Genomic DNA, 144,179 nt, shown 5'->3' with positions numbered 1-144,179 from the left:
GAGGTCTGTACATTTCTCAAGTTTGAGAGGCAGGAGTCTCGGGCTCTATTCCTGGAATGCTCCCCTTCATGTAAGAAGCAGTGGGGCAGGTCAAACCAATTAAGTGTTCCTAAAAACAGAGCTCACCAAATACCATGGCTGCAGAATAACACCACCAAGAGCCAGCCAGCAGCTTAGAGTGGGGCACGGAGAGGAATGACCCCAGGGGATACCAAGTTAAAAGCTCATATTTCACTTCCCTTACTTAGCACTTTCCTTTCAAGCTGCACCCTCTATCGGAGCCCTTGAGAACAACATCTCTTCACTCCTCCCAGGGGTGAGCACGCTCTTTTCCAGCTCCTGGGCCAGATTGCAGCCAAATGATCCGTCAGGCACTCCCCGGGGATAGGCAGACATTTGCTCTGAGATCTATAATACAATTTGACCTTCTTTATGCTGAAGTAAACACACCACCTGTCACCTCCGAAACTTCAGCCTTAGAGTCAAGCACATCTGGAATCAGCCTATAAACGTAGTCCCGAGATTAATGTTGAACAAGAAGAAAGGCTAAGGTATTCTGCCACTGATTTCCACTTACTGACAATTCCCACTCAGCAGCGATGTTAGGCTTCCACATATGGACACCTGAACACTTCCCTGTCAGCAACACTGTGCTTAGAGTGTCCGAAAACAAGCTTCGGAACACCTTAAAATACATTTTAGCTTCGTTTGAATCCCCAGCAGGTGGTTTTTCATTTCTCTGCCCTCAGTGGGCAGAATCAGAAATGCCAAAGCGAGTTCCAAACGTCCAACCACGCAGTGTGATGAGGTCTGCTCACACAAGACTGCCTCAGGCACATCTGGGGACTCTCCAGTTTTCACCCCTTGTCATTGTGGGGCCATAAGCTGAGATCCTAGATACTCAGAAATGCACAGGAAATGTTCAAAGCTGCCACCTTCCCCAGAAAGATTACATTCCCAAGAAACCAAAAGGAGAAAGAGAAGCATGAAAATGTCTTATCTTGAAGCTAACTGAAGTACACCTATGTTGGATGAAAGGGTAAGTAAGGCCCCAGAAAGTCCCCATTTCACAAAAAAAAAATCTCACCATGAACACCTGGAAATGAGCCTCGTGGGTCTTGACTCTTGAGATCAAGATATGGATCGTCCATAACCCTAGTTTTAACTCTAACTGACTAGAGAACCGAGGCACCCTGTTGACAGCGAGGATGACTACTTCACAGTAAACGAGATGTATCTCATTTCACAGCTCAGCACAACTCGGTAGGCTCCAGAGTTACACGTGCTGGGTTACTGAAATGGTGCCTCTTAGTCACAGCTCCTATGGTGCGTGCCAGGATTTAGCGGCACAATGTGATCGTATCACAAACATCCTGGCCCTCCTCCCTTTACCTCTGAAACCAATTTTGGTGACTGACGCTGCTTTCTTTGCAGCCTTATCAGCCTCTTCTCCCCTTCCGATTGTGGATCTGATCTCCTGCCCAGCATTCCTGTGTTTAGACTGTCTGGCTGAGGGCATTTCCCCTCGCTGCTTAACAAACAGGTTTCCGCAGCCTTCAGATTTGTTTTCTGTTTGTTTCCAACACAAGGCTGAGGGCACCGCTTTCTGGGAAGTTTCTAGTTGTTTCAGGGAGTTCCTAGTTTTTTCAGGGAGCTCAGCTTCCCGTTTTTCGAAGTGAGTTCCCTGAAGTCAATAGGTGATCGGTTGAATCATAAAAACAATTCTGCCCCCTGGAGAAACTGGCTTTCAAAGAAAAGTTTATGGCTTGCCTGTGTATTTGATAAGAGCGAACAGAAAAGAAAACAGAAGTCCTCCAAATCTTCTTCATGCCATTTTTCACGCTCTCACCCCAACTTCAATCCATCAAAAGTAATGCCACTTAGTCTTCTGTTAGATAGCTCTTACTAATGTACACTTCTCACTAACAACTATTAGAACTTCACTCTTACCTTGGTAACTGTAACTGAATATAAGATGGTAATCAACAGTCCTCTTATTCTTCCCTTGGGGCTTTGCTCTTACACATGGAATTTAAACACAAGAACATGTACTCCTGCACACCTCCCAAAGCCAGCTTGGCTTTATCATCTTCCTCCAAGACGTGGAACACTGTATCCCATAAACAGGGCTGGTAAGGGCATATCTGAGCCAACCTTTTCTTTGGCTGCCTTTCAAAAAGTTGTTTAAAACAAGATATGTTCTTGAACTGGAAAAAGGAATTACACATGATAACCTTGGAAAGCAGCTACTGGCTTTGCCCAACTAATATTATTGCACAACACCGTGACTTGCCGTGGAATGGGACATACTCGTATTGAAATGTTATTCTGAGTATGACCATATAGTTGGTGTAATTAAACACTTACCAAATCAAATATGGGATAATTATGAAAAGGGTAATGAAAAACTCTGTGTTCTAATGACGTAACAAGTGATTCCAGTTATTGGTCTGCAACCTCACCAACGGAATTCTAACAGTAGCACCTGCTCTGGGAATCACCTTTCTGGTCTTAATGAATGAATTGTCCTGAGTCACTCACACCGTTCCTCCACTCCCCAGGACAATGACCACATTTGTCAGAGGGTAGCCTGTGCAATCGAAACATGTCTTTTTCCCTAGACAGAGCTAACTAGAACCATTAACCCCTGATACCATAACACCAGAGTTACTTAGCTAAACCAATCCAAATAGACCCCACCCCACTCCCCTCAACAAGCAGATGAAACATAGTTTTCTTTCACAACCTGTTAAAACAGACACATAAGCAAGCCCACATTCAAGCCAGTGGACAAAAATACAGTCTGGGCCTCAATGGAGTGGGTCCACAGATACACTGTCTAATAAAAATTAACAACATGACCCAAAGAACACATACTTCTTTTGTTTACTTTGCCATTTGCTCCTTCAGTGAGAAGAAAGCTTGCTAAGAATTTCTGAACTGAGGTGGGGTTTTTTTGTTGTTTTTTTTTTTAAGTTAACTGCAAGGCTTCCAAATGCTGTTATTGCAGAATTCTTCTGCGAGTGTGGTGTCAGTGTTACCGTGGAATCTAGAAGGGATGGATTCTGTTAACTGCCCCCTCAAGTACTCCCACCATCACCAGATGTTAAGATAATGATCAGCACATCTTGTTCTCCAAGGCATGAGCCCCACCAAAATCAGCAAGGGATTTCTCCCTGTTTCAAACACATTCAAATAGCATGGTCAGAAGGGACTCCCTGATTTTCTGGGCCATTATAGACTCATGCTTCCTCACGGTAAGAAGTAACTGTGGTCTTAGGGCACCTGGCTGGCTCAGTCGGTTAAGCATCTGACTTTGGCTCAGGTCATGATCTCACAGTTTGTGGGTTCGAGCCCCACGTCGGGCTCTGTGCTGACAGCTTGGAGCCTGGAGCCTGCTTTGGCTTCTGGGTCTCCCTCTCCCTCTGCCCTTCCCCTACTCGTACTCTCTATCTCTCAAAAATAAATAAACATTTAAAAAATTAAAAAAAAAAAAAAAAAAGAAGTAACTGTGGTAAGAATCTGCATTGAACACTGAACTCAGAGGGACCTCCTGGCATAACAGTGACCTTCTTGCCCCAAGCCCCAGGTGCTTGCAGCATCTTTTCTGATTCAGCCAACACCACGGACTCACCCTCTAAAGCAAAACTCTTGATTGCCTTACACCCAAGTTCCCCACCTGCAATGTGGAACAATGGTAACTGCTCCCAACTCAGGAATAAAGAACCGCAGCCTGCCCTGTGACAGAGTCATTATTTCAGTGGTAAGGATTCCTCTATTACTCTCATGGTTTTAACTCATGAAACAGAATGCATCATATGACTTGGGATTAGTAAATTCCCCGCAACATCTTTGGGAGACACAGTACAATTGTTCCATATAACTGTTCCTTTATACAGAAAAGAAGTTACTTACTCCATAACATACAATGAACCTATGGGGAAAAATTTTTTTAATAAAAATATCTTTAGCATTTTCTTCTGTCCTCCTTTCAAAGTGTGGGATACCCATTGAATTGAACGGGCAAGCAATTACTCTGGTATTAGTCCTCTCTCCTAAGTCTTCTTTAAGTTTTATCATAAGGAAAGAAATTCCCAAAGCATGATTTGTACACAGAAAGAATCAAATCTCAACTCCAAAACTGAAAATCTAATAGCCAAAAATTAAATTCATAAGTTTTATTTAAAAAAAAAAAGACCTGCAAAATTGCTCTTCCCCTCCCCTCAACAAATTCAGTACCCAACGCTTCCCTATAAATAGTTGTCAATAAACACAACTGCTGCAAATGTATTCAGTAAATGTTAAGGTCAAAGGCCTTCACTGTTTATTGCCTTGTAAACTCAAAGACAAGTGAATTTATTGCTTGAATGAGTTTCAGGGTATTGGCCTTCATAAAAGTTCTGAATCCCAGGTACAAAATGCTCCATCAACTCACACCAAAGCTATTCTGCACAGAACTTAGAGACCGCCCACCTTTGGATTCATAATTCAAACACGTCTTGGAAAGTGTATTGTTTGCCATGTTGCGTAGATCCCCACGGATTAGTGCTGAACCGTGCCTGTCATTATTACAAGAACTTGCTTCAACCAAACTATAAATTGCTGCTGCTTCTAAAACAATATTACATATTAGCCTACTACTAAACTCTCCAAAATATAATAAGGAAAATGTCAAGAATGACAGAGTTTATCTTTTTTCTCTAATTTTCACACAAGAAGATCTATAATCTCCTTGATATAAACTTTGTCAAATTTAATAGAAAAGAACATTTCATATCAGATCACGTAGATGTGTATGGACGATTTCAGATAATTAAATTTTTATATTATTCGAAAACTAATTTTTATTTATTTTTTTTAATGTTTTTTTTATTTTTGAGAGAGAGAGACAGACCGTGAGCAGGGGAGGGGCAGAGAGAAAGGGAGACACAGAATCTCAAGCAGGCTCCCGGCTCTGAGCTGTCAGCACAGAGCCCGACAGGGGGCTCAAACCCACAAACCGTGAGATCATGACCTGAGCCGAAGTTGGACGCTTAACCGCCTGAGCCACCTAGGTGCCCCTACTTTTTTTTTAAGTAATCCAAACACCCAACGTGGTGCTCAAACTCATGACCTCAAGACCAAAAGTCTCACATTCTTCTGCCTGAGCCAGCCAGGCACCCCAAAACCTCATTTTTGTAATCGTTCTGTCATTTGGCAGCTTTACAAATAAGTATGTATGCCTAGTAGCAGTAGCAAAAGGAGAGATCATAAGACAGTTATTAACTGTTGTTGCTTTTAGACATCCCCATAAGAGAGGTGCCTGGGTGGCTCAGTCTGTTGAGCATCCGACTCTTGCTTTCAGCTCAGGTTATGATCCCAGGGTCACGGGATCAAGCCCTGCATAGGGCTCTGGGCTGAGCACGGAGCCTACTTAAGATTCTCTTTCTTTCCCTCTGCCACTCTGCCCCTCTCCCCCGTTCACACTCTCTCTCAAATTAAAAAAAAAAAAATATTTTAATTTGGAAAAAAAGGAATCCCCATAAGAGTTATGAGAAAATTCATATTTATTGTTTTAATATAATTGAATAATTATTTGTACATTTCACTGATCTGTGTTAATATTTTTCTTATGATATAGATATTTTAATATTAAATTTATTTCTATAAATAAATCTAGACTCTGGGCTCTAGGACCATTGGCCATTACCATCTTGAGTGAGGACCAAAGCAATGTAATATACAAAGGCTATGGTGTTAATATCAGAAATGCAATATTTATCATGAAGTTTAAAAGAAAATATCAAACTCAAATGGTAAAATAAAATTATCCTAGACTTCTGATACTTTTTCTGCCATGATGGCTATAGTCTCAGTCTCCAAAGAGTGTTGCTGAAATCACACCTCATATAAAACTGAATTAAAATAACATTAAATATCTTCCAACTGTCAAAATGTAGAGTGTTTTAAAATGTCACACACACACTAATCCCACTACAAAATTCAGGTCTGGGCTTAATGTTAGATTATGTCATTTTTTGACATTACCCAGGGAAGAGTTGTATTCTTAATCTATTTGCTCATTCATGTGAAATACTGGATTATATCACTTTTGTCCTTGGTAAATTCCTTTTATCCTAACAAACATTAAACCACTCTCCAATATTCTCCAAAGCATGGTCATGATCAGGAGTTTCTTCACTGTATAAGATCATAAGATATTAAGGTACATTCTTTTTATCAAATTGGCTTTATGAAACTTAAACATATTATGATGACTTATAAACTGTCCTATGCAAAAAAGATATGCATTCTTTAAGAAATATTGATTAAATATCTACCTTGAGAATATCTGTTACTGAGATGATTAAGACAGGAGCCCAGCTCTCAAGGAATTGAGAGACCACCAGGGTGGGGAGTCTGGTGTGTAAACACATGATTACATGGCAACAACAGAGATACTTAAATGACTGGAGAGTTTAGAGGTGGGAAGGCAAAGCAGGAAGTGATAACTGCCTATACACCTTTTTTCAAAAGATTTAAGCCCCAACTCCCCATATAATGAATTGAAATACAAATTATTTTCATGCATCAAAACTCTATTCACTGGGACAAGACAAAAATAATATACATATCTACAAGACCTGTTTACAGCTCCAGAGTCACTATACAAGCTGAAATGGATCATCTTTTAGAAGAATATACCTCCTAGAAGGCAGCATGAAAATTCTACTCCTGTTACTCTTAAAAATGGTTTATGTGTTGGGCATTTATTCCAGAGATATGAAAAACAATGTTTACACAAAATCCATATACAAATGTTCACAGATGCTTTCTTTATTCATAATAATCCAAAACTGGAAATAGCACAGATGTCCTTCAACAAGTGAACTGTTAAACAAATTGTGGCTCGTCAATACCATGGAATATGATTGGCAATAGAAAGGAAGAAACTATTGATACAAACAACTTGGATGAATCTCCAAGGAAATTCTTCTCCAGGGAATAACACTGAGGGGCAGAGGCAGGGACAGCAGTGATAAAAGGTTACACACTATATGATGCCATGTACATAACATTTTTGAAATGATAGAATTTTAAAAATAGGGGACCAATTAATGGTTGCCAGGAGCTAGGGAATTGGGAGGGGAGTGGCTAATAATAAAGAGCAAGACAAGAGATCCTGGTGGTGATGGAAGCATTCAGCGTCTTGATTGTGGTGGTGGATATGTCAACCTATATAAGTGAGAAAACTGTACAGGACTAAGCTGTATACACACACGTGCATGGGAACGCGTACAAAGTAAAACTTAAGAAATCTGAACAAGATCAGTGGATTGTATCAATGTCAATATTCTGACTATGACATACACTAGGGTTTTACAAAATGTTACCCCTGGGGGAAACTGAGCTAAGTGTATGCTGGCTCTTTCTGCTATTTCTTATGACCGCATGTGAATCTACAATTATTTCAGTAAAAATGTTCAAAAATTTTAAAAAATTTGTATTTTTTAAAATTAAAAAAAATTTTTTTAATGTTTTTATTTTTGAGACAGAGAGAGACAGAGCATGAGCATGGGAGGGGCAGAGAGAGAGGGAGACACAGAATCTGAAGCAGGCTCCAGGCTCCGAGCTGTCAGCACAGAGCCCGATGTGGGGCTCGAACTCATGAACCGCGAGATCATGACCTGAGCCAAAGTCAGACGCTTCACCGACTGAGCCACCCAGGCGCCCCCAAAAATTTATATTTTAAATTAAAAGTTATATGTTTGCAATATATTATTAAATGGTATGGACACAATGTGGGAGACTCCACTATCATGCACAACGTTAACATAAAAGGAAGAGCACCAACTATGATCTTTCTAGACTCCTCAAAAACACACCTTAAACAGAACTGAATTATTCAGGAATACAAGGATCCTACCTTATGGTACTTCTAGACTGTGTCTGAATACCACTGGTAAATCTGACCTGGATTTTTCCAATCAGCCTCTAAAGGACTATTCCTCATTGATGAATTTTGCTGCAGGGCAGTGAGGCAGGCGAATTTAATTCTCAATCCATTTTGATAGCCACTATAATAAAAGAATCCTCATTAACTAATTTACTGCCTAGTACATTCTAGCTTTCAATTTTCAAAATGAGACTAAACCTAAGACATTGCAGAACATAAAGCCTTCAGTAGAACTAAAGTGGCCTGCATCTAGAAATATGTTAATTATCTGATGCTGAAACCATGGAAAGGATTAGAGGGATTCAGAGGCAGTTTGCTGAAAACTTCCTTTTTGCCTGGTCCATGAGGGGGGCTCAGATACTAGTAAGGCACTTCTCTCTCTCCCTCCCTCCCTCTCCCTCTCTCTCTCTCTCTCTCTCTCTCTCTCTCTGTGTGTGTGTGTGTGTGTGTGTGTGTGTGTGTGTGTGCCTCATCCCCTCAGGCTCTTCAGGATCTAAGGCACTTTTGATAAAGATTGTCCATATGATCAAGGCATTGATTATACCTGTGTCTTTCAGCACAGGTAGGAATGTATTTCAGATAAGACAATTCCGCGTTTGAAAAGTGATCCATAGTCTTTCAAGTAAAAAATGTTTCTACAGAAACACTCTTTAGAATAAAGCCTCCTAAGAAGCAAAAAGGCCTTTAATGTATAGAGGCTCTTATTCACCCTAAGTCCATGAAAAATCATGCTGTGCTGACCATTTATTGACATAACCAAAAAGAGGTATGTTTCTCTATGAACCAAGGGAGGAAAGATAGGACAAAAAAACACCGTGGATAAAAGGCTCCAATTCCAGCCTTACTATCATGGCCTGTAAGATGAAGGGGCCTTTGTTTATAGGCAGCATGTATAAGGAAGGCAAAAGCACAATTCAGAACTAGAAGGTGCTTAGGTGACTCTGGGAGCATGACTCAATCTGACTTTATTTCCTAAACATCAAAACGGAAATCATGATTCCTCCTTTACCAAGTTTACCAGACTGTTCTGAGAATCCAAGGAGAAAGCATATACAAAGACTTTACATTTTTAAAGCACTGCACAAAGATAAGGGATCATTATTAATAGTCTAAAGAGATGTCTACAATTAGAATGTCAACAGAATATTCCCTAACTTAAATCCTGAAGAGTGCTCCTAAATCAAAACATTACCTGAATATCTGTTGATAAGAAGAAAAAAAATACAGAAAGAGTATTTCATTGTTGAACCAATCTCCTTTGAGAACTCATGGTTGACCTAGAATTTTACTAGGTGCATTAGGTGATAGAAAAAAAATTATCTAGGATAATCATGAAATAATTTGGTCTAATGAAAGTTAATAGTCAAAGCAAGATTTCTGAAAGGCTACCTGTTTAAGTCATTGATTAGGTTGCTCTTATCCGATTGTAGGGAAATCCCACCATTTGCTATGAGATTGCAAGGGCTGATGGTCCTGCTGTACATTTGAGAAATGTTGAGACCAAAGGGAATCAAGTCTCATCACTTTAATACATACAGGTGGATCTCACATAATTAATGCCAGCACACCTGATGCCAGGAAACGTCCAACAGGGATGGCACGTCTATGGGCAGCCCAGGATCTCGGCCAGATTCAGAAAAGAGGCAAAGATAAAAGCACTTCTTTGGGCTCATTTGGATTCCCTGCAAATTCGGACCAAGTCTTCAGATCTGCCCATTGGCTTGGCTGAACACAGTGACTAGGCAACACTGCCTTCCAGTGGCAGCAATATGTTTTAAAAATCAAAAACCACACAGTATATATAGTATTTTGACTACGTAGTACCTGTGTGCCCTGGGGCTCAAGGAAACACCAAAAGATTATTTTCAAAGCTTTGGTATAGGCACTAATTAAAATTCCACTATTAGTAATACTCTTTCTTGTACTTGTTGAAAAAATTCAAAGCACCTACCTCCCTTTTGTGGATGGGAATCCCACTCAAAGCAATTATGTTGTTCAAATAACGTCACAGAAGAACTCTGAACTGACTCAAGTGTGGCAATCCTGTATCCCATCATCAAAAGCATGCTCAGTAGCCAGTGATTCCAGACATAGCAAAATCAAACCAATGTTTTGCAAAGTGGTTGTTCAAAGCTGCTTGTGAACTTACGAAAATTCTAATTTTTCCCTGATTAAAACCAGTCCACCCATTCCTTTCTTACATTTAAGTTCTCCAAAACACCTAACACAGTATTAATGATATTCTTATCCTTGAGAAATAATTATGGTGTTTCACTTTTTAAAAGCCTATGCTAACAAGGAAACACCACTCTTACTCTGTCTTAGCCCAAAAATATCTTCTCTAATTACCCTCCATTCTGTGTCCTCCAGTCCTGCTGGCCTGTCTGAAATCTCTCAGGGAGTTGATGGGATTTATCCCCTTTATTTTTATCTATGGCCTAATTGTCACCTTCCCTGTCTGTCTCATGGCAGGGCTTCTGTCTCTTGGAATCCACAACTCTAGTGCCCACATTCTTTCTTCCTGAGCTGCTGTTACCACGTAAACATCTCCAGAATTTATGTTTCTAAGGAATCTGAGTAATTATACCAAAAGAAACCAGGACATTTCCCAAAAGGCCTGCCTAGCTGCGGATAATTAGAATAGTGATGCCAACACTGTAAAGGCCTCATATATCTGAAAGCACTTCTTGAAAGTTTTCTCCCTGATAATCCCAACATCCTTGAGAGCTGAGCAGCCTAATATCATACCAGCTGGAGCTAGCAACGAAGACAAACAGAAGTTTTACAAATGTCTCAGAACCAGGGATTAGTCAAATGCAGTAAATCATTCTGTGGCATACTATGCAACCATTAAAATAATGATTTGGATAAATGTTTACTGAGATCGAAAGATGGCAATAATATCCCATTAAGGAGACAAAAAAATATATATATACAATATGTTTTAGAAAGTGTGTGCATGTGTGTGTGTGTGTGTGTGTACAGAGGCACCATAATCTAAAGCTACCCACATACACTTCCTATGAGCCCTCCTTCACATCAGATACTACCAAATTAAAAAAAAAAATCCAAGTAAAATCATTTCTTGGATTTTTTTAAAGGCTAGAAAGCCTAGAGACAAGGTCTCTAGTGGTATACTGGTAAATGTTAAATAACTTGTTCTTCGGGGGGAAAGATCTGATTTTTGGCAGTTGAAATTGTCAATTTCCATGGTATAAATACTCTCAACATGATCAGTTTTGTTTTCTTTTAAGAGAGAGTGTGAGTTGGGGAGGGCCCAAGGAGGCTCTGCCATGAGCATCCAACACAGGGGCTCCATCTCACCACCATAAGATCATGACCTGAGCCAAAATGAGGAGTCGGGTGCTTAACCAACTGAGCCACCCAGGCACTCCTCAACGTGATCAGTTTAAAACTACCAACTTGATGGGGCTCATGATCTCTCGGTTGTGGGATCGAGCCCCTGGTCGGGCTTAAGAACTGACAGCATGGAGACTGCTTGGGATTTTCTCTCTCTCTCTCTCTCTCTCTCTCTCTCTCTCTCTTCTCCTCTCTCTCTCTCTTTCTCTGCCCACCACACCCCCCCACAGTCATGTTTTCTCTCTCTCTCTCTCTCTCTAATAAATGGATGAACTTGAAAAAAAATAAAAATAGAAAAAAATATAAAACTACCAACTTGATGTTACTAAATGCAGTATTGGATAGAGACGCTCACAATAGGCTCAACCTCCCTCAGAAACCCACGCCAACCAGCTCCAGCACCACTGCCCAGCCCCTACCTGCAAACACTGTAATCTGTAGGCCACCCTTGCAGACAATAAACAATAGAATGTAGGTTTTAAGTGACTTCTATTTTTCTCTTATTGATCTTTACGGTCTACTTTTTTGACAAAGACCAAGTAGTGGCCTGTGTTGTTTTTTACTTATTCAAATTTAAGAAGAAATTATGTTTCTTTCATTACCTTGAAGTGGAGAAGATCTTTGTAACCATGTCATAAGACCTAGAAGCCATAAAGAAATTCGATAAATTTACATAAAAATAATAGCTTTTGCATGGCATGGCAAGAAGCTTTCATAAGCAAAGTTGAAATACAAATGACCAACTGGTAAGAAAAAATTTGCAATTTGCTTCTCAGAAACATCACCTACTCTAGTAGAAACATTTCCCAACTGACAACCTGGTAAGTAATGGTTTGGACAGTTCAAAAAGAAAAGAAGAAATGGCTCTTAGATAGTTCCCCCCCCCCCCCACAATAAGAAAAAGGCAATTTAAAATGTATTTAACCTACCAAACTGATAAAGTTTCAAAAATTTTGAATGCACATTGTGAGTGAGGCTGTGGTGGACATTTAAACTGGTACAAATTCTGTAAGTACTAAGTAGTCTGAATCATGACCCCACAAAGATGCCCACATGCTAACCCAGAACCTGTGACTATGTCACCTTACATGGAAAAAGGGACTTTGTAGGTATGATTAAGGTTATGGATCTTGAAATGGACAGATTATCCTGAGTTATCCAGGTGGGCCCAATATAAACACAAGAATCCTTATAAAAGAGGGGCTGGAGAGTCAGAGTCAGAGACGATGTGATGATGAAAGCAAGGGTCAGAGAAAAGGAGATTTGAAGATACCACACTTCTGGCCTTAAACATGGAGGAGGGAAGGGGTGCCTTGGTTGCTTAGTCAGTGAAGTGACTTTGGCTCAGGATATGATCTCAACGTTCATTGGTTCCAGCCCCTCATCGAGCTCCACACTGACAATATAGAGCCTGCTATGGATTCTCTCTCTCTCCCTCTCTCTCTGCCCCTTCCCTGCTCTCTCTCTCTCTCAAAAATAAATGAGTAAAAACTTAAAAAAAAAAAAAAAAAGATGGAGGAGGAGGCCACGAGCCAAGGAATGCAAGCAGTCTCTAGAAGCCAGAAAGGGCAAGGAGATAGATTCTGCTATCGTGCCTCCAGAAGGAACACAGCCCCTATCAGCACCACGATCTTAAGACTTCTGGCCTACAAAACTATAAGATAATAATTTTGTGTTGTTTTAAGCCACCACACTTGTGGTAATTTGTTACAGCAGCAATAGGAAGCTAATAGAGCAATTTGGAAAATTATAAATGCATGTACTCTTTGGCCCAATGACTCCACATCTAGAAATTTAGCTAAAGATATATTCACATACACACAAAATGATGCATGTCCCACATTGTTTGTCACAACAAACATTTGGAACCCATGTACGTATCCATCAAAGAGAGGCTGATTAAATAATATAATACACTTATGCAATGTAATATTATGCAGCCATAAAAAATGAATGAGACTTCTTTATATTGTGATATGACTAGATCTCTAAGAGCTAGTAAAGGAAAAAAGATGCTTTTAGTATAATAAGTATAGTGGGTACAGTATGCTAACAATTATATAGAAAAGGAGGGAAACATATGCCTATTTATATATATGTGCATAAATATGACTGGAAGAATAAAAAAGAAATCAATAGTAGTCATTGCTCATGGGGAAGGGCACTGGATGGCTGGACATTGGAAGGGAAAGGGAAACTTCTTCCTATATACCTTTCATATTTTGTTGAAATCTGTACATGTAAAATAAATAGATTACCTATTCAAGAATTCAAATAAAAACAAAAATACTATAAATTAAACAGAAAAAATTTTATGTAGCTTAACCAGAGTCACCAACCAAGTCAGTAAAGATAAGATGCCTTTACCATCAGTGGGTCTCTGTAGAAACTTTCAATATCTTTGAGGTAGGCAATGCCATGAATTTCATGAATTCATTCTAGAACCTTGGCATTCTGTGTGATGTAAGGAGCAGGATGAGAGAATGAGGTCACAATTCAGATGGTATGTGAAGAGAAGTCTTTGGAGAGCTACAGCAAAGCTAACTTTACATTGTCTCCAAATGAGGATTTATATTTCCTTTACATCATAGGTGAGGATTCTTTAGAAGTCCTTGCAGAAACCTTGTCCAGTCTCAGAAACCCTATAAGTAGGATTACCAAATTCACAAATAAAACTATAGAACACCCAGCTAAAATTTGAATTTCAGATAAAAAATGAATAATTAAAAATTAAGAATATTTTTAAGACTTTTTAATTTTTAATTATTTACTATTTACCTGAAATTCAAATTTAACTGGGTGTCCCATATTTTATTTGAAAACCCTACCTCTAAGTAACGCCCTTAGAGGCCACGTGGCAGCCATGGGCTAGCAGGTGAGGACAGATGTGCCTACACAGATGTGGATATGGCCACCATCACTCTCCCTTTCATAGACACTGAATATGCCCTTCTGACTGAAAAGAACAGAGGGCTGAACAGGTTTGTATGGTAAGGTATTGCTTTGCCGTGGCAGCATCAGTGGCCAAAGACAAAGGTACAGGGCTCTAGGTTAAGGTAATTCTCTAAGGTCACTTGTGGCCCCAGAATTTCCTGAACATGTGTGGAATGCTCCAGAAGAAGTTTGCAATGGGGGTGGGGAGTGTCGGGCAATGCAGAGAAATGTTCTCCCAGCCCAGGTAATAAACGTATTCTTTCCCCCCGAATACCGTTAAAGATGTTTTCAAAAAAAAAAAAAATCTTAAAAAAAAAAAAAAAAACCCTTTAAGCTGACCTCCTGCCAAAGTATACATCAATTATACAGCTTCAGTCAGGCGGATGCTCGAGGAAAGGGGGATAATGTTACACCCAGCTGGGCACTTTGTAGTTAGCACAAATGTAATATAAAGCACAGCAGAGTTCGTCAAGTGTCTGTCTGGATTTTCAGTTTTCATTAGTGCTATAATTAAAACCACATTTTCAGCTCTATTACCTGTAACAAGAAAGGAATGAGAAATGAGGTTGTCAAGGTCAGGCTTTTCCAGCTATTTATACTGAGTATCTGCAGGCCACAAGTTGTTGAATTTGGTGTAAACCAGAGAGACGGCTGAATGTCGCACAAGGACCCATCCTGTGTGGCTTGAAAGGCACGCTTATGAGGTCACTTCCTTTGAATGGCCACGGGGCCACGCATGTCTACTGAGCATCAGGACCAGGAAGATGGGCAGTCGGGCAATCCACTCTCAGCCATGGAGACTGGCCACAGAAGGGGTACTCTCCCATTAAACCAAACTGGTCACACATCTTGAAACAGCCCCGAAGGCAGTCCTCAGACACTCTTGCTGAGGACAAGAATCCTAAAAATCTAAAGGTCATCTTCTTCCTACCTTGAGTGTGAATGTGCAAAAGAGCACTGGATGGGAATGTAAATGGTGGACCTCTATTATGGCACTCTCCCGCCCGCATACATTTCCCAGAGGCCTCGCTACGGGCAGCAAATCCCGTTGGCCTGGCTTTCAAAACACATCTAGAACCTAGCCTCTTCTCACTGCCATCTGGTCCACAGCGCCATCGTCTCCCCTCTGAGTCCTGGCCAGGCCTCCCTGCGTCTGCCTCATACTCCCTGCTACGATCTGAATGTTCATGTCCCTCCAAATTCATTTGTTGGAATGCTAACCCCCAAGGTGATGGTCTTAGGAGGTGGGGCTCTCTGGAAGGTAGTTAGGTCATGAAAGCAGAGCCCTCAGGAAGGGATTAATGCCTTTATAAAAAAGACTCCAGAGAGTTCCTTCACCCCTTCTACTATGTGAAAACACAGCAAGAAGTCAGCCATCTATGAACCAGAAAGCACTCCTCACCAGACACCAAATCTGCCAGCGCCTTGATCTTGGATTTCCCAGCCTCCAAAACTCAGAAATTTCTCAGCCAACCCAGTCTATGGTATTTTGTTCTGTTAGCCCAAATGGACTAAGACAGTCCCCCACACCCAGGCACACACACACCCTATAGTCTTTTCTCAAGAGAGCAGCCAGATCATGTCACTCCTTTACACAAACCCTATGGTGGCTTCCAGCCCTCTCAGAGTAGAACCTGCAGCCCTCACGGTGGTCTTCAAGGCCCCCATCCCTCTGGCCTACTGTTACTTCTCTAATTGCACCTCCCATCACTCTCCCTCTCTCGCTTCATTCCAGGCACTCTCCTTCCTCTGGGCCTTTGCACTTGCTGTCCCCTGTGCCCAGAATTCCTTCCTCCTGTTATCTATAGGATATGATCTATATATATAATCTATGTCTTTACTCAAAAAGCACTGTTTCTTCCAGTGAGGCATTCCTTTGCCACTCCAGTTCATAATGTAAACCACCAGCACCGCCCCCCCTGCTCTGCCAACCACAGTATTCCCTATTTCCCTTCTTGCCTTTATTTTTCTCCATGGCACTTACACCATCTGACATTTTTTTACTTATTTTCTTTAACTATCAGTCTCTCTTCACTTCCCAGAATGAAAATTTCTTGAGAAAAGCGATTTTTGTCTGTGTTTATTCACCACTGTATCCTCAGTTGTTGAAAAGAACTTGGCACATAATAGACATTCAACAAATGTTTGTTAAATGAATGAATGGATCCAGAAGTCACATAGATCAATGGAACAGAATAGAGAGTCCAGAAATAAACTCACGCTTATATGGTCAATTAATCTACAACAAAGGAGGGGCAACTGGGTGGCTCAGTTAGTTAAGCGTGTGACTTCAGCTCAGGTCCTCATCTCCACAGTTCGTGGGTTTGAGGCCTGCATCAGGCTCTGTGCAGACACTCAGAACCTGGAGCCTGCTTCATATTCTATATCTCCCTCTCTCTCCGCCCTCTCTCTCTCTCTCAAAAATAAATAAACATTTGGGGTGCCTGGGTGCACTGACTTCAGCTCAGGTCATGATATCACGGTTAGTGAGTTCGAGTCCCGCATTAGGCGCTGTGCTGACAGTGCCTGGAACCTGCTTCAAATTCTGTGTCTCCCTCTCTCTCTGCCCCTCCCCTGCTCATGCTCTGTCTCTGTCTCTCTCTCTCAAAAACAAACACTTTTTAAAAATTTAATAAACATTTAAATTTTTTTTTAAATCTACAACAAAGGAGGCAAGAATATACAATAAGGAAAAGACAGTTTCTTCAAGAAATGGTGCTGGGAAAACTGGACAGCTACATGCACAAAGAATGAAACTGAACCACTTTCTCACACCATACACAAAAATAAATTCCAAATGGTTTAAAGACCTAAATGTAATGGGAATGCAAGCTGGTCCAGCCACTCTGGAAAACAGTCTGGAGGTTCCTCAAAAAACTAAAAATAGAACTTCCCTACGACACAGCAATTGCACTACTAAGGCATTTATCCAAGGGATACAGGTATGCTGTTTTGAAGGGACACATGCACCCCCATGTTTATAGCAACACTATCAACAATAGCCAAAGTATGCAAAGAGCCCAAATGTCCATCGATGGATGAATGGATAAAGAAGATGTGGCGTGTGTGTATATATATATATATATATATACATATATATATATATATATATATATACACATATACATATATAATGAAGTATTACTCTGCAATCAAAAAGAATGAAATCTTGCCATTTGCAACTATGTGGATGGAACTGGAGGGTATTATGCTAAGTGAAATTAGCCAGTCAGAGAAGGACAAAAATCATATGACTTCACTCATATGAGGACTTTAAGAGACAAAACAGATGAACATAATGGAAGAGAAACAAAAATAATATAAAAACAGGGAGGGAGATAAAACAGAGGAGACCCATAAATATGGAGAACAAACTGAGGGTTGCTGGAGGGGTTGTGGGAGGAGGGATGGGCTAAATGGGTAAGGGGCACTAAGGAATCTACTCCTGAAATCATTGCTTCACTATATGCTAACTAATTTGGATGTAAATTTTTAAAAAATAAAAAATAAAACAAGAAATTTAAAAAATCATAAAAAAAAAGACAACACATTTGTGTACCTCAAATCCAAAAAAAAAAAAAAAAAAAAAAAAAAAAAAGACCTAAATGTGAGATGTGAAACCATCAAACTCCTGGAAGAGAACATAGGTAGTAATTCCTCTGACATAGCCATAGAAACATTTTTTTCCTAGGGATGTCTCCTGAGGCAAAGGAAACAAAAGCACAATTAAACTATTGGGACTACATCAAGATAAAATTCCTTTGACAGTGAAGGAAACCATCAACAAAATGAGAAGGCAACCTACTGAAATGGGAGAAGATACTTGCAAATGATATATCCAACAAAGGGTTAATATCCAAACTTATACAACTGAACACCAAAAAACCCAAACAACTTAACTAAAAAATAGTCAGAGGACCTGAATAGACATTTCCCCAAAGAAGACACACAGTTGGCTAACAGACACATGAAAAGATACTCATCAGTAATCATCAGGGAAATGCAAATCAAAACCACAATGAGATATCACCTTACACCTGTCAGAATGGCTGGAATCAAAAAGACAAGAAATAACAAGTGTTGATGAGGATGTGGAGAAAAAGGAACCCTCATGCATTTTTGGTGGGAATGCAAACTGGTACAGCCACTGTGGAAAACAGTACGGAGGTTCTTCAGAAACTTAAAAATAAAGGGGCACCTGGGTAGCTCAGTCGGTTGAGTGGCCGACTTCGGCTCAGGTCACAATCTCGCGGTCCGTGAGTTCGAGCCCCGCGTCGGGCTCTGTGCTGACAGCTCGGAGCCTGGAGCCTGTGTCAGGTTCTGTGTCTCCCTCTCTCTGACCCTCCCTGTTCATGCTCTGTCTCTCTCTGTCTCAAAAATAAATAAACGTTAAAAAAAAATTAAAAAAAAAAAAATAGAGGGGTGCCTGGGTGGCTCAGTTGGTTAAACGTCTGACTTCAGCTCAGGTCATGGTCTCGCAGTTCGTGAGTTCAAGGCCCACAATGGGCTTTGTGCTGACAGCTCAGAGCCTGGAGCCTGCTTCGGATTCTGTGTCTCCCTCTCTCTCTGCCCCCTCCACCACTCGCCCTCTGTCTCTCTCTCAAAAATAAATAAACATTAAAAAACATTTTTTAATAGAATTACCATATGATCCAGTAATTCCACTACTGGGCATTTACCCAAAGAAAATGAGAACACTAATTTGAAAAGATACATGCACCCCTATGTTTATTGCAGCATTATTTACAACAACCAAGATATGGAAGCAACCCAAATGTCCACTGACAGATGAGTGAATTAAGATGTGGTCACAAAAAAAAAAAAAAAAAAGAAAGAAAGATGTGCGATATCCATCTATCACATCTTTTTATATATTTCTATTTATATATTTTTTATTTATATATACTATATTACATATTATTTTTATTTATTTTTTAATTTTTTAAATGTTTATTCATTTTTGAGAGACAGAGAGAGACAGAGAGCAAGCAGGGGAGGGGCAGTGAGAGAGGGAGACACAAAAGCTAAAGCAGGCTCCAAGCTCTGAGCTGTCAGCACAAAGCCCAACTCAGGGCTTGAACCCACTAAGCGGGAGATCATGACCTGAGCTGAAGTCAGACACTTAACCAACTGAGCCACTCAGGTGTCCCTTATTTTTATTTATATATATACATGTACACAATGTATATATGTATGTATACATTTACGTGTATATATATAAATAAATATATTTCTATATTTAAATATAAATGTATATACATAATATATATATATAAAGATGTATATATTTACACACATGTACACACACGATGGAATATTATTCAGCCATAAAAAAGAATGAGATATTGCCATTTGTGACCACAGTGGATAAACCTAGAGGGTATAAAGTTAAGTAAGTCAGACAAAGACAGATACCGGATAATCTCACTCATATGTGGAACATTGGAAACAAAATAAATGAACAAAGAAAAAAAGAAACAAAACAATAGACTCTTAAATATAGAGAACAAACTAGTAGTTGCCAGCGGAAAGGTGTGTGGGAGGATGGGTGAAGTAGAAGAGGGGAATTAAGAGTACATTTATTGTGATTGGCATTCACTGAGTAATGTATAGAATTGTTGAACCATTAACATAACACTGTATGTTAATTATACTTCAATTAAAAAAAAAAAGATCCAGAGGTGGCTCAAGTCAATACCAAGCAAGCTCTCTCTGGGTGAGTGATCAGTAGGTCCCGGAGGCCCACCCGGTAGAAAGTGTAGGAACCACCTGCTCATGGACCCTCTAACCCAAAGATGGGTCTCAAGCAAGTACTGGTTCTCTGGGTAAATCTCACAATGCTGAGACATATCCTTACCCATCACGACCACCCATGGTAATACCTTACCACGTAGGAGCTATATTCCCCTCACTATGTGGGAGATGGAACGTTCACAAATACTGCCCCCGCCCCCTGCATTCCAGCCCAGGCCCTGAGCAGGTTGAACCCAAGCACCAAATACCCAGTTTTGATGGTTAATCTTATAAACCCAACTTGGCTGGACTCAAACATTATTCTGGATTTTCTAGGAGGGTGTTTTGGGATGGGATTAACATTTAAACTGGTGGACTTTGAGCCAAGCAGATTTCCCTCCCTAATGTGGGTGGGCCTTATCCAATCAGTCAAAGGCCTGACTGGACCAAAAGACCTACCTCCCCTGAGCAAGAGGGAACTTTTCAACAGATAGCTTTCAAACTTGAACTGCAGAATTGGCTCATGCCTGCATCTCCAGCCTTCCAACCCACCCTGCAGATTCTATTAAAAAAAAAAAAAAAAAAACATGTCATATATATATATAGGGTGTGTGTGTGTGTGTGTGTGTGTGTGTCCTATTGGTCCTGTTTCTCTGGAGAACCCTAATACACCACCTAAGCTGTTAGAGGCATTTCTCCTGGGGATCAAACTTCCTGCAGTAAAACACTCTCTTCCAAGTGCCAGCTCTGTGGAAGCACAAGCTGCTGTCACTGACAGGAATTCTTCCCTCCTTCCATGTACCAGTGTTTACATAGCCCCTAGGGGTGCCAAAGGACACTAGCTGGTCACTTCCCTAGCCCAAAGGACGGACAGCGGAGAATCCCATAAGAAAGACTGCTGCTCTAGTGCTCTGCTAAGAACCGCAGAAATCTTTATTTATGATCTCATCGTTGTGAAGAATCTTAACAGCGCAACAATATGAATTCATGTATCACAGGCCAACATGACACCAGTACCTTGAACAAACACATGGCTGACACCTAAGAAGCTGAATAGAATTGGTTAAGAAAGTGAGCCCTAAAGGCTGACTGCCAGGATTTGAGTCTCTGCTCCCTCATAAACCAGCTGAGTAATATGTGTCCATTCCCTAAGCCTCACTGTTCCCGTCTTCAAAATGGGATGATAATAGTAGTGCCTATCTCACAAGGTTGTAAGAAGACCATTGTAATAAGTGAAAAAGATGTAAGTAGCACACACATCCCCACGCTTGGCACATGTTCCCTGGATGTTACTATTATTATTGCCATGGTATGATCCTAGCCCTTGAAGAGTTTTCTAGAAGCCCAACATAGCACTTGGTTGAATGGGATTAAATCAGTCACAACTGTGGGTTGCAAGTAAAGGACAGAAAATACTTGGGGAAGATCTGGAGACCAAAGAACTGTTACTGGAAATATAATGGATAGGAAGATGTTGCACAGAAACGTGGAAGCTTTGAATTGGAACAGCTCTTAGAGGTCATCCTGCCCAGCAACGCAGAACCCTCGTTGATTCACTCCCACCATACGTACGAGGCTGAGCCCACTTCAGGGCCAGTCCGACTGAATTGGAAAGAAACTCTACAAGTTAGTCATGGACTATGAGAATAAACAATAAGCAAGTAAACAAACAAATGCACATGTGCCAGGAAGAAAACAAACAGGGTGCTTTAATGGTTCAAAAGAGGAGGGTATGAATTATTCAGAATAGACAAATCCCCAAAGACAGGAGGTAGATTAGTGAATGCCAGGCACAGTGAGAAATGGGAGTGGGGAGAGACTTCATCATGGTGGGGGTTCTTTTAAGGGTAATGGAAATGCTCTGAGGTTACATCGTGGTGATAATTAATTGTACAATCTTCTGAATATACTAAAACCTACTGAATTGTACACTTTAAAATGGTGACTTCTATGCTATGTAAAACATTGTTATGTGAATCATAACACAACTTAAATTTTTCTAATTAAAAAAACTAGATGTGCAGAGGCCTATTTTAGCTAGGGTTCACAAAGAAGAAAGCCTCTCTGAGGAATTGATATGAAGCAAGGGACTGGGAAATGGTAAGGGGCTGGCCACAGAAAGACGTGTGGACAGGCTCACTGAGCAGACGCAGCAGAAGATGCAGAGGGCACTGAGTTTGGACCAGCTAGGCATACTGTTTCAGATTTAGCCTGGAAGGCAGGGAGGGAAGTGAGGGAGAGACAGAATGTTGATGGTGGGGAGAGGCTCTATACAAAAGGCATTGGTGGGCACAGTAAGAAGTGGAGTTCGTTGTAAATGAGATCAGAAACCACTGAAGGCTTTTATGCAGAGGGGTGCCCTGTTCCAACTGCCATTTTTGAAAGACCAGTTACATCTCCCTGCACACACAGCACCAGTTACTGAGGGGCAGGACCGCTGCAAGGTATAAAACATTAAAAAGGCTCATTCTCACTGGGTAGGGCTTACACACTTCTTACAAAACCATCATCAAAAGATGCAAACTAGAAGATAAGTTTATTCACAAGAAATAGACAATTTAGTGTCTATTCCAAAATGCACCTTATTTCCTTCCCCATAAAATATCTAGCAATAAAAGGATATTCTCTCCCTACAACCTGGCTTCTTTTTCTACTGCTGATGGCAGTGCTATTATTAAGACACGCGCGCCCTCTACAGCTATGAGCCTAGATTGCTCCTTACTGCTAAACAACTAATCCCGGAAAAAGGCATTTTTTTAACTCGTGTGACTGAAAGATTACCTTCCCCCAAGCCCATGTCACCCATGGCAAGCTAGATCCTCCAACACTGTCCTGAAAACTAGAGATGAATATAAAAAAAGAAGTGAAATCGGCAATTTTCTTGGGCAATTATAATGTAAAGCCAGATTCATCTGTCTGCTCTTTTGGGTAATGTGTTCTCCCTCCATAGACCAAAAGGAAGGAGTGTGTGTGTGTGTGTGTGTGTGTGTGTGTGTGTCTAAATGATCTTCCTTTGTTCATCAAAATACTTGGTTTCAAGTCAATGAAAACTATTTGCCATAAAACAATAGAGCAATGAGGTAAGGGGCTGGCTTTCCCTGGCCAGGGACAGGAGGCCAGGGGAAGAACTGTAATCAAGCAGCTGAACAATGGTACAGACGTGTTTGAAAATGCAATGGACACCCAGAAGGGTGGCCCTGAGTGAAAAAGCAGAAAAATACATGCAAATATGAAAATCTGGTGTGAGATGATTAAAAAAAACAAAACAAAAACAAAAACAAAAACAAAAAAAAGAAGAATATCCGTATAGAGGTACCCAGTGCAGCAGCGGGAAAGGGGATAAGGAAAAGCTGTATGTCTGGGGGTTGATGCTCTTCAACCAGAGCTGAGCAGCTCGGAAAATGGGAAAGCACAATTTGTGAAGTACTCTTGTTGCTCCCTGCATGGTTGACTCTTCGTGCCCAGTATTCTTAGGCAAGGCTACTGGGGAAGGGGAGATGTACCAGGCATCTGGGCACAGCATGTGAGTTCAGACCTGGTCTCCCTCTAAAACTTCCAGGCCACCTTAAGTACCAAGAATAGGGAAATGTCCCTGAAAGCCACAAGAGGCACAGGGGAGGGGGTAGAAAAACAGATTCCATTCTGCAACTCTGCTTTGCACTGACTAACACAGCCATTAAAAAATGAAATCTGTTCACTAGACAAAATATAGTCAAACATTCCTGCGTGCTCCATCCTTTAAACAGATTTAAATATTGGCCTGTCTTCTCTGTGTTTGTTTTGGTTCCCTCAGCCCACATTGAAGTCCACGGGCTCTTTCACTCACTCATCATCTCGCCTCCCGCTGCTTCGGCAGAGAATGAAGTAATAATTCAGCAAGCTGTTCAGGGCTTCCCATCAGCCGGACGGCACAGCGCCGTGTGTTCACAGCTCAGGCATTCGTGGCCTTGAACTCCACAGCCCAGCAAGCCATGGGAGGGACCTTGCTCACACTGACTCTCCCGCCTCAGTGAAGGCAATTTGGGAAGCCAAGGGAGAAAAAGCACTAAAAAAGCACATTAATTTCTCCTCGCTGGGTCTCACATACACTTTCTTATGAGGCTGGATTGTTTGCAGCCCACACTTCAAGTGCACAGTGGTGAGGGGTTCAGAAATAGCTTCGAAGAGAAAGTACAAATATATCTCAGTAAAGCTGGGGAGGGGGAAGAAAAGACGGCTATCCAATAGAGGCTGGTTAATAGATTGCTTAAAAATAAATCACTGATTCTCCTGTCCAGAGAGCAACCTGCTGTGGTCTTTGGAAGGCTCCTTTTGTGTCCTTGCTTTGGCTTCTGCCTGAGCTGAAAGAGCCTGCCAGAGTCCCACTGTTTGGGTCATTACCCAGCTCATCCTTCTCCCTCGGAGCCTGGTATCAATGCACGCTATAGGATGTGCTGGTACCCAGAACTCTCCAGAGTCAAAAGGTTTCCAAGTGCTTCACAGTAACAATTTAGTCATGAACGAATTTTCAAATGTTAGAAGAACATAAGTGTTTGGAAGAAAAGGCAATCCTTCCCCCCATCTTAAAACAGAAAGAAGCGGCCTCTGAACTCTTGAAGGTACTACCCAAATCTATGAAATACTACCTTAATTATTGAACACGAGCTCTGTAGGACCCTCAGGCCTAGTGATTTTCTGGAGAAGACTTGATGTCAAAGAAAAAGCTTTCCCCCAATGTAATGTTTTGTTTTGTTTTGTTTTGTTTTGTTTTGTTTTGTTTTAAATGGACTTTCTGTGTTAATTGCTGACTTAGTTTTGGCGCTGGAAAATCAGACTAGGCACTCCACTCTTTTCACGGGACTAAGTGTTGAACTTTCACATAATGAGCACAAAATAAGGGGACAGAGGCTGCCTGGAAATCGTTTGAAGCTGTTTCTGAACCATCACGACAGAACTGTGAGGGATGAAAGCAATAATATGGTTAACAATCCTAAAAATATTAGGATGGGCAAAGTGAGAATGAGAAGGAGAGCCACGAGGAAAACTACATCAGATATTATATTTTGGCTGCTGATTCCTAGCAATAACACTAATAATAATAATAATAGTATTCTATTATAATATGACCAATGCACCTTTTAAACAGAAAATATTTTTACATGTAATATAGAGAGAGAAACAGAGACGAAGCATCATGGAAAACTACACACTTTGGGTAAATGGCATAAACTTGGGAGCAAGATCCAAGAGACTCCCCAGATGCAAAGACCCTAAAAGTCATGCCTGAAACAACCATTGTTGTCATCTTAATTCACTTAGCATGCAGTCAACATGTACGGATAATTCAGCTCCAGCCACCACTGTAGGGACTGACGGAAGTTTCAGGATGCCTTAAATCGAAAGCTTCAAAGGGCAGAACTCTGACTCCCTGGCCTACTCACTCGCTTATACAACAGCACAGAACTACAACACATATGGTTTTCACGCCATGTCTTTATTTTCTTATCACTCTCTGCTTCTTGATTTGTTTCCTTGTGGTAGTATGTACATATGTATTTCGCAGATAACGAGAACGAACATTTATTGTTTGCCGGGTGCCAGACACCATCCTAAATGCTGCACACACCCTCAAATTAGGCCCCATGAAGGAGGTGGCATGGTTGCCCCTCTCTTTGCCAGAGGGAAAGACAGGCACAGAGAGATTCACATTCTCTATCTCGATCCCCCATTCCAGGTGCTGGCAGAAATTACACTTCTGGCCATTTCAAGTTTAAAATCAGTTCTGGAGTTCCTCCTCCCCTTCCTCTCACCCTGAGTGGTCTCCAAGCTCCTGGGGCCCGTGCAGCATCACGACACCTGGAGAAGGCCTCTCGCCACTCATTGCCATCATCTGTCCTGCATCGGCTTCTGCTGAGACGCTCAGCTCTGTTCTGCCCTTGGCTCTGATGGATGACCCTCCAAGCCCCCATTTGCTGAGGGGGCTGAATTCCCATCTGGTCTCCAGCCACACAATACGTATATTCTCACCACGGCTGGTCTCCCTACCAAGAGACCCCTTCAGGCCCACCTGCTCTTGGCTAGCTTCCAAGTCCTTTTCAATGTGAAACTGTGCCTGCTCTCCCATAGCTCATTCCGCCAGGAAACATGGCGGGCCATTGAGGCCCTGTCTGTGTTGACACATTCCGCTGTCTTATCTACACTTCTTCGGGGACATCTCACCAGTTCAGTAGGGAAGCTCCGGAGTCCGCCTTGCTTTCTCAGAGCCCACTGTGAACATAATCACAGTCCCTCTGTCCTCCTATCCCCTTACACAGCTGAATGTCCTGCTATGCTGCCCCTCCCCCAACACATGCTCTCCAAGGAGGGGGTGGGGGACAGCAGAGTTCCTTTCCCCAGGAACATAGCAGCATCCTATACCTTTACTTCTGCCTCTATCTCCCCCTCCAGGCCACAGTTTTTCACATCTGTGGCTTGTGGGAAAAAAAACTAGCTCTTTAAGTACTCTTCACAAATCTTACTTATACCCATAAAATGTTTAAATTACAGTGAAGGTTAGACACTTGTGTTCTCTACTTTCACACCAACAACCTTTCTCTAAAGTGATGGTGAATAATGTTGCATGCCCCTGGCTCTGGGCAGGGCCTCCATATAAAAATGAGGAAGTTCAATGAAGCATAGGGGAGGAAGGTGCACACAAGTTATGACCCCAAGATACCATGCCCCCATAGAACCACTGGGAGATAGAGACTTTGGAAGGCATCCATGCCCTCTAAAACAAAGATCAAAACATCTCATTGAACTAGAAAGGCTACAGGTTATATGATTTTATTTATATGACATCCTTGCAAAAGCAAAACTAGAAAGACAAAGAAACAATCATAACCATACAATGGAATATTATTTGACCACAAAAAGAAAGGAAGTATTGATATGTGCTATGAACAGCATGAACAGCCAAAATATTATGCTAATTGAAAGAAGCCAGACACAAAAGGTCATATGTTGTATGATTCCATTTATATTAAGTATCCAGAATAGATGAATCCATAGAAACATAATGTAGAGTGGTGGGTGCCAGGGGCTGGGGGTGGAAGAGAATGGGAGAGAAAACTGTAAGGAGTCTTGCTTTGGAGTAATAGAAATGTTTTGGAACTAGACAGAGGTAGTGGCTGCACTATGTTATGAATAGTAAAGTGCCAGTGAATTAAAATAGTTAATACCACTTTATGTGTATCTCACCTCAATAAATGGTTTAAAAACAAACAAACAATAAAAGATCAGTGGTCAAGGGGGAGGCCTGACTACAAAGGGGCACAGGGATATTTCAGGAGGCAACCAAACTGTTCTTGTACCTTGAGCCTGTGGTGGTCACACAGCTGTCTACATTTGTCAAGGCGTGCAGAGCTGTGTACTGAAAGGGTGTGCATCACTGTATGTAAATTACCTTAATTTTAAAATGGGGAAAGAGAGTTCTCCAACATCTAGAAAATAAATAAATGTGTTGGCTAAAATCTGTCATAGATAATTTTGCTAGAGAATGTTCCATAGAAAGGACCATAGGAAATACTTTCTACAATTCCATGTCATGAAACAAAAAATACACTTGCTACTAGAGGATGGAATTTATACTGGCAACTTCTCATCATCACGTCAGTCACTGTGGGAGAATTTGGTGGATATGAACCTGTTAGAAAACTAAGATTTTTTGATGAATATATAAATGTATCAATAGTACATAATTTAGTGAAGGAAACAGCACATTTAAAAGCTCTTACCAAGGGGCACCTGGATGGATCAGTCGGTTTAGCATCCAACTCTTGATCTCAGCTCAGATCATGATCTCACAGTTCATGAATTCAAGCCCCACATTGGGCTCTGTGCTGACAGTGCAGAGCCTGCTTGGGATTCTCTCTCCCCTCTCTCTCTCTGCCCCTACCCTGACTCTATCTCTCTTGAAATACATAAACTTCAGAAAAAATTTTTTTTTAAAAAACCTCACTGAAGCATGAAGTCAAGTAGGTTATTTGTGAAATAATGTAGCACAGAACTCCAAGGTCAATTGTAACACAACGGGTTAAACTATTCTTTTTTTTTTTAATTTTTTTTAATGTTTATTTATTTTTGAGACAGAGAAAGACAGAGCATGAACGGGGGAGGGTCAGAGAGAGAGGGAGAAACAGAATCTGAAGCAGGCTCCAGGCTCCAGGCTCCAAGCTGTCAGCACAGAGCCCGATGCGGCACTCGAACTCACGGACTGTGAGATCATGACCTGAGCCGAAATTGGATGCTTAACTGACTGAACCACCCAGGCGCCCCTAAACTATTCTTGACATAGTAATTTCAAGCACATTTTATTTGCTTCTAAGGTGTTCTGGCTATCCATCCCTGTATTAACAAACCACTCCAAAACTTAATTGGCTTCAAATGTAATTTTATCATTATCACATAGTTTTGTGGGTTGAATGGGCTCAGCTGGGCAGATCCCACTTGCAGAGGGGCATCAGGTAGTTAACAGTGCAAAGTTGGCTATGGCTTCAATATGAAGGCTCAGTTGGGCTAGATGACCAATATGCCCCATTTCCATGCTGGCAGTGGATGCCAGCTATTGGCTTGAGGCTTCAAAGGAGTCTATATCTGGCCTACATGTGTCCTCTTCATGCCTCTCCACACAGCAGAGCAGCTGGGTTACCAGAGAGACTGAAAAATAGCAAGCATTCTAAAAAACTCAGATGGAAGCAGTAAGACCTCTTCTGACCCAGCCTTGGAAGTCATACAGGGTCTCTTCCACCTTACTCTATTGGTCAAAAAGCAAGTCACAGAGCCAGCCCAGATACAAGGGGAGGGAACTACACAAGGGTATGAATACTGGGAGGCATGTTCACGGGTGGCCACCTTTGGGACTGGCTTCCCAAAGAGGCACCAATATCATAGTATCAGTTATGAAGATTTTGGAATGATATTAGGTTTTCAACTATAAAATAACATTTTTGGTGTTTCTTTTTTATTATTATTATTTCTTAAAGTCTATTTATTTATTTTGAGAGAGAGAGAGAGAGAGAGCACGTGTGTGCACAAGCAGAGGAAGGGCAGAGAGTAGGAGAGACAGAATCCCAAGCAAGCTCTGCACCATCAGCACAGAGCAGGGCTCAAAACTCACAAACCGTGAGATCACGACCTGAGCCAAGATCAAGAGTTGGACGCTTAACTGACTGAGCCACCCAGGCACCCCTAACATTTTGGCATTTCTTGATAAAAAGTAAAGTGAGTGTCAGTTTTAGAAAGTGCACATCTAGTTTATTCATTCAACAGATATTTATTAAGCGCCTACTATGTGCTAATCACAGTGCTAGGCCTTACGGATATGTGGATAAACTTGTCATGGAAACTGTCCCCTTGCAACTTATAGTCTAGAGACCACATTATGGACACAAATAAAGAACAGAAACAAAAGAAGTTCCACAGAAACTGTTGGAGGACAAAGGAAAATGACTTGGTTCTCCATAAAGTGGAGTGAAGGAATGTCAAGAAATGCTTCAGAGAGAAGGGACTCAGGAGGAGGGACTTGACAAATTAGGATAAACTCCAAATTCCTTAGCATTTATGTGGGAGAAGGGTGGGTGGGGTGGGAGGAGGGTGAGAAGGAAGGAAGGCATTCCAAACAGAGCAAGCCAGCAAAAACAAAGGTGAGGAGGCATGCCACATGCTTAGGGCACTGGAAGCAGTTCCATGTGGCTACGATGCAGAATTCAGGGGGAGTTCTAGACACAGGCATCAATCTCGCACAATCTTGCACAGATGTGTTTCATTTAGTCCACAGATCATGTGTTTTCCTTTTTCACTTTCATAATGAACTACCGCATAATGTTTTTTAATTTTTAAAATTAGTTTCCAACATTTAATAAATAGAAAGTGTAACATAAAAATCCAGCTTCTTATGGAAAAAAAAAATCTTTAATTTGGCTGCACTGGGCCCAAATTCCCACCAAGCAACAACAGGCTGGAGCCACAGAATGTCCCGTTTAGATGGGGTCATAAACTCTCCAATTCACAACACCCCCATCTGTTCCCCACCGTTCCCTCCACTGTAGGCGTTTGAATCTGAGCCCCCCAACCAGAAAGCTAACATGCATAGTTTATGTGGGGGGTGGGGGAGCAATTAACAAACAATATTTTATGTGATGCTCAAGGTTTGAACTACATCCTCATTTACTAGTGGAGAACTAGTAAACGGTATTCAATAGGGAAGTAACATGATCAGATTTGCCTCTTAAAATGATCCTTCTGACATCATCAAAAGATTTATGTGGAAAATGCACTGAAGAAATATAGGAGCAGAAGGAAGCAGGCAGGTGGGAAACCCTTCCAATAGTCCAGGTGAGAACTGATAAGGTCTGATCTGTGGCAGTGGGGATCTGTGGGGTCTGGTCTGTGGGGAAGGAATAGAGAGAAGGAGGCCCAAACAAAAGATGATATTTATTGTGCAATTAAGAGGTTGGGCTTATAATTATCTATTCAGTCATTATTCTCTCAACAAATATTTACTGAGTGCCTATTATGAGCCAGGTGCGGATCAAGAAAGCATTAACAGTCATTAACAAAAAAGACTCATAGAACACATATCCCCGTCCTCTCCAAACATGCCAGGATAGTCCTTGCTCACATCCCTGAAAAGCGTTTGGTTTCTTCCACCAATTTCCACTACTATACAGAAATGCCAAGCAACAGCCTCTCTTTCTACTAAAGGGCTGAAGCACAAAGAACAACTGTTAATCGGGTACAGTTGAGGACAGGTGGGTTAATACTCATTCAAATAAAACCGGAAGGACATTTCAAAAAAGAATTGCCATTACTTAGTTTGGAATTCGGCCAGGCCTCCAGATTTAACAGTCTCTGAAAGAATTAGTGTTTTCTAATAACCCATCTGACACATTATGTTCTGAATGTGATTTTCTGATTCAGGCACGAGGCATGAAACTACTTCTGGATAAGCAGCAGACAGATGCTGTAAAGCTCATGCAGGCTCCCCCAGGTGTTTGCTGCGGAAGCTGAAAGGGGCGAGGGATGTGGCCATATCCTTTCTGGTCAAGTTTCAGGATAAATAGATTTAAAGGACAGAACTTAACCAGGATTTGGCCACCTTGGGAAGGAACGTGGTGTTTGAACAACATCCTTCCCAGACTGAAAGCCGCTCAGACATGGATCATCATTCCAGGCATTTGGCATGCTGCTTTATACTAGCAGCCAAGTGCATAATTGCCAGGAACTGGCCAAATCCACGGAGACACCAGTCACTTCTGAATGCTGAAAAATGTTTGTAATATACCGTAATAAATGTAAGCCTGACTCATTTAATCAGATCTCAGTCCTACACTGGGGATTTCTGCACAGGAGAGAGATGTTTACTGAAACTACTTTTCTCCACTGCCATCTCCCATTCCAGGAAGAACAGAACTATTATCTGGTTGGCCTTGCCAATCTCTGTTTTATATTTTAGGTCATTAATATGGATGTTTATAACATACATGTTTCCAGCTCATTCCGAATTCACTTCAGCATAAAGGGATGAAAAGAATGCTTTCTCCTTATTTTAGATTGTATTGAAAATGAACCTAAGTGTGACTGAAAGGCAGAGATTTGAGAGTCTCAGGCTCTTCTCCATTCCTGACAAATTTCACAAAGTAGTTTCTCCAAAACCAATGACATGGGATGGGGGGAAAGGTTCTAGTTGCACTGGCCTGTGAGAAGCCATCTCATTCAAGGCCTTTCTGGATTCGAAGCAATTTGGGGATAGGTGAATAGCTCAGCTGGCTAACCTTTCTCCTAATGTGAAGATGGCATATCAAGTTGGCCGTACCAGGTTCTCTTCCCCAGCTTCTTTTTATGTAGAGCCTTGATTCCTCAAGTTCACAAATCTGATTTTTCCAAACATTGACCCAACCCCATAACTGATTTATACAAAAAAAAACAAATTCTCTGGGAAATTCTCTGAGCCCAGAGGTACACTTTTCAAGTAGCAATTTCATTTCATATGCTACACATGAGGAGATGGTAAATCAGGTTAGGTGACTGGGTAATCAGTTTGCCAAGGTCACACAGCTAGTGACAGAACTAAGACTTGCATCCAGGTCTTTGGACTTCAGCAGCCTTGCCCTTTCTTCTAGAGCACCTTGCCTTCCTGGTGGGAACCTAGCATGCAAGTGTGATAAGAGGTTACAAAACTTCCAGAGAGCAGAGTGCACTGACTGAGGGATCAGGGCTGGCACAGAGTAGGACAGGCTGTGTGGGAAAACCTGGCAGTGGACCGCAGAACCCATATGACTGAGGGTCAGGAGGCAGAGTCCAGTTCCAGGGCATGCCACAGGATGGGGTAAATGGCGAGAGATCATTAGGGCCCCATTCAGAACTAAAGTACGAAAAAAGGAGGAACTCTTGGGAACACAGCAGAAGCCAGATTAGGAAATCTGGGCACAAGGGCGTGCTAGGTGGGCCCACTACTCCAAGTATTAACCTCCAACTGAGTTTCAAGCACTCCACTCCAGCTCCGTGAAAGAAGCCGGATCAGAACAGAGAGGAGCCTGTAGGTGGAGCCAAGCGGCTACCAGCTGGAGGCCCAACAGGAAGAACAGGGGCAAAACAGGAGGCAGGTCAGTGCACCGTCAACACCAGCCTTCAGAGTTCAAAATCCTCTTCTACATATTCTATTTCATGACTGCTCTAAAAGGTACTGTTGATTCTGCTTTACCTCTGAAAGACTTCCCTAAAGATGTTTAGAGAGGGTGACTAACTTACACCCAAACGCAGAAACTTTTGAAAGTAAAAGAGAGAGCTGTTAATAACTATGCCAGTGCAATAGTCATAAACCAGGACTAACCCAGGCCGACGCAGACGTGCAGTCACCCCAGCTTGAGACCAAGCACTCAGAACTCAGACATGCCTGGGCACAGCCGGCAGAGGGTGACATAATCTTGCCAGGACTGTTTACAGGAGAGGCCAGAGAACTCCTGGAAGTAACTCATCCAAACGGAAGAGAAGATCAAAGCACACAAATTAGGCTCCATGACATCAAGACAGGGCCAGAGGGGAGGGATGATTCCCAGTTGTGCCCAGTGTTGGCCACACCCAACGTCCTGTGACCAGAGCTTTAAAAAGCCAGTGAAGTTAAAAAGAGCTGTTTCATTAAAATTTCCATAGGGCATGAAGGTGCATGGGTTAGCGAAATCCCGTGCCAGGAATTTCATCAGTGACAGAGAAGGTACAATTGGCACTACAAATGGGTGGGACGGCAGTGGATAGTCACAGCACCTTTGGTGGATGTCAGCATGGCTGCTGCTCCAGGCTTGAGCAGTGACCAGACACATTACCCCAGCGAGCGAGAGCAGGACAGCCAAAGGCTGTGCCTTGCTCTTGTATCCCAGACCATATGGAAGGCCATCCATGAGGACTCACTGAACTACCATGAGGAATAGAGAGAGGCTGCAGTTTCACATAGTGGATAAAGGAAGAACCAGAGGAATATTATTTCATAAAAGATGATTCCTGGGACTTTCATTTTAGCCCCAAGCTGGCGATGCCTTGGGAACTTAATTATTATTTCTTCCATCATAGTGTGAGGTGCTCATCGATGTTATCTCAGTTTGAGAACCTTCTTAATTTGGAGCCACTCAGTTCATATCAGTAGCTCCACGATCTAAAGCAGGCATAAACCCTCAAAATATACATGTTGCGGGGCGCCTGGGTGGCGCAGTCGGTTAAGCGTCCGACTTCAGCCAGGTCACGATCTCGCGGTCCGTGAGTTCGAGCCCCGCGTCAGGCTCTGGGCTGATGGCTCGGAGCCTGGAGCCTGTTTCCGATTCTGTGTCTCCCTCTCTCTCTGCCCCTCCCCCGTTCATGCTCTGTCTCTCTCTGTCCCAAAAATAAATAAAAAACGTTGAAAAAAAAAATTAAAAAAAAATATATATATATATATACATGTTGCAATGATACATACATTTCTAAAATAATACAGAAAAATACATGTACATAGTAATTAACATATAATACAGAAAAAAATTTCTTAAAAGTCCTAAAAATTAGGAACTTTTGCTACCTCTTAAAGAACGGCATCTACTGATTCTGTTATCCAACTGATTAGTGTTAGCCTTTCAACAATTTGAAATTAGATGCTGCTTTAAAATAAAATTACTCACACAGTGGCTAAAATGAAAAAGACAGACAATACCAAATGCTGGCAAAGATATTGAGCTAGAATTCTGACACAGCATCAATGGGAGTGGGAATAGGTATAACCTCTTTGGAAAACTGTTTGGCAATAGACTAGGAATGAACTAGTGCACTTCCACTCCTAGTATATGCCCAACAACAATGTATACATATGTTTACCAAAAGACATGGACAAGAATGTTTATAGCAGCATTTTTTTAACAGTCCAGCCCTGGAAACTACCCAATGTCTATCAACAGTGGATTGGATAAATAAATTGTCTTTACCATCCAGATGGCCAAACGACACATGAAAAAAATGCTCAATATCACTCATCATCAGGGAAATACAAATCAAAAGCACAATGAGATACCACCTCACACCTGTCAGAATGGCTAACATTAACAACTCAGGCAGCAACAGATGCTGGTGAGGATGCGGAGAAAGAGGATCTCTTTTGCTGGTGGGAATGCAAGCTGGTGCAGCCACTCTGGAAAACAGTATGGAGGTTCCTCAAAAAACGAAAACTAGAACTACCCTACGACCCAGCAATTGCACTACTAGGCATTTATCCAAGGGACACAGGTGTGCTGTTTCGAAGGGACACATGGACCCCCATGTTTATAGCAGCACTATCTGCAATAGCCAAAGTATGGAAAGAGCCCAAATGTCCATCGATGGATGAATGGATAGAGAAGATATTGTATATATATACAATGGAGTATTACTCGGCAATCAAAAAGAATGAAATATTGCCATTAGCAACTATGTGGATAGAACTAGAGGGTATTATGCTAAGCAAAATTAGTGTCAGAGCAAGACAAATATCTTATGACTTCACTTATACAAGGACTTTAAGACACAGAACAGATGAACACAAGGGAAGGGAAGCAAAAACAATATAAAAACAGGGAGGGGGACAAAACATCTCTTAAATATGGGAACAAACAGAGGGTTACTGGAGGGTTTGTGGGAGGGGGGATGGGCTAAATGGGTAAGAGGCATTAAGGAATCTGCCCCTGAAATCATTGTTGCACTATATGCTAACTAACTTGGATATAAATCGTCTCTCCTCCTCTCTGAATGCCCCTCCCGCACCCGCACTTTCTCTCAAAAATAAATAAACATTAAAAAAGAAAGAAAAGAAGAGCACCAGCAACCAAAGCACACAAAACAAGAAAGGATGCTCCAGTTTGTATTACTTGTCTTCCCTGGACCAATAACTGTGACCAAAAGAACAGGGAACACTTATGAGTCAGTCCCATCACATGCTTAACAAGATCACATGAAATGAAAAAGGGGCAACTCTCCAAAGGGAAAAGCAATGGAGAAACAACATATGCTTACTGTCGTGTCATATGCTGTATCTGATGGTCACCACCATAAGAGAAATTCTTAAACTTGGTATGTCAAGAATAAGGAAGTATGTTCCCTCAAGTTGCATTCAACTCTAAGGTTCCAGTGTTCTTTCCCTAACACACAGGTCATATCCATTAGTATTAATATTAAAATATTTTTAAAATATGGATCTAGTTGTAGAACGTACATCCAAGTGCAACTACTGATAGCAACCATGTTTCGTTTCTCTTTGAGCATCTCTCAAAATACTCATCTGTCTGTGAACACGTGTTAACACTTTTCCCACTGCTAGTTTGGATAAATATTCCACATTGTTTTGACCACATACATTTCTGTGAACAGCCATGAAATCACATACCAACAAATTAACTGAAGACTACAGGTGTGGCAGACTGAACTTAAGCCCCCGAGAGAAACCAGGTTACCACTATGCCAGGTTAACCAGACGGTTCAGCCAAAGGCCTTGTCACTTTGTGCGGGACCCTCCATAATAAAGGGACCACATCAAGCAGAGAATATTTCTTTAGCATAATAAGGCCAGGACTCTTATTTTGCAAGAAGTAGACTTAAAATCATGTTGTTAGAAGACATATACATTGCTTTCATAGACTATATACCAGGGGTGGGCAAACATTTTTTGTAAAGGGCCAGATAGTAAATATTTTAGGCTCTGCAGGCCATACGGCCCCTGCTGCAGCTACTCAGCTCTGTACTGCAAAAGCACCATAGACAATACTTATATAATTGAGTATGGCTCTGCTCCAATAAAACTTTACAAAAACAGGCCTGCAGGACTTGGTCCATTGGCCATCGTTTGCCAACCCTGGGACTAGACAAAAACATTCAAACAAAAACAAACTACATCCAAGAGGTGAGATGTGTTTGCCTAGGTAAAGACAAAGCCTGAATACAGCCCTGCTAATGGAGAGAACAAACCAGAAGTTTACTCCCAGTTTACCCCCAGCCCTTCCTACCCCCTTCCTACCATGAGACTAAAGTTCGTCTTCCCCAACTCTGCAGAATCAGCAGGAGCTACAACAGATTGATTCTGTGTTCACATGCAGCTGAGGCCGAGGTGGCAGAATTTACACAACACTACTCGATGGAGCTGGGACTTCATTAATTCCGAGGAGGAAGGTATATTCTGAGGAACTGAAAGATGCTGAAGATTAAAGAGATCTGTGAAGACAACATTGGGAGAAGTGGAAAGAAGAGAATTAGAGAATGAGGGAGTACTGAATATCCACCAGAGAGGACTTCCCTGGAGTCCAGGTCCCAATCTTTCTCTGGACCCTTTCCTGAATCTTTTAGAAAAAAAGCTCTTAAGCCTCCCACAAGGCCCTGATTTATTTCCTACTACTCGCTGCCTCATTCACCTCCTCATTCTTCTACCACTGGCCTCCTTGCTGTTCCTTGAACATACCTAACACATTCCTACCTCAGGGCTTTTGTGCCTCCTTACTTTTTATTTTTTATTTTTTTTAAACATTTATTTATTTGAGACAGAGAGAGACAGAGCATGAACGGGGGAGGGTCAGAGAGAGAGGGAGACACAGAATCTGAAACAGGCTCCAGGCACTGAGCTGTCAGCACAGAGCCCGACGCAGGGCTCGAACTCACAGACCGCAAGATCATGACCTGAGCTGAAGTCGGCCGCTTAACCGACTGAGCCACCCAGGTGCCCCACCTCCTTATTTTTTAAACAGACTGAAAACTCTTCTTCTAAATATTCAAATGGTTCGCTCTCTTTTCATTTGGATGTCTCAGATGATGTCTCCTCAAAGATGCCTTTCTTTACTTTTCTACCTAGAACAGCATCTTTATCAGGCTCTGCTTAATTTTTCTTCACAGCACATCACTACCTAAATCTCTTCCCCAATAGCATGTGAGCCCCATAAAGGCAAAGACTTGGGTTCATTCATTCCAGTTTATTCCCAGCATTCTGAATAATACCTAGGACACAGATGGTGCTCAATAAATATTTTCTGAATGAATCAATCAATCAAGTCCAACACATCTATGATGGCTAATTTTATGTGCAAACTTGGCTGAGCTATGGCACCCAAATATTTAGTCAAACATTATTTTGGATGTTTCTGTGGAGATGTTTTTAGATGGGAATAATAATAAAATGAGTGGATACTGAGTGAAGCAGGTTGCTCTGTATAATGTGGGTGGGTCCCATCCAATCAGTTGAAGGTCTGAATAGAACAAAAGGCAAGAGAGTCTGCTTGTCCTGGTTCTAGTCCTGGTTCTAAAGCAGACTGCCTTTGAATTCCAACTGCAACTCCCTCCTGAGTTCCCATCCCCTTAGACTCCCCTATCAGACTTTGTGGACTTGCCAAACCTTCACAATTGGGAGAGCCACATCCTTAAAATAATTCTCTGTTCTGTTTCTCTGTAGAACCCTAATACACACTCCTAGTCAAACTGTGCTATCTTCTTTACTAAAGAATTTCTCCTAATGGCTGTATACCCACTGGTTTTCACAACATGAGTAAGGGAGCCAAAATATCCACATATTCCGCAGATTTGCAGGTAATATTGCTACCAGTGACTTTCTCCCCATGGTCAGCTAAATAAGGACTGGAGAATGGGGGAGAAAATAATCAAACACAGCTCTTAAATATTACAGCTGATTAGGTAAAAACACTGGCACTTAAAATCATCTGGAGACTTCTCTTCCCTTCATACAAAACTACTTCATTCATATTTAGCGAACAGGAAAGTGGATCTACAACCTGTCTAGATCCCAGAATGTTAAAGAACATAAAATATCAAACATACAAGGTATGTTTATATTCTGTATTTTTAGCCCTGTGACCATAAGTATAAAGTCTACGAGGTGTGGTGTGTTTTCACAAGGTGCTCCAGGACAGCGCTCCCCCTCTGCCCTTAAAATTTTTTTAAATAAAAGAATTAAAAAATTTAAAAAATTTTAAAAAATCAAGAAAAGAGACAAAATTCCCTACCCTGGTACCACTCTGGAATCCTGCCATGAGAAAGGCTTTCCAGCATCCTCAAAAGTGTTGGGGGCCGTTCAGAGGCTTTCTCCGGGCCCCGCGCTCCGCCCCCTCCCTCTATGGTGCCCTCCCAGCCAATCAGCGTTCTACAGGGCCCTCCTCCCGCGCGTCTTTCAAAAGCCCCCTAGAAACCAATGAGCAGTTAAAGGTACTCGGGGGCGGAGGAAGAAATAGGGAGAGGGTCTGATTGGTTCCTAGAAGTCGCCGCGCCCCGCCTCACAGAAGGATGTACCAATGAGCTGAGCGGAGGGGCGGCCTCCGCGCGGGGCGGTCGCTGAGGCGCCGGTGCTGCTAGACGGAGGCGGCAGCCGGTCACGACGTGGGGCGACCAGCGATGAAGCCGGTGAGTCGGGCCGAGGCTCGGAGAAGCGAAGCCACAGGGAGAGAAGCGGTCCCCGAAGCCAGTTTGCGGGCCCAGGGACAGCCCAGGCCTGGTCCCGGGCCTGACTCGCGCTGTAACCGTCCGAGGTCGGGGAGGTGGCGCTTTCCTAAATTGGGGAGAGCGATGATTGAAAAGGAACAGGGTCGGTGGCGGACGAGGGGAAGGCGGACATTCGTTGTGAACCTGTCGTGCACAGGCTGGGAACTGTCTCCTGCAGAGTCTCCTAAGCCTCAGGAGAGCCCTGCCAGAGAGGGCTGAATCCCGTTTTATGGAGGAAACTGAGGCATGGAGAGCTTAGGTGTCTCCGTGTATCAGTTTGCCTGATACCCAGCCCCAAGGGATGTCCGGGGCTGCCCCGCGCCCGCTGGACAGCGGTCCTCGCCGCAGACGGGGAAAACCTCACCATAAACGATTGCCAATCCCCATTTGTGGGTGCTTCACCATCCCCCGGGGCCAACTGGCACTGCGTCCTTTTCTGGGGTTCAGAATCCCTGGGCCAGGGGAAGCAGAAACGTCCAACTCTGTTAGGATTTGTAAGCCTGGCTGGGAAAGCCTGAGTGAATGGGCCACACTCTTTCTTTCTCTCTCTGAAAATCTGGAATCATCAAAACTGCTTTAAAGAGAAAGGAAAAACAGATGCAGGGTGCTGTGGCCCCACCTGACTCACATCACCCACCACCAGGGTTTGCAGCCTACTGAATATTTAAAAACCTTTGAGTTGATAATAATACAAAGAGATCCAAAGCAACTCAAATCCGTAGCCTAAATGGCTCTGTAATGTGATCTTGTAGTAACAAACAAGACCATTATAGAATATAGCTTGAGAGCTGGAAAGGACATTAGCTGGTGACACTTGCTAATCCCCATGGTTCCATGTGGAGAGGCATCAGCTGTCCTTCACTCTTGGCCTCTTTCTCCACTTGTCCCCAGAAGGGACAGAGTGAGGGATCTGATCCCCCAGTTTGAGAGGAGCTGAACACAAGCAGCTGAACCCTTTCGTCCCTTCTCTGCAGAGATTACTTCCTAGGGCGCTCTTGGCCACTGGGGAGCCCTGGGTTGTCCATAGCTGCCTATGACTGGGGGAATGAGTCCAATTCTGGAGTGAAGAATTGACAAGCCCACTTAACCACAGCTTTAAAGCCACGTCCTCCCTTTAACACTCAGTAATAAAACTAACCTCTTGATTTCCATTTGCCTCTCCACTGTGTTATCTCTCAGTTGGTTCCAAGTAGGAAGTAAGAAGAAAGGTGTGTTTTTCACTGGTCCTATGAAACAGCTGCCCCTCCTTTAGAAAACAGGCCTACAGGATTGAGTTCCAACTCTTTAGATCATTGTGCAAAGTCCATCTCAGTGTGTCTAGTCCACGGGTTCACAAAGTAGCAGGTTATCCTACCTGTACACCCCATCCACCAAACTAGTAGGCTGTTAGGGGGGTTATTGTTTGAGAAATGGAGGAGGCAAACTACCCCAGCTTCATCTTCTCTGCCCTGATGTTTCAGTTCCTGAAAACAAGCTCTTTCCCCTTTTGCCTTTATTGCCTTAACTTCTTCCCTATCTGCCTAAAAACCTCCTGCCCATCCTTTAAGACCCAGCTAATGTATGTCCTCTGAAGCTCTGTCCAGCTCCCTGAGCAGTCACTCCCTTCCCTGCCCTAAAGTGCATAGTTTATGCTTCCAGGTTAGCACTTACAACTTTCTTCTGTAATCTATGCACTTATCTCTCCCTCCAACTATACTGAAGCTATTTATTTCATGGCTCTTTGCATCTCCAGAGCTTGGCAAATAAAGGTGTTCAAGAAATGTTTGTGAATGAATTAATATATCTCCTCACTTTCTAGTTGTGGAAAACTGAGACCCAGAATAAATTGGAGTTGCTTGTCCAAGATTATATGGTAAATGGCAGAGCCAAGACCAGAATCCTGGTTTGTTACCAATCCACCTCTCTTTCCATCAGAGTGCTGTAATTATCAATAGGATGGTAAAATCTATTTATTTTTGCTATTGCTGACCATTCTCATAGTCCAAATTGAATAAATTGCAAATATGCATTCATTGTGTTAAGCAAGGGTCAGCTTATATGTAAATATTTTTATTTACAGTTATTTAACATAACTGATTTCTTTTGAAGCCTAGTTTATTGCAAACAAGTGAGTTTGACTCATCAGATGAAGAGCCTATTGAAGATGAACAGACTCCAATTCAGATATCATGGTATGTTAAACTTCTGATCAATGATGAGCTAAATTATTTGATCTGTACATCATAATCCATGTAGATACGTAGTCCACATATTAAAAATATTTAGTGGGGTCCCTGGGTGGCTCAGTCATTGAAGTGTCTGACTCTTGATTTCAGCTCAGGTCATGATCTCACAGTTCGTGAGATCAAGCCCTGCGTCGGGCTTTGCGCTGACAGCCCAGAGCCTGCTTGGGATTGTCTCTCTCTTTGCCCTTCCCCTGCTCACTCGCTCCTCACCAGCGCATGCTCGCGCTCTCTCTCTCTCTCTCTCTCAAATTAAATAAATAAATAAATAAATAATATTTATAAATAAAATAAACAAATAAATAATATTTATTTTATATAAATAAATAAAATAAATATTTAGTGATTTTTTTCTGCTGGTTGTATAATTCTAATCTTTAAGGGATTTTCTAATTCTGCTTTACAATCTATGATATAATAATAAATAAAATAAAAAATAAAATAAAAAATATTTATAAATAAATAATATTTATTTTATATAAATAAATAAAATAAAAAATATTTAGTGATTTTTTTTTCTGCTGGTTGTATAATTCTAATCTTTAAGGGATTTTCCAATTCTGCTTTATTTACTATCCATGATAGAATAAGGCTTTCCTTTTTGGGGGGCTTAGGGGGAGATTGTTCTTCTGCATTCAGAAAACCATAGTAGAAACAAGTAACTAAGGAGTTGAGATAAAATCAGAATATCTCCCATTTGGTACCAAAACTTACTTATTCTTTTAGGACAAAAGAATAGTATACCAAACATAGGATGAGATATTTAATTGTTTGTCATTTAGTCAAATCCTAGAACTACTTGCCACAGTCATGCATCTACTAGCAGACCCTGCTTAAGATAAAAGCCATATTACCACAGATACTAGAACAAAAAACAAATGTTTCTATATAGAATCAACTTAAAAATCTTGGCAGTGACTTCTGGTTACACCAGATTCTCTACAACAATCAATGCTTTTTCTCATCCCTGTAAATGTAATAATCTCTCTTTAAGAAAACACCATTCCCACTCTAAAAAACAGTATGGTTTTCCTCACAAAATTAAAAACAGAACTACCCTATGACCCAGAAATTGCACCACTAGGTATTTATCCAAAGGATACAGGAGTGCTGATTCGAAGGGGCACGTGCACCCCCATGTTTATAGCAGCATTATCGACTGATAAATGGATAAAGAAAATGTGGTGTATATATACAATGGAATATTACTCGGTGATCAAAAAGAATGAAATCTTGCCATTTGCAACAACGTAGATGGACCTAGAGTATATTATGCTAAACGAAGTAAGTCAGGGAGAGACAAACATCATATGATTTTACTCCTATGTGGAATTTAAGAAACAAAAGAGATGAACATAGGGAAAGGGAAGCAAAAATAAGATAAAAACAGAGGGAGACAAACCATATGAGACTCTTAAATACAAAGAACAACCTGAGGATTGATAGTGGAGTGTCGGGTGGAGGGATGGGCTAAACAGGTGAGGGAGCATTAAGGAGGGCACTTGTTGGGATGAGCACTGGGTGTTATACACAAGTAATGAATCACTAAATTCTACTCCTGAAACCATTATTACACTATATGTTAACTAACTTGGAGTTTAATTTTTTTTTTAAGTTTCTAAAAAATTTTTAAAAAGAAAATACCATTCCCAACTATAGAAAGAGAAAAAGAGGGTGTTATCCCTAAAGTTCCTTTTATTCCACCATCAAATAACAATTATCTTTCATTTCCCTCCTTACCCCCCTTTCAAACTCAAAACCTCATCTAATTTTCAGAGTCACATGGTATTTATATGATGACCTCTGTTTTCCTCTAAACTCATCTTCTGTCTTGTAGACAAGGTTAGCCTCTACCCACTTTGTCCCTGAGTACTGTAAACTGGGAATATGATTTCTTGAAATTGTTTTATTTTAACCAAAATCTATTACAACATGGGGTGCCTGGGTGGCTCAGTCAGTTAAGCATCCGACTCTTGATTTTGGCTCAGGTCATGATCTCACAGTTCATGAGTTCAAGCCCTGCATCTGCCCTGTCAGCACAGAGCCTGCTTGGGATTCTCCCTCTCTACCTCTCTCTCTGCTCCTCCTCTGCTTGTACTCTCTTTCCCTCTCAAAATAAATAAATAAACTTTAAAAATATTTTTTTAAAAGAGGAAGGCTACAAAGAAATCTTAAAATAGTAATATAGAATGAATGCTGGGGATGAAATCGTCAGAAGGTAATTTTCTAGCTTATTCCCCAAGGTTACTAATACAAAGTATCTCAGATATCATACCACAGGGTAACTTAAAACCTTAATGCTTTATACTACCTGTAGGCAATCTAGGCATTATTATCTTTAAGGTAAGTTTAAGTTAACTTGCCACTTTTAAGACTTAAATTGTGACAAAGTAAATGATAAGTCCCTGTTTTAAAACTTCCAGCCTCTTTGGGCCTTTTTGTGAACAACACATTGATGTTTGCAAATGCATTTTTGTTTTATGACTATGGTCAAACTTTAAAACACCCTTGTTCAATGCCAAGCACACATGTGTTAAACTGAATTTCCATTTACAACTTTTTAAAAAACTGAATTAAAGTTTTATTCTTTTCAGGCTACCCCTGTCACGAGTGAATTGTTCTCAGTTTCTTGGTTTGTGTGCTCTTCCAGGTAGGTTTACAGTTGGCTTCCTATTGAGATACTTCAGATAATTTTTTGTCAGCTAACACATCATACTCTGTACTGAGCAGTAAGAGAACTTCATAGATCAGCAGCCTGGGGAAGTCACTTTTGGAAGCCCTCCTGTGGGCTGTAGCTAAAAGAACACAGATCACTCTTCAACCCTTCCAGACCCACATTCGTGGTTCTATATTTCTGACTCACCTACCTTAATAAAACGTAAACACTGGGGTACAGGTGAGGCTGAGGGCAACAAGCAGGTACTTGTTATAGAAAGGACACAGAGCAAAGAATCTTTGGATGAGGAGTTCCTTCAGCTGGGATCTCTGAATCCCTGCAATTATATTACTAAGAATATAAGAAATCGAAATCCATATTCAAAATGAAATTGCAACATATAAATGATCATATGGTATGACTTTCTAAAGTAGCTGTGTTTGTGTTTAAGTATATTTCTTATATATGATTAAAAACTGACTTTTTCGCTTGCCTTATTACTGCTTATAGGTTGTAAATTTAAAAATGTTAGAAGAAATATCCAAAAAGATACAGGTAGGTGTAACATGAAACAACCATATTAATAGTTTTTTTCTGAATAACACTGAAAATAATCTCTCTGTCAAAAAGAACAAACGTTAGTCTCTGTTTGGTATACCAAATAAATGTTTGATATTTCATAGTTTTAAACTATAGATTTATTCTAACATGAGAAGAGGTATTTGCAAAGGGCACAGAGAACTAACTCATTTACTAAACATAGCATTGCTTTTCACCGATTGTTGTAGTTACACATAGAAATTGCATTTGAGTTTAAAATGTATACATTAGAGGGAGGAAGGTATGTAAACAGAAAACTGACATTTCACTGCCAAGATCTTTGAACACACTATCCTTTGCAGACTTGATTGTTGTGATAGCAGAAATTAAGCCTGAACTGGGAACCCAGAGGTAGTAGTGAAATTGTCCATCCTGGTTAGAATTTAGAGATCCAGCATCTAGGTGAGAAAGATGGAGTAGGGCCAATCTTCACAGGCCCAAAGATGTTCATACCACTATAGCCTCAAGTCTAATAATCCCACAAATATTCTGACAATCCACCCCAATTTGGAGTTTACATATTCCATGATACTAAAAAACTTGGATTTTCAAAATATTTTATCCTGCTTGGCCTCAAATAGCTCAAGGCTAATAGTCCTACCAATGTCCTTATAATACAACAAAATAAATATAGATATAAATATAATATATAAATGATATATATAAATATATAAGATAAATGTCATATATCTTGATTCTGACCAGTAAAAAATTGTTGAATCTTACATTTTTTTCCCAGTTGTTTTGGAGTATCAATTTATTAATGTACCTTCTCTAATTTATTCCTTACCTACCAAAAAGGACTGGAGGCTAGTAGATTAGTTGACTCTTGCAGTATTTGTAAAGATTCTCTGATTTAGAGGTACCTGCCATGGTAGGAACTTTTCATTCGGAGACCATTTAAGTCATAAGCAAAATATAATGAAAATCACTAGTTCAAGAACCAGCCTTGCACATTTTGGAAAGCCCTGTTCCCTTCCAATATTTTGGAATTTGGGGTTTCCAATAGCTTACCAAACCTTTTGTCTTCCATTGAGATCTTGAATGCAATCCAATCCAATGTATAAGAGATGACAATCTGATAGGAGAGACCTAGACTCTCCCTGCACAAGCTCTTGTGGCTCCTCCTCTTTCTAGGAAAGCTTGAAAACCACTGTATAATAGCAATTATGTGTGCGAAAGGCAGATAGAAAATTACCTACTCTTGAAAATGGTGAAGTATGCTAACTACAGGTTTAATCCTTTTAGAAGTACAAAAAAAATAATAGTATTACCTAAAGCAGCACTGTCCACTGGAAATATAATGGGAGCCACAAATAGAAGCCATGTATGTAACTTTACATTTTTAAGTTGCCACAGTAAAAAATTAAAAACAGATGAAATTAACTTGATAATATATTTTATTTAACCTAACATAGCCTAAATAGTACATTGTCAATGGCTTTAAGTATAAAACAAATTATTAATGAGATATGGGGGTTTTTTTAAATTTTTTTTTTTAGCATTTATTTTTGAGACAGAAACAGACCATGAACGGGGGAGGGTCAGAGAGAGAGGGAGACACAGAATGTGAAACAGGCTCCAGGCTCTGAGCTGTCAGCACAGAGCCCGACACGGGGCTCGAACTCACGGACCGCGAGATCATGACCTGAGCTGAAGTCAGACACTTAACCGACTGAGCCACCCAGGCACCCCAGATATGGGCTTTTTGTACTTAACCTCTGAAATCAGATCTATATTTTACACTTATAATACATCTCAATTTGCACTAGCCACATTTCAGGTACTAATCTGGAGGTTCATGATGAAAGGCACTTTGTGTTTAGTTAAATGGCCCAGGATTTGGGAGGCAGGGGGAGAGAGGAGACTGAGATCATCCAGAATTAGTTATTCATTTTGAACCTAATGGTCTATAATGAATATTGCCATAAGGACATTCCACTGTATAGAATGGCCTATAGTACAATTGCTTGGTTCATATTCATTATAGTGAAAATTAGCTAAGTTGCATAATTCTAACACAGTTAACGTTTTATTTCTGGAGACCTAGTCCACAAAATTAGATGCATGATGGGGTGGCACAGTACAAACATAAAGGAGAACATGAGCTCAGGCACCATGGGCATGCTGGAGATTTACATACAAGGCGTAGGGTCAAACAAAACAGCAGTGATAAAAGTAACAAACGTGAATTTTGTGAGAAAAAATCGGGGAAAAATGTGCTGTCAGTTCTTCACAAGAGTTTATCTTGAAGTATTAGATGTTTCAAAATTTACTTTAAAGCAGTATTGAAAAGATCTTTTTTCAAGAACAGCAATATAATTGACTCATCTTAAATTCAGTAAAAAGCATTTTGAATTATTAAGTCAGGTTTAATTTTAAGCACCTTTTGGTTCAGGCATTTCTAATTCCTATTTTGTGCTTAGTGACTTGATTTTAACCCTACTTTGAAGACAGATTAATATTGTTTTAGATTATCAATAAGTATTTCAAATGCATAGATTATCATTTGTTAGTTTGGCTTAAGAAATTTAACACCACATTCTCTGTCTTGACTGTATTTAAATTTGTAATATTTTGTACATGTGTATCCGTCTCTTGGTCTATTGGCAGAAGAACTAAAGAGCTATGGTATACAAGACATATTTGTTTTCTGCACCAGAGGGGAACTGTCAAAATACAGAGTCCCAAACCTTTTGGACCTCTACCATCAGTATGGAATTATCACTCATCATCATCCAATCCCAGATGGAGGGACTCCTAACATAGCCAGCTGCTGTGAAATAATGGAGGAGCTTGCAATCTGCCTTAAGAATAACCGGAAAACCTTAATACAGTATGTTTTTCTTTTCTCTGTATGTTACATGAGAAATGTCCCAGTCAGAATGATTTTTCCAATTATTGCATCCTTACTTACTTATTACTTACCTTATAGTTTGGTGCAAGGATTAAAAGGAGATAAGGCATCAGGGCACGTGGATGGCTCAGTTGGTTAAGCACCTGACCCTTGGTTTCAGCTCAGGTCAGAACCTCACAGCCATGAGATTGATCCCTGTGTCAGGCTGCATCAGGCTCCATGCTGTCAGCTCAAAGCTGCTTGGGATTCTCTCTCTCTCTCTCTCTCTCTCTCTCTCTCTCTTTCTCAATCCCCCCTCTCAAAATAAATAAACTTTAAGGAAAAAAAAAAGAGATAAGATATGAAATTTCTAGTACAATGTCTGCTACAGAGCAAGCACTCAGATATTTACCTGCTTTGGATTCTGTGTCTCCCTGTCTCTCTGCCCCGTTCTCACTTGTGCTCTGTCTCTATCTCTCAAAAATAAATAAATGTTAAAAAAAATTTTTCTGGGGCACCTGGGTGGCTCAGTTGGTTGGGTGTCCGACGTCGGCTCAGGTCATGATCTCACAGTTTGTGAGTTCGAGCCCCATGTCAGGTTCTGTGCTGACAGCTCGGAGCCTGGAGCCTGCTTCGGATTCTGTTTCCTTCTCTCTCTGCCCCTCGCCAACTTGTGCTCTGCCTCTCTATGTCTCTAAAAAAATAAAGAAGTGTAAAAAAAAAATTTTCTAATTAGCAAAGAAATCATTCATAACAATGAGCAGTCTTAAAAATATGACTGGAAAATTACATTTGATGATATGAATTTCTCACCAGAATGAAGGAGGGACTCCCATTGCTTGTCAATGGCTATGCAAAGCTGCTGGTATGGAAGTTTAAAACAAAATAAAATGTGTTAAGGGAGAAAAAAGGAGAGAAAAAAAAAAAAGCACAGAGAAAGGAAAAAGGGAGTGACAATCAGCAAAGAACAGTAGCAATACAAAGATTAGAAGTGGTACCATGGATAATAATAGTAGATGCCCTGCCAGCAGTGAGACCCGTAACAGTAGAGGGCCAGCCATAGGCAGCAAACTATTCCTTCTCTGTGCTTCTTGTACTTTCTGTATCCTAATAAACTGCTTAATCCTTTCTGGAACAAGATAGAGTATTAAATAGTTTGATACCTCAAAAGCCCTAAAGTCACTGCTTTAAGCTAGAAAATATGCAGACTATACCGAATAACCAGGGCGCCGGGCTCAGGGTAGTAAGGGAAAGGCAAGCCCAACTACCTTCTCTCCTTCAATCTAGAGCTCCGGGGCCTCATGTCAACAGTTTCCATTTGAAGGCAAACCAGCCAGTACAAGGGTCTTTGGGGACACAAACCATATGTGGCTGAACTAAACTCTAATGTACAGAGAACTATAGCCAGGAGAGTAGGGAATAAAGAGAAACCATCCCGCATTCTACAGTTTCCAACCTTTCTCTAGAGAAAAGCATAATCTGTAATTGTAAGCAATTACTAATTGCTTTACTAGTTATAAAAGCAAAACTTTAGACTAAAGTTGTCTCTGGTAAATTTTCTAGTAAGACTAAGTTAAATAGCATTAGATGATTAGCTGTGGCTGGTGAAAAATATTTTCCAATTTTTGGACCTATTTTTTTTAATTTTTTTTAATGTTTAATGTTTTTTTTAATGTTTTTGAGAGAGAGAGAGAGAGACAGAGTACAAGTGGGGAAGGCGCAGAGAGAGAGGGAAACACAGAATCTGAAGCAAGCTCTTCAGATGCAGGCTCTTCTGTGCTGAGCTGTTAGCACAGAGCCTGACATGGGGCTTGAACTCACCAACAGCAAGATCATGACCTGAGCCGAAGTTAGATGCTTGACCAACTGAACCACCCAGGCACTCCTGGGCCCATTTTTCAAATCAGTCCTGAGATTTTTTTTTTTTTTTTTTAATAAATCCTTGGAAGCAGCCTCTACTGAAGAGTTTCCGGAGATCAAACTAGCTCAGATAGTGAAATTTAACAAATACTACTCAAGCAAGTTCTAGCACACCAAATGCTGTCTGCTGTTTGAACAGAATACAAACAGGATGGAAAGATGGTTGGGTAGCCCCTGCATATGTTGAATGTTTCTGGTTCCCATAAAATAAAGCATCTGATGACTGGAAATTTTCATTGTCCTAGAGCTTTCAGAGGTGTCCTATAGTGACTAATGTTTGGATAAAGACAATTTTCTATCCATTCTGCTATCTTTGAGTGCCCACATTGCTAGATGGCTCTAGAGTTTATCTCTCAGAAACTAGGTCTGGTAAATTGTTTTCCACTGTCTTGCTGCCTGCCAATACTGTCTCACTGATTCTCCCTGTGCATTTCTGTTGCTTTATAAAATCAGGGGATGCTACTTGCCTACTGTACTGTGCTATTTCTAAAAAAAAAAAAAAAAAGTACTACAAAACAGGTAGCTTAGAAAAGAAACTTATTCTCCCCGAGTTCTGAAGCTACAAGTCCAAAATCAAGGTGTCAACAGGACCATATTCCCTCTGAGACTTTGACAGAATCCTTCCTTGCCTCTTCCTAGCTTCTAGTGGTGGCCGTCACTCCTTGGTGTCCTTGGGCTCACAGCCATTATCACTCCAATCTCAGCCTCTGTCGTCACATGATTCTGCACTGCTGTGTCTTCTCAGGATACTTCCTCCTATAAGGACACCAGTCATATTGGATGACCCAGTTGGGTTAGGGCCCAATGACCTCATCTTAGCTTGATTACATCTGCAGAGACCCTATTTCCAGATAAGGCCACATTCACAGTACCAGGGATTAGGACTTCAACATAGCTTTATGGGGATACAATTCAACCCATAACATCTACTGTGCACCAAACACTATGAATACAAAACACACACTGTGAGGCACAGTCCCCACCCTCAAGGAGCCCCTGCTAACAACACTACATGGAAGTGCAGTAAGATTCACACAAGGTATGCACAAGGCAGCAAAAATGACAGTGATGGTTTCTTTGGGGGCACAAAGGCAGTTCAGAGCTAGACTTGAAGGATAAGCAGGAATCAGAGGAGGAAAGATAAAGGTATCAGTGGGTAGAAAGCAGTATTCATCTTGCAGAAAACCACTGAAGTGTTCTACCTCTCTCCACCTGTCTATGGTAGATCCTTATATCTGGCCTATTTGTGGAAAGCAAGTTCATGAATACATAGGAGTCAGTATCTGTTTGGTCCTCTATCTCACATCCTATCCCAAGACATAGATCTCCAGCTTCATCTTTAGTACACCACTGTAATTTATGTTCCTGATAAGTCAGCAGCACCAAATTAGGTTCAGTATACCCTCTAAGAAAGTCAGGAATTGTATAATACATTTTTTTTTTTTTTAGCATCTTTGAAAGTAGTTAGAATGAATGGTTTTATTGCTTTGAGGTTAATCATGATTTTTTTTCTGGAAAATCCAGTTATACAGACTGCTGATTTCTTCACAAGGCTAGACAATAGCAGCTAACATTCATTTACTTCTTACTCTGTGCCAAGCTCCGTTGTAAGCCCTTTACAAATGTTAGTTATGTCATTCAGTCCTAACTATGATACAGATTCTGTGGCTGCCACTATTTGATAGATGAGGTTAACCCAGAGAGGTTAAATAACTTCCTTAGGTTCACACATGTAATAATGACAGATTGACCATTCAGCCCCAGACAGCAGGGCTCTAGAAACCATGCTTTAAATCTCTGTAACATGCCACCTCTGTATTCTTTTTAGATAAATAAGGAGTTGTTGTGTCATATGGACTTGTCCCATAACCACTAAGGTTTTGTTTAGACAGAGGAAATAAACTGGCAGTTGGTAAAAATAGTCTGATTTCTATCTATTTATTAACATGTTCCACTTCTCTGATGTGGATACTGGTGTTTAAAAAGATCAATAAAAAGGCCCTGCCTGCATTGATTCTTAGAGGTATTCAGAGAATACCTCCCAACAAATAAACAAGCACACTTTACTCTTTATTAATGTAAAAATATTTATTAACCTCTGTGTGCCAGGCACTGTGCTAGCAGGCATTATTAAATTTAGAAACAGAAGGCAAATTTAGAAGGAACAAGTCTTTAGTTCTAATTGGCGGGGTGAAATGAAAATGTCTAATATTCAAATTGTGCTTCCCTTTCAGCTGTTATGGAGGACTTGGCAGATCTTGTCTTGGTAAGAAATTTATTTTCATTATTCAGTAATTTTTTTAAATCCTCAAAGTAGACAAAAATATCCTGTTTCTGGGCCATGTGCTCAGTTTGTATTAAAATGAGACAAAACACAATATAAATCTGCTAAGACCTAAAGATTTATTTAAAGGGGCGCCTGGGTGGCTCAGTCAGTTGAGCATCCGACTTCGGCTCAGGTCATGATCTCACGGTTTGTGAGTTTGAGCCCTGCGTCAGGCTCACTGCCTGTCAGCACAGAGCCTACTTAGGATCCTCTGTCCCCCTCTCTCAACCCCCCCCACCCCCCGCGCTGACTCTCACATGCTCTCATAAATAAATAAATGAATGAATGAATTTCAAGGCCCTTCATTCGGTATTCTCTAGAAAGCTAGGGTGGGAATGGGAAGGCTTTTCAACATTATTTTGAAGGATTCTGCAAAAGATACTGTGCAAGTCTTAGCACCTACATTCTTGCGTTTTGTTTTCTAATGCTTTCTTATGCAGATGTTAGGATACTGACAGTAAATTCTAAATTATATCCATGGGTAACATAAGTATGAAAACCAAAGTTAATTACTTCATGTAATTACTGTTCACCTTTTTTTTTCTTTAACATTTATTTATTTTTGAGACAGAGACAGAGCATGAACGGGGGAGAGTCAGAGAGAGAGGGAGACACAGAATCTGAAACAGGCTCCAGGCTCTGAGCCGTCAGCACAGAGCCCAAAGCGGGGCTCGAACTCACGGACCGCAAGATCATGACCTGAGCTGAAGTCGGCCGCTTAACCGACTGAGCCACCCAGGCGCCCCAACTGTTCACTTTTTAATAAATGTGTTAGAAGGGGCGACTGAGGTTAAGCGTCCAACTCTTGGTTTCTGCTCGGGTCACGATATCATGGTTCATGGGTTTGCACCCCACATCAGGCTCTGTACTGACAGTGTCAGGCCTCCTTGGGATTCTCTCTCTCCTGCTCTCTCTGCTCCTCCCTAGCTCTCTCGCTCTCTCAAAATAAATAAATTTTTAAAAAATAAAATAAAATAAAAGTATTAGAAAACAAAGTTAATGAAATGCCATACTAGAGTTAACAGTTATTCCTTTTAATGTTGGAAAGTATCAAAATTAAAAGCTTTTGTGCTTCTAAGAACATTATCAAAATGAAAAGATAACCCAGAGAATGGGAAAAAAATATTTGCAAACCATATATCTGATAAGGGACTTACCTAAAAAGAATTCTTACAACTCAATAATAAAAAGACAGCCCAACTTAAAGGATGGACAAAGGATCTGAATAGATATTTCTTCAAACAAAATACACAAATGACCATTAAGGACATGAAAAGATGCCTACCATCATTAGTCATCTAGGAAATGCAAATCAAAACCACAATGAGATACCACTTAATACCCATTAGGATGGCTATTACCCGAAAAGTAGAAAACATGCACTGGGATTTGGGGAAATTGGAACCTTCATATACTGCTGGAGACAGAGTAAAATGGTGCAGCTGCTTTGGAAAATAGTCTGGCAGTACTTCCTCAAACATGTAAACATACAGTCGCCCTTTACCCAGCAATTTCATGAGGTCTATGCCCAAAAGAAATGAAAACATGTCTACACAAAAACTTGGACACGAACATTTATAGCACCATTATTAATAATAGCCAAAAACTGGAACCAGCCTAAATGCCCATCAACTGACTGTGGGTAAACAAATTGTGTGTCTGTACAATGGAATATTATTCATCCCTAAGAAGGAATGAAGCAGTTACAAGCCTCAATATGTGTGAGTCTTGAGCACGTTATGCTAAGTGAAAGAAGCCCATCACAAAAGGCCGCATATGGTTGCATTTATATGAAATGTTTAGGCAAATCCACAGACAGAAAGTAGATTAGTGGTTGCTCAGGAGAGGGGTGATGGGGGACCGGGGAGGATGACAACGGAAGACAGGGTTTCTTTTTGAGGGGATGAAAATGTTCTAAAATTGTGCTGATGGGTGCACATATCTGTGAATACACTAAAATCCACTGAATCGTACCCTTTAAATGAATGAAACATATGGTCGATTAAATATAATTCAATAAAGCTGTTAAAAAGAACGAAGCCAGTGTTAAACTTCAATTCAACCGCAGTCATTTAAAATCATAATTTAACTGTCAAAAACACATACTAAAAGACCTCAGTCATTTAATTCGTTTGGAACAATTACACCAAGCTCCATCTTCTGCGCCAGCTGAAGTCTAATTAAATATACAATGCTCTACCCCATCATTAATAATACACTATTTTCCTAACATGTTCTGTTAGTAGCTGCTTGTCTCCTACTATACCTGTCTGACACAGTTTCACCAGAGCAAGCCATAGACAGCCTGAGAGACCTAAGAGGATCTGGGGCAATACAGACTATAAAGGTAAGGAGGTTGACTGTTCTGTGTGGTTGTGGTTTAGGGGCAGTTATAGACACAGTGTCCTGTATCATCAAAAGGGCACTGAAAACCCACTGCATTCTATTATTCAGATATCACCTGTTCAACATTTATGTTTAAATATAACCTGGATGTCTGAAAAAGTTCACAGTGTTTCAAACAAAATGATGAAAAATCTGAACTTGCCAGTTTACTCTCGCAGGATCTACTACCGTTCAGTTTTTACCCATTTAGTTCTCAGAATGAATCCTCTCATCTGGAAACATGAGGGGATTACCATAAACTTGGTAGTTTCTTAGCCTAAAAGATCTAGTGAAGATCCTCTCACCAAAATATTTAATAAACATAGATGAGAGGCACCTGGGTGGCTCAGTCAGTTAAGCGTCTGACTTCGGATCAGGTCCCTCATCTGACGGTTCGTGGGTTCGAGCCCCACGTTGGGCTCTGTGCTGACAGCTCACAGCCTGGAGCCTGCTTCGGATTCTGTCTCCCTCTCTCTGCCCCTCTCCTGCTTGTGCTCTCTCTCAAAAATAAATAAAAAACATTTTTAAAAAAAATTTTTAAAGTAGATGAATGACTAGAATACAAAAAATGCAAAGCAATACTAATTATCCTTTGCTGTGGATAACTAAAGTGACATCTTCCACATTTACTTTCCCCTCAACAGCCACAAAATCTCTGCAGTAGCAATGCCCCAAGGATATTATTATGTATTAATGTTCCTGAAAGATTCTGCAGATTTCACTTTATTTCTAGATATGTAAAGCTAATTTGCCTTCCTTTCCCAAGTGCCCTGTGTCAGCATTAATCGACTAAACCAGAGGATCAGGCACTCTTAAAGAGGCCTGGCCTTTAGTGGCTTCCTGGCCTTGAGTCCATCTTCCCAGGAGCAGGGGTCTACCCAAGTGTCATGGATATGAATTATTATAGTAACTAACAAAGTCACCAAGCAGCATAATTCTCAGGACTTAAAGAAGGTTGTTCAAAATAATCCATACAGGATGCACTTCCCTCTTCAGGTTCTCAAAACAGAGAATTCACCTTCTTATCTGTTAAACGATTCTTCGAATTCAACATGTTCTCAAGTCTCTCAAAACAAAATGGTCAAACATTTGCATATGTGTTTTACACTTTTAATCTTGGAGTGAATTAAGCCCACATTATATAGGCTGTCCAGTTGATCACCTCAGCATTCTGTGGCCAACAGGCTTTCCCATCTCTGTGCTGATGTGCTCAGCAATGTGCAATTTCAACTTCCCAATAATGAGAAGAAATGAGATGATTGGCAGAATAAGAACATCCTCTGGAAAACTATTAAAACTCCAAATAAATTATTTAAAGTTTTTTTAATTTTGCTTATCTGTTAAGATTAGTCATTTTTTTTTTTTTAAATATTGACTACTCTGAACATTGTTGCAAATGGGTTATATCACAAGCAGCAGAATCTAGGGCTTCTATAAATGAAGAAATAGATTTTCTTGAATCTACTACTGTTAACTATTACAGAAAGTACCCTCTCCTCCCTACTTAACCCCCAGAGGAAAATACATTAGCAAAAAGAATGCCTTCATGTACTATTTTTAATTTTAATTTGCTCCTGCCAGTAAAAGGAGAAAGGATTTTACAGATTTATAAAACATTCGTATGTATTACACATTGCCTTCTGATTTTGAGAGACTTTTCAAGTAAGTTTTTTCACACCATATGCAGCTTTATCAAAAGGTAAAACTTCTCCATAATGCAAACGCTTCCTTACCCAAAAGGATGTAGAATTGTTCTTAGCAATTATTTTTTGATTCCTGATGCCTACTAGGATTGTACTACTCTGCTAACTAGTTTTCTACAATGTATTTCAATATATCTTTATTTTTTTCAGCAATATAATTATCTTCATGAGTTTCGGGACAAACTAGCCGCACATCTATCATCAAGAGATTCATTATCAAGATCTGTATCTAGATAAAAAAGAATTTCAAATAACATATATATGACCATGTCTGAAATTTAAGAGCTATTTAACATAATTTGTATTGAAACAAAATTTACTAGTGTTATCAACTTGAATGTAAATGTGTACGTGCAAATATTCCTAAAGCTTTTATTGACAAATTTCAGTTGTATCTCTTATCTCTTATAGAAGATCGAAAAACTGCTATATAATTTTTGAAATGTACTGTCTCCTCTGGTATGTTTTACTTAGAAATAATGCTGAAGTGAGCATATGGAAAAATGTTTCACTGCCTATTTTTATTATTTACCACACTTTTACCTCATTTTATGATTTATAACTACCAGGTGGAATGCAACATAGTAATAAATGTAAAAATGGGTATGAGTACAAACTAAAATCAAGTACCTTTCACCCTCTGTTCCTCCCACTTTTCCTCCCATGGCTTTTCCTCCTTCATAGACATACACGAGTGAGAAGGATCCTATGAATCTTCTGGACACCTCCCTCCCAATGCTGGATCATACCCAATAGGTGTTTATCCAGCATTTGCTGGAACATTTTCAGATATGAGGAATTCCTTGGTTCAGACAGGTGCTCTCTTTTTAGACCACTCATTTTTTACCCTAGGGACTACACAGAATGAATTAAATCCCTCTTTCACATTTCTGTTAGAAAGCACTTATCTACAGATTAACAGTCTCCAATTCCCTCCCTCACCTCACCCTATGCTACTGAATATGTCTTTTTGTCTTTAAATGTAATGTTGAACAGTTGTTTGCACTGTAGACAAGGACATTTTCACAGATAGTGGTGGCTTTGGTATCACCTGCAATAGTCCCTTGGCTGTGACTGGCACCTCCCCACGAGACAAAGTAAATTTCACATCAAAACTTTTGGAATAATCATCTAATTGCCAAAAGTTTTCTTCTGTTTCAAACTTCTCTTGCTTTAATTTCATTGGGGAATACTTCAGAACAATTACTAGTGCTGTTTGGGAACTTCAGACCAGACAGCCAGTATGTTCTAGAATATAAAATCAGTATTCTAATATTTTTATGTCTACACTGATTTCAGAACTTAAGATTTTATAAGTATACTAAGGAAGATGGGAGAACCACACATATCCTACCAGTATGTGAATGTTTAAACTGTGGGGGTTTCTAATCTAAGATAATAATGCCAAAAGTTATAGGTGGAAAAAAATTTTTTTCAAGTAAGTACAGGCTGCAATAATAGGTTGACCTTCCTCATGATTTCAGTATTACAACCAAAAACAATTTAAAAATCACAATACTTATTAAACTTTAGGAAATCACTGAAATTGATACTAGCAAATCTTGTATGTTGCTTCTCCTCAATAGGAATATAAAGCTTATTCATGAACACTTAAGAAAGTAGAAGAAAAAGGTTGGCATGGATTAATCAAATCCTTTAATAATCAAATGAATTTCCCAAGTGCATGCTTCTCTCATTTTTACTGCAAATGCCAGTTAAGCCTTCCATGTTTAAAATGCTTAACTACTTTAATACTAAGTATTAAGGGAAAACATCAGTTATTCCATAACAGAATCATGGAATGGGGCACTACTCAAAAGAATATAATTTCACATAGTTGGAAAAGTATTTTCTCTACCTAACCTGTGGAACAGCCCTCAAACCAATGGGGCAGAGAGACAAGGTAGAGTCCTGGTCACACACAAGCCAGAGTTAGCTGCTGAAATTGAATTAACACAGAGACTCAGCCATTAACCATAAACTACGCAAGGCCACATTTGAGATGGTTTTTATTTAATATACAAAAGCAAAATAAATTAAGCTCTAAGGCAGGGCTACTTAAGGGCATTTTCTTTGGACAGCGGTACAGCACCGATCAGGCTAACTTAGATTTTAAACCGTGAGCACAGATGGATAACTACATTCTATGTTTCTCTCAGTAGTTTTAGGGTCTACCTAGTCATCGACCTATTATTTAAGAAATTTTTCTTCTCCAGAATATATGAACATGGTAAGCAAAGAGATTTCAATGTTTAGAAAAAGCACTGTACAAAATTAACTTCTTATCCATGTGACCACGTTCTCTACATCTCCACGTCCACTATGCGCGTTACTAAAATTAACGTAGGATAAAAAAACCTTCAGTCCCACAGAGCAGTCACTTTATATGGCTGACACTATTTCCCAAAAGCAGTACAGGCAGCAGAGCTGTTTACTCCTTTTAGATATTTAGCTTTAGGACTCTTAATTAATCAAAGTGAAATTGTTCTAAGAAAGCCATTCAACAGATCCAGGAATAGAGCCACATTTTTTTTTTCTGTTGGCATCACTCTGAAGTATCAGTTCAGAGTCATCTTCCGAGCTATACTGCTGGTACCAAAGACTCGCTGGCTGCTGCTCTGACCACAGATCAGTGATTGGTTTGAGCAAGAGTTTAAATAATTTGAGACTAACAGTAGCTTCCCCAAAGGATGAATATGCATACTTTGCATACTTTTAGGAACAATGCTAGACAGGTATCAATATTTTTATCTTTCCTCTTTGAATAGAGCTGTTTTAAAATATTTTTGATGTCAAAATTTGACTTACAATTATACTGTACAACTGATTATTGAGGGATGCACATTTGTGAGTGTTGAATGATATATAAATAAGTAAACTACATGAATACTTTTAAATACATATTATTTAACCGGGGGGGGGGGGGGAGGGGTGTGGATACGTCACACTGCTGTGACGTAGCCACACCTAAAATGAAAGCTCACACTCCTGCAGGGTGTAAGAGATGCAAAGAAATCATTATTTGTACCATGGCAAGAATATTCCATGAGCACTGTTCATAAATACATAATTGGAAGAAAAGAGAAATGTAGCAAGGAAAGTTTTTTCATACTTTTAGAGTGTTTCTACATTTCTATTTCCTTTCTATGCATACACTGGACATATTTTCAAAATATGTTGATTTGGAGAGTAGAGAAGAGCTCTATGAGGGCTATTAGCAAGAGTGGTCCTCAGGCTTAAATATATTGAACAGGCTTAAAACGACACACATACTGCAAGCCTCCATGTACTTTGTTGCTTTGTGAAAGACCATTATCTGGGTATCTGAACTTGACTACTAGGTCAGGGAGTTAATGATGTAATCCAAGAGGCTTCTCAAATTCTTTCGTAATACCCGACACATGTCAAAAGTCTGGTCATTTCCTATCACTTCCCCTTCCCATGAAAAACAACCCTCAAACTTCAAACAAATTAGCAATTTGTCCAAAGCCTGGGACCCAACTCTCCTCAACCATGGGACAAGAAGTGGGAAATGCCAGTTACAATTGTGAAAATCATCAAACGTCATTACTAAGTTTCTACACCTATACTTCCTTAGTACTAAAGGGACATACTCCATGGTATAATATTATTACTCTAAAGAAGAACTGCTAAATAGACTACATTTATTACATAAGACTTTTAATTCAGGAGAATCTGTAGTACCCACAGCAACAAAGAGTTGTCAGTATAGATATAAACCACAGCACAGTGGTATTCAACAATGGTTTCTGAAAGGTGGAAAACCCTTTAAAGATAAATCAAACCACATAATAGCAAAAGTAACTGTAACAAAGCAAAAAAAAAAATTACCTAAGTAAACAGCGGTCACTGCACAGGGAGCAGTTTGGTAAAAGCTGGAAGGGTTATGCCGCCAGGCTAACTAGGCCGCAGCTGGACCTGCAGGAATAACAGAAGGCTAGGACTGCTGAAACAGATAAAACGGGGGGAACACACTGGAGTCTGAGCAAGGACAAGAGCCAGCAGGAGACTGCCTTGTGCAGGGATCTTGTTTCTGCTTTCTCTTCATAAGTAATTTACTTTCCTAAAACACTGGAAAAGGTAAAGACGGGTAGATATCACAAGAGCTTCCAGGCACTCAATCTTTGCACAGTCTCCATGCCTAGGAACCAACAGCCTATTCCTGAGAAGGGTAAACCTTACTGGCAGTCACGTCACCTTTGAGGAATCAGCTAAGGACTACAAATCTAATTTTTGAAGCATGAGAAGGTGGCTTCCACAAACTGCAGCCTTAATTAAACCTTGCAGAATTGTGGAGAATAATCAGGAAAACATGATTAAAAGGTTTCTTAATACTTGAAAGTAGCACTTGCTAGGAGACAGCAAGGGCTTGTGAAAAGACTTTGACAGGAATGCCAAAGTAACAGCTCCAGGAAACCTATCTGGACTCGGCAAGGTCCCTCATGATCAAAAGTACTTGTGAACCAGAAAGAAAAATGAGGAGTGGGTGCTGACATCATTAGTTGGATTAGAAACTGCTCAAACTCAGAGCATGAATCTTTAGTACCTAGCAACAGGTCAATAAATAATTTTCTGCATGAGCTGACCAACAGTTCACCTCCCTTGAGGTGTCCTTCAGACCATAAAACACAGGCCTTTAAATTTTTTTTTTAATGTCTTTATTTATTTTTGAGAGAGAACAAGCAAGCAAGCAGGGGAGGGGCAGAGAGAGAGAGAGAGAGAGAGAGAGAGAGAGAGAGACAGAATCTGAAGCAGGCTCCAGGGTCTGAGCTGTCAGCACAGAGCCTGATGCCGGGCTTGAACCCACGAATCGTGAGATCATGACCTGAGCCGAAGTCAGACGCTTAACCGCCTGAGCCACCCAGGCGCCCCAAAACACAGGTCTTTAAAGCTTGTCTCGTTATGAAATGGTTTGGTTCTCACTCTTCTGGCTCTACATTCTCTTCTTCCACATACTCACCCTGCTACGCAATCCCAAAATGTTAACGGCTACTCTCAAAGGTGGAGAAGCATTTTTTCGCTAGCAGAGGATTAACTAACCAGCATCTAATTCAAGGCACTCTTAGAGTACGAATTCCACAAACTCATCCATAAACTCCCTTGATTATTAAGTGGAATTTCTAGATACTGGTTTTCTTTCTTTGATCTTTTAAGAAACTTCTGAAAAAAAAAAAAAAAAAATGGGGCACCTGGGTGGCTCAGTTGGTTAGGCATCTGACTTCGGCCCAGGTCATGATCTCACAGTTTGTGGGTTTGAGCCCCACATCGGGCACTGTGCTGACAGCTTGGAGCCTGGAGCCTGCTTCAGATTCTGTGTCTCCCTCTCTCTCTGCCCCTCCCCTGCTTACATTCTGTCTCTCTGTCTCCCAAAAATAAGTATTAAAAAAAAAAAAAAAAGAAAAGAAACTTCTGAATCACTTACACTATCTTCAATTGCCTTAACTACCTCATTCCAAATAAAGCACAAGAATTCTTACAAAAACATGCCATAGTTTACCTGCCTTACAAGCAGCAGCAAAAATGAATTTAACGAGTCATTTTTCCTTAAAACCTGCTGTGTCAAAAAGGAAAAACAAAGTTAACACTTCAAATGCCACAATTTTTTAAACTGGTTACAAAAAATGATGATGCTGTGGCATCAATGTTTATGAATCTTGTCAAGTGACAACACAGAGTAATGTGTTTAGCCATTTAAAAACATTCCTTTCTAGGGGCACCTGGGTGGCTCAGTCAGTTGAGCATCCAACTTTCGCTCAGGTCACGATCTCTGTGGTTCTCGAGTTTGAGCCCCAGCATCAGGGTCTGTGCTGACAGCTCGGAGCCTGGAGCCTGCTTCAGATTCTGTGTCTCCCTCTCTCTCTGTCCCCTCCCCCACTCATGCTATGTCTCTGTGTCTCAAAAAATAAATAAATGTTAAAAAAAAAATTTTAAACATTCTTTTTAGATCTGGGCACAGTATTAAAAAAAAAAAACCACACACACACAATGTAATACTCTACTAGTTTTTTTAAAAACTGACAGTAATATGTCTTTATTATGGATTAAGCAAGTGTAAGAAATAGCTATTTGTAATCTTTAAAACAATGCACTGAAAATAAGTTAATTTCAGAGTTTTATTGTATTGCACTAAAGGAACAGCAGGACGGTTATACAATGTTCTCTCTCATTCAGTTTTGAAAATCTAAAGTACTTGCAAATTCTTAAGAATACCTTTACCACCAGATTAGAACATTAAGTATAATAACCAATTTCTTAATAAGTAATGTCTTACAAATTAAAACACATTTAAAATAGCTTTAAATGCATTCTTCACAAGTAATTCAGCATATATTTTTATATCATGTTCACTTATGCTTAAGAATTAAAGCAAGTATATTACTCTGATGGAAATAATGGGAAATCTCTCACTCATGCAATATACAGGGATAATATTCAAGTTGAAGGGGAGAAAATCCCACTCTTCTTATTTTGTCAATGTGTCCATATATAATCACATACATGATAAATGAGGAAACCCATGAAGTTTCCCACAAGTCAGATATATATTTTCAGTTCATCAGAAGCACCTGATATCTACAGCTAATTTATAATTAGATGGCACTTCAATAAACCAAAATGAGCCCTACAAGTTCCTATAAACAAAAGCTTCCAATGGACTAAGGATAGTCAATAATTAATGCAATCATTCAAGGGATTATGGCTGTTCCTTAAGGAGTGCAAGTTCAAACCTGTCAACACCAGAGGTATCATTTTATATTAATTTATACGTAATTCCATTTAAATTCTTTATCCAAGTATAACATATGAAAACAGTCTTTCCACAAGCAAAAAAATGTGGAAACATTTAAAAAATAAGGAGTCATTTTTTAAAGTAACTGATCAGATTCCATAGGCTACTCTTGGAAACAGGATCTTGCTGGATAGAATCCCTTCATTTGGTGGCTTTTTGCATGCACTTACTGGACCAGTTCTTCTGTGTGTTGTTCTAAGAGCTCACCAAAACATAGATCATGCTGAAAAGAAGAAAAAGCCTATTAATTCAAACGTTCCTAATTATAAAAACAAAAAGCACTAAAAAGTTGAGTCTGCTTTACACAGCCAACTAGTTTATGGTATCACACCACCACAGAAAATGAAAAGACCAATGACCAGTTCACGAGACAATCTTAATTTGCATTTATGGACTTTTGCCTAAGGTAGGACTTGGCTCAGTGCTTGTGCAGTGGTTGTCTCCTATTTTCTTTCCAATTTTAGCAAACAGAACAGCACAGCTGAAAGCTTAATAGGGGATCAGAGCTTAGAGAAGCCATCCAAACAGTGCACTGCTCTGGAGTCGTCTAATAATAGCAGTGAGCATCTCACAAGGGCTCACTTCATGCCAGGCCCTCCACTAGGTCTTTTATGTACATGACCTCGCTGAATCCTCCAAGCAGTCCTAGGAGTTGGGTACCATTATCATCCCCATTTTACAGATGGGAATGGTGACTTAAGGAACTTTCCCATCAGAGAAAGGCTCTAGGCAACAGCAAGAGGGTTAAAAAAGAAAAGGGCTCAAGTGAGCAAAATAAAAAATAACCATTTGATTCAGACCAACTCTACCAGAGTAAGGTGGGAAAGGCATGGTTCCAAAGCATGGGTCTCTAACTGGATATACAAAGCAAAGAGTTGAGCAAACTTGACAAACGACTTAAAGCAGAAATGAAACGACATAGAGCCACCACATGCCCACAAGTGCACATCTCTGATTTTCTCATTTATTCAATCATTCATTTCTTTTCTTTCTTTCAACAAATATGTCTCAAGTACCACTATATGCCAGCACTGTTCCAGTTATTTGTTAAAGAAACTGAAAAAATGAAAACTAACAGGAAATGAAAATGACACATGGCATTTTGCTGTTTAGAACTTATTCACTATCTCTGTTTCATAAATGAACGTCTGTAGATGCACTAATGGATACTCATGTTCACAGGTATAACCTCTAAAAGCATAAACATATCTTTTCCATGAATTTCAGCCTAGCACTTCATTCATCATTTTCCGTAATGGAAACATAAAACGTAAAGAGAAACATGAATATAAACCTACCATCTAATACTCAGCAAGTTCTCCAGTAACAAAAAGAAAAGGGAATAAGAAAGCAGCTTAATGAATACAATTCCATCTTACATGGCCAACTTTCTTCCTATTTTGGAAATCAGTTGGAACTGTTCTCTCTGGCTGAATATCAATAAAAGATGAGAAAAGTATACTGGTGCAGTTTAAAGAAATACAATCCCACATGTGAGAGTGCCCCTTCCCTCATTTTAATAAGCAGCCATTTTATTCCATCTCCAGTACACCTAGGGCGGTGGTGCTCACCCAGGTCTGACTGCGCCCCGCAGAGGGCATCTGGCACTGTCTGGAGGCATTCTTGGTTTTGGTGACTGCAGAAGAGCGGGCGTTACTGGCATCTACTGGGTAGAGGCCAGGGATGTTGCTACACATCCCACAATGCACGGACAGCCCCCACAACAAAGATTTATCCAGTCCAAAATGTCAACAGTGCCAAGGTCAAGGACTGCTGGCCTAGAGGAATGATGCAGTCCATCATGGCTATAAAGGGAGAGGAGTCGATCGCTGCACCATCACATAGGAAAGACCTGTTTCTTTCATGCTCCCATTCAGATGAAGCAAGCCATAAAATAAAGGGCAGAGCATACAGTTTGTAAAGAATGATACAAAGTAAAACACCATGGCAAGAGACATGGTGAAGCCAAGCACAAACATTTTGGCAAACTCACACTTTTTTTTTGCAATCTTCTCAATGCCATCACTTTGCACAGACAATGAGGATTACCGTGTCTGAAAACTTAGGAAGCAGCACCCCTGACCAAACTTTCTGACTCTGACCGCACACCCGACAAGTACCAGTTTATTCATATTCAACGTGTGTGCATTTGCTGGTGTGCACTGTGCCATTAGCAGTTACCACCATTCAAGACGCTGAGTTATTCTTCAGGTGGATTTTAAGGTGTTAAGACCGTAATGCCTACAAACTTTTTAGGCAGCAAAGTGAAATCATATATTCATTTTCTTTTTTAAACTCACCCGTATAGGTAGTAAAAAAATGCTAGAAGATAAAAAGCCAATTTGCACCAGCCTTCTTTCTGACAATACGCTAAAATGTCTGCATTCATGATGGTTGTAGGGTCATAGAGTCCTGGTCCACTCATCACTGGCCTACTCATATACCTGCAATAAACACAGTCCATTAGCCACTCCAAAAAGGACGGGAAGGAGGGTTTTTCTCCTCAAATAACATTTGTTACAATGAGAGGCAGTCCACACAGGGAAGAGTGCTTTTAGTTCCAGGGTGGAGTTCTTTCCTCTTATCATCTTAATTTTAAAACAAGAGCCCCTAGGGGCGCCTGGGTGGCTCAGTCAATTAAGTATCTGACTCTCGATTTTGGCAGAGGTAATAATCTCATGGTTCATGGGATCGAGCCCTGTGTTGGGCTCTGCACTGGAACCTGCTTGGGATTCTCTCTCTCCCTCTCTCTCTGCCCCTTTACTGCTCGTGTGCGTGCACATGTGCACACTCTCTCTCTCCCCAAATAAATAAACTTTAAAATAAATAAATAAGCCCCTAAATGAGAACAGGACAGTTATTTAGGCCACATCTGGTCTGCCCTATACTTTCATAAATACAAGAAAAAGAACAATAACTATAAAAAATTAAGGGTTTTTTTTCTCTTAACTTTTTCTTTTAACGTAATTTTAGACTTACAGAAAAGAACACTTCACCAAGATATTCACATTAACCACACAGCTCTACCCTTCTCTTTTTTGTTCTAGCTCCAAATATGCATGTTTTTCTCAAAAAAAAAAACTATTTCAAACTCAGTCACAGATGTGGTATCACTTTACTCCTAAACACTTTTTCAGCCTATTTCCTAAAATGAAGAGCAATGAGATTTTAACGTGCCTATTAAAGAAAAAACAAAAAACCTCTAACTCTATTATGTAGCTCTGACATACCTTAAAAGTTATAAAATATGAACATATTTTATAAACAACCAAATTTAAAATCATAAAGTAAAAATGGAGAAAGAAGTTAAACACACTGTACATTTTGATTTATATGAAATTCAAAGATGGGCAAAATTAATTCAAGTTCACAGAGATCACTGCTCTCCTTGGGAGGTGCAGGGGTAACAGACAGGGATAGGGCTTCAGAGTTGCACACATAACTGTATCCAAATTAAACCTCACTTTTTGAAAAACACTTCTAAAGATTAACAAAGTAAGTGCCATAAAAGGTATTTAAACAGCTATTTGTTCATCTACTTGATTTTTAAAATAAATGCTAACTGGGGCACCTGGGTGGCTCAGTCAGTTGAGCACCTGACTTCAGTTCAGGTCATGATCTCGCAGTCAGTGAGGTAGAGCCCCACGTTGGGCTCTATGCTGACAGCTCAGAGCCTGGAGCCTGCTTCTCTCTCTGCCCCTCCCCCACTCACACTCTGTCTCTTTCTCTATCCGAAATAAACTTAAAATAAATGCCAACTAATTTTCAGTTTTCATTTAGGTGACTAGCATGTAAGATAACCATAGTATAAGTAAGATATAATTAGGAAAAGTATTAGAAATATATCTGTATTACCTCCAAATATGGTATGCCAAGAGGGGCATATTGAGACCCAGCGTAAGCCATTCTGCTGCACAAAGAAACATGACACAGAAGAAAGCATGGATGAGGTACTCTGGAAGTACGAGCTGGAAGAAAAATACAAGGCAGTTATCAAAATGCCTTGGCATTAAGTCAAATGCTGTTGGAAAGCAGGTGGCAACCAAGTTCCCATAATGCAAAATCACTGTTTTCTTAGAATCAGGGATGAAAGATGCTAAGTGTTGTTTCCATATTTAAATTTTTACCAAAAGCAGAATTAGAAGCAAACTGACCAGATGATATAGCTTGCGCTAGGAAAATAAATAGAACTTAAAATTTAAAATTCAAATTCTTACAGTAACAGGTTAAATTATACAAAGTTACCACCCAGACTATTCAGTTATTTGCTAATCACTTGGAATACTTCCCACCATTCAACAATGATAAAAATATAAAAATGAGGTATCTGATCTCATGCAACATGATACAAAAAAAAAAAAAAATCCACAAAAACAAAAGTTCCCTTTAGAATATTTTACACACTAATGTTTTAAAGCTTTTAACAGAAACCAGGAATGCTACATATACAATATTTAGCAAACCACATCACATTACCACAAAAGTCATTTTTCAACGGAAAGCCAAAAGCCAATAATCTCAGCACAGTCATAGGGGGAAGAACACTAATATACACAGATGCAAACAATGTGCATTCTGCAATGTAGGAGGGAAAAGACAGAGTTCTGAACCATAAGATTGGAAATTTCCCTAGTTCCTGAGCTCTGATTTTACATGGCCTTCCCGTTTCTCTTAAGCCTGTTTTCCAATGAACTACTACAGGCACAGCAGACCAGTAGAAGCTCAGAACTCAAAAACAAAATAATTTGTTTGATTGTAGAGAAAAATTAATTGAAGAGAAATACTTTTTATAAAATAACCAAGAATTCATGCTTTAGTTTTAATTGCCTTTCTCATCCTAAAGATTTCAGCCTAATGACTCTTATTTAAAGTCCCAAACATTTCATTTCAAGTTTCGGCCAAGGACTTCCTATGAGTCACAAATGCAAAGCCAGTTTCTCAGATGTTCACATCGTATCAAGGTAAAATTATATGAATCCTCAACATCAGCAGATCTTTACTGAAAGGAAACCATTGCTGTAGAAACAATGCAATTGTACTACATATTCAAGCCTGCTTTCTACTACTCCCAAATCACTTTCTTCATTTCAAAACTGTAAAACAAAGTTTTTTCATGAATATTTTAAATGAAATCTCAGTAAAACCAACTAATCTATACCACTAACCAGATATTTTCTACAAACTTAATATAATAAACTCTGTGTATGTATATAAACTTGTAAATAACACGAACCAGTAAGCCACCATTTAATTAAGATCAAAATTAAACATCTGCAAGAAAACAAGAAAAGATCCACAGGAAATCTTTGAAACACAAAGACTACAACCAGGACAGACCAAGAAAAAGATACACTATATTAGGAGTTCCACTAGAGCTGTTTATAATACTCGTGTAAATTACAGGATTTTTCTTTTCCTTATAATAAGTACTTCAGCTCTTTAAAGCCAAGTGATAGGTAACAATACAAATCATCCAAGTTTTCATCCTACAATTCCAAACTGAGATATGGGGAGAAAATGATTTAGAAAGCATGATCTCTACTGCTCTTAACAATAGACTTTAGTAAGAGGGATAATAAAGATAATCTGCAACTCTTCCAGTTCTAATATGAAACAATGCCACACTCCCTTCATCTCAAAAAAATCCAGACACTTTTATTACACATCTCTTACAAAAACCAGCCCACTCCAATCATTCTTTAATGGTGAAATTTCCTGGTAAGTGGCACAAAAATTATTCCATTTAGGAACCAATGTTTACACAAAAACTAGTATCCAGAAAAAAATTCCTCACACAAATATGGCTGAAATGATAATACTTAACATGCAAATCGTAACATTCTCTAGTTAAGGTTCACATTTTAACATAGAATATTTGTCTTCCCCCATACTTTGGCAGAATTGTCAAAACAAACTTTAAATAGGGAAAACTGTCAGATGCACTGCTAGCAAGCCAATTATCGGCACCCTACCCAGAATGCAACTTGTGCTGGTATAAAAACTCCCAATCTATGCCGCATCGGGGTGTCCCAAGCAAGTTATCTTTTTAAGGCGAGAATTTCCTTCCATGAAGAAGAGTCAGAAATCACACGTTATATGTAAAAATGAAATTAGTCCCTCTTAAATTTACAATAAATTAGGGAAACACCGAAGCTTGAACTTAAAAATGTGGAGGTCTGGGTTCAAATTCTGGTTCTACCTTAGCTGTTTGATCTTGTTAGTAAAGTGCTTCAACCTGGCTAAGCCTCAGCCTATCCTCCTATTCATGAGAATAACAATACACCTACCCTTTAGGACTGTCACAAGCACTGAAAGAAAAATCCCAAGTAGAGATGCTTAGCACAGAGCCTGGTGCCCAGGAAAGCCCTCATCTGATTTCAGCTATTCTCATCCTCATCATTTTTTGGTTATTTGAAGTAATGAGAAGCCAAAGAAGATAGAATATTATTAATAAACTGTCATTAATACACAAATTTTGGTTTCTTAATTTCTTGGTAACAATTAGTTTCAACAGTGGGTTAAAATATTTTACAATGATCATTGTTACTTTCCAATGAGAAAGCAGACTCATCTCCTCTTTTGTTTCCTAACAGCAGAGAAAGAGCCAGTAAGTTAACACTGTTAATTGTCCCTAAATAGTCTTACTGTAGCAGTTCTTTAAAGACAAGCTAGAAATCTATTCCATCACTCATATTTATCTAGGAAACAATGATAAAGTAGCAAACTAACTTTATAGATCTTTCCCCCAAAAAATCCTTCTAGCATGCTAGTGCCTTACAGTTTTATACAACTCAAGTCTACACAAGTTTTCATCTTCATTAAGTAACTTTTAAAGATGAATTATTGTATTATTGTATTCTTGAAGACGTACCCACTGCTTTCAAACAACCTTTCAGTTTCTGACCAGTTAGGCAAAATCACACCTACAGGCTAAAGGTGAAATCTTCCTAAATGAGGAAACTAAATGAAGTCAAAAAATATGTATAAAAACCCCTAAGCACAATGGAGCCGATCCGCATTATAACTAAATCCATCAGAGCTCAGAACTTAGTGTAAGACGAGGCTGTTTTAGAAATTGAGAGTGGATATATACCAGAAATAACTATGTAGACATTTGTACATAAATTATTATCCATAAAATTCTGGCAGCATGAGTCCAGAGCCTAAGGACAGAGCTATCCACCTAAAAAGAGTGAAAAATTAATTCCAGAATAGACATAACCAAAAAAAAAAAAAGTAGACATGCTCCTGAAGACTCCACTTCCGGGCTACCTCACAGTAAGTCACAACATAAGAATAACCTTACCATCTATTAAAGTCATTGTATGTTAACCAACTTTCAAACACTGAACCAAATAATGTAATATAGAAGTGCCTATGGCTATAACATTTCAGAAATGCATAAGCATTTAACAGCTTTCCCTACTTGACTGGGCCAGCAAGCAAACATTTGCATAAAGTAAGAAACTTCATGAAATCATAAACCTCAACAGGCATATAAATGAGCACACCGAACAGAACACTTTACAGATACAAATGCCCTAACCCTCCCCATGAAATGAATGTAGCATTAAAACATTAAACTAAAAAGCAGTACACACCTTTAATGCAATTTTGACTCTTTTAATCTTTTTGACCTTTTCAATTGTCTTTGGCCGACAATGTAAAAAGCAGATTGGAAGAATGTTAGTATGACAGCTGACAAGATCACCAGCAGATTAATAATAGTCAGAATAGTCAAGCAGGAAAAAGAAATTTTTGTAAATTCTGCCTACTCAAAAAAAGTACAACTATATCATGCTACTGAGAATATTGGCCATTTTTAAATTATATCAAGTTAAAAGCAAAAACAGGTTAAAAATCTACAGAAAAATCCTTTATTGTAACTTACAGGATTCAGGGTATTACACTGGTCTATGGGATTCTTGTAATCAGTCTTCAGTTCATCAAATGCTATAATCTAAAATAAAATTAAAATAGTTAGGACCTCTCACTTTATTGCAATACAGCCACAAACCTGCCCCATCATCAAATGATAATTAAATTCAGTTAATAAAACAAAAGCAAAAGTAGGGTATACTACATGTACCAATTTACAGTAAATTCACTATGTGCTAATAACCAGAATCAGATTTAAATAACTGAAAACATGTTCATATTAGTATCATTTAAATGATCTTATACTACTATAATAAATATCTTCAATTTTCAATTTTTCAGTGCCTCTGTTCAACTTATTCTTTCTTCTTGAGATTATTTTTTCCTTCACCCACAACTATTTACAAAAACTCTTCATTATAAAAACCCTCTTCCTATGTTGGCTCCTCTCTGTAGGTTACCCTGACTCCCTTGGGCCAAAATAACTGCATGCCACTCTAATATCCACATAGCACAGGACTTTATAATGCCACCAATATGGCATTTCTCACACTGAAGTATTTATGTACAGGTCTGTGTGCCCCTCGGGGTGAAGTATTTTTCATCATTTGTGTATGCCCTGCTCTGGTCACAGAATTCAGTGGGACACCAGAGATGGGCTCACATGCTTCAGTCTGTTCCCCCATTTGTGCCCACATTTCAAAGTCCTACTTCAATTTGGAAATACAAGAAACAGCCTCAGAATAGAGGAACACCAAATGATTTTCAAACTTCGTGGCCAAAATCGCCACATACTGTCATGCAATTTCTGCAAGAGACAAAAGGCCAGGGCCAGGTGGAAGCTCAAAGCCAGCCCGTGCTCCTGTGGTCATGGGCTCTACACCAGGCTCTGCACTGAGAGCCTGTGTCCAATCAGGAGGGAGGATTCTTCTCATTATTCTGCCCCAACAGGGAGCAGAACTTTGTTCTATTGTACCTAAAGGCATCATATAAGCAAAAGCAGCCCTGTTCAAGGCCACGATAAAAGTGATCAGTCTGACCTCCTTCTGTGTCATATGCATATTCCTACCACTTGCGGGTGGTTTCATTAGGGTCACCAAACTAAAAACTGAAGGGTAACCCAGGTAAGACCAGCTTCTCATGGTGTGATGAGCCAAACAGGTATAAATGCAATAGGGGAGAAAGATCTCATCCACTTATAAAATATATGGCAAGAATGTTTCTGTCTACATCTGGAGAAATGTGGCTATAACATTTAGGGTCACTTAACACATAACTTCAAAGTCAAAATGTACTGAAAAATCAAAATAAGGGCAACATACCACTCAAAATAAGAAGCCAAAAGCACCAAGTTTATGGGGGAGCTGCTTTAGCTGCTGTCACTGGTCATCTAGGGGACAGAGAACCTTTCCTTTGGTGCCCTTCCTCTGGTAGGTTAGGAATAGTATCCTCGTATGTGAGACAGTGTTAACTCAATATTACCAGTGATCAATGGAGTTCTGTACTTCTAGCTTTCACTATGCTAGTTTATTTCCGTTAAAGTTCTTCACTTCATAAAAAGATCTTTTTTTTTAAATGTTCTAAAATTTTATAAAACTCAACAACCTGATCAAATAAAAAATTATAAGTAAAATACGAATAGAAGAAAAATAATTAAAATGTAAACTCCATGACAGCAAAAATTTTTTGCTGTATTCACTGCTATGTCCCTGGTACTAGCACATACTTAAGTGTTCAGTCAATATTTATTGAATGAAAGGCTGGGGGGGGGGGGGGTGGAGAGCCCTAGCTTAAAAAAATACAGAACTCACCAAAAGGCATTTGCCTTTGCTAATAAACCCTAACACATATAAATGCTAAAAATATAAATGTACAATTAGAAGATACTAATTTCTGATTACTTATGGATATTAGTCAAATACCTGACATTTGTTGTGATACATCCCCAGTGCATCTTAATAATAAAGATCAAGATAAGGACTGTCATTGCAAATAAAATTACTTGCCTATAACAAAGATCCAATTTAACAGCAGAGTATAAAACTTATGTTTTAAAACTAACTCCTTTGGACATTTTGTTCAGGTGATTTCAAGGGATCTTTTAACGAGTACATTACTGCAATGAGTGCTACAAGCTGGAGTTTTCAAAACTCTTCTGAAAAGATTCTTTTTTTTTTTTTAATTTTTTTTTTTAACGTTTATTTATTTCTGAGACAGAGAGAGACAGAGCATGAGCAGGGGGAAGGGCAGAGAGAGAGGGAGACACAGAATCTGAAACAGGCTCCAGGCTCTGAGCTGTCAGCATAGAGTCCGATGTGGGGCTCGAACTCACGGACCATGAGATCATGACCTGAGCCGAAGTCGGACGCTTAACCGACCAAGCCACCCAGGCGCCCCTGAAAAGACTCTTAACCTAGTGGTTTTCATATCTTTTGTTACTGTGTGCCTGGACAAACACGTTCACAAAATTTCCCCCCAAGAGCAAAAACAAAACAGATATATTCCTAAAGATACCAAACTATGCAATTCAGGATACCTTCAAATTTGATGCCTGTCTTTGGAATGATTTTTGTTCAAACAAATCTATGCTCCCAACTCTACTCCCTACAGAGCATCAATCACATGAATTAGGACCAAACAGAGAGATGTAACCATCAACTCAAAAAATAACCTCCATACAACAGTTAATGTAAACAGGATTCTTTGAATTTCTAACTGAAATTTCCAAATGAGTCTTCTGATACTTAAAACTACCTAAGAAGATAAACTGAAGGTTATGTAGTTAACCTTATGTAGTTAACAGAAAAAATTAAACTATATATTTTGGAATTTTCAATTTGTTCCCAAAGGATGTATAATACTCTGGACTAAGAAATCCTTAAGGAAAGGCTCTCTGTACACTGCGGAGTACAAATGAAGTCTTAAAAATTTTTTTTTAATTCTGTAACAGGACTTAAAATTATCTAGCTCACCCGGACATATATTCACTTCAAAGCTGAAACTAAATTACCCATTTTTTTAAAAATTCAGTTCAGGTATTCCTTAAGCTAAACACAACCTGGTTCAAAATGTAAACGTGGCCATCCACAGTTCTCTTCTCAGAATCCTTACCATCTCAAAAAACAAAGTATCCATCAAGCAGGAAGTGACTTAAATCCACATATACAAATGAAAGGGAATCACACATTTCACGTCCACCAAAGGCTTACTAAAGTGGAGCTAGTTTGCATCCGAAATTATCTTTATTTATTGTTCTTCCATCAAAGAGACTAAAACGCTCTTAATTTATCGGTTCCTACCCACAAGCATTTTGAGGGAGGAATTACTTAACAGCCTACCTAAGTAAGCATTCCCCACTATACAAGCAGTTGGGTTCTAACATAATTATTAACAGGGGCTCCTGGGTAGCTCAGTCAGTTGGCTCAGGACATGATCTTGAGGTTGGTGAGTTTGAGCCCCGCATCAGGCTCTGTGCTGACAGCCCAGGGCCTGGAGGCTGCTTCGGATTCTGTGTCTCCCTCTCTCTCTGCCCCTGGCCTGTTTGCTTGCTCGCCCTCTCTCTCTAAAATAAACAAACATTAAAATTTTTTTAATAAAAAAAATAATTATACACAATCACACTCTTTAGCAAAAGAGAGTAATTTGTGATATCATTCTACTTTTGAGATTTTTTTTTACAAGACACCGCTATTTAAATCACGCTTCCCCTGTATGTTCCATAAGAAATCCTTGTTATAGGGCTGATGACACAGGACTTAAAAGTTACATGAGACTGAACGTGTCCAATCATTCAAATGAAGACTAATATCCTAAAAGGTACTAAAAGGATATGACGGCAGAAGCAAATATAAGATAAATGTTTTAATGAATGCTGATTTCCAGAAGGCTGCTTCTCATTTTGTGCTAGAGAAACAAGAATCCTTCGAAATCTGTTATAGAACTGTCAGGGAAAATTCCTTGTTCCTTACAGGAAGCAGTAAAGATGTGCTTCAATCCTGCGGCATGATGTGAGTAAAAAGAAAAAAAAAAAAATGCCCTAGGAAAATTTAAGATTTCTGAGCATTTTCAAAATCAAATTAAAACTATCTCTACTAAATCCAGCTACCCTGAAAAGAAGGCTGTCTCTTGAGAAACTCTGGCGGTCAAAGTATCATTTAGGGGAAAAGTTCGGAGATGCAGTCAACAAAGTAATCAATCCAATCTGCATCAAAGTTCACAAGGAAACAGAATCTGAAAAAAAAGAAAGTCATTCTACTCGAAAAGTACCCAACAAGTGCTGAAACCAGCAATGGAAATTCATCTAAAGTAGGCTATACTATCTCATTTGGGCCACACTCCTGCGGAAACCCGAAAAGACATACAATGTGACTAAATAATAGTAATTTGGCAAACTTCATTCCCGCTAAGCACGCAGCATGCCTCCGTGCGCCCTTCACATCTCCCCGGGATGCGGAGACGCGGAGCCCCGGGCCCGCGGAGGGTCCGCGCCAGCGAAGCGCTGTCCCGCAGGGCCCGGCGGGACCACGGCCGCCCCACCCATCCAGGGAGGAGTAGCTGCGCGCGCGCGGCCTGTTCGCGGACACAGCGGATGCATCCACGGGGCCACCACACGCCTCGGCTCCTCCCCGACCTGCAGTCCCCGGCCTGCAGACAAGGGGCGCACGGAGCCCTGGCCGCGCCGCCTGCCCCGCCTTGGCCCCAGCCCCTGGCGTGCGGACGGACCAACGGGGGCCGTCGCCGCCCGGACAGCCGCCGACCCCGGGCGTGAAGAAGCTGCGCCGCCTCTTCGCCCTCCTTCCCCCGGACCCCGCTACTCACGTGCCAGATGGCGAAGAAGATAAGCGCGGCGGTGAGCAGCAGCGCCAGCATGTAGCAGAAGGCCGCGAACGTGAACGCCATGGCCGGGAAGGAGGAGCAGGGAGCGGCGCCGGTGCCAGCGGAGAAAGGCGGCGCAGGGCCCTCTGGGTAAAACCATTCACTTCCCCCGGCCGCAGCCACGACCGCCGCCGCCACCGCCTCTGCCGCTGCCGCCGTGCCCGCCCTCCCTGCGCGCCTGCGCACCAGCCGAGGTGCGCTGGCGCCCTCTGATGGCCGAAGTCTACGATGCACTTACATTGTCCGCGCAACTGATTGATTTATTTTTTTTTCCCTCGTTTATTCTTTGAACAAATATTTATTGAATGAGTGTCTGCTATGTTCCAGGCACTGTGTTTCCCCTTTGAGATGCAAAGGGGGGAAACATACTTGCACCGAAAGAACTTAGTATAGTGCCGGAAAGGAACACTTAAATCATTACAGTGTTATGACCCTGTTAAGGTAAGTCTGCGCTTGTGATGAAAGGTCAGAGAAGGGCATCCATCCCGCTCTGCAGCGTTTAGGGCAGGATTCCTGGAGTAGCTGTTTCTTAAGCTGAGGCTTATGTGATGAGTAGAAGTTGTCCAGGCAAAGAGAAGATAGACCAGTACTCCAAAAAGAGGATTCAGCATGAGCAAAGGTACAGAGATGAAAGAAAAAAAGCTCAGTGTCTTAGGTGAAACCACCAGCAGTTCTTAAATTAGTCGAACCTGGCACAAAACAGTGTTAGAAAGTTAGAAAGGGGGTCCGGGAGGGTTCAGATCATAGAAGGACTTCCTTATAAGCTTGGTTTTGTTCTTAGGCTGGTTGTGACCCACAAAATTGATTCACCACCTGCTACCTGATCGGTGCTGATTGAAGTGGAAATCATCGAAGGCTTTTTAGCAGAGAAGGACATATTTAGATTAGCATTAAAGATCATTCACACTAGCAAATTGTATAGACTGGTTTAGAAGCAGAGTTATCCAGTGCTGTCCAACAAAACTTACGGCAACAGTGGAAATGTTCTTTTTCTGTGCTGTTTGACACAGTAGCCACTAGCCACATGTGGCTATTAGGCATTTGCAATGTGCCAGTATGATTATGGGATTAAACTTTAAATTTTACTTATTTTAATTAATTAAAATGTAAATAGCCACATGTAGCTAGCAGCTACTGTTTTAGAGCAGGTCTATACCACCAAGATTATGTGGCACCTTTGTGCAAATCACAAGGTCCACCCTAGGGCACAGGAATGCAAGCAGATTTTGTGGTATACAAACTGCCCAACTATGTACCATGATCCCGATTGGAGAAGTGTGAGACAGCAAAGGTCCAGGAAGAAGCTACAAGGCACTGACTAAAGAAGTGAAGGGGGGGAGAGAAAGGAAAGAACAGATTTGATTGTATGGAGAGATAAGCTCAGCAGGACTTGATTGACTGGAAGCAGTGGTGAGGGAAAGGAAGGCCCCAGTGAAGATGTTCAGTACTACAAGCCACAGAAACTTAGCAAAAAAATAAGCACTCGACAATGTTTGTCCAAGAGAATTCACAATCTAATGAGAGGCAGATGCAGTTTCCTGGTGTCAAGGAAAAGTTTTCGGGGAATTATTGAAGCCAGACCATGAGATCCAACCTGGTTTGTATAAATGAATCCCATCTACACTTTGGGAAGTGATGTTTCATCACAATACACCTCCAAGTCCTCCTACCTTTCGGCAACAAGTTATTCTCCAGTTTCACTTGAAATGTATCTTTCCCTTGCCTGGCAACTATGTCTGGCACCTTACTACACAAAATGGACCTGCTCTTCAAGAACCCATCCCTGGTTCTAGAAGGGGCGTCCCACATTTCACCTGAGGAGGTGGAGAGAATTGGCAAGAGAAATCTTGTCTGCCCCTACCCCTATAACTGCTGTTACGGAAACCCCAAATCCCTCCACTTCATCCAAGGGTAGCATTTTGGCTATTTCAATGAAAGTTTATTGAGCACCCATTCTATGTCATACCAATTTGCTCAGGAGCTGGGGCAGTATGAAGCCCTTTCACATTTTGCCAGAGCACACAGGTCAGCTGTAGACCTGCATTGTCTAGTACAGGAGCCATTTAGTCGTGTGTGGCTATTGAAATTTAAATTGGATAAAATTAAATAAACTAAAATTCAGTTCATCGGCTATATTAGCCATTTTCAAGTGCTCACTAGCCTCATGTGGTTGTTGGCTACTGTACTGGACAATGTAGATATGGAATATTTCCATCACTGCAGAAAGTTCCGTTAGCAATGCTTTAGACATTATTACACAGCTGTAATCAGTTAGAGAATGCATCCATTTTAATGAGGGCAAAGAGCTAATTAGATCAACCAACCATAGACAAGGCAGTTGGTGAGGAAAATAATGGGTTTACTTGACGTTTTGGAGAACCATTACAGGCAGTGAGTAATCTATACCATCCTCATTCAATCAATTCTCAGTATTCTTTGGAAGCTGCATTAACCCTTTTACCTCAAGGGAGTAATATTGCAGTACACACTGAATTAAGTTCCTGTGTCTACTTGTATACATGGATGGAGCTGGATGCTACTGAAAAGAAATATCAATCTTATGTGCCCCCACCTCTCTCCTGCACCCCGCTTTCTCCCACTCAAACTTCCTTTGTTCAACTTGGCTTTCCATCAGTTTACTCCCACTCCCACTGCCCATGTCCCCAACCCAAACAGCTAAGCACAGGTCAGCCACCAGAGAACTAGAAAACAAAACCCAGAAATACAAAGCATGCAGTCTAAGCATGGGACCAAAACAGTTCAGATACACACCTGAAAGAACTTTCTAGCCACCTAGACTAAAGAAAGCCGGTAGTGGGAAGGAGGAAGGGGAGGTGCTGAGCAGTTAGGAGAATGTGAGCTCAAGATATCCGCAAGCATTCACAGGAAGAGGCTCAGCCTTACCATTCTCTGGGGAGCACCTCAGACCCTGAGCTCAGCTTTCTTCTTCACTGATGTCTGTTGAAAACTGCCAAGTGGCAGCAAGTCATATTCATACCATCCATCATTCAAGTGGTAGTAACGTTTGCCACTCTGCTCAGCACCCCATCCAGCCCATGCCAGGGAGACGGTCCTCTTTCTCTGGACAAGGAGGCTCATAAACCACACACCCCCTCTCTGGGGAGCAGTAAGTAGGATACTTAAAGACATGGCGATTTCGTAAAAGGGAAAGCTCCTGGACTATCGTGAATTTACACTCAACCAAAGTGAGCTCTCCCATGCATGTGGAATAACAGGTGAACATGCCATCCTAGTTACATTTATCACATGGTACCCATGATGCTTTGGGAGGACCTGGGTCCTTGACTTGATTAACGAGGAAAGGATCCTGAGCACAGAAAATTATAGGCCAGCAGTTCCCAATCTGTCAGAAGAGGTTTGCATACTTGAAGGAAAAGCAATTCAACCTGGTGGCTGTGGATAGCACGTGGATCTGGACATCGACATGGAACTTGGAAAGAATAGCTATGGTGCTGGGAAGAATGGGAGGTGTAGCAGGAAGTATTGGTGCTCAAAGGCCATGTTCACTTCTTTCCTGATGGCAGAGCTCAGGGTTTGTCAGGGGCTCATAGCCTCCATGCCATGTGCTCAGAGGAGGAGCCCTCCCCAGTCCAAGGTTTTGGGGAAAGACAGCTCCTGTCCCTCCAGAGTGATGTCTGACTCCCAGTTGCCCTCCATATGGAGCAGAGCTGATAACTCTTGGTGTTATTTTCTGTTCATTATACACATTTCTAAAACTGAGTTGCAGCTGTGTGCAAATAGAGAGCATGGGCTCCAGCAGGATGTGGCTTCTCAGTATCAGGTGGCTGTGTCATCCACCTTACCCTTTGCTCTATTACACAACCATTATGAGAAAAATCAGTGTACAGAAGTGACTCACTCAGCAATTTCATGTGTGCAAAATATGTTCTTTATTGTTATTGTTCTGTTCTTATGTGTCTTTTTTTCCCCACAAAATCACACAAAGGTACAATCTAAAGATGGTGAAAAACAAAGATTTTAGGTGTATAAGGACTTTCAATACATGCATACATCCATGTAATAACCACCCCCAAACAAGATACAGAACCTTGCCACCACCCCACATAATTCCCTCATGACCTGCCGCCAGGCAACACTGTTCTGCTTTCCAGTACCATGGATTCGTTTTATCTGTTCTTGAATTTTATTAAATGGAATCCTATGCATTCTTTGTGTCTGCTTTTTTTGGCTCAGGATAATGTTTTGGGGCTTTTCTCTTTGAGATTCTTCCACATTGCTGCATGCATTAGTAACTCATTCATTTTTTAAAACTTTATTAAAGTATGATTTACAAAAAATAAAATGTACCCATTTTAAGTGCACAATGAACTTAGACAAAATGATACACTCAGGTAACCACCTACAATCAGTATGTTCAACATTTACAGCACCCCCCCAAAAGATCCACTGTACCCCTTCCCGACCCCCAGCCCAAAGCCATCACCGAACCAGCTGTCATTACAGAGTAGATTTATCTTTTCCATGGGATCATTGGAGTTATACAGTATGTATTCTTATGTCTGGATTTTTTCAGCATGTCTCAGAGATTCACCCATGTTGTTGCTGTTGTTGTTGTATTAGTTCATTCCTTTTTATTGCTCTGTAATATTCCATCACATGAATGCATCATAATCTGTTTCCCATTCTCCTATTGATGGATGTCTGGGTTATTTCCAGTCTGGGGCTATTATGGATAAATCTGCCATATATATATTCTCATCCAAGTTTTTTTTTGTGAGTATATATTTTCATTTCTTTTAGGTAATTATTTATGAGTGAAGTTTCTGGGTCATAGAGAGGGTACCATGTTCTTTTGTCGTTGTTGTTGTTGTTCTTTATTGTTTTTAAATCATTTTACTCCAACTCCATTTCCCCTTCCTTTTAGAATCTGACTCTTGATTTCCGCTCAGGTCATGATCCCAAAGTCGTGGGATAGAGCCCCATGTCAGGCTCCGTGCTGAGCGTGGAGCCTGCTTGGGATTCTCTCTCCCTCTCCCTCTGCCCCACTCTCTAAAATGAAGAAGAAGAAGATGATGAAGAAGACGAAGAAGAAGACAAAGAAGAAGACGAAGAAGAGGAAGGGAAAGGGGAAAGGGAAGGAGGAGGAGGAGGAGGAAGAGGAGGAGGGGAAGGAGAAGAAGAACAGTTGTCAAGGTTGGAAACTCTGGTCCCTCCAGGCACCCTAGGATCACCCTCTTTACTATGTCACCACCTCCCCAGAGCCCACAGAGCAGGGCACAGGGGTCCATTGCCTGCAAGACCCATAGACCTCTGATCCCTTTCCAATTTAGGAGCCTAACCACTATCTCTTCATTTCCTCCCAGACCCCACAAGCCTTCATTCATCACCCTACCCCTCTGGGACACCCAGCTGAGTCTCCTCAATGCAGTTAGAACTTTCACAAAAGGCAAGGAGAACTGTTGACTTTGAATGATTTCTTCTTTCTGTCCTGCCTGCAAAAATCCTCAAGCAAGGAAGCCTAAAAGGCCTAGCCACCTTCACAGTGTGGGGGAAAAAGGGAATACAAAAGAAAAACACCAACAATTATTTCAAGAAATTATTGAGCCACCTTTTGAGCACCAGGGGGTGCCTTACATTCTCTATGATAGCTTTGCATGTTTGATAACCTGAGACTATAATCTGAACGTCCTCTGTACTTCATCCTCCCCCTTATTGGAGATTCTGCCAATTTGATCTGTGAGTTATTCAGGCTCACTGGGGTTACAAGGAACAGAGTCGTGCTCGCTCAAGTTGCATGGGTTTATGGAAGTTTATTCTAAGAATGGACCGTGAAGTAGAGGAGCTAGGTACTGAGGAGGCAGCCTCCTGGGCAATGCTGTGTCTCACCAGGACGATATCCCCAAGCAGACCACACAGATTCTTTGTCTTGCTGGGAGTTCAAACGTGACACTCAGCCACAGAGGGCAAGGCCACTTTCCCACTAAAGGGAAAGCAGTAAACAGAACCCAGGAGTACGTGGGATCTCAAAGTAAGGCAAAACCATAAATAACACAAGTTATGAGTAGACCAAAACCATGTCTAAGCAGAAGTAAAGTAACCTCTCCCTCCCACAGGCACTGCTTCTTTTCCTAAACAAGAATGGGGAAAGTATTCAAACTCTGTAATAGTCAACAGTCCAAATGTTCACTGCTTGGTTGGTACTTGTTTCTACTGTTATTGATACTACCTCCTAGGCTAACCTCATTCGTCGTGAAACATCACAGAACCTGACACTGGGAGTCTAGGAATGCCACTGGCTTGGAAAACATGGGGGAGGGGGGAAGCCACCCTTTGCAGATATGACATAGTAAACCTTGGTGCCTGGAGGTGCTATTCAGCTAGCACTGAGCGCCAGTCCCAAAGGCTTCTTCTACATGTGGTAACTGAGCCAGATAATAAGTGCCGGGGTATGTTTTTTTCATTTGTTAATCTTTGAATTTTATACTCTTTCGTGGTTAATCTTTAAATTGTACACTTTAAAAATCTTTATGCATTTTTGCATTTTATAATTTTTTTAAGTAAAAAGTCCATAATTATTTTAATGTTTATTTTTGAGAGAGCAAGTGGGGGAGGGGCAAAGAGAGAAAAGGAAAGAGGATCTGATGTGGGACTCAAACTCACAAACTGTGAAATCATGACCTGAGCTGAAGTCTGACACTCAACTGACTGAACCACCCAGGGGCCCCAAAAGTTCAAATTTTTTAATTTTTTAATGTTTTATTCATATCTGAGAAAGAGAGAGAGAGAGAGAAAGCACAAGTGGCAGAGAGGCAGAGAGAGAGAGGGAAACAATATGAAGCAGGCTCCAGGCTCTGAGCTGTCAACACAGAACCCAATGCCAGGCGCAAACTCACGAGTAGTGAGATCATGACCTGAGCTGAAGTCGGTTGCTTAACCGACTGAGCCACCCAAGTGCCCCAAAATTTCATAATTTTTAAAAAACCTATTTCCCGCCAGTTCTATTGGAGTAGCTCCATTCTGTTTCTCACAGAAGGTCTCAGGCTAGTAGAACAGTAATGAAGTTCCACTTATGACCTCCAACATTACACGGAGTCTCACCTTCGGAAGCCTGAGGCACATGCCAGCCCTGCCGCGTCCCACCCTACAATGTCCTGGGATGTTTGGACTAGTGTGGGCAGGGCTGAAGGAAACTAACCAGGGAAGGGGCAGGACACTGGGGCTTGTGGTGGCCAGGAGCCACTACCACCCCCAGGCCTAATGGGTTGTAAAGGGAACTTAATCTGAATTTGTAATGTGAGAGTGGCTATGAGGCAGGAAGGGGCAAACATGGGCCATGGGTATAGGAAATTCAGATTGGTTTTAAGCAAGCCAAAGCTGTGAAATGGAGAAGAGATTAGCAGAGTCAATGGCCAGGTGGTTCAACCGCAGGACCAATGGGACTAGAAAGGGAGGTACTTTATTACCCTAATGGCAGAAGATCAACAAACTTCTGCATTTGAAGTGAAAACCAGAAAACTTGGTCTGTGTAGCTGAAGCTAGGTGCTTCCATTTCCCCAGGCCATATTCCAATTTCAGTGAAGCTCAGTTGTACAGCCATCCCTAGGTCAAGCTCTTCACTGCCATGAGTAACCTCATAATCTCACAACCAGAGATGGATTAAACTGAATACCCGGAAATTTCAACAAGGAATGTGTGCTACCAATATGAGAAAGACTATACCACCTCACTGAGAAATATAAAAGACATAGCTAAAAGATTTTCCTTAACTGAAGTTTTAAAAGATGCCATTTTTTCCCAAATTAATTTATATTACCACGATTGTAATCAACATCCCAAGGAGATTTGGAATTAAATTATTTTAAAGGTTACTTAAAGAATACATGAAAATACCAAATAAATATTTGAAAACAAAGAAAGGTATATATATATATATACATATGTGTGTATATATATATATATATATATATATATAACATCTTATATACCTGCAGTAATTAAGTATGACTGAGATACAAAAATCATCAAATATTATCAGTACATTAGAATAATTGCTCCAGAAAAAGACCAAACTCCATGTAAGAATTGAACACTTTCTTTAATGTTTATTTATTTTTGAGAGAGAGAGAGAGACAGAGAGAGACAGAGAGCATGTGCAGGGAAGGGGCAGAGAAGAGAGGGAGACACAGAATTCGAAGCAGGCTCCAGGTTCTGACCTGTCAGCAGAAAGCTCGACTCGGGGCCTGAAATCACAAACCGTGAGATCATGACCTGAGCCAAAGTCAGATGCTTAACTGACTGAGCCACCCAGGTGCTCCAAGGATTGAACACTTTCTAAAGGAAGCATCCCAAATTACCGGGAAAAAATATTTTTAGATGTATTAAGCTTTGTTGAGGTATGTTTAATAATTTAAATTCTTTTTTATATCATATAATTAGGTCAATGCATGGGTAACCATAAAATGGTAAGAAAACACATAAGGTTGTCAAATCTTTGGCGATGGGTGTAGTTTTTAAACCAAAAAACAGTGAGCTATGGGGCGTTGAATGGCTCAGTTGGTTAAGCATCCAGCTCTTGATTTCAGCTCAGGTCGTGATCTCATGGTTCATGGTATATAGTCCCATGTTGGGCTCTGTGCTGTTAGCTTGGGATTCTCTTTCTCCCTCTCCGTATGCCCCCGTTTACACATGGGCACTCTCTCTCTCGAAATAAATAAATAAACTTAAAAAAAAAAAAAAACTTAAAAAAAATAACCCTCAAAAATAATCCAAAGCATGGAAAAATTCTTTTGAACAAAAATATCTTTAGCAGTAATTTTGGAAACATCCAAAATATCTAACAAGAGAACTGTTGAGTACACTATGATATATGCACTCAAAAAAATATTATGAAACTACCTTTATTAATAGTTTTTTAAATGAAGAATATATATATTATTTACAAAAATTGAATAATACCATATACAATTATCTCCTATACATAGGAATGGATTGAAAGGAAACTAACATATATTAAAATGTTTTTTTCTAGTTTTATTGAGATATTATTGACATATAACATGTAAGATTAAGGTGCACAGTCTGATGATTTGACCCTTGAAAAACACGGAAGTTAGGGACGCTGACCTACCGCATAGTTGAAAATACATGAATAACTTTTGAGTCCCCAAAAACTTAACTACTGATAGCCTACTGTTGACTAGACACCTTACCAATAACACCAACAGTTGATTAACACATATTGTATATGTATTATACACTGTATTCTTACAATAAAGTAAACAAGAGAAAAGAAAATATTGGAAAATCATAAGAGAAAATACATTTGTAATACTGTACTGTATAAAAAAAACCCCACATATAAATGGACCCATACAGTTTAAACCCGTGTTATTCAAAGATCAACTGCAGTCTTTTTTTCACATGTGTTTATAAAATATTTAGCTGTAGTGATGCTGTTAGCTGCCTATTCCAAGATAAAAGACCTTTGTTGAAATATAAAGTGTTTATAAAACATTTTAAGGACTCTGAAGAAGTTTTGTTTTCCTTGCTTAACTGTTAGATCTTACTAATAAAATTTGTATAGCTTTTAAACATATAACTGAAAAATTTAAATTAACAGGTGGGGTGGAAGAGAAAGTTGAGGTAAATCTCCCAGAATAAGAACAAAAAATATAAAGAGATGAATAATAGAAAAGATAAGAAAATTAGAGAGTCAGAGCAAGTAGTCCACCATCCAAACCAGTAAGAGTGCTAGGAGGGAGCAAAAATACGGAGGTTACCAAATAAATAATGGGAAAAAATTGTTCTTTGAATTGAAGAATGTGAATCTCCAGATTCAAATAGTCCATCAAATATCTACCACAATGAATGAAACCAAATCCACACTGAATCACATCATGGAGACATTGCACAATATCATAACTAGGGAGAAGATCCCAAAGGAAAAACGTAACTTACAACACAATTGGAGTCAAACTGGCATCAGACTTCTTAACAGCATGTTGCAACTAGAAGGTAGAGGAGCAATGCCCTTAAAATTCTGAGGAAGATAATTTCCACCCTAGAATTTCAACCCAGCAAAGGGGATAAATAATTCGAGAAGGATTTGATAAAGGGTTAAAACTACAGAGTGAGAAGAGATACCACAGTCTTAAAAACTCTGTGTTCCCATCCCGAAGTCCATGGAAGGAAGGAAGGTAGTGGTTACCAGGATTCAGAAAGAGAAGACTGTCTTGAGTAGATAAGTGGCTTTCAATGGAGGGCCATAGCCTGCCGAGGCCCTAATGTTGTGATTGAGGGAATAAATACCTGTCTTCCCTTTCCATCCTCCCTAGAGATTGGCTGACCTCCAGCAGAAACCTGAGGGCAAGGGAGCCAGCTGATGTAGTTCCTAAAGGTTGGCCTCCTGGGGACAGAGACCAGAGTGAAGGGTGGAGACTGACAGGTTCTGGAGAGGCAATCAGAGAATATCTGTCACAGTAGCTGAACCACCAATCAATTGTGAAGACGGAGTAAAAACATTTTCTGAAATATGAAAACTCTCCTCCCATGTACCATGAGCTTCAGCAAAATGAGTTAACAAGGTAGGGAATACATGAGACCCAACCAAGTGGTTCCAGCTAAGAAGCTTCAGAACAAAATGCTCATGCCTATAGAGCATCCAATACAGATTTTAGAGGAAGGATGGAAGGTGGGGAAGGAGGTCTTCTAAGAAGGGGGGGGAAGGGGGGAACTGATATTTTTTTTTCACTGAGAATTATTTAACTACAAGTTACTTAAATGTATGTAATTTCGACTCTCCTTTCGTACTTGAAATCTTTTGGAACTGACAGATTTTATTTGTTGAAGCATTTAGAAGAATTGCTAGGCATTTGACTAATCTGTTGAAGGTGTTCAGGAAAAAAACAATAACTACATTGAAAACTAAGAAAAAGGGGGGGGTCATTATTAATCCAAGTAAAACAGAAGTTATAGAAAGAGTAATCATGAAGAAACCCCAAAGCCATCCAAAAGCTTTGGATGAAGAAAGCCATCCAAAGATGCAAAAGATAACTTCTAGGAAAGAATCAGCATTTGAATGCTTGCCCTATTCTTGGAACTCATGGCCAATCAGTGTTAAATAGAGAAGCAGTGACATCCAAAAGAACCACAACCTTCTTTTACCAACATGTGCATGCACAAAAAGGAAATCAATCCAGGAGGCTAGTCTTCTCACCGGGAGCAGGCACAGAAGCTAACGTCTTCTCCCTCCCCTCCCCCACACCAGGGGGATAAGTGCCAGTGGCAGAACAAGAGAACAGGACTTGAGGGCAAGTATTTCCTCCTACTTTCCCCAAAGCCACAAATTCAGTGTATGCTGAAGGAGAGAAGAGGTTTGATTCAAGTACAAGATTGGATTTTTAAAATGAATCTGAACTGAAATCTTAGTAATAGAAAGAGGCACTTACAACAATCAGCCTGAAATATGATGGAAATAGATCACCAAGGAAGCTTTTTAACCAGAGGAAAAAAGAGGTTTGATGGGGAAGAGAGGTAGCAATTTGTGAAAAAAACCTCCCAATTTTTTTTTACACGAGTACATTTGAGATTCCCTATTCAGACCAGTTACATAAATTAGAAAACTATCAGATGGTGGTAAGTGCTAGGCAGAGAATTAGAACAGATGTAAAAAAAGAAAAGAAAAAAAGGGAAAAAAAAAACAGATGTGATATGATGGTGACTATGTTGCTACCTTAGGATGAATGATCAGGGAAAGTCTCTGTGAGAGGCAACATTTAAGCTCACTTCAGAATAAAGAAGCCAGCCAAAGGAATATGGAGGAGGTGAGTGCAGAGAAGGGAGAGTGGGCAATCTTCCCAGGAAGAAGCTACAGCTAGTGAGAATGCCTGAGCATGGTGTGTTTGACAAATAAAAATAGGCCCAGTATGGCTCGTGTGTAGTGGGCTAGGAGAATGGGACAAAATGAGACCAGAGAACCATGCAGGGGCCAGATGTGAGAGCTGACACTGATGACAGAGGAAGCAAACTGTACCCTCCCTGATGGCAGCAAGGCAAAGAGGCATGTTTCTTGTGGGCTGAGGAAGGGAGCTGAACAAGGGACACAACTCAAGATGTCTATCTGGAGAAGCAGGGCGCCTACGCCAGAGTTGACTACCAGAAGCTAAGACCTGGGAGGGACAGTGGTAAAGCCACTAGCCATAGAAGACATGACCCATGTCAAGGGACTTCTAGCCAAAGTCCTCAATGGGAATTGGCAAAGAGCTCACAGAAGCATTCAATGGAGAAATAGAATTGGTATTTGACATTGGCTGCACCCCAGAAGGCCCCAACTCTGATTACATTTGTACCAGGTTAATGAGTCTTTTTTTGCTCCCTTAAGTTGCACCCCTCCACTAATCCCAGAGGGCCCAGAGACAACTAAGGAGTGGGGGAGCAAAGCAGGACAACGAGGAACAGACCACACCCCATCCCCACAGTGGGTTCTCAGCCTGAAGTGGACTTGATGAAAGTAGAGGCTAGGAAAGAGAGATGAGGGAGGGAGATTTTTTTTGGTTGTTATTATTTTGGTTCTTTTTTTAAGTGTATTTATTTTGAAAGAGAGAGAGAGCAGGAGAGCACAAGCAGGGGTGGGGTAGAGAGGACAGACAGAACCCAAGCAGGCTCCTTGCCATCAGCGCCATCAGCACAGAGCCTGATGCAGGGCTGGAACTCACCAACTGCAAGATCGTGATCTGAGCTGAGATCAAGAGTTGGACGTTTAACCAACTGCACCACCCAGGTGCCCCGATGGAGGGAGCTTTAAAGGAAGTAAGACATTGACATTTTTGACGTTAGACTAGACTGGAATTTTTATTACCTGAAAAAAATGAGTTACAGGGTGCCTGGGTGACTCAGTCTGTTAAACGTTGGACTCTTGATCTCTGCTCAGATCATGATCTCATGATTCATGAAATCAAGACCCATTTGGGGCTCTGCACTGACAGCGTGGAGCCTACTTAAGATTCTCTCTCCCTCTCTGCCTTTTTCTCATTCTTTCAAAATAAATAAACTTAAAAAAAAAAAGAATATAATTCCATAATTCTTTAGGGTTCCCAGAAAAACTGTGGGGCCAGAGGATTCCTCCTACAGAGAAACCGATAACCAAACACATCACAATGGATTTCTTGGAGCAGATGTTTTCTTCCTTTTGCTTGTTTGTATTTTTTTTAATGTTTATTTTTGAGAGATAGTGAGAGACAGACAGACCGACCACAAGTGGGGGAGGGGCAGAGAGAGAGGGTGACACAGAATCTGAAGTAGGCTCCAGGCTCTGAACTGTCAGCACAGAGTCTGACGCGGGGCTTGAACTCATGAGCTGTGAGATCATGACCTGAGCTGAATCAAACGCCCAACCAACTAAGCTACCCAGGCACCCTGCTTGTTTGTATTTTCTAATTTTTCTCTAATGGTATTGGTTTTTTTAATTTTTTGACAGAGAAAGCATGCGCATGCACATGGGGGGGGAGGGGCAGAAGGGGGGAGAGAGAGAGAGAGAGAGAAAGAGAGAGAGAGAGAGAGAGAGAGAGAGAGAGAGAGAGAGAGAGAATCTTAAGCAAGCTCCACACTCAGCAGAGCCTGATGTAGGGCTTGGTCTCACCATGGTGAGATCACAACCTGAGCCGAAATCAAGAGTCAAACACTTAACTGACTGAGGTACCCAGGCACCCTTCTCTAATGATACTGGTTTAATAAAAGTTTTGTGTTTTATTTTCCTAAAGAAGTTACTATATTTAGTTTGACAAATAGACTTCATAGTTCAAATGACATTTGAGATCATTATTGAAGATTGTTATTTTTGACAGGCAGCAGCAGCATGTGGAGGGTGCTGGTAGGGGATGTGGCCCAGAGCATGTGCCCAAGAAAGAAGGGTGTTCCATTAGGCTGGAGTGTAAATGTAGGGAATCGTGGTAGGTGAAACCAGAGGTTGTGCTAGAATTAGGTACCTTTGCATGCAAGTAAACAAAATAAGTAATGGAGGGTTTCTGATAGGGGTAGAACCCAGAAAAACCTGACCAACCAACCAACCCTCCGAAAGAGGGGGCTCTGGGGGCACCCAGGTGGCTAGGTTGGTTAAGCATCCGACTTCGGCTCAGGTCACGATCTCATGGTTTGTGGGTTTGAGCCCCACATCGGGCTCTGTGCTGACAGCTCAGAGTCTGGATCCTGCTTCAGATTCTGTGTCTCCCTCTCTCTGCCCCTCCCCTGCTCACACTCTTTCTCTCAAAAATAAACATTAAAAAAAGAAAGAAAAGAACGCCCCCTGCCACTACAATCATTTTAGCATCAGACCAAGTTTTAGAAATTTTTATAATCTTGTTACATTCTCCTTCACCCATCCTATTTTTGCCAAGTGATTCCTGTTTATTTTGCCTTTCAGTTTTTCCAGAGAAAGTAAACTGAATCTGTGTGGCTCATGCAAAGACCACAACTGAGCCAGGCAGGTAAAAGTAACTCTAAAAGGCAGAGGAGGTGAGAAAAAAAAAGAAAAGCCGGAAGCCTTTTCATGTTAACATTTTATTTAAACCAGTACAAGCACCATGCTTAACAGAAGACTGTCCAAAATAAACATGCAATATGAACTAGCAGAGACTGAAATCACAGCTTAAGAAGTTGTGCCAGTTGTTGATTTTGTTAAATGATGACAGGGAACTGTTAAAGTTCACAAGACTAAACCATTAATGTTTCAAGCCTCCTGAATGAGATTATATTGGACCATCTAGATCAGTGGGAACTGCCCTGGCAAGTTAGTGATCTCAAACAATATTCAAGTAATATACGTGTATGAACTATATTCCAAAAAGCAAGAAAACACAGTTTCTATCACAACCTTAACATAGTTGTTTTGAATATTAACAGGAACATGGTCACGGATTTGAAATGTCAAATGGCATAACAAGAAACAAATTTCTCAAGAATATTCAACTTGGGACCATTGATGTTAAGTGGCCTATAAGATTTACATTCTTCCAGAAATACAAAATGAGATTTGTCCAGAAATGTTTGAGACACTTCTTCACATAAGTTGTAAAGGCTCAAATTCTGTAGATTCCAGTATTATCAGTCTATTGAACAAACAGGGAAAGCAACCGTACTAAGAATATTTGAATTGATAGAATACAAGTTACTCTCTACTTCCACCAAATATCAGCATTTAAACTCTTATGAAAATATCTATTCATCACTAGTCCACATTATGGATTAATGACATTGCTCAGGTTTTAAAGGAGTCCAAACATTTTTTTAAGTATACCTTCCTTACTATCTATATACGTGGGGAATAAAGACAGCCAAATTTAATTTGGCAATAAACTCCTCTAACTGGAAATTTTTAGTTAAAGTGTCGGACCAAGATACAGTTTATGGCTACATGTGACTCCTGAAAATAGGAGATAAAAGGGGACAGAAAAGTGCTGACAGACATTTTGCTACAAAGATTATTTAGTAATGATAATAAAAAATTTAGCAACACCCTCTTAAACAAGAGTATGTTTAACTGTACTAGGCATTTGGTAAACTTTTTAGAAACAGACAATTTGAACATTTATTTTAGAAGTCAATTAAACAAAAACAGTCTAACAACCTTTCTCCTAACATGATTGCTTCAATACCAGAATGAAGTGAATACTACTCAAAATGACATTTTGGAATTTCAGCATAGTAACCTGAGAACAGTTTTCTTCATCTGTCAGTTATGCTGCCACAAAAACCATACTAAACACATGCTAGAATTACTAGCTGGCTCTATCATTAGATGCTATGCAGAACTTATTATGCAAGGCCAACAATTTCAAAACTAATGCTGACTTAGAAGACCATGAAGGAGGTTCCCAGGAAAAAAAGCTGATGCCAACAGGGAAAGATTAAGATATGAATGAGAATAGCTGCACCAGAAAGCTATGGAATGTAAAAACTGCAATTGTCAAATCTGGAGTTACTTTTTGAGAGAAGGCAGAAAAAGAGAGCAAATAGAAATATACTTGAAAAGAACAATGCAAAAATTTGATTAGATGGGAAGGAAATTTATATAAAAGTCTGAGAACACTCTGGAGCATACAATTTAGAAGTCTCCCTAGAGGACAGAGGGAGTAAAAACACATTCTACTGCTTCCCCAGTCTTATTTACTGTCTTGTAAAATACATATTATAGACAAGGCATCAACCAAGGTCAAAAAAGCATGATTTATCATAGCTCTTTGCCCCTGTTAGAGAACAGGGGAACTCAGTTCTGTTTATGGAGGTCAGTGAGGACTTTCAGTTTAAAAAAAACAAAAACAGGCAAGACAAAAAAGGAACCTCATTAAAAAATACATTCTTGCAGCACTAGTTTCTCTTACTGCTGCAAACCAGGTGAAACGAAATCTCATTTCCTTCATTTAAAAACATTAAAAACACTCTCCATTCACTTGGGTTATATCTGCATTTCTACAGAATTAGAAGCATTATTCTCCAATATCAGCTGTTTAAAGAATTCATAAACTTCCTGGGTAAAGTTCTCTCTCCTTCTCTTTCTCTCTCTCTCTCTCGCTCTCTCTCTCCAGAAATTGGAATAGAGAATCTTTCCCATTCGATAACCAAAACAAATGCCCACTCTAGCACTTCCTCATCTCCAACTAACTTCCTACTGCTTCCTGTTTTTTAGATTAGTGAAGCCAAACAGCACTGGCAACAGAAGATTCAATATTGTGGAAATTCCAACTATCTTCACCTCTTTATTAAAGTTGGCACAGAAACCTCAAAAAGAAAATGCAAAGAATGGATGAATGGAAAATATGCCAACATAAAAAAAAATGCCTTTCTAGTTTTGAAATGACTAAGACATTCTTAATATAAGAATCTGCTCACCAAATTTTATTAGTCTTTAGAGTCTCAACACTGTTTGTCAAATTAAGTTCAACACTTACTTACATGTTGTTAAAATACACTACATATTAGAATCCTTGCTTCATGCCAAAGATGCCAACAAGACTGACGTACAGTGTAGAATATCTTCTGACATTTAGGATAGAAGATGCAATTTCTATTGATGTGTTAATGTTATTAACTCTGGCCAAGGTTTTAAGATAAATAATTTTTCCTATGGCACGAAACTAATCATAAATATACCCAAAGTTACAACTCTCAACTGCCATATATTCACCAATGCAAGCAGATAGTTGGAATTTTAAAAATATGAAGTTGATTTTATTACAAATTTCAGATAAACACATTTAGAAAATTGTTTTACTTGGACCCTTTACAAAAGTATTAATTTCACCAAATCTGGAATACTGGCAGTGTAAAAGTCTTAAACTAACTTTAAAGCTAACAAATCAAAGGCACAGTATTAACACACTTAAAGTAACTAGTGTTCACAGGACAACACTGAGAGGTGCTTTATAATTAAAGTGTTATCAACCTAGATCCAAAACTATCTAGCTATGACACAACCAGGAATGAAGCCCTTGATTAGTTCCAACCTATCAATTTCCAAGACTAAGATGCTATTTTCTATTAAGAAGAAAACCTAATAGTCATAACTATTATAACATCTAACTCCCAGACCTTAAGAATGAACGGCTGATGAACAAAGTTTCTGGACTTGATTAAAAAGATACAGGAAACCAGAGAAGGCATGAACTGATGAAAAATGTACTTGTAATGTAGATTATACTACAGTAAATTACTTTTCATGGCTCAAAATTGGGTCATTCAAGTCTTTTACCCCAAATTAATTTCAAAGATTTGACAAGTGATAATACGCTATTTTCATATATAAACTGCTAATATCCAGTATTTGTCAAAAGGAGGCAACTGTTGTCTATCACAATCTAATACCCACTTTCCAATAGTGTCTGTAAATAGTAACAAATTCTGAACCATAAGTTATAGAAATTAGTCACAAGAGTGCAAAAAGTCCCTGGAGAGAAGTAGTCCACCTAACAATTACAAATATAAGGAAACACTTTACAAAGTTTCATTACTATGAAGATGATTTCCCCTTTGTTCAAACTTTGAACAAACGAAGAATTTTTCTTTACTGCAGGAAACAAACTGTAAGTAACAGTGCATTTTTAGGCATAAGTATTTATGTCTGGTTCCAGTATGGTCAGGTTAATACATAAATACTTTAGAAACACAGAAGTTCACATTAGTGGAAAAATCCAAGTTTCTCACGTAACCATTCTTCAGTTAGGTCTTCGGTGTTTCTTATTTCAAATACCTTAAGAAAAAAACCTTACGTCATACTTTAACACTCTCAAAAAAAAATATATATATATATGTGAGTGTTGAATATCAAATTCTCCTTCCTTTCATTCATGTTGGTCATGACTTATCTATGTAAATTAGATATACCTTTACTTTTTTTATTTTTTATTTTTTAAAGTAATCTACACTCAACATGGGGCTCGAACTTAACACCCGTGAGATCAAGAGTCACACGCTCTACCAACTGAGCCAGCCAGGTGCCCCAACCTTTACTTTTTTAAAATGCTAAGTACTAAGTTACCAAAGTTTAGCAATCAAGATGGCATAAAACCAAAACTCTCTTAAAAGCACAAATCTACAAATATTCTAAAAGAACAGTTCTGTACATCTTACCCACTAGAAGAGATACCCCAAGTATACACAACTAAAATCAATCAATTAGTTAGGAACCGGAAGAACATACACTGGTCTTCCATAGTTGGAGGAAATACAAGCTGTAGAATGTTTTGATAAGGACGGACTACAGGCCCACAGCCACAAATCTCTGTACACACACAGGCTGGGGAAGTATAATGGCTATAAAGAAACAATGTAATAGAGTAGAAAGGATGGGATTGAGGCCAGATGTGGGTTTGAATCCTAGCTCTGTCATTTACTATTTTAAGTATATATATATGCATAATTTACTATTATGCAACCTTGGGCCAGTCTTCTGAAACTCAGTCCTTCTGAAATTCAATTTTCCCACCTACAGAACAGGAATGTCACCATCAACCTCACAGTGTCGTGGTGAGGATTCAATGTGATTACTTGTAAAAGTCACTTATAAATTGTAATGCCTTAATTCCAGAACTTTATGGTGTGTGTGAGATTAGAACAGGAATGAGGCTGTCCTTCCTAATCACCCACCCCTTAGATCAACTCCAGGGTGTTCCTATGGTACAAATGAGAAAAAGTAGGGTCTATAAATTGGGGCTGTCAATGACAATCACATGGGCTAAAGGTAAAAGCAGGGGGGAATGAAAGACATCTCCTGGATTGATGATTAAACACCTAAGGAGAAAACACTGATGCTGTTCTTAAAATAAAACCTGAAAGGAAATGTTATTTAATATTATTTCAGTGATGTAATGGTCCATTTCAAAACCTTAAAAGTACACACTTTTACAACTCAAACTAATACGTGGAAGTTAAATAAAGTTTGAGAACAGGTATCTCTCTTACCATTAAACTTCAAAAAATGCCATAAAACAATGGGGACAGTGGAGGCATAAGGACAGTGTCTCATATAAAACAAAATGTTCTAGTTTAATAAAGCTAGTAAGTATTCTTAACAATTTAACTTTAGACTTGGGAACAAGATAGTTAACTGCATAATGTGGAATTTGTTTCATTTAGGCTATGGTAAAGGGCTATGAGAAACTTCAATACTTACTTTTATCTACTAGAAACTACATTACGGAAGATAAAAAAAACTCTCAATAGATTGAATAGTTGCAGTGGCTTTTCTAAAGCTGCCTATATTTTGAATGTGATTTCTTCTAATTAACTTGTAATTTCCATTCAAAAAACACACTTTGATTAATGACTTGTATCATTCTTTTTTCAAACAATAAAACTCTCTAAGTTCACTGCTGTGTTCTAAATAACTTTCACCTGCATAAAAAATACTTAACTCTTCAGATTATTTTAGCTATTGCTCTAAGGGAAAAATAGTATCTCAATAAGCAAGTAAAATACAAATACCACCTTGGTTAGTTCAGCTGTTTGGACTAACTTATTCTTACTCCCAGCATACATCATCTGTTGTTCAGGCTTACATCCTGGAAAAGAGATTAGTATAGACATGAGACTTAGAAATTTAAAAAGTGATGAGTTTTCACTTTTTACTTTCAAAAAATGACACATTTAGGATATTCTTATGCTATTGAGTTTACAAAAAACTTCAGTCTCAGTGTGTATGGGTGTATTTCGAGAGTCTTACATTGCATATTGCCTGCACAAAGCCATAGCTAAATGACAAACAAGGCTGCAGGTCAACAAAAATAAATGAGGCTACATCTCTGTAGATCTTTTACAACCTCGTAAATACTTAAGAACTTTTCAGCACTATTTTAATTTTGACATTAAATATCAAGGTCAATTTTATGGATGCCTAACATATATAGGTTTGGGGATGGTGATGGATCAGTGTGGGGAGATGCACCCTGGACAAAAGTTACTATTTTAAGTGCTAAAGTAAAGTTTAGAGTTCAGAGTTGTGGGCATAATGGTGACAGTACTGGGAATTCTGGTGATAATGGATATACCCTGAATAACAATAAGCCACTTTAATATCTAATGTAAGCTACTCTGAAACTATTCTCAAGATTATAGGCGTTATCATCAGTAACTACTATTTTACACATAAACACAAATATATATCATGATTATACATGAAGTTCATGTACTCACACACAAAACTAAAACAGAAAATGAATGCTGGTATTTTAAAATGTCCCTACGTTTCATATTCCTTAAATGTATGTATGATTTGACTGATGAATTACACTTCTAGAAATGTATCCTAAGAAAACAACTTCTTTCTAAGGATGAATTCATGTGCACATGCACACATACCTCTATTTAGGTTAAGTCAACACTTTACATCTTTAAAACAAGCATAAAATTTGTCTTATATAAAAATGGTTTAATTATATCAGGACGAAATATACTATATAAAGGAATTCACTCACCAACAGGACTGGAGAAAATAAAGCACAGAGGATATGAAACTCTTCCATCATCATGTTGGTATTTATAACTATACACAATGAAGGTTTTTCTCAAGTTAAAGAAACTAAAATTATTGCTCTATTTGAGACAAGTATCTACCGACAAAGTTCTGAAAGAAATATACACCTGGGGAGCTAGTGAGTGGTAAATTTCTCTCTTATCCATTTGGGCCATACCTTTATTATCATTATCTTTCCATAAAAGTATACACGAGCCCCAAAGTTAAGTTATTAAATCATATTATCTCTCAAAAATATATTAAAAGTGTAGATTTAGTATGGAGGTTTTCTAAATTTTTATTGTAACCACATAATAGAAGGAATTTTTAAAAAAGGAAATAATTCATCCCACTAGTACATCAGCTTCCCATTTTTCTTAGTCCAATATGTGCATACATTTTTTTTTAGAGAGACACAGAGAGAGAGAGAGAGAGAAAGAGAGAGGAAACATAAGTGGGGGAGGGGTAGAGAGAGTGGGGGACAGAGGATCCAAAGTGGGTTCTGGGCTGACAGCAGACAGCCTGATGCACGGCTCAAACTCACGAACCCTGCTATCATGACCTGAGCTGAAGTCGGACACTTAACCGACTGAGCCACCTAGGTGCCCCCGTGCATACATATTTTGATTGTAATCATGGTGTAGGAGAAAATTTTGTAAAATATAGGTCTTTTAAAAATTGAACAAACCAACTTCGTAAATAAAATTCTGACCACTAAAGGAAACAAATCTTTTTAAAGCACCAAGAAAAGGATATCGAGGTTGTCGTTCAGGCAGTTCATCTTTAAGTTCATCCGGTGAAATGCCCTAGCACCATAAAGAAAAAAACTTTTTAAACATTTTCTTACCCAGAATACATTAAGTATATACCAAGTACCTTATACCAAGTACCCATTCTATTAATAGATATAACTTCATAACCACATCCCACAACATAAAATTTTAGGTTACTACGTTGTATATAAGCTGAGATTCCTAAACCCTCAAGCCAATGAAAGCCCACACCAGCCCACTCAGTTTAGTTCCACTTATTATCTAAATAGCCGTGTTCATGTTTCAGCTGTCAAGAAATTCTGAATAAGATAATAGGCCACTCCTCAAAGGAGCGTCTGATTTGGAAAGAGAAAAAAGTTAATTTTTTTTCAGTCTAAATTAGTTACTTAATTTGACAAACTAAACGCTTAGGTTATAGCATTTTAGATTTTAATTACTGGCTGAACAAGTTAGAAGTTATAAAGTTAACTGAGTTTTTACTGGACGTGTAGCCCTATCTTCGACCACTTACTACATTGGTTTCATTAATGTTTTAAAGAATGTGATTAAATTAGCAAGACAATGTGCTACATAATAATTAGCACATGCTTTTCATGCATAATGAGCATGTATTTAGACTCATTTTAAAAGGACACATAACACCGCATCTTTCAGCAATTGCTTAACTATAAAACTGTACTTAGCTGATTAAACAAACCTCGAGCTCTTCATCCAGTACCACCAGGCGTTTATCCTTATCAATCTTCACTAAAATAAAAATACAGTATAAGTAAACTGTGATTCTAATGTGACCTTGATCTACCCAACTCACAGAGTCTCAGTCCTTTTTCTGGCATCTAAAATTAAAACATTAAGAAACACAAACATAAAACTCATTTGCAGTTTAGTTTATGGTCTAATTAGCTAGCTGTGCTTTTCAAGCAGTCAGCATTTAAAGGCTTTTACCCACAATTCTCATCACCTAATTTGCTTATTTAGAATTTTACATCAACTCCTTACATTTCCTGTGTATCTGAAGAATTTTGTAACTCAAATGCAACTTCCTTGATAATAAAAAAAGGTCTGAAAGGGTGACTATAAAGGAGCATGGTCTATGTAGCACGGTCAGAACTGCAAAGGAAAAGCGGACCAGGGGTTAGGATAGAACCACCACTAGATTTCCAGCTTCTCCAGAGTCCAGATTTCACAGCGCAGTATGATTATTCTGACATGAAGAATTACCAAACAGCAGTGATATCTATATGCAAATATATGTAACATAACCTGAAGCCAAATTGAAAAATGTTTGGATAATCTATGCCTTTATACTTTTCCATTACTCTGAAATGTTGGCCAGTTTTGGTTTGTAATAACTTCATAGTAAATTCTGTAAGATACAGTAAGATCTGAAATAGCTTTATCTTTTGCAGCAAAATGGCACTGACATGAATGTTCACTTTTAAGAACTGTATGCCTACGTTGTAGTATTTATTTGTAATAGAACCAACATTCGTGACAAGTTGTCACTGCCTCGTTAATTCACATCTGCTGGATGCCTCTCTGTTAAGCATAGTTATAGAGTTCTACAATGTTACCCCCCACCCTTCCTTCATCCTCCTAAATCATCACCCACATCTTAAATATTACTTAAGAATATAAAAGAAATCTGCATAACATCAGCTACAGCTCACAGTAGAAGAGGCTATATGCAAATCATTCTTTCCATGGTCAGAAGTTGGTGACACTTAAAAGTACTCTCCATGAAACTGGGGTTCAAGTCTAGAATTGAAATGAGGCCCCAAATCACTTTGAAGACAATGCTGAACATTTTACCATTTTAGGTGCAAGCAAAGGTTTCTGGCTGAGATTGAATGACCAGGAAATTTTTAGTCTCCTGAGAAGTTAAAGGATGGAGCTGGGTGGGTCACTACCATGACCAGGTGACTAAGATCATCTTCTCCAGAGCTGTGTAGGCAGCTGAGGAGGGAGGCAGGACACTCCACCTCTGTTCTATGATAACAAATATTACTTATTTTCTAAAGTGATCTAAAAGCAAGGGGGAGGATTAAAACAGGAGGCGGGGCGCCTGGGTGGCTCAGTCGGTTAAGCGGCCGACTTCGGCTCAGGTCATGATCTCGCAGTCCGTGAGTTCGAGCCCTGCGTCGGGCTCTGTGCTGACAGCTCAGAGCCTGGAGCCTGTTTCGGATTCTGTGTCTCCCTCTCTCTGACCCTCCCCCGTTCATGCTCTGTCTCTCTGTCTCAAAAATAAATAAACGTTAAAAATAAATAAATAAATAAATAAAATAAAACAGGAGGAGGCATATTATCTCCTAAAGTCTCAGTTTATTCAATGTAGCTATAAGATAAAAATCAACAGAGACCATGTAACTGAGGCAATCACTTTTAGCTTACTTATGATGGCAGCATTGTTCGTTTCTTTGCGAAAACGAAATTTTCTCAGCTTTTCCACTAAATCTTCAGCAACATCACAAACCACCAAAGACTCACTCTAGAAAAGAAAAAAAAAAAAAAAAAAGTATAAAATGCCATGACTTCAATACATGTACATGTGAAAGTTATAAAGATTAATACCTTTAAAAACATACATCTACATGTCACAATTAAATGAACATGAAACACCTGAACACTTAGAGCTTTTAAATCTACCAACCTTTATCTACATTAATCATACACATTTGCTCATCTAATGTGTAGGCTATGCCTTAACTTTCTCTTTGGCTAATAAATATCTCAAAGAACTAGATATAATAATGTGCAATTTCATCAGAGCCAGAGAAGGGAAGAATACAAGAAAAGTCAAGGATCACTGCTGTTAGAAAATACATTTTTGCACTATGCAAGAAGAACAGGAAAAATCATCTTTATTGTACTTAGAATTAATAAGACCTTGGTTCATTTTTGTGTCTCGCAACTGTGAAAAAATACAAATAAACAAAAGTAAGAAAAGTAAGTCACAAAAGTAAATACCAATACCATTTTATATCTTAACTAAATTACTGTGGGGATTAAAAAAAGAAGTTATTAAGAATTACGAAAGCGGGACACCTGACTGGCTCAGTCTGCAGAGCATGCAGCTCGTCTCAGGGTCTTGAGTCTGAACCTCACATTGGGTGTAGAGAATTATGAATTCTTAAAAAAAAGAATTATGAGAGCAAAACTAGATGAAACAAATATAAACTATACTAAAAGAACCTTTTACAATTATGAAAAAATGTTAGAGATTCTTCTCCAGAAATCTGGCAAGGAAATGACCTAAAGCACTCTTCTTTTAGTAATGCAAATGTATTTTACTGATTGAAAGCACGAGGACAGAAATCTTTTTTTTCCCTTTCTTAATGTGTAAAACTTTGAACACATAGAGGAGAGAGAATAGTATAGTGGAACCCTATGCACTATATCAGTTTCAAACATTATCAACACATAGTTGATCTTATTGCATCAAAACCCTCCATACTGCCCCCCATGGAAGTCACACGGCAAAGGCCCAAAGTCATTTCAACTGTATATATTTTAGTACGTATCATTAAAATGACAGTATGTGCCATTAAGAATACAAGGATAATAACAATATCTCACCTTAAAAAACCTAACCATAATTCCAGTCTCAAATAATCAAATAGAATTCAAATTCCCCACATTGTTTTTCCCCCCCATAACAGGTCTGATTGAGTCAGGTACCAAAAGAAGGTCCACATTCTTTGATCTTTTCAAACATGTTTCCCTCTCCTTCAAGAAAATTAGAACATTTCAGAGACCAATGCTAAATACATGTCTCATTATAACCCAAAAAGTTGAAGGCTTCCAATTTTAAGTTAAAATACAAATTTAATAAAAGCCTACTTTTTTGACCCCAGGTTGGGTAAATGAGGGCATAAGTTAAATCAGAAATAGCTATTATTTTAAATTGTCCTTTAATTCAGAACACTGGTAATATGTAAGGTATGACAGACCACAGGATATGCTATTTACAATTAGAAAAGACATCCTGTCAATAGGTATTGTCCAATAAATAAGGTCCTATCCAATAAATAAGGAGTCAAGTGCATGCATCCTATTAATTCTCCTTAGAAAAAGAGATGTTAAGTCATAAGGAGCTTCCTGAAGGTAGTATTCAACCATAGTCTATTTTCAAGAAAAATATAGAAGTCAAAAAGTTAGAATTTCCATTCTCTCTTCAACCAAGGGTAGAACCCATTAGCAAAACTAATAAATATTTTAGATTCTTGTTTAGGCAAAGACCACAACTTATCACAAAAGTCTTACCTTCCAGCTCTGACACTCAGAGCTGCTTGTGCAATCCTGACATTCTGAGGATCAGAAACCAAATGAAAATCATGCTGTGGTTTGATTTACAGAGCTTGTTTTGGCATTTTCACCCCTCCCAATACCATAATAAGGCCAAAAATTCCTTCCTACAAGAAAAGGGACGCAGGCTCAGTCAATTCTAATTGCTTACAGTTAGCAGAAGCATTTAAGAGTAAGTATAACACCCTGCAAACAACTCTATGTGGGTAAATATCAATATACAGTTAAGTGGAGTGTTGAGCTCGATTGTTCACTTATTGGTTTCTCCAAGTAAGAAACATTTAGTGAGTGTAAGCACCACGGTAAGTGCTAGGAATACAATCATATAAAATAAATAAATAAATAATATGGGCTTGCCCTGAGGGAGCTTCTATTACAGTCTAGTAGAAGACAGACCTACATCCAAAAGGATCAGGTAGGTAAGGGGCGCCTGGGTGGCTCAGTCGGTTAAGGGTCCGACTTCAGCTCAGGTCATGATCTCGCGGTCCGTGAGTTTGAGCCCCGCGTCAGGCTCTGTGCTGACAGCTCAGAGCCTGGAGCTTGTGTCCAATTCTGTGTCTCCCTCTCTCTCTGACCCTCCCCCGTTCATGCTCTGTCTCTCTGTCTCAAAAATAAATAAACGTTGGGGCGCCTGGGTGGCGCAGTCGGTTAAGCGTCCGACTTCAGCCAGGTCACGATCTCACGGTCCGTGAGTTCGAGCCCCGCGTCAGGCTCTGGGCTGATGGCTCGGAGCCTGGAGCCTGTTTCCGATTCTGTGTCTCCCTCTCTCCCTGCCCCTCCCCCGTTCATGCTCTGTCGCTCTCTGTCCCAAAAATAAATAAAAAATGTTGAAAAAAAAAATTAAAAAAAAAAAAATAAACGTTAAAAAAAAATTAAAAAAAAAAAAGAAAGAGGATCAGGTAAGAAAATGTGTATTTGTTTGTAACTGTAGTAAGAACTAGACAAGAGAGACACAAGCTGCTATGAGAACTTAGGACCAGGGAAGAACACTATGGTCACAAAAGATTTGCCTGAAAAAGGTATCTGAAGGACCAAAACTGCCTATGCAGAAACTCTTTGATTAAAGTGATCATGGTACATGTAAGATAATGAAATGCCAGTATGACTCTAGGACAGAGAATGAGCAGGAACATGGTATAAGAAGAGGTTGGTAGGGACTGGACCACATAGGGCCTCGTGGGTCATATTTTGGTCTTTATCCTATGAGCAAAGGGAAGTCACTAAGGAGTTTTAAGCAGAGAGGTGATGGGAAACATGATCAGATTTGCATGCAGGAAACAGAGTGCCAAGATGAAGAGAGCAAGACTAGTTACTTGGCAAGACTAGTCCAAGTGAGAGATGAAAAGTAGCTTAGATTGATGAGGAACAAGAGAAGTAGGGAAATACTGCTAAGAACAGTTAACACATTATTAAACACTGTGAGAGAAACATGGTGCTATGCCCTTTACATGCACTTCCCCTCATGCTCAAAATAATCCCTTAGAATGAGTTTGTTTTATTATTCTCATTTTGCACGAAACTAAGGTTTGGAGAGGTTAAGTTCCTTCCCCAAAGTTAACACAACTAGTGAAGCCTGATCTCTTAGACACTCTCTTAACCACTACAAAGGAGCTAATGTCAGACTGGATATTGGAGGGGTGACTTAGGAAAAAGAGTTACCGAGATAACTCCAAACTTCTCACTTGTGTAACAGACTAAATTATACCTTTCACTGAGTTGAGGAACACTGAGGAAAAATCAGGTTTGCAACGAAAGAGAATGAGTTCTACTCTGGACAAACTGAGGTGGCTTTGAAGCACCCAAGTGGGGAAAAGCTTCCTAGAAAGTAACTAAATAGTGGGCAATATAGATCTGAACTGGATCTCAGAAGCAAATGTGATACAAATTCACAAGTCATCTGCTTATAGGCAGGAGGTAATTGAAACTATGAATGTAAGAAAAGATGGATAAAGGAAAAAAAAAACAGAATGGAAAACCAAGCATTAGACTGGAGCCTAGAACACCTCCATGTGATGTCCAGGGAAGAAAAGTCTGCATGGGACACATATGGACCAACAGTAAAAGTAAGAGAAAAACAAGAAGTCAAGGGGAAAGTCTGGGGAAAGCGAAAGCTTCAAAAAGGGGAGAGTAAACTGTCCAGAATGCAGATGAAAGGTCAGTTAGGATGAGAAGTGAAGAGTCCCTTGGATTTGGTGACCATGACAAGATCTGGGAGATGGGTTGAGAAATGAGTGACAGGTCAGAGATAGGGCAGTGGGGAGCTGTGTTAGGTTTCTAATTAAAGAAACGAGCATATTTGAGCATATTTAAACACCCAATAGAAAGATCCAGAAAAATCCTTGTTAGGCAATTGATTTAATTCTCCACTTTATTTTCAAGCATGGGGTTCAACCCATGCGAGGACGGAAGCTAAAGGCCCCAGAACAAACAAAACTAAAGCATCTGACAGATACTTTAAGGCTAAAGCATCAAAGCCTTGGGTCAGAGGTTTCCAGCTGCCCTGACTCATGGAAAGCAAGGATACGGAGAAATCCCGAGCGGCAGGCCAAGGAAGGAGGAGACAGAAGCTAAGGCGAGGCCGAGAGAATGGAATCTGAATTTCCGAAACCTCCCTGAAAAGGCCGCCAGGCGGAAGGTGCTCAGCGCCGGTCTGCCCCTCAGGCCTGGCCCGGGCCCTGGCAAGAAATCGGCGTTTAGGGGAGCCCTTCGCTGAGCCAGACCTCCAGCCCCCTTCGACCCTGCAGTTCAGGAGCTGGCACTCCCCATCCAGAAGGACCCAGGCGAGGGTGACCCAACCCTACTACTGGCCGCACCCCAGTCCCAGGATCCGCTGGGCGGGTCGACCCCAGGCCCGGCCGGAGGATGCTGCCTTCAGGCCGGGTGGAAGAGGCTGCGGGCAGAGGCCAAGTCTCTGGCTGTGGGCACGCGCCAGCAGCCGGGGCGGAAGCGGCCGCCGACCCACCCCAGGCGCTGCCCGCAGAGCCTGGCTCCGGCAAACAAGAGAGCCGGGCTGGCTGGCCCGGCCCTCCGGCCCCCGCCCTCCCCGGCGGCAACTCACCATTTTCCTTCCGGCCGTCAGCAGCCTCTCGCCTTCCCTGGGGCCCCTTTAAGAATGGCACGACGACCTCCTCCCTTCCTGCCCCGTCGCCTGGCAGTCTCCCCCACCCATCAACGCGGCCGGGGCGGGCCGGCACGTGACGGCGGACGGCGGGAGGCGCGGCTCAAAATTAGCCGGAACGCGAGCGCCCGCCTGCTCCAGCTCCTGTTCTTGGGAAGGGAGGTTCTGTCTCACCGGGAGTGGGCCACTGTGATAAAAGGCATTCTTCACATTCAAGCCCGTTCCTTGCTCCCCTTTAACTTTCCTCAAACTCTGAGAGCAATTTCTTGGTGACGTGATTACAATCATTTCAATGGCAAATATGTGTGTTGACCAAATTTGAACTCCCTCAAATCTAGGCATGCCTGCCTTTCCTTCCATCCTCTCCAGAACCCCTCCCCAACCCCCTCTCCCCAATCTAGGATTGGTGAATACATTCCTTGTCTCAATCGTGTTTATTTATTGAAATATAATTGAATAATGATTGTTGTCGACATGGTGTTATGAACCACTGCCTAAGACATTTTAAGAAGTTTCTGTAGGAGTTGAACTGATTGGAGCAAGCTTATTTTTCAATGTGGTGAGAAAAGTGGTTTGGAAGAAGTAAAGTTTGAACTCTAGAATTCATACAGGTGCCTTCAATATAAGAAGCTTCCTGGGGCAGGATATCATGGTGTTTACAGCATAGTGCTAGCATGATTCCTGGTCCATAATAAGTGCTCAAATAATATTTGCTGAATGAGCGAAAGAACCAAAGAAAAAGAAAACTCCACAATGGTCCCACCGCCATCCTTCTTCATTAGTACTAAGCTAAATTATTAGAATGTTTAAAGTTTGGGGGGTGCCTGGGTGACTCAGTCAGTTAAGCATCCGACTTCAGCTCAGGTTATGATCTCATGGCTGGTGAGTTCAAGCCCTGCAGCAGGCTCTGTGCTGACAGTTCAGGGCCTGGAGACTGCTTCAGATTCTGTCTCCCTCTCTCTCTGTCCTTCCCCGCTCACGCTCTGTCTCTCTCTCTCAAAAGTAAATAAACATTTAAAAAAAATTTAATAAAAAAAAGAATTTTTAAAGTTTGTATTTAACATTTAAAGTTAACAAATTGTTAGAACATGCTCCCGCTGCCATCCTTCTTGGTTAGTACTAAACTGAATTATTAGAATTTTTTAAAGTTTGTATTTAATGTTTAAATTTAACAAATTGTTAGCATGTTAGTAAATAACATTAAAACAAGGTTCAAAAAACTGATTTGATACAATACCTACATTTTCTCATCAATTAGAAAAGATAAAAGTATTAATTATTAGAAATTCCACAATTCAACTACATCCTCACAGTGGTCTGCCCCCATAATACTTTTTACAATGAGGAGAGGACTGGTAAGCTTGACACATAGTACCATCCAACAAACGATGGGAGAGAAAATGATGTTACTGGTCCATGAGCAATTATATTTAACTTTAAATAGATTCTTCCTCCACCTCCACCTTTTTCCCATCTCCTCTATCTATAGGAGGAATTAGAGGAAAAGGTGAGAAAATTAACATTAAGCTACATGACATCACACCCAATAAATAGTATATCTATTTCCCTTTCATTCTATTAACATTTCCCAAGCTACTCTTTTATTATACCCAAGAGAGGTTGCACTGGGTGTACTGACAAGAAAAGGACACTGTTGAAAATGATTTATTTTATTTTATGGGAGATATAAAATTAATATAGACTATGTACAGAAACTTCAAACTCAGTCTATAGAACATAATTTAACAACAACAACAACAACAACAACATGGTATCTATGTTAAAGGAGGTTTAGAAATGCCATTCTGGCTTGGGTCATTCACAGAGGTGGGGAGATATGTGTGTGTGAAGTTCCAGAATGTTTTTCCAGAACTTTTCTGCCTGGCTAACCCCTCTAAAAAGGTCAAGAACCTATCAACGCTAAGCTGTGTTGCAATCACTAGAACGTGTTTTGTCCCAGGGAAGCATTTGACTATTGATCAGGGTCAATAGTAAAGGAGAATTCTAATTAAAAACTGAGGGAAGATCAGAACTAAAATAATCTTTTCTGGCCTGAATTTTTTCTAAGTCCGTTATTCTCGGTAACAGCACCTTTGCTAAAGTATGTTTATATTACTTATATATTCCCACCCATTTACTCCATCAATAAATAGTTACTGAGGGCCCATTATGTAATCAGCTCTGTCCTGGGCACCAAGATTCAAAACAGACTAAAAATCCCTACCATCATGGAACTAACATTCTAATGGGAGGAGGACGTATCAGGCAATAAGAATAATAAATTTGTAAACACTATTGTATGTTAGAAGGTGATTAGTGTTAGGGTAGGGGAGAAATAGGAAAAGAGAGATTGGGAATACAGGGGATGAGGGATTTGTGATTTTAACTAGGGTAGTAGTCCTAGTCCTCACTAGGAAGATCATGTCTGAACACAGATTTGAAGCTGTGGAGATTAGCCATGTGAATATCTGGGGGAACATTCCACACAGAGGGAATAACATTGCAAAGGCCCTGGGGGCAGAAGCATGCATGTTGTTGCCGGGAACAAAAAAGCAATCAAATGACTGGAGTGGATGAGCTGGGTTGAATTGTAGATGAGGTCATAGATAAAATTGGAGGCCTGGGTCCAACAGCCTTGTAAATAATCATAGGGACTTTGGCATTTACCGAGTCAAGATACAGTGTTATTGGAGAGAGAGAGTTTAAGGAGGGGAATGATGTAGTCTCTTATGCATTTTAGCAGGATCATTTTGACTTCTGTGTCCTTTTAAGAAGATCCTTCTGTTGTTGGGTTAGACTATAGAGATAAAAGGATTTCCAGAGGCAGCCAAGAGAGAGTAACCAAGCTGCAGTCTCTTCTTTCTCACTGATTACAACTAAAAGCTCTGGACAGAACATAAAAACAACTACCTGAGGACTCTAAAGAGTAAATAATAACAAAATAGCCAGTGGATTGAAGAAGGAAAGTGTTGATGGCCTCCTCTTCATCCTGTTTGTGAAGGGTTTGTGATGGCCCTTGGGATATGGGGACAGCCAAACACATAAAACTTAACACTGGACAGATGAGACTGATGGCAGTTTTTTGTCACATGTACTCACAGGCTGGGGGAGGGGGACAGCAAATGTCATGCAGGGCTACAGGGAGCTGCCCTTGGGAGCAGAGTGAAGAGGCTGTGTGAGGCAGGCTTTGTAGTCTCAAGAGGGTGTGGTGCCCAGGCTGGCAGGGAACTGGAACCTACCACTCAAGGATGAGCAGGCACTGTGTCTGGTCCCCATGATGAGGGTTGTCTGGTTAGGGAACCTTATCTGTGCGAGCAGAGTAGGGAGAACAACTTGCAGTTGGGTCATTCCCAATTTCCCTGAATGTTACGGCAGCACATGATAGGAGACCTTAATTTTAGGCCTTACACACCACAAGAAGGCAGATCCTGAAGAATGACCAGTATGGTGCCAGTGAGTTTTCTAGTTGTTTTTTTTTTTCTCCTTTATTGCCTGAGCAGGATGGATCAGGGAAGAGTGTGGAACAGGAAAATGTGGAAGGAATTACCCCATCCCATCCCACCCTTTTTCCCTCTCCTCGCCCAGCCCTGAGGGCAACACCAATGTGTTGGCACTGTCTCAGCAGGGCAGGGGCACAGGCACCTCAATCCTGAGAGAAAATCGATGCAAGGAATTTGAAAAGGGGCCCTTGTTGTGCACAGAGTGATGGAGGTTTCCCAGTGACTTTTTTTTCCTACCTTTTTCTTGTCATTTCACCTGAAGGACAAGCTCAGTCACACACAACTACAGGACAGTATACAGTGCAAATGCTCTGGAGATCCGCATCTTTCAGGCTAGAAGAACAGGCAGAGGGGGCCTCTGGGAGCCCAAAGGTGTAGGCGAAGCCCTGAAGAGGACAGATTGAAACTGACACAGGGCACATACCCAAGCTCCACACGCGCAGAACACACCCACAGAAGCATAGCAAAGCCTAGGAGAACTGAACTACAACATAAACCATTGCCAAGACTTAAATTAACCCCAGAGTGGCTCGTGTGAGGGACAGTCCCAGACAGCATAATAAAGACTTTGAAAATTGAGCTGGCGTGGGTGGCTCAGTCGGTTAAGCGTCCGACTTGGGCTCAGGTCACGATCTCGCGGTCGGTGAGTTCGAGCCCCGCGTCGGGCTCTGGGCTGATGGCTCAGAGCCTGGAGCCTGCTTCCGATTCTGTGTCTCCCTCTCTCTCTGCCCCTCCCCCGTTCATGCTCTGTCTCTCTCTGTCTCAAAAATAATAAAATAAACATTAAAAAAAAATTAAAAAAAAAAATTGAGCTGCCATTCTGTATCTTGATTGTGGTAGTGTCCTATGACCTCTATACATTTGTTAAAACTCATAGAACTGTACATGGAACATAATGCATTTTATTGTACGTAAATGAAAAATTAAATTTTAAAAAAGTAAAACAAAACAAAAGAATAGACCATGGGAGATAAAGAAGCAAGAAAACCATTGAGGAGACTACTGCGGTAATCCAGGGAAGACATGGCCTGGATCCACATACAGCCAGTGATTTGGTGAGAAGTGCCCAGAATCAAAAAAATTTTCTGTATCAGGGTTTCTTAGCTTTAGCAATACTGACATTTGGAGTTAAATAATTCTTTGTTGTGGGTGCACTGTGCTATGCATTGTGGGGTGTTCAGCAGCATCCTTGGCCTCTACCCACTGGAGGCCAGTAGCACCTCCCCCGTTGTGAACCAAAAGTGCCCAGATGTTGTCAAATGTTGCTAGGGCACAGGGGTGGTAAATCATCCCCAGTTGAGAACTGTTCTAGGTGAATGTCCTAAGCTTTGGGCCACAGACCATGTACCATATAAATCAACAGTGGCAGCTCAGTTGGGGTGGGCTTCAGGTAGCCTCCTGCCACATAGTATGTATAGATGGCAGAAGCCCAACAGCTAAGACCATGAGAGGTTTTTACCAGAGGCGCTTGGAAGTTCAATGAGCAAGAAAGAGTTAAGTTCTGCCAAGGTACTACAAGATTTTTCACAATTCCTGTCGTCTATGGGACCAGACCTAAATTGCACATTCATTCAGTTCTGTTGTGCAGTGCCTGTCTCAAAGTTATGATGCTTATTATATTCCTCCTACTGGTGTCCTCAAAATAGAGATAAATTTGCTCTTCCAAGAAATAATGTGGGCTAGAGAAAGGCCATATAAAATGAAAGGGTTAGTAGCTCCAAGAAAAATATATAATGCAGATAATAATTTTTAAAACCACATTCATATTTTCCTGCATTTCTCTTCTGAGACCTTCTCCTTGGTCAGTCAGAAGCATGTATAAACTTCAAAGGATAAATAGAACTGTGACGTTGGGAACGCAAAAGAGAGCAAGCAGCTTTCAACTGCCAAAATGGGATTTTTGAGTCCCCAGAAACACAGTAAACTAGAAAAAGCAGACGCTACAGAGAAAGGTTTTATCAAATTTTAGAGCTCTATTAACATTTCAAAGTCCTAGCCATGGCAAAATTAAAAGTGGCATTTAGTATATGCCATGTGGTAGAGGAAACTGAGGTCATGACAGAAGGCATGTATCTGCCAAGTGGGAAGGAGGGGAAGGAAGTCTTTCCCTCCCAATGTGGTGGAGTGTGACAAGAAGGAGGGGCCTAAGTGCAGCCTTCCGTCAAATCCAACCTGTTCTGGCTTCCCCTCTAGACTGCAGTCTCAGATTGGGAAAGGGGTGGGGCCTGGAAGGAGCTGTAGCATCCAAATAGGTATGGTATTGGAGAACCTGAAGGGACTGGAATTGGTAGTCCACTTTCCCTTTAAGAAAGAAGGAGAGGATTTGCATTTGGCTCTACACCATCTTGAACAGCAGCAATAGTGTTCAACAGCAGAGGTGACTACCCTGAACAAAGACTGCATTTTCCAACCTCCCTTCCAGTTAAAGGTAGACACCAGGCTGAGTTGTGGCCAATTGAATGAGGGATGCATCCTTAGAGTTTCCTTAAATTGAAGTGTTTTCTCATTCTCCCTCTCTTTCCTCCTTCCTTTTTAAAAAAAAAAAATTAATGTTTATTTATTTTTGAGAGAGAGACAAAGCACGAACAGGGCAGGGGCAGAGAGAGAGGGAGACACAGAATTTGAAGCAGGCTCCAGGCTCCGAGCTGTCAGCACAGAGCCTGATGCAGGGCTCGAACCCATGAACCATGAGATCATGACCTGAGCTGAAGCCGGACGCTCAACAGACTAAGCCACCCAGGTGCCCCTGCTCCTTCCTGCTAACAAGAATATGGAAATGGTGGCTAAAGCTACAACAAGCATCTTAAACAGGAGGTGATCTTAGGGATGGGGCTACACATGGTGGAACAAAATAGAAGCCTGAGTCCCTTGCACTCAGTGCACTCTCACTGAGACTCTTGTACTGTGGACACCATAACAGTCCTGGATTAATCTACCTCTAGACTTTCACTTAAAAAAGAAATACTTTTCTATCTCCAGTGAGATACTGGTATGTGGTTTTTTTGTTTGTTTGTTTGTTTTCACTTACAGTTGGGATAATTTCTAATAATCCACCTTACTGCAAGTCCTCATGACTATCCTAGTCAGAGTTAACAATACTTCTTGCCTGGACTTTTAAAAGAATCTGTTTATGGATAGCCCCCTATTCACTCACATCCATCCTAACCTCCTTCCAATAGCTTTTCTACACAGGAGCCTAAGGGACTGATTGGAAATGCAAACAGAATGTCACTCCCTGTATTAGTCTGCCTGACTGCCATAATAGAATACCACAGACCAAGTGGCTAAAACAAAAGAAATTAATTTTCTCACAGTTCTTGAGGCTAAAAGCCCAACATCAAGGTGCCAGCAGACTTTCTGGAGAGAACTCTCTTGGTTTGCAGGCAGGACTGCCTTCTCACTGTGTCCCACATGGCCTTTCCTCTGTATACACCTGCACAGAGAGAGAGAGTAATCTCTGGTGTCTCTTCCGTTGTTGTTGTTTTTTTTTTTTTTTTTTCCACAAGAACACTACTCCTATTGAATTAGCTTCCTACCCTTATGACTTCATTTAACCTTCACTTAATCTTACTTCCTTAAAGGCCCTATCTCCAAATACAGTCACACTATGGACTAGAACTTCAGCATATGAATTTTAGGGGGACACAATTCAGTCCATAACATGCTCTTTTTCAATCATATCAGTGGCTTCTCATTGCTCTAAAGGTACAGCTGTGCAGTTAAAATAGCAATACTCATGTGGTCTGGGCCCTACTTATCACCACTTTTTATCTCATAGCATGTTACTCCTCACTCTCCATGCTTTAGTCACATTGGCTTTTCATTTTCTCAGGTGTGCTAGGATTTCTCCCTCCTCAGAGCCTTTGCACATGCTGTAGCTTCTGCCCTAAATGCTTTCTCCCTTCCTGTCCCTTTGCCTGGTACATCTCTATCCATTAGGTCTCAGCTCAATCATCTGTTTTTCGTGGAAGACTTTCCCAATCTTCCTTGTATTTCACCATTCCCCTGTTATATGCCCTCATAGCTCCATGTACCTCTTTTTAATGGCATTTATTATAATTTTGCCTTTATATTTTGTTCAAGATTCTTTGGTTAATGCTTGTCTTTTCCATTAGATGATAAATTCCATGAGAACATAGCTATATCATTTTTGGCTTATTATTGTATCCCTAATGCCTTCTACAGTGTCTGGAACATATCTGACACTCAAACATTTTCTGAATGACTAGGTAAGAGGTTAGTCATGTAGAGATGGTTCAAGCAAGGAACTTGAGACTTGATCATAAAGAATATATAGCACGGCAATTGAGGATTTGGGGTGGTGGAATGAAATGAGATATATGTTTAAAAGTAAAAGATATGTGTTAAAAAGAATTTTTTGCCTGTACTGTGTATTGTGTATTATGTGTTAGAAAGAATCAATGTTGGAAACAATGTTTGAATGGTTGTAGCAGATATCTAAATGGGAAATAAAGGCTTGAATTAAATTTGTGTTAGTTCTTGTGTTTTTTTTTTGAGACTTTTTCAGTGTAAATCAAGTTGAATCTCAGTTTTCTCTACTGCTGGTTTGGGATTTGACTTTCATGGCCTGGTTAGTGAATTATCCTTGTTCAGCTGTTTTCCATCTTCCAATATGTGCTGTTCTTATTTTATTTCCTGTTTTTGTTGACTTATTATTTTTTTACATCCCTTTACTGTAGTTTTAGTGGAGTTTTGGGAGAGAGCAAAATTATAGGCATATTTTTAATATACTACTTTACCTTGGAACTACCTCTGTTTATTATGAAAACTCTTTATTGTTTATTGCAATAAAATTGCCTTTCACATTGGCCGAGATTTTTGTTAAGTGACAATATCAAATGATTGCAAAACTGAGGGTGAAAGGGTGGGAGCAAAAATCAGTACAATATTTCCGGATAACACTGTTTCTTCAAAGGCTTAAAATGTACATACTTTTTGAACTAAAATTTCCAACTCTAAGAATTCACCTACGGAAATGATTTAGCTTTATGATTGTTCACTGCAATGTTGTTTATGATAATAAAAAATTGTGGGGCACCTGGGTGGCTCAGTTGGTTAAGCATCCCACTTTGGCTCAGGTCATGATCTCAACGTTTGTGAGTTTGAGTCCTGTATCTGGCTCTGTGCTGAGAGCTCAGAGACTGCAGCCTACTTCGGATTCTGTCTCCCTCTCTCTCTGCCCCTCCCTCTTTCCCCTCCTCCTCCCCCCCTCTCAAAAATAAACATTAAAAAAAAAAAATCAGGGGTGCCTGGGTGGCTCAGTCAGTTAAGTGTCTGACTCTCCGTTCCGTTCCAGCCCAGATCATGATCTCACCGTTTCGTGACATGGGGCTCTGTGATGACGGTGTGGAGCCTGCTTGGGATTCTCTCTCTCTCCCTCTCTCCCTTTCTCTCTGTGCCTCCCCCAACCCCCTCTCTCTCAAAAATAAATAAACTTAAAATTTTTTTTACATATTTAAAATGTTGTCCAACCATAAATAAACTATATAATTTCACAAATCATATATGTAGTTGTTAAAAATTATATTGTTGAAGCAAGTTTCTTACACAGCACTACTCCAGAGAGTACACAATACATGGTCACTTGCCAAGAGATATGCGAACCATTAGAACAAATTTAGCTCGTGTTTCTCTAGCACTAATTTTACTAATTTTAGTGATTTGGGAGTGTGGAGGGGCTACTAGTTATCCATCCCATGGTCCTCTGTCCCTTTCTTCCTTGATAACAAAACTCTGATTTGTAGCAAGGGATGTTGCTGCTGAGAATAAAAGATTACATTTCCCTGTCTCTGTGGTAACTGGGGGTGGCCTAAGGGCTAAACACAAACCTATACGAAGTCAATGGAGTTGTGAGAGACTTCTAGAAAGGCTACCTTGATGGAGTTGACTGTACGGGGATGAGGAGAGGAGACGAGCATTTCGCTCCTTTCTTTACTTAAAGGCCTCTGCTTGTTTACAAAAAAATTATACATATTTAAAATTATTATTAAAGTAAAAATTAATACAAATATTCAAATATCTAATTCAATTTGAGGGGTGTAGGGAGAGGAGAAAAGGAATGGGATGTGGGAGGGCAGTTGATTTGCTTCTATGAGAATCTTGATATGCAACGCTAATTTTCCTCTATCATGAAATCCAACTTGAAAGGCTGGCAAGGCTCATAAACTGCTTGCAAGACTCCTTTCGGTGTTTCGTATAATTGTAACTTTTCTAGATAAAATAAGAGCAGGTGTGGGGTTACTTCACTTTGTAGAACCCAAAATGCCGGCTCTCCTCCTCCCAAATTTGCCGCGGATCTCACATGCGGGATTTAGACTCTATGACGTGGATTTCTCACTGTGCCTCCTCTCTGTGAAAACCTTACCTGAGCCTTGGACAGAGATGGCCGGCATACGTGTTTAGAATTTGCCGCAGAAAAGCCTTGACCTCTAGGACAGACAGACGCTCCCTGGGTACCAATCCGGTGAGTCGAGCCAGGCACCGCCCCTCTGCGAAGCCAATAGCTCGGGACGGAAGCAGTAGAGGCGGGGCCAGCCCTGCAGGCACCGTTGTGATTGGCACGCCGGCTCCCGCAGCCCGAGAGGTTGCCCCGAAGACTAGCCGGAGAACCCGGGGCGAGTGCGGATCTACAAAGTTTGTCAGCTCCGGGGCACCGTAGTGGCTTTTACCCCAGCGGGGTGGGCTGGGCTGGGTGGCTGGAGCTCGGCTCAGTTTTGGACATCCTGATGGCCGCGGTGTTTCTAGTAACGCTGTATGAGTATTCGCCGCTTTTCTACATTGCGGTGGTCTTTACCTGCTTCATCGTGACCACTGGCCTGGTATTGGGATGGTAAGTGCCCCGTAGTTAGAAACAAGGAACACAGGGGCGGACCGCTGGGGCGTGGGGTCGCGGAGAGCACCGGGCGGGGGGCGGGGGCGAGCATCGGAGGCGGGGCGGGGGTGCTGTGGGGCTGGGGCGCCTGTGGCTGTGGGGGAGCTGGTGTCGAGAACTCCTACTGGCTCCTGGAGGAAAACTAGGTGCGGAGCGCACCTGCATCGCTGCTCTGCATCACTGTGCCGTCCCTGTCGCTGCTAGCATCTGGGGGTGGTGCCGGATTGAGGTATTTTACCCAGCTTTGTGTCTAGCAGATAAAGCAGTTTGTGAGGGCCTCGTCTTGGTGTTGAGATAGAGTGCTTGTCCAGCAGCCTTCTGTCTCGGATTGGGGCCTACTGTGTGCCCAGAGTGAAGTCAGTCACCTGCGCTACAGTGCGCCGACGTGGACAGTAAACACAGTTGATTGTTGTTCTGACCAGAACTGAGCACTTGGCCTCAGATCTTTCAGCGTAACTCTGAACTCTGTTACCGTTTGAGAATTTAATGGTCTCTAGATAAATTCCACGCCATTTGGAGTAATATTTAGTCGAAAGAGTTATGAAGTCACAATTTTAGAGATAGAAAAGACCTTTGAGATAAGTTGTATTAACGCGTGGGGACAGTTTACCCATTGGAGACAAGGAGAATAGACTGTTAGATAATCCCTGAGCCGTTCTTCTAGCTCAGAGATTCTAAAAATTCTCTCTTGAGGAGGTGCCATTGTATCATGTTTAGAGAAGTCTTATGAATACAACTAGTTGAAACCATCTTACTAATTCATCCACTGAGGAGAGAAACATGGGCTGGATTTTGAAGAATAAATATTTTGAGAAACAAATGGAGTTAAATGTTTATGGTAGAGAATAGAATGCATTTCAGAGATACAACGAGCAGAGGGGCAGAGGAAATGTGTTATTGAATAGCTCAGCCTGTGTAAAATGAGTTTTAAAATAACCTGTGATCACATATATGGGATTACTGTACAGACAGGAAACAAGCCCCCTCCCCTTTTTTAACATTTATTTATTTTTGAGGGACAGAGTGCGAGTGGGGGAGGGACAGACAGCGAGGGAGACCCAGAATCTGAAGCAGGTTCCAGGCTCTGAGCTATCAGCACAGAGCCTGACGTGGGGCTCGAACCCACAAACCGTGAGATCATGACCTGAGCCAAATTCGGATGCGTAACCAACTGAGCCACCCAGGCACCCCGGAAACAAGCCCTTTTTAGTTTCTGAAACTATATGCCATCTTTCAAAACTAAGCACAGTTTTAACATTTCCATACTGTTTCCCACTCTGCCAGCAGTAGAGCACAAAATTCCTTGTTTGTGGGTAGGAGAAGACTAAGACGAGTCTTAACACAATTTGTTATTCTTGGTTCATCAAATTTTATTGCTATTTATTGTTCATTTCAAGAAAGTTTGTAATTGGATTTACAACTTGGTTGCCCAAGTGAGAAAAGCAGTCTTTACACAGGATTTCTTAATGACTATAGTGTTAGTATTATTCCCTTAAAGAAATGTAATTTTCTTCCATTAAATGTAATTTTCTTCCAATAGGTAACTAGTTGATCATTGCATTATATCCTTAAATTTTAATTTTCAGTAGGCCAACTAGTTAGATATCTTAGATGTCTATCTATAGTATTGGGAAGAGAAAAATGAATGAGGGCCGTATTGATAATGACAGTGGCATCTGTGGGTAAAGGTAATCAGGAACCTCATGTTTATAGTGGTTATGAAACAGACTTTGGAGTCAGATGGGCCTAGATTCAAATTCTGGCTCTGCCCAGTTTTAAGATTTGTTTTGAGAACTTAATGATTGCCTAACCACTGCACTGAGGTATGACTTTGGAAGGGTAGAAGGCCAGGTAATTGTAGAATTTTTGGAAGTCTGGGCTATGCATTGCTGAGGCCACAAGACCATGTAAGTGCCAGTCACTTTCATTCTGATTTGGACCTAACCAGTTATCTTGAGTCTTGGTTCCCTTTACCTTGGTTAGCTTTGCCCATGTAGATCAACTTTTTACTAGTGTTTATTTGCTAACCTAAGCCAAGGCAACAGATTCATTGAGCAGAAACAAAGAAAACCATTTAGATCTCACAAAAGCAGCTTTCCAATAGCACCCCAGACCGAAGGTAAACCCATTAAACCACTGTGCTTTTCACCCATGTTATTTCTTTTTAAAGTTTATTTATTTATTTTGAGAGAGACAGAGAGTACATCTGGGGGAGGGGCACAGAGAGAGAGGGGGAGAGAGAATCCCAAGCAGGCTCTGCACTGCCAGCACAGAGCCTGATATGGGGCTTGAATCCACAAAGCCGTCAGATCATGACCTGAGCCGAAACCAAGAGTCGGATGCTCAACCAACAGAGCCACCCAGGCGCCCTCCCCCATGTCATTTTTTTTAACCTCCCCAAATATAATCCCTGTTGGTCTTGTGTCTTCGCTGTAATGGCTGTTATCTCAATACTACTCTGATTTTCTTTCCCACTGCTTCTTTCTACTGTTCTCCTTGTCTGCTTGCACTGTGTGGGAGTGGAGAAAAAACAGGAACATCTGACTATTGGAATCCTAATAGCAATGGCCAAAAATCATGCCACTGAGAGTATGGTATTTCTGTTTAACTCGGTGGTGGTTTCTGTGAGCTCTAGTAGCTTATTAGGCTCTTGCTATTTGCCAGGCACTGTACAGAAAGGAGACCAAAATGCCATACCTCCTTCAACAGTTTCAAATAACGAGGGACCCTGACGCTGCAGCTGCTCCCTGCTTCCTCTTGACTACAGGTCATGAAGCTTTTGTCCCTCAGCTTTGTTGCACCTCTTTATATTCTGTTATGTGAATCTGGGACAGAACCTCTAAACCACATTTCTTCTTTGCTGGCTGGCTGCCTAGCAGGCTTTGCCAGCAGGGGAGGGAGAATGGAAGGCTAGAGGACACCAGGCCTTGCTGCTTCCTGTGTGACTCTTTTTCTTGTCTGTCTCACCACAGCGATAGTGCCTCACTCTGCCATTAACAGTTGGTCCCAGTGTTTTCAGTTTATACTTTTGCACTCTCTTAGAACCGCCTATCACACCCCTTCAAAGATACCAATACCTTTCCTGAGATCTGAGCCCCAGCTCCATGGGGGTCCTTCTCCAAATTTCTAAGCTGTAGTAACTCTCCTCTATTACTGTTCTAGGAGTGATAGCTTCTTCCTACTGGTACTACTTCTATGATAGTCACTGTCCCCTTTTTGCTTTTACAGTTCTTCAATATCTGGTTAACAATTCTTCATATTAAATTCTCTCTGTTAGGGGCGCCTGGGTGACTTAGTTGGCTAAGCATCCAACTCTTGATTTTGGGTCAGGTCATGATCTCACAGTTTGTGGGTTCGAGCTCCGCATTGGGCTCCACGCTGACAGTGCAGAGCCTGCTTGAGATTCTCTCTCTCTCTCAAAATAAATAAGTAAACTTAAAAAAAAAATTCTCCCTGTTAAAATAACTGGTGTGCTTTTGGTCTCCTGATTGGACTTACAAAAGATATTAATAAAGAAATTGTTACTAAGATTGGGATCCTGGGGGAGAACCTCTCAAAGATGGGCTTCAGAGATTGCTTTGGTCATATCTTTAGCTCTTTGTCAATGGGATAAAAGGTCCTAGTAATGCATGGCATGTATTGGCATCACAGTTCATTAAATGACTATTTTTGGTTGATTGTGATAAAATGATTTCTGACGTTAAGTGCTTTGGGGACCCAGTGGCTAAAGTACTTTTTGACTACAAGGACTGAGGGATGGTTAGGTGGTTGTCTGAGACCACTGGAGCCCTGATAGAAGGAAAATGACAAGCTAAGATCTTAAAACACCCAGGTCAAGTCTTAGAGTCCAGAATCAGAGATTCTGTGGTTCTAAAGCACTTTATTTCATATAGCCCCAGAACTAAACATTGAACACAGTTTTAATTGTGCTGGGAATAGAATTAGGGGTGGGGGGCGGGAAACAGAAGATCCCAAGCAGGCTCCATGCTGACAGCAGCAAGCCTGATGTAGGGCTCCATCTCCCAACCGTGAGATCATGACCTGAACCGAAGTCCGATGCTCAACCGACTGAGCCACCCAGGCACCCCTGAAATGCCATTTCTAACAGTTTTGTGTTTTCCTCTAGATGGTTCCAAGAAAATTCTTTCCAACGCAAGTGTATTTGGCACCCTAAGCAAATACAAACTAAAGTCATAGCCTTTTCCTAAGGAGGAATGTGGGCTCATTTAGGACACTGAGTGGAAAAAAGTAGAGCCCTTAGACTTAGACTGGGGACATCTAAATTGACTTGGATAAAGCTGAGAATCTTGAAACCCCAGTCATTCTGACTCTCCCTTGTTGGAGGCAGCCTGCTTTCCATGTGTGATAAAATTGGCCTTCCCTTGCTTGAAGGTCCTGTAATAACCTTGCATAGGGTAATTGCTTTGCAAAGGATGTCTGTACTCAGACCTATCTCTGTAACCTATTGCTATGAGGCCTAGATCTCTTCATGCTCCAAAGGACAGGGACAAAATATAACCTGGTTGGAAAGAGCCTAGCCTCGAAAAGAATTGCAAAATTTTACTAATTTGTATCATTGGGAAGGAGGAGTATGTGTGAGAACAGATTGTAAATAGGTTAGGCCAGGGAGGAGAGACTGTAACACTAAATCAGATAAAATTTATTGATCTGGCTTTGTTCTCAAGAAATTCTGAATCTAAAGTATTAACTCAGATTTGGTTGACGAAAATTTGGACTCAGTGGTGGCCTATATATAATAAGGTTAAGATGGATAAAACTTTCCTGTCATAATGAGGAAAGAATCTGAAGGCTTAGGAAAATAGGAATATTGGACTGGATTTAATATGTGCAACTTGCACACCCACCCACCTATTGTATCCTTCAAGAGTGCACAGAAGATAGACTTTTCATGAAAGCACTGAGAAATAAATTTCCAAGAGGAGACTTGTATCCTTGAAAATTTCTGTTCTTTGTAGTCTGTTTATGATAGTGGGAGCTCCTGATGTGAGGTCCAGGGGCACCTCACAGGAGTCAGGGTTGACTTGTGTTCCATAATGGGCAGTGGAGGACAAAGCGGAGATTGTTTTGGCCCACAAGGATCTTTGGCAGTGACTAATGGCTTACAGTGTCTCTAGGAATAAAATAGATAGGTAGCCTACTAAATGCTACATGAACTACATAGGAAAAACTTCATGTCTGGAGCGGGAAACCTGACTTGGGTCACAACAGTGGAGAGTTACCACCTTTCACCCAGTTTATAGATATAAGCCAGTCCATAGACCTGGAGCCTCTGATTAAAGGGGAGATCAGGTCCCCTTGAGGAAGGACCCCATATCCTTCAGTGCTTCCGCAAGGACATAACTGTAAATCATCTGCCAGATCTTCCTTAGAGGTTGTTCTTTCTCAACTGCAAACATGCTCTTCTGTACTCTGTTTGGTGATACTGGGGCTGGGACTTTGCAAACCGCGTTTCTCTTGTGCTAGTTTGCCCCTGATTAGGGTCTGCCAATAGGTGATGCTAGAAAGAAACTGGAAGGCTAGAAGAGGAAGAAAGGACTTCCTCTTAACAGTTTGCTTCCTTTTCCTGGTCTGTGTTCCTGCAGCACTCGCCTTTATCCTGGCGGTGGCAGCTGGCCTGAGAACCAGCAGTTTATTTACAATTTACAATTTTTCCTCATACCTAGAACTAGCCTTATCGTACACCTCCAGAGATAACAGTACCGGCTGGCCAGCACTCCCACCACAAGTCTGCATGCCACCTCTGGGGGATCCCTTATCCAAGTTTCTAAACGGCATTAATCCCCACTCTTCCCTTTGTTTCCCCAGTCCGAGGAGGGCGAACTGCTTCTTGCTAGGATACCTCAGTGTATCCTAGTGTTTCAGTCTTTAGTACTTGGTGAACAGTTCTTTATATTAGTATTAAATTCTTTATGTTTAAATAGCAGATGTGGCTTCCAGTTCCTGCCAGCCCTGCCTGATACACTGACCTTGACCATTTCTCATCCCACTTGTCAAATGCAGTAGGTTGTGTGTGTGTGAGGAGGTTGGTGATGAGGCCCACATTCCTCCTTAGGAAAAGGCTATGACTTTAGTTTGTATTTGCTTAGGGTGCCAGATACACTTGCGTTGGAAAGAATTTTCTTGGAACCATCTAGAGGAAAACACAAAACTGTTAGAAATGGCATTTCAGGGGTGCCCGGGTGGCTCAGTCGGTTGACCATCGGACTTCGGTTCAGGTCATGATCTCACGGTTGGAAGATGGAGCCCTACATCAGGCTTGCTGCTGTCAGCACAGAGCCTGCTTGGGATCTTCTGTTCCCCACCCCCCCCGCCCCTCCCCCACTCACATGCTCTCAAAAATAAACAAGTAACAAAAAAAGATACTTAGAAATGGCATTTCAAACCTTCGTAGGGCCTTAAGATCACTTGTTCTAATCCTTCATTTTACAAATAAAGGCACAGAATTTCAGAGATTGTGTCACTTTCCCAAAGTCTTATCGTTAGCACAGTGGTTCCCTCAGAGACAAACATCCTCCCCCCACCAAGGGCTTCCCCATGAATGGTCTTTATATCCTGACCTAGTGTCGGCATCCAGCTAGCTGTGTGAGACCATCTTTGGGAGACCACCGGGAGAGAAGCCCTGCCCAGCCCAAGTTAACAACTGCCTGTTAGTTTTCTGATTGGCTTGAGAACTCAAGGCTGAATGGGTGATCAAAACTGTTTACAACCGAGCCTAAAATTTTAGCTTCAAAGTAAACTTTATTTACGAGGGGCTCCCTGAGACTCCAGATACAAAGAAAGGAGGTCCAGTCTACCAGTTCAGCCTCTGGTGAGAAGCTTTGGAAGTGTGTGTGGGGTAAGACATTAATTATATAGGCAGTATGAAAAATGTGGTCAGAATTGAAAGTCCACAGATCATTGCTGTGCTGGAAGTTTAAACAATATGAAGAAGTGCAACAAACAATTTAGAAATGGGAAAAACCAGAAGTATAGAAAAATCCAGGAGGAATAAGTATAAAAATGTAACAGTAAAGGAGAGAGAATGGAAAAATCTCCATACGGAAAAAAAGGGGACTAGGTTTATATAAAAGAAAGTAATGTTTAGAAACGTTTATTTAGTTGGTATTCCATTACTAACAGTTGCCAAAATGACTTTGAGTGGAAAAAGATAAAGATGAAATTTGATTGGAAAGAAAATTGATCAGTTTTCTATTTTATTATTCCTTGTAATGTCATATCAGATACACGATCTGATACACAGGGCATCAGTGTCTTATTCAAGTTTTGGACTACAAATGTGGAAAAGCCCAGATGTTAGGATGGTGGCCAAAGACACATCACTGGGTCTGTTTATCAGTATTTTACAGAACTGTTTGTCAGCAGCAATTATGGATTACTATTTGACCACTCTCCAATTTTTAACTTCACTCCAGGTCATCTCTGCATATCGGCTTTTGAGTAATGCGTTAAAGATAGAAATATTGGTCACATCAAACAGATTAAAACTATGAAAGTTATGGATTTTTGTGCAAAAATGAGCAAGTTCACACTGAGTCAAGTATGTGAAAAAGTTTACTAGGCTGAAAGTTCAACGTGAGTCACCAGTGTGTCAGCTGCCCAAAAAACAGCTTTCGTGATCTTAGTCTACATTAAACATAATGTTTAGGACAAAAGGTGTGGTCAGTCTGTGACATCACTCTATTACACAGTGAATTCTACCCTCTCTCCTCTCAAGCCTTGTTTCCCCCAAAGCATAAGGATATTGGGGGAACAGGACTGGTGAAGTCAAAATGGACACAGAGCCTTGCTTCAGCATTGGCTGCTCTAGCCATGGTTCACTAAGTTCTTTGGGAGGACAGGAATACAAAAATGTCTGAGATCATAATTCAGAAACGTAGCAGTGTTCGGACATAATTCAGATAAGGAAGTAATGAAAAGCCAAAGAGCAAAAGCATTAACCTTAAAGGAAAAGGTTAATAACTGTGTTAAAATTAAGAACCTGTTCATCAAAAGAGACCTAGTATGAATGTGAAAAGGCAAGATGTAGAAAGGGTGAAGATATATGCAACAAAGGGCTCATATTCAGGACATATAAAGAGTTTCTATAAATAAGAAAAATCAGTCATCTGAGAAATAGAAATGAAAACCATAATGCAATGCCACCATACACCTACCAGGATGTTCATTCATAATGTTTTGGCAAGGATTTGGAGCAAGGGGAGCACTCATTCACTGCTGGTGAATATACATAAAACAATTGGTAGCATTATCTGTTGAAGTTGAAGAAGCACAGATCTTATGACTGAGAAATACAATTCCCAGCATGTGTAGACCTACTAGAAATGCATCTAAGTGTATGTGGACCAAGCACCTTGTATGAAAATGTTCACTTAGGGGGCGCCTAGGTGGTTCAGTTGGTTAAGCGTCTGACTTCGGCCCAGGTCATGATCTCACGGTTCATGAGTTCGAGCCCCACATCAGGCTCTGTGCTGACAGCTCAGAGCTTGAAGCCTGCTTTGGATTCTGTGTCTCCCTCTTTCTCTGCCCCTCTCTAGCGCACGCTCTCATTCTCTCTCAGTCAAAAATAAATTAAAAAAAAAAAGAAAATGTTCACTTAGGCATTATTCATAATGGTCGATATGTGAAGACAACTTAAATGTCCATTAAGAGTAGAATGACAGTCGGTTAAGCGGCCGACTTCAGCTCAGGTCATGATCTCGCGGTCCGTGAGTTCGAGCCCCGCGTCGGGCTCTGTGCTGACAGCTCGGAGCCTGGAGCATGTTTCAGATTCTGTGTCTCCCTCTCTCTGACCCTCCCCTGTTCATGCTCTGTCTCTCCCTGTCTCAAAAATAAATAAAACGTTTAAAAAAAAAATTAAAAAAAAAAAGAGTAGAATGAGTAAGCAAGTTATAGCACATTTACTATGCAGAATACTATACAGCCGCAAAATGCACTAAGTATAGCTACAAGGATGAATCTTCAGGCATAATGTTGTAAAATAGTAAAAAAAAGTATACACAGCACACTTCCACTTACATAACAATTCAAAAACAAGTATTCTAAATTAAAATAATAGAAGTCAAGATAGTGGAGAGGGAAGGGGTAGTGCTTGGGAGGGGACACAAGAAACTTTCCGAGGATATCGTTTGGGTTCTTTTTTTTTTTTTTTTTTTTTTAATGTCTATTTATTTTGAGAGAGAGAGAGTGTGAGCATGCGTGGGGGAGGAGCAGAGAGAGAGGACAACAGAGAATCCCAACAGGCTTCACACTGTCAGTGCAGAACCAGACATGCAGCTCTATCCCACAAACTGTGAGATCATGACCTGAGCTGAAATCAAGAGTCAGACACTCAACTGATTGAGTCACTCAGGTGCCCCTATTGTTTGGATTCTTAACCTAAATACCAATTGCTTTCTAATTCATTGAACTATGTTTTGTGTGTTTTTCTGTGTGTATGATACCCTTCATGGTAAAAAGGTTATGTAAGATAAAAAGGCCCAGGGTTTAGCATCATTCATAATACTGATTTTTAAAAATGTATATAAGTCAAGTCAAGGACTTTAGGGTATTAGAAAATGCAGACCCAAGATTAAGCATGAGGCAGAGAAATAAAAAATCAAGGGAGATGAATTTATTTTAATAATAGGTGTGCTTTGGCAGTTCTTGATAGGATGCTGGGCCAAGCAGCCTTGGATAAGCATGTTTAAAAAGAAGCACTTTACATCTCAAATTACTTGTTCCATTCTGAAGTATTTACAAAGCCACAGAACAGATACGGCATATCTTCCTCCAACATTGATTTTATGTAAAGATTTGGACAAATAATATTTTTATATTAAAACCAGATATATCATGGACTAAAAGCAGAGGAATTCCATGCTCACAATAGATTGCTTCCAGATTTTTCTCCAAATCCCTGCTTTTTGGGTTTCTGGACCCTAAACCTTTAAGATTTTTTAATTGAAATTTTTAGGTACAGCATGATAAAGTACCTGAAATATAATTCTTGAACCACAGTAGCACGGAACACAATGAGCTCTGGATTCTAGTTTTTACTGCTGGTAGTGTGGGTATAAGGAGTAGTCAGGGAGTGTGGGTAAAGAAAAAAAGGGGGGGGGGGTAGGTGACAGTAGGGGGAATAAAAATGATGAAGGGGCCAGGGAATATAATGAGGAGTATAGAATGGTGTTTTCTTCCTTTGTTTTTCACTCCAAGGGATGAAAGGAAGAAGAGGAAGGTGTTATCTTATGGCTCTCATAAGAAGGTTATATCTCGGGTCCTAACATTTCACATTCCTGACTTAACCTCTAAAAGGCACTGGGCCAGGAGTGCCTGGGTGGCTTAGTTGGTTAAGTGTCCAACTCTGGATCTCAGCTAAAAGCACTGGGCCAATGTTGAGCAGTGGAGTGGACTCAGAGCCTATGGGGTAACTGATTCTGAGGTTCAAAAAGGAGAAATTACTGGATTTGTTGTTTCTCTCTTGCTCTCCTGCCAACTCTGAAGTCTACTCCATCATCAACATTATCATTGCTTAGCATGCCAAACCCTGTTATAAACGTTTCCAGAAGGGAAGACAGTTACACCGAATTGAGTGATTGCTTAAGGACACATGGCTGTAAAGTGTCTTGTTTTTTATTTTAGGAGGAAAGCAGTTTTTCATTAAGTACAATGTTAGCTCTACATATTTATGGCTGCCCTTTATTGGGTTAAGTTCCTTTACATTCCTAGTTTGCTCACAGTTTTTATCAGGAATAGACTTCAGATTTTAGCAAGTGCTTTTCCTGCACGTTTTGAAATAATCATACGGTTTTTCTTGTTTAGTCTGTTAATGTGGTAAATTATATTAAATTTTTAATGTGATATTAAGGCATCACTGGGTCATGATGTATTAGCCTTTTAATATATTGTTGGATTTCATTTGTTAACATTTTGTTAGGAAGTTTTGCATCTGTGTTCCTGAATGATAACACATCTGTAGTTTTCTTGTTTGTCTCTGTCCCTTCTCTGCAGACTGCATGAATTTATCCTTCACCTCACTGATGTTTGGGAGGGAGGGGTTGTCCAGCCTTTTTTTTTTTTCCTCTCTGTGTTTCATATTGGATCCTTTCTGTTGCTATGTCTTCAAATATACTGATGTAATGTAATGTTCAGTTAGCTATTAAGCCTGTCCAATATATTTTTCATCTCAAATGTTGTATTTTTCCTCTTCAGAAATGGACTTAGGTCTTTGTAAGTATTTTCCATGTCTCCATATAATATTCTCAATCTTTACTTACTTTTTTGAAAATATGGAATATTGTTATAACAATTATTTTGATGTTCTTGTCTACTGATTCTAGTATTCATATCATTTCTGGGGTCTATTTCTTTTGATTAGTTTCCTCATTATGGGTCACATTTTCTTCTTTGCATGGCTGTTGATTTTTTATTGGATGCTAAACATTGTGAATTTTACTTTATAGGTGTTGGATGTTTTTGTATTCATATAAATATTCTTGAGTTATGTTTTGGGACACAGCTAATTTACACAGTTTGATCTCTTAGAGGCTTGCTTTTCAGCTTTTTTAGGCAGGACCAGACGAGCCTTATCTAACTGTTCTATAAAATGAAATTCATCTGGAGTGTAACTTTATTCCATGTGTTACGTTTATTGGTTTTCCCTTGGCATTAGATTTATTCACGTGTTTTGAAACTTTGGTTTGCGACCTAAATTTTAGTAGAAGTTTTTCCCCCTCCCTTTGTCATCACCCTTGCTGTTTAACCATCTCACAGTTGGCCTTCAACCAGATTCCTAGATGCCCCCTAGTCAGGCACCAGGTCTTATAATGACATATTGATATTGATATTGGCCTAACTCAGCTTCTAGATTCAAGTTATGAACCTAGCTCTGGCTCTTGTCTTGAGTGGACAACCTATAAGGTCCTCTTACTGTGTGAAGGCTTACTTGCCACAGCCTGCTGCCAGACTCAGGACCCATCAAACCATGGCGTCAGCCTTACTCATTACCTTATATTTCTTTCCTTTTTCAGAGCCATAAAGATTTGTCCTTGAACCCAACTAAGTCTCTTTTTCCAACATTTTATTATTAAAATTTTCAAATATACAGAAAACTTGAAAAAATTACAAAATGAACATACATATGCCCATCGCTTAGGTTCTACAATCAACACTTTGCTGTCAAGTCTTCATTACTTATTTGTAATCTTATTTCTTGATCATTTCAAAGTAAGTTGTTACTCTTCCCGTAAATACTGAAGTATTGCATATTATTAGCTAGAGCTCAATGTTTGTTTTTGTTGGTAGTTCCCTTTTTTTCTTTTGAGGTATATTTACACACAATGAAATGTGTAAATCTTCAGTGTTCTAAAACACATCATCTATACAACTCAAACCTCTATCAAGATATACAACATTGCCATTACCAGGGAAAGTTTCCTTATGCCCTTTCCCGGTTAGTCCATACACTTACCCCCCCCCCCCCCCCCCCCCCCCCCCCACTCCACCCCCACAAGCAACCACTGCCCTGTTTTTTTATTTCTGCCATAGATTAGTTTTGCCTGCTCTAGAATTTTATACTGTGGAATCATATAACACATACTCCTTTGTGTGAGGCTTCTTTTGCTCGGCATGTTGTTTTTGAGATTTATCCATGTGGCTGTAGCAATAATTTACTCCTTTTCATTGCTGAGTACTACCATTCCTTTGTTTAAACTCACCACAGTTTGTTTACTCATTTCAGTGGGGTCTCTTTGATTTCTCTGTTTATTTTTTATCTATCACTGTTAAGTGTCTGGAGAGAAGAGAGAGCATCAAAGTATGTATTTAACTGTGCCATTTTAACTAAAGTCCTCCAGCTTATGTGTATTCATATATATATATTTTTTAATTGAGTAAACTTAGCTGCCTTCTAGTTTTATGAGGGATTGAGTGTAGTCCCTTTCATTTTCCTTCTAATCCGTTTAATATTCATTATCGCATTTTTATATGAAATTTGAAAGTAGAAAATATGTTATATAAATGAAGTGCTGTATTTGGTATTTAAAGGTTCTCTTGTCCCATTAATTATATCAAATAGTCTGCATATTAAATATGAATTTGTTTCTTGTGTTATATAAAAAGTTCAATAATTCTTATGTTTTTGCTGTTATATTTGGTACAGTTATCTATAATGACTGTACTACTTTGTTACCAACAATAATGTTAACAATAGAACTCTTTGTCTTCAAGAGTATGTCGATTCAGCCAGCTGAACAATATATTGCAATTATGTATGGGACCTCTAATCCCTCAATTCTAGATTAATTCTGTGATATAATATAGATTGAATAACCTAATCTCTTTTGTGATGCTTGTGTTAAAAGGGATAACTAATAAAGCACAACATACTTCACATAGAACAAAGTTTCAACATTTGCTAGAATTATGTATTATTTTATTTTTATTTTTCTTCAGGTTTGGCTGGGATGTTCCAGTAATCCTGAGAAATTCAGAAGAGACCCAGTTCAACACAAGAGTTTTCAAAAAGCAAATGAGACAAGTCAAGAATCCTTTTGGCTTAGAGATCACTAATCCATCTTCAGCTTCAATTACAAGTTGGTGACTATTTTCCAGAGACTTTTTTTTCTTTCTGTGCCCCTTTCTCAGCACTTTAATTTTCTTTCTTTATTGCTTTCTCTTCTTTGGACTTAACAAGTATTTATTGAACATCTGTTTTGTTCTGGGAGCTATACTACGTACTACGGATACAGAGACTAATTATTCACAAAACTTGCTCCTCGGGAACTTATCAACTAGCAAACCAGAGGCAAATATTTGTGTAAGAAGAATTAAGTATCACAGATGTTAATAAGAGAAGTCTGGCATTTTCATGGGTCTTGAGTGCAGTGAGAAATGTACGGATGGTGTAGTGTGAGCACAGTTAACATAAGGTTGCTAACCTTCTGAAGAACAACTTTTTAATCTGAAATAGTGGTATTTTGGGTATAAGTCATTTTGGTATAAAATGTTATTTTGAGAGATGGTAATAAGATGATAGTTGTTTGTTTCTGTGCTTTTTGGAAAAGTAAACTGTCTGCAAGACTATTTAGGAACCACTGGAGTGAAAGATAGAGGGAAAGAAAAGAAAAAGAAAACAAAAGAAAAGAAGGGGGATGGGAGGGAGGAAGGAAAGAGAGAAAGAAAGAGACAGGGAGGAAGGAAAGAGGAGAAAGAGAGGGAGGAAAGAGGGGAGGAAGGAAGGAAGAAATGGTTAAGTTTGCTGAGGTGGGGAGGCAGGCATAAAGAAAAGCCTCATAAAGAATGTGCTGGGTCTCTGTCTTATTTTTCTTTTCTTTTCTTTTTTTCTTTCTTTCTTTCTTTTCTTTTCTTTCTTTTTTTTTTTTTGAGTAGACTCTTGAAAGGTAAGTAGGTGTTTATCTCATGGGGTTGGGAGAAATTCTAAGTAGAGAAGAAGCATGAACAAAGCACTGAGACAGAAACAGAGAAACAATAAGTAGTTTGTTATGGAGAAAACATAGGGTGGGACAGGTAAGAGAGAAGAGTGGAGGAAGACTCAGGTTCTTTGCAGGGGCCCTCCATAGACAGATCCTATTACCAGGATAAAGAGTACGGGAGGAACAGCAGGTTTTGGAAGAAAGGTAATGAGTTCAGTTTTGAACTTCTGGACTTTGAAGTGCTTTTGTAGCAGTTAAGTAGAGATGGGTGGGCAGTTCCAGGTACAGTTCCCATAACTCTACAAAGATTTCCAGGCTGAGACCCTATCACCTTTTATACTTGCTGACATTTCAGGTATCTTAAAAACAAACAACCCCAACCTCTCTCAGCTTTTTACCCTATTGGATCTACTGTCCCCTTTCTCTCCCTTCACAGCCAGCCTTCTCAAAAGCGAATTGCACTTGCCTTCTTCCCTTAGCCTGCTTCACTTTCCACAGATGTATTTTTGCCTGTATCCCTCCATTGAAATGGCTTTCCCCAAGGTTACTGATGACCACTTCTGCTCCCCGACCCTGCCCTCCTGCCCCCGCAGTCAAAAAATCCAGTGGACACTTTGTAGGCCTGAGTTAGCACTATCTCTGCAGTTTCACGGAGTTGACCAGTCCTTCCTTCTTGATACCCTGCTCCCTTGGCTTCTGTGACCCTTCTGCATAGCCGTCTTCCTGTTTATAACTTCCAAAATCACTTGTCGAAAAGCAGCGTACTTAGTAAATAGGGATTATCAACCTTAAGTAAATATTGATTTATAATGAAAAAGTACAAAGTTTCTTATTCTTCCTTAGCTATAAGTACTATACTATTAGCCTATGAATTGGAGAGAACTAAGGACCTCTTTTTTTTTTTTAATCCTCTATGGTGGATAAAGGGTTTGTTCTGACATTTTTCACTTGGGAAAACCATGTTTAAGATATGACACAGATAGATAAATAAATACATAAATTAGAAAAAGGGGTGCCTGGGTGGATCAGTCAGTTAAGCGTCTGACTCTTGATTTTGCCTCAGGTAGTGATCTCACAGTCATGAGATCAGCCCCATGTCAGGCTCCACACTGGGCATGAAGCCTGCTTAAGATTCTCTCCCTCTCCCTCAGCTCCTACCCCACTCACATGTGTGCTCTCTCTTTCTCTCTCTCTCTCAAAAAAAAAAAAAAAAAAAAAAAGATATGACAGAAAATTAACCTGTTTAGAAAATATGACTAATTAAAATGTACAGAACAGTTGTAGTTCAGGGGTGCCTGGGTGGCTCAGTTGGTTAAGCCTCCCGACTCTTGGTTTTGGCTCGGGTCATGATCTCACGGTTTGTGGGCTCAAGCCCTGTGTTGGGCTCTGTGCTGTCAGTGTGGAGCCTTCTTGGGACTCTGTTTCCCCCTCTCTGCCCCTCCCCTGCTCTCTCTCAAAATAAACAAACTCATAAAAATAAATAAGAACAGTGGTAGTTCAAACAGTGGTAGTTTGGTGACCTCTGACCTCTGTGGCCAGGCACTTGGACCTGCTCCAGTGTCACATCTGGGCCTTGAGCAGGACTCCTGATATAAAAAGCTACCAGTACAAAGCCGTCCTTCCTGCCACACAGTTCCACAAGCCTGGAAACGCTGAAAAAGTAAGAACTGATTAATTGTGACCAAGCAAACACACTTGTGAGTTGGGAAGTGCGAGGAAATCCGTCAATTTTCCTTTCAGGCAGAAATAGTTCCCCTGTAAATGTTAGAAGCAAATGAAAAGATATCCAGTGAGTAGAAGACCTGTCAGCCACTAACCAACAATACCATTACCAAAGCACACAAAAAATTTTTTCGATGTGTGGGTTTATAGCTTGCTTCTTGACGTATTTTAATTTTTAAAATACCAGTGCCTATCATTGATTGTCTTTCTTCTATGGGGAAATAAGGAGAGGGATTTTGGTGGGAATTAAATTTGGCAGAATAGAATTCATTTGTTTAAACTGTAGAACAGTGGATATCATTAAAGATGTCTAACCAGGATATTAAAATAATATTCTGGGCAATATTTGTGACATTTTAAAAGGTTATTTCATCGGATGTGTAGATAGTTTAAAAATCCAGGTCCTTGGGGCACCTGGGTGGCTCAGTTCGGTTGAGCATCCAACTTCAGCTCAGGTCGTGATCTCAGGGTTCGTGGGTTCAAGCCCTGCATCGGGGTTTATGCTGACAGGGAGGAGACTGCTGTGGGTTCTCTGTCTCCCTCTCTCTCTGCCCTTCCCTGGCTTGTGCTCTCTCTCTCTGTCTCCAAAATAAATAAACATTAAAAAAAAAAAGGTCCTTTTTCACCACTGTCCCCAAAGTGCTGGGTATGTAGGGGAGGGAAGGGGACTATCTGGAGACCTGATTTACTTGAAAATGAATGAGAATCAGTTTTAATCTTAGTCATTTGGCTCTCTTTACTACGGGTGGGTTGCTGGGATTTCTTTTGTTGTTACGTGGTGATACTATGTTTGGATTTATGATGTTTCCATGTCCCCAGTGTAAAAGGTTTTATGGATATGTTGGTTGAGTTGAATTCATTTGGGCCAGAAATTCTCCTGTCCCTTTGTAACAGCTTCCTTATTTTGGCTTATTTACCCTGGTGACACTTAACAAAGGTGAAAGGGTAGACAAAATGACACACATTGCATTTTGGGAGGAATTTGTGAACCTCTATTCTCTCCAACGTAAAATTTTCATCTCCCAGTACTCCAGATTTATTACCCTCATGCATGATCACCTTGTACGTTGGTTCTTTCTCAGGGTTTCTCCTCAAGAAAGTTTGTGGCTTTTCTGCTGTATTGTTTCTCCTTCCTTTAATGGCTCAACTCATTGACCATAGTTCTTGTTTTTTGCAATTTTTTGCAAGGCTGTCTCTTATGCTGGGCTTTATTTGGCTGTTACAGCTAGGCAGGGTTAGGGCAGGCTGAGAGAAATCACCCCCCTTTCGGTTAGTTTAGATTCTGAATTTTCTGCTTTAAGGCCGTGTTCCAAGTCTGCTATTGCTGTTGATCTGACATGGCATTGTGTTTGCACTGAATTTTAGAAGACTAAGAAAATGTAAGAATGAGACTGTCTGCAGAACAAGTGGGAAAAACTAAAGGGAGAACAGCTTTGCCCCGGGGGGATTTGAACTGACATCAGTTAGTGTAAATCAAAACATTATCTTCTCAGTCTGTGTCCTAGACAAGTTTAGGAAAGATTGTGGAGAGTAGAATTTATAGATTCTATTCTTCTTTCTCACAAACTTATAATATTAATTTCAGAGACATACTCTGTTGAAGTCTGCTTAGTATCCAGTTGTCACTGGTCTCTGACACTCTCCCCATTTTAGTCAAGTCTTTTATGCAGCTCTGAATCTCTGGATCTCCATTTCTTTTTACACAGCAAATAAACTGGGTAGTTTTACATGTTTTAGAACTTATCCTCCCATGGTTCTTTGTTAGTGTAAGCACACACATGGGTATGGATGTCCCCTCCTGTGACATAAACGGTACTATGCTATAAACTTTCCTCCACCTTGCTTTTTTCGCTTAACAATATATTCTGAAGATCATTCCACAGTAGAATATACAGATATTTTGCTATGCTTCAATTCTTTTTTAAGAGCTGCAAAGTACTTCATTATAGAACATTCTATATTTTATTCATTTAATCCCCTATCAGTGGACATTTGGGTGGATTCCTGCATTTTGATACAACTGATGCTACATACATACAATTTTTCACATTTTTGCCAAGAATGTTAAATCATTTTCTGGGTTCCTTTTTTCTCTTTTTTCATTTTCTTTTATATGCCTTTTCTATTTTTTCCTTCCTTATCTACTTCATCTTTTTTTCCCTTACCTTATGTGGTTCTGTGGTAACATAAAGAAAAGGATGTATGATTTTTAATATATATATTAACTTCAAACATGTACATTTTATGTAAAATAGTATAAATGGTATATACTGATATGTTTTATTATAATATGTAAATTAATATGATGTATATTAAATTTAACATATAAATATATATTTAAATGTGTATTGTGGAGTGGTTTTTTTTTTCAGCTATTTAATAGCTAATTGAAAAATAATAGCTAATTAAATTTTCCATTTTTTTTTAAGTTTATTTATTTATTTTGAAAGAGAGAAAGAGAATCCCAAGCAGGCTTCAGCACTCAGTGCAGAGCCCAACATGGGGCTCAGTCTCACAACCATGAGGTCATGACCTGAGCCAAAATCAAGAGTCTGATACTTAACTGACTGAGCCACCCAGGCACCACAAAATTTCCCATTGTTGAATTAATACCCGATGATTAGAATCATATAAAACTTTGAAATCAAATTCTGTTCCAATTACCTATGCAAAGTCCTGCCAATTAAAATTTTTGCCTAACTGTGATTAGAAATTATACTATGTCATTGCTAGTATGCATACCCCCAATCTGAAACTCTATGTACATACTACTGATTACTGAGCAGAAAAGTGAAAAACTCAATTTTTGGCATCCTGTAGAACATCTTATGTTTGTGTATATCCTTCCAACACATACTCTTGATCACCTTTTAAAAAACACATAATGGGGCACCTGGGTGGCTCAGTTGGTTGAGAGTCCAACTTAGGCTCAGGTCATGATCTCATGGTTCATTAGTTCAAGCCCCACATCAGGCTCACTGCTGTCAGCCTGTCAGTGCAGACAGAGCCTGCTTTGAATCCTCTGTATCCTCTCTCTGCTCCTCCCCAGCTTGTGCTCTCCCCAAAATAAATAAATATTAAAAATAAATAAATAAATAAGTATCCAAAAAATTATAAATAAAACAAAAAAAAATTACACAATGTATCAATCAGAATTCCTATTAGCATATGTGCTGCTGAAGTGAGCACAAGAATTCCTATTAGCAAGCAACAGAAATGACCTCAATAAAAGGATACTGGGTCGCTGACAGAATTGCCAGTAGGTTTGGAGAGCCAGAATCAGAGACCAAGGCTATTCAGCCAAGAACAGTGCTCCAAACCATGTACTTAAAAAAAAAATTTTTTTTTAATGTTTATTTATTTTTGAGAGAGAGAGAGAGAGAGAGAGAGAGAGAGAGAGAGAGAGAATGCGAGTGGGGGAGGGGCAGAGAGAGAGGGAGACACAGAATCCGAAGCAGGCTCCAGGCTCTGAGCTGTCAGCACAGAGCCGACATGGGGCTCAAACTCACTAACCGCGAGATCGTGACCTGAGACGAAGTCGGACGCTTAACCGACTGAGCCACCCAAGTGCCCCTCGAACCGTGTACTTTTGATCTAGTAAGTCCAGTGCCACCGAGCACCAGATACCGCACTTTCCACTAACAGCTGTAGAAGACACTAGATATTGCTGCCCTTGAACTTGATACTGCTGCAACTGTCATAAGCAAGGGAAAAAAATCATACAGGTGGCACACAGTAAGTCCTATGTAAGTGTTTAATAAATAGGTAAAATGATACAATTTGTAGGTCTGCTTATAATTTACTTTTTCCACTTAATCAGGTTTACTCAAATTGTAATGTTTTTTTTATGCTGAAAGCAAATAAATGAATGAGGACGTTGCTATTAAGCTCTTCATGTTTTGGAATCCCCATTCTTTCCCTAGGATATTTAGCTTATTACATGGGACATTAACTGTATGACAAGAACATATATTAATGTTGTCAGTATGTATATTAATATTAGTAAGGCTTGATTGCTCTTTAATATTTTTTCCTACTGCAGTGGTCATCTTGTGTACCCCATGAGTTAGGTGTGTCCACTTTCAGAGACAGCTCTGCTCTGAAGGTTGTATATATCCACTTTTGGAGACAGCACTACTGTTTCTTGTCATTAGGATTCTATATGCTGTTAGAGTGGTAGGTTACCAATAGTGAATGATATTTCAGTTTTTAAGATGTATGTGAGAGAAGTCTTTAAGTCACACACTCAAAATGAACTTGATAATTTCTAAGTATAAATGTGTAAATAATAAAGAGTTTACTGATGGTGCTTCAAAATCGTGTAGATGTGGAAGTTTTTATATCACTTGTTTAGGGACCAGTTCCTTCATTTACAGGCACATACCCTTTAATGAGTTCCTTTTATGACATCACCTTGGCCAGCATCCAAAAGGAAGCTTTTGTTATTCACTGTGTACCATTGTATTAGAAATTACATTAGGTAATTTTCTTCTCTTTGTCTTCTTTTCTTCTTTGTTTTCTACAGCTGGCATAACTTTGACAACAGATTGCCTTGAAGATAGCCTCCTTACATGCTATTGGGGGTGCAGTGTTCAAAAATTCTATGAAGCTCTACAGAAGCACTTTTATTGCTTCCGAATAAGCACTCCCCAAGCACTGGAAGATGCTCTGTATAGTGAATATCTTTATCAAGAACAGTATTTGTATCCTTTTATCTGATATATCCATTCACAAATGAAATTTTTATTTTATTTTTTTTAATTTTATTAAAAAAAATTTTTTTTAACCTTTATTTATTTTTGAAAGAGACCAAGTGTGAGCTGGGGAGAGGCAGAGAGAGAGGGAGACACAGAATCTGAAGCAGGCTCCAGGCTCCGAGCTGTCAGCACAGAGCCCGATGCCGGGCTCAAACTCACAAACTGTGATATCATGACCTGAGCCGAAGTCGGATGCTTAACCGACAGAGCCACCCAGGCGCCTCGACAAATGAAAATTTTAGACATTAGACTTTTATGGATAAAATAAACTATTTGCTAAGTTACTGTTACCTTTGGTGTATTACTGTATTTTTGGTTACAGTGGCAATTTACCTTTACATTTTCAAAAAGTATTAAAAAGGACAGCAAAGAAGAAATATATTGCCAGTTACCAAGAGATACTAAAATTGAAGACTTTGGTTCTGTGCCCAGATCTCGCTATCCATTGGTAGCACTGTTGACCCTAGCTGATGAGGATGACCGAGAAATTTATGATATTGTAAGTAATTTTAAAATTCTGGAAAAATTCCTTCGAGTGATTTGGATGATAGGTCATAATTATTTGGCAAATAAAAAAAGTTTTCTTGTAATTCTTGAGGACATACATTTGGCCCAGACACATTTTTCTTAAAAAAGGAATCCATGGGAAATACAGTTGTATGATTTTTATACATATAACAGCTCCTTCAGAGTATGACTTTTCTTTCTCCATATGTTACAAGAATATGATATTATTTAAAAAACAAAAGGTATATTGTAGTTGGCTAGATTTTGGGAAGCATGTTTATTCTTAACATTTTTAACACTGAGTAAATAAGCATTGGAATCATCTGCAGTGCTCAATTTTAAGAGTGTTCCCTCTTTTCTTTGCATGCTTACAGTCACCTTGTTTCCGTCTTAGCCCCTGCCACATCTGCATCCTATATGTGTTTGGTTCCTATATTTTCAGTAATCTCCATTTCTCATTATGTGCCAATTATTTCTTTAGTCTGGTAGTTTGTCCCTATTAGGAAGATAAAATCATCTTAGAGATCTAGGAGGACTTGAGCCCTGACATTCCTCTAAGTATAGTAGAGGCTGATACATGAAGTAAACTTTTGGTGAAATCCTTTCATGGTAAGAATGCCCTTATACACAATTTAGTACTTTTCTGAAGTGCATGATACAGATATGTTTATTAATAAAGATACGGTAACATTTTATGATACTTCGCTAACATTAACTCATTTACTTCTTCCAACAACCTTGTGTGTTAGGACCAATATTCTTTTTATAAAGACTGAAATAGAGTCTGAAGAAAAATCTCAGTCATTCAGGAAGAGATGGAACCAGGGCTTGATGTAATAAGCCTTTGTAGTCCTGTGCCAAGTGCCTTTAAAAAAAATATTTTTAAGGAATATCTCCTCGAAGCAAGTGTACATTTTCTTGCATTTGGAAGGTGCAGACCCTTATTGAGAAATCTAGACCCTGCTCATACAGTTTGGGTTTTTAGCCTTACCAAGTTGAAGTTCCATTGAACCGAAGTCAGTTTGGTTTTTCTAAATTAGTCATACTAATAGTGGTGTGTTTCCAGAACCTAATAATACACTGCATGGAACACAGTAGGTGCTCACTAAACTTGATGCGGGGGGGGGGGGGGGCACCATACCAAGCAATGTTGGTGAACCTCATGGAGCTTGACAGCAGGTCAGTTGAATGTGCACGAGGAGTGAGGAGTGCATAGGAGAGATCCTCTGGTTTCCTCCCCTTCCTGCCCTTCACCCCCAGCCCCCCACCCCTTTCCAGTTGAAGGTAAATAAGAACTGTCAGGTTGGTGTTTCATATTTCCAGCCTCTGTTCTTTATCCTGCCCACCCCAGCAAGGTAACCCTTCCATCACCACTGTGCCTCCCATGTCTTCTCTGCTCCCCTACTTCCTTCCACTCATTCAGAACAGACAGGGTCAGATCTGTCACCTTCCTCCCAGCTTCTCCTTTTGGTTTCTTTTCCGCTCACTGAGGGGAAAACCTAGGGAACCTATCTGTTTAAGGTATTCAGTGTCTTCTTCGTTTTCTAACTTTCTTCCTCGGTCTAGACAGAGGAGAGTGTGTATGTGTTAAAATGTATATAACATAAAATTTACTGTTTTAATCACTTTCCAGTGTACAGGTCAATGGCATTATAAACAGGGAAAGATTTGCTATCAGGTCCCTGATCCAACTGGAATGAAACCTATGTGGCCCAGCTGTACATGTGGGAAGCTCATTCCCACAGGGGAGCCGGTGTCCAGCCCTCAAGGGTTAATAGGCATTTTCTTTTTACTTTTGTTTATTTTTTTCAATGTTTGTTTATTTATTTTGAGAGAGAGTGCGAGCAGGGGAGGGACAGAGAAAGAATCCCAAGCGGGCTCTGCACTGTCAGTGCAGACTCTGATATGGGGCTTGAACTCATAAATCATGAGATAATGACCTGAGCTCAAATCAAGAGTCTAACCCTTAACCAAGTGAACCACCCAGGTGCCCCACTTTTCCTTTTAAAGTCTCCCTGCCTGGGTCCTCCCCTGGGTCTTTTCTTCTTCTCAGGCTCCCTCCCCTTTGTCCTGTTAATCTTGCTTCTTATCTCTCAGATTGGGCCTAATATTGGAACTAAAGCATATTTGTTAATATAGTATGTATTAATGTTGTCTGTCCTTAATTTTAAAAGCAAACCAAACATTTGGTTTTTCAATATTTTATCTGGGGGTGAGAGTCTAAATATATATATAAATATATATATTTTTTATTTAGGTAGATTAAGGAAAGCAGGGTTGTTATTGCAATATTTCGACTTGGAAATTTTTTTCATTTTTACTCAATTATATTAAATTTCTGTATTACTCAAATAATATATGTTTGTGGCAGGAAATAGAATTAGAAAATCTAGATACGCCAGAAGGAAAAAAGCATAATCTCCTATATTGTGTCATCCAAAGTTAACCACTGTGAATATTTGTCTGTATCTTTGCAGACCTTTATATATGTAATTTTTAAACAAAAACAAAAAATTATATGTACTATTCTGAGACATGTTTTCATTTAGTATATTTTGAGCATCTTTTCCATACCAGATTTATATCTATAGCTACCTATGTATTTATAACTCGCATTATAGTAGCTTCTGAAGCTTTTAGTATTAAATCCAATGGCAGGATTGTTCATGTGAGATGATAACATTCTACCAATCCTGTCATTTTGATTCAGTATTGCAAGCTTCTGAAACCATTAACCAAATTATGAAATCCTGATAGAGCTATAAACAATATTATATGTTTACAGCCATAGAAGGGTTCTGTTTTTAAACTTTTTCTTTGCATATAATTTCAGAAACTTGCAAAAACAAAGAAGCAGAAGAACAGCCCATACCTTTTACCGAGACCTCCTATTGTTGATTATTAACATTTGCACTGTTTGCACCATTACTTGCCTATGTGTGTGTATTTTTTTAAATGAATTGAGAAGTTGTATGAATGATTCTTTACCCTAAATATTTTAGTGTGTATTTCCTGATAATAGGAATGTTCTCTTATATAAACACAACATAGTTATCAACTTTATAAATCTGACATTGATAAAATATTTGATCCAACCTATTACCTATATTCCAATATGTCAGTGGGTTTAGCAGTCTTCGTTACAGCATGCTTTTCCCACCAGTACACGTTCTAGTCTGGAGTCAGATACTGTTTGTCATGTATCTTTAACCTCTTTTAACCTAGAACTATTTTCATAGCCTGTTTGTCTTTTACAACATTAGTATTTTTAAAAAATGTTTACTTATTTATTTTGAGAGAAAGAGAGAGAGAGTGTGTGCATGCATGGCATGGGATCAGGGGAGGGGCTTAGAGAAGAAGGGAAAAGATCTTAAGCAGTCTCCACCCTGTCAGTGCAGAGCTGGACAAGTGGCTGGATCTCTTGAACCCTGAGGTCATGACCCCAGCCGAAACCAAGAGTCAGATGTTTAACCAGCTGAGCCACTCATGCAACTCATGACATTAGCATTTTTGAAGAGTATAGTCACATGCACCCTTTTTGTAAAATAGTACAGTTCTCATTTTGTGTGTCTGATGTTTCATCATGATTAGATTGGAGTTGTGCATTTTCAGCCAGTCTACTTCACAGGTGATGATGTGTGCTTTTCAGGGCGGCACCTTTCCAGGCATGGGCAGTTCTTTCCCCTCATTAGGGATGTTCATTTTGATCTCTTGGCAAGGTGTTGTTTAATTTCTCGTCTCTTCAATTTTTTCCCCTCTCTTGCAAATAGTAAGCAGTTGGTGTAGGAGGGGCACTTTTAAGACCATGAAAATATTCCAGTTTTTATGAGAATTTCCCCCTGGATATAATATCCGTTGATAATTCTTACCAGATTTTATCTTTACTATCATGGTTGCAAAAATGATTGTTTTCCAACTCCAGCCCTTCAATCAGCCGTCAGTATTCTAAGTAAGAGACCTCCCATTTATGTATTTATTATCCATACAGCCTCAGGAATTCCTCTTTTCCCCCAGTGGTTTATAATTCATTACTGAATTTAATTATTTTGGTGCTCAACTGCCCTCTCCTTACTTTCTGCCTGAAGATTTATAGTCAAACTCTGTGTCCATAAATTACTCAGATTAGTTCTCCTAAAAGTCAAAAAATACTGTATAAATTAGAGGTGTACTCAGGTGTTGCTCTCATCCCTTCCTCCCATTCTTATACACCCCAAATCTTATAGATAACCAAGTTCATTGTTTTCTCATTTATCCCTTCTATGTTTCTGATTGTAATAATGAGAAGATACACATGTATATATTTTTTCTTATTTTCTCTCTTACTCAAAAGGTATCACACTTTATATACTAAACATGTTCCTGCTTTTTTTACTTCATAATATCTCCTGGAAACCACTTCAGATCAGTTCATACAGCTCCTCCTCACTTTAGTTTTTCACAGCTGCATAGCACTCCATTGTATGCAGGATGTATGGGTACCACAGTTATTTAGCCAATCTCCTGTAGTTGGACATTCAGATAATTTCCAGTATTGTGCAATGACAAATAATCTTGCATTGAATAATCTGTGCATATGTATTTTCATATTGTTGAGGTTGTGTGGTTGGAGGGTAAGGGTATGTCATTTTGTTACATATTGCCAAATTCCCCTCCATTGGGATTATACCCTTGGAATTGTACCTTTTTTTTTCTTTTTTATACATTCCACTAGCAATATATGAGAGTATTTCTTCATAGAGTATATTAACAAACAGTTGAAATCTATTAATCCAATGAGTGAGAAGTGATATCTCAGTGGTTTTAATTTGTATTTTGTCGTATTGTGAGTGAAATTGAAGATCTTTTTTTTTTTTAGTTTATTTCTTTTGAGAGCAAGAGAAAGAGAGCTTGAGCATGAGTGGAGGAGGGGGAGAGGGAGGGAGAGATGGAATCTCTAGCCAATTCCACACCATCGTCTTTTAATATGGCTAAGGACCATATTTATATTTTTTGAGTAAATTGTCTATTCATATTTTTTGCCCATTTTCAATAGGATTTTTGGTTACTTTTTATCAGTATTTAAAAGTTCTTCATAAATTAGGGATATTGTAAATATTATTCCAGTTCTTCAGATGTCTTTTGACCTTGCCTATGGTGCTTTTTGGTATACAAGTTTTCAATTTTTATACAGTCAAATGCGTCTGCCTCTGGGTCTGTGTCATAGTTAGAAAGTCTTTCACTACACCGAGAATAAAAAGGAATTCACATTTTTTCTTCTAGTGCTTGCACAGTTTTTTTTTTCTTTTGTACAATTAGATTTCTTATGCTTTTGGAGTTTATTTTTATGTATGATTATGAGAAATGCATATAATTTTATATTTTTCCAAACCGCTGTCCAGTTGTCTCAGTACTTTTCATTAAAAAGACTATTTGCCCAATGATTTCAGATCCCACCTTTATCATACTTGTATAGAAAGTTGGGTCTGTTTCTGAACTGTTCTGTTCTAGCCGCCTGTCTTTTCATGTGCCTGTACCATATTATTTTTGTTTTAGAGGCTTTGTAGTATGTTTTAATATCTGACTGGGCTCAGTCCTCCCCACAGCTTTCTTTTCAGTATTTTCCTAGCTATAGTTATGTATTATTTTTCAATGAGAATTTTTGAGTTAACTCATATAACTCTATGAAAAAGCTCATTGGTATTTTTGTTGGGATGGCATTAAATTTATAATTTTGAATATAACTAAAAATAACTGGCAAAAATATTGCCACTATTGAAATATTGTTCAGTAATTGATCCTTTTTAATGACTGTGATTTAAATAAAATGTTGTAAGTTTTCCAATTTGTCAACCTTTTATTTTTATTTCATATGCCTATGAAATAATGTAAGTACTGACTGGTATTTAATTTTTATTTTAGATTTCCATGGTGTCAGTAATTCATATTCCTGATAAGACTTATAAACTTTCCTGTAGAATATTATATCAATATTTACTCCTGGCTCAAGGTCAATTTCATGATCTTAAGGTAAGTACCCTGTCATCTTTCTCTGTCTCTTTTGTTTGCAGAGTTTCAAGGAATGACTATTTAGAAAGAGATAATGTTTCTCAGTTAGTCACAGAGTTAGCTGTTGTTTGCTACTGGGTTTGCTAACTCACAAATTTTTAGCAGCTTTTATGACTCCCAGATTTAAAAGGTAATTGTCATTTGTGTTTATCCTTAAACTTGTTTCTTTGGTTTCCAGCAACTTTTCATGTCTGCAAATAGTAACTCCACTCCCTCCAGCAATTCCTCTCCAGGAGAAAAAAGCACAGACCGAAGTTTGCTAGAAAAGGCTGGACTGTCTGAAAGTGAAGTGGAGCCCCCTGAGGAGAATAGCAAGGACTGTGTCGTTTGCCAGAACGGGACTGTGAACTGGGTGCTTCTGCCGTGTAGACACACGTGCTTGTGTGATGGCTGCGTTAGGTATTTTCAGCAGTGCCCTATGTGCAGGCAATTTGTGCAGGAATCTTTTGCACTTTGCAGTCAGAAGGAGCAAGAGAAAGACAAACGGAAAGCTCTTTGAGAGTATTGTTAAAACTGAAAAGTACACCTTCCACTGAAGATGTCGAATTTGTGTTCTTGGAATTAATTGTCACGTGGAATCTACAGTATTGACCATCAATGAAAATTCTATTTTAACTTCACATTTGTATGGTACATGGATGATGAAATTAATTCCTTCCTGTTCACTATGGTAAATACTGGAATACCATCTGTGTTGATAACATAAAAATTCATTCAACTCTTGAGAAGAATGTAAATGTTTGGCCTTTTATCAGCTAGAAGGTTTCATATAATGTTGATTAGGAAAAATCTTAAAAGCAATTCATCTAAAATTTGAGGAGGTAAATGCCTCAAGATTTCTGGATGTTCTGCCTTTGACATAATCTGGAGTGGAATTTGGGAAAAATTGAATTCTTCCTAAAGTAACTGTATGTTCCCCATTTTATAAAGGCGTAGGACAGGGCTTCCAACTTTAAAACTTTTCCGAAAATAACAGTTTTTATAAATATCCATGTAATGGTTTTTAATCTTCCTTATAGTCACATAAACACAAGTCTTAATTTTAATATAGCTTCTTAAATCATAAATGCAAGATACAATTCTTGACTGTTCTCAGTATATCATAGATTAAAATGATACTCATCTGTAGGAGGCAGATATATGAAACATATAATAAAATTTCTTGGCTAATTAAATTTGTTGTCAAATATGATTAGGTTAGCAGAATGTGACCTATCAGGGAAGATCTGTGAGACTCGTAATGCCTTACCTTAGATTTCCTCCCGCATAGCAAATCCATCCAAAACTGGAGAGGTTTTGGATCCAGAAAAACTGCTAAGAGAAACAAATAACTATTTTTTCCTAGCGTATTTTTATTCCACATAAACCCATATCTTTCAGAACAGTCACATGATAGGCAAAAAGCCCCATCCCCCATGCTTTCCAAGATGACGAAGAAAAAGGCAAATCAGAACTTTCTGTGTCTTCAGGGGAAATTATCTTCAGTCACTAAGAAATTAGATCACAGCAAATAAACTGAACTTCAGGGAGATTTTCAAGACTTTTTTGTCCTGTTTGTATTAGAATAATGCCTTATCTTTGTATCAGTGTTTTTACATAATGTCATTTCATTTTAATCAAATGCAACACTCTGAAAAAGACATTACCTATTCTCCATTGTATACACCAAATCAAACTTTCGTCTCTGTTCAATAGCTATGTAATAAATACGTTCTAGGGGCCAGATTCCTTTGGGGGTCTGGGCTACAAAGAATCAGGCAAGACTTCTGACCCCTAAGTATTTGTGCCTCCAAGGAGCACTGACAGCATATCCCACCTCAGAAATTCCTTGAGCTCTGTTCCAACGGTACCACTGGAAGGAGGGCCATTAAAAGTCTGCCACAGGGGCGCCTGGGTGGCGCAGTCGGTTAAGCGTCCGACTTAAGCCAGGTCACGATCTCGCGGTCTGTGAGTTCGAGCCCCGCATCAGGCTCTGGGCTGATGGCTCGGAGC

General features: G+C 40.0%; 4 protein-coding genes and 1 long non-coding RNA gene across 14 annotated transcripts in view; 2 read left to right on the top strand and 3 right to left on the bottom strand.

Moving 5' to 3' along the window:
• Positions 1–15,308, bottom strand: part of LOC125909499 (uncharacterized) — a 146,781-nt gene extending 131,473 nt beyond the window's left edge. Inside the window, exons 1-2 of one of the 2 annotated variants that reach the window (XR_007453710.1) lie at positions 14,768–15,308; positions 11,899–11,937 (exon numbers count right to left, since the gene is read on the bottom strand). This is a non-coding gene — a long non-coding RNA (uncharacterized LOC125909499). Of the gene's footprint in view, positions 1–11,898; positions 11,938–13,663; positions 13,863–14,767 lie in introns of those variants that run through there. The other variant, XR_007453711.1, reaches the window with a different exon arrangement.
• A 23,390-nt stretch (positions 15,309–38,698) lies between these two features.
• Positions 38,699–55,978, top strand: CDKN3 (cyclin dependent kinase inhibitor 3). 4 transcript variants are annotated; one of them, XM_049612772.1, is made up of 8 exons: positions 38,699–38,866; positions 41,033–41,115; positions 43,761–43,816; positions 44,333–44,377; positions 47,036–47,258; positions 51,413–51,444; positions 53,751–53,851; positions 55,743–55,978. In XM_049612772.1, the coding sequence occupies exons 1-8, from the start codon at positions 38,858–38,860 to the stop codon at positions 55,827–55,829; spliced, it is 636 nt and encodes a 211-aa protein (XP_049468729.1). In that variant the 5' UTR covers positions 38,699–38,857; the 3' UTR covers positions 55,830–55,978. The 4 variants fall into 4 exon arrangements, with proteins under 4 accessions (XP_049468729.1, XP_049468730.1, XP_049468731.1 ...); XM_049612773.1 differs by having other exon boundaries at positions 38,702–38,866; positions 47,039–47,258; positions 53,748–53,851; XM_049612771.1 differs by having other exon boundaries at positions 38,708–38,866; positions 53,748–53,851.
• Positions 55,979–61,615: 5,637 nt separating this feature from the next.
• On the bottom strand, positions 61,616–75,299 carry CNIH1 (cornichon family AMPA receptor auxiliary protein 1). The gene is made up of 5 exons (XM_049612775.1): positions 75,100–75,299; positions 70,295–70,363; positions 66,259–66,371; positions 64,704–64,847; positions 61,616–62,626 (listed from the first exon to the last, which is right to left on the bottom strand). Exons 1-5 carry the CDS (start codon positions 75,178–75,180, stop codon positions 62,599–62,601), a joined length of 435 nt encoding a protein of 144 aa, XP_049468732.1. The 5' UTR covers positions 75,181–75,299; the 3' UTR covers positions 61,616–62,598.
• A 7,833-nt stretch (positions 75,300–83,132) lies between these two features.
• Positions 83,133–104,362, bottom strand: GMFB (glia maturation factor beta). 4 transcript variants are annotated; one of them, XM_049612770.1, is made up of 7 exons: positions 104,273–104,362; positions 99,301–99,397; positions 97,607–97,656; positions 96,893–96,942; positions 96,099–96,181; positions 95,113–95,186; positions 83,133–83,378 (listed from the first exon to the last, which is right to left on the bottom strand). In XM_049612770.1, exons 1-7 carry the CDS (start codon positions 104,273–104,275, stop codon positions 83,355–83,357), a joined length of 381 nt encoding a protein of 126 aa, XP_049468727.1. In that variant the 5' UTR covers positions 104,276–104,362; the 3' UTR covers positions 83,133–83,354. The 4 variants fall into 4 exon arrangements, with proteins under 4 accessions (XP_049468727.1, XP_049468724.1, XP_049468723.1 ...); XM_049612767.1 differs by lacking the exon at positions 83,133–83,378 and adding an exon at positions 86,167–87,934; XM_049612766.1 differs by lacking the exon at positions 83,133–83,378 and adding an exon at positions 87,959–93,376.
• A 9,782-nt stretch (positions 104,363–114,144) lies between these two features.
• Positions 114,145–143,231, top strand: CGRRF1 (cell growth regulator with ring finger domain 1). 3 transcript variants are annotated; one of them, XM_049612764.1, is made up of 6 exons: positions 114,145–114,316; positions 128,177–128,316; positions 135,404–135,581; positions 135,987–136,134; positions 142,041–142,148; positions 142,366–143,231. In XM_049612764.1, the coding sequence occupies exons 2-6, from the start codon at positions 128,253–128,255 to the stop codon at positions 142,684–142,686; spliced, it is 819 nt and encodes a 272-aa protein (XP_049468721.1). In that variant the 5' UTR covers positions 114,145–114,316; positions 128,177–128,252; the 3' UTR covers positions 142,687–143,231. The 3 variants fall into 3 exon arrangements, with proteins under 3 accessions (XP_049468721.1, XP_049468720.1, XP_049468722.1); XM_049612763.1 differs by lacking the exon at positions 114,145–114,316 and adding an exon at positions 114,377–114,682; XM_049612765.1 differs by lacking the exon at positions 114,145–114,316 and adding an exon at positions 114,848–114,953.
• The last annotated feature ends 948 nt before the right edge of the window (positions 143,232–144,179 follow it).

This window comes from Panthera uncia (genome assembly GCF_023721935.1).
Source record: "Panthera uncia isolate 11264 chromosome B3 unlocalized genomic scaffold, Puncia_PCG_1.0 HiC_scaffold_1, whole genome shotgun sequence".
NCBI lineage: Eukaryota > Metazoa > Chordata > Mammalia > Carnivora > Felidae > Panthera > Panthera uncia.
Note: the sequence above shows the minus strand (reverse complement) of the source record. Positions and strands in the feature narration are given on the sequence as shown.

Bases quoted from the DNA above. Each gene is read 5' to 3' on its own strand.
- CDKN3 (XM_049612771.1), top strand. The intron at 43,817-44,332 runs GTAGGTTTACAG...TACTGCTTATAG, and splicing joins TGGTTTGTGTGCTCTTCCAG to GTTGTAAATTTAAAAATGTT. The intron at 53,852-55,742 runs GTAAGGAGGTTG...TATTTTTTTCAG, and splicing joins GGGCAATACAGACTATAAAG to CAATATAATTATCTTCATGA.
- CNIH1 (XM_049612775.1), bottom strand. From the start codon at position 75,180: ATGGCGTTCACGTTCGCGGCCTTCTGCTACATGCTGGCGCTGCTGCTC. The intron at 66,372-70,294 runs GTAAGTTACAAT...TTTTTCTTCCAG, and splicing joins AGTGTAATACCCTGAATCCT to CTCGTACTTCCAGAGTACCT. The intron at 62,627-64,703 runs GTGAGTTTAAAA...TCTTCTTTTCAG, and splicing joins TTTTTTTACTACCTATACGG to CATGATCTATGTTTTGGTGA.
- GMFB (XM_049612766.1), bottom strand. The intron at 97,657-99,300 runs GTAAGCTAAAAG...TTTTTATTTTAG, and splicing joins GAACAATGCTGCCATCATAA to TGAAGATTGATAAGGATAAA. The intron at 96,943-97,606 runs GTTTGTTTAATC...TTATGGTGCTAG, and splicing joins TACTGGATGAAGAGCTCGAG to GGCATTTCACCGGATGAACT.
- CGRRF1 (XM_049612763.1), top strand. From the start codon at position 114,579: ATGGCCGCGGTGTTTCTAGTAACGCTGTATGAGTATTCGCCGCTTTTC. The intron at 135,582-135,986 runs GTATCCTTTTAT...ATTTTCAAAAAG, and splicing joins CTTTATCAAGAACAGTATTT to TATTAAAAAGGACAGCAAAG. The intron at 136,135-142,040 runs GTAAGTAATTTT...TTTTTATTTTAG, and splicing joins ACCGAGAAATTTATGATATT to ATTTCCATGGTGTCAGTAAT.